The sequence below is a fragment of the Muscardinus avellanarius genome (assembly GCF_963383645.1).
Source record: "Muscardinus avellanarius genome assembly, chromosome: 12".
NCBI classification, from domain to species: Eukaryota; Metazoa; Chordata; class Mammalia; order Rodentia; family Gliridae; genus Muscardinus; species Muscardinus avellanarius.
The window spans coordinates 91,690,957-91,835,135 of record NC_137798.1 but is presented as its reverse complement, the minus strand read 5'-3'; the positions used below and the strand labels follow the sequence as shown (position 1 = coordinate 91,835,135).

General features: G+C 39.5%; 2 protein-coding genes across 2 annotated transcripts; one reads left to right on the top strand and one right to left on the bottom strand.

The window, feature by feature from the left end:
* Positions 1 to 16,375: 16,375 nt before the first annotated feature.
* Positions 16,376 to 17,389, bottom strand: GPR65 (G protein-coupled receptor 65; the record flags this gene model as incomplete). Its single annotated transcript, XM_080708025.1, has 1 exon — positions 16,376 to 17,389. The coding sequence occupies one exon, from the start codon at positions 17,387 to 17,389 to the stop codon at positions 16,376 to 16,378; it is 1,014 nt and encodes a 337-aa protein (XP_080564151.1).
* A 22,582-nt stretch (positions 17,390 to 39,971) lies between these two features.
* GALC (galactosylceramidase) lies at positions 39,972 to 121,057 on the top strand (the record flags this gene model as incomplete). The annotated part of the gene is made up of 19 exons (XM_080707187.1): positions 39,972 to 40,166; positions 45,672 to 45,740; positions 47,546 to 47,609; positions 48,803 to 48,916; positions 52,426 to 52,565; positions 54,329 to 54,367; positions 57,754 to 57,884; positions 61,242 to 61,397; positions 63,364 to 63,488; positions 67,392 to 67,519; positions 74,938 to 75,027; positions 76,260 to 76,346; positions 79,098 to 79,248; positions 80,308 to 80,488; positions 86,187 to 86,350; positions 87,921 to 87,997; positions 91,869 to 92,011; positions 119,371 to 119,460; positions 120,853 to 121,057. The coding sequence occupies 19 exons, from the start codon at positions 39,972 to 39,974 to the stop codon at positions 121,055 to 121,057; spliced, it is 2,349 nt and encodes a 782-aa protein (XP_080563313.1).
* Positions 121,058 to 144,179: the final 23,122 nt, after the last annotated feature.

Sequence of the window (144,179 nt, the reverse complement as noted above, 5' to 3'; positions counted from 1 at the left end):
TAGGGAGGGGTGGTAAGGAAACAGAAAAAGGTGAGACAGGAAGAGGGGTGTGGGGTCATTTTTCCAGTATACTTTTTTTTTTTGGCAGGTCTGGGGATGGATCCCAGGGGCATTTGACCTCTGAGCTACACCCCCCTGCCCTATTTTTTATTTCTTCTTATTTTGAAACAGGGTCTCACTAAGTTGCGGAAGGCCTCGCTAAGTAGCTGAGGCTGTCTGTGAACTGCTATCCTCCTGTCTCAGTCTCCTGAATGCTGGATTACAAGCGTGTGCCACCACGCCTGGCTTCCAGTATACTTTTTGTTAAACTATACCTTCAGTCCAGGGCTCAGAACTCTAGGTGATCATCCTAGGAGCCAGCAAGGCAGAAATAAACTGAGTTTACTCTGGTTCTGTTATAAAAAACATTCTCAGTGAACTGCAGGGGAAAGATAGCAGGAAGATCCATGGCCAATGCACTGCTTTTAGAGGACTTTCATAACTCACTGGGACACATGGGGCTTTTTGCACTTTCGCCTAGTCATGAACAGATAATGAGCACAGTGACTCACTTGTCAGGCAGAAAACTTGATTAATTTTTCTACCATAAGCAGAATCATAGTAAATCATTTCCATAATGCAAGCCTGGAGTAAACTGGAGGTTAATTTGTCATTAATTCATTTTGGCTTTCACATGGTGAAAAATCTTGCTATGTGAAGGATGAGGCAAGTGGTTTCTAGAACTTTTCCTGAACTAATAATCACAAAATAAATCATACTCACAAAAATTTACTGTGTGTTTATGCTTATATATTGAAATTAAAGTGTTCAATATAAAATTAGTATTTCATCACTCCTGAAACCTTTTTATATTCAGTATATAATTTGCACTGAATAACAGATATCATTGCGTAGACAGGGGGGTTATTATTATTAAAGATGAGGAATTATCTCTGAGGTATTATTTATTCAAGATCTCATAGCCTCTAAGTGGAAGAACAGTTCAAATAGGCTTCATGACTCCAAATCAAAAGAAGCCCCCAGACCACCCCAATGCAGTGGTCAGGTGAATTAGCTTTTTATTTCTGGGCCAAATACCTGAGAAAAATCAATGTTTAGAGGAGGAAGAATTGATGGGGCTCATGGCCTCAGCAGTTTCCATCCCTGGTCAAGCCAGCTCTATTGATTTGGGCCTGAGGTGAAGCAGAGCATCATGGCAGAAGAGTTTGGTAGAGGAAAGTTGCACAGGTCATGGGAGTGGGAAGAAGGAGGAGTGGCCGGGGACAGAACATATTTCTCCAGGGCCCACCTGCAGTCACTAACTTCCTCCAACTGGGTCTAATCTCCTGTATCCTCTACCACCTCTCAGTACTCCATACAACTATTCATGAATTAATTCATTGAAATCTGAGCCCTCAGAATTCAATTTGATTCCCCAAAGCTCTACCTTTGAACACCGCTGCCCTGGAGACCATGTCTTCAACACAGGAGTCTTTGGTGACATTTCAGACATAAACCATGATATCAGGTATGTTTATAATCCTGGGTATTCCATGTTTGAACAGAGTGTTTGGGGTTAGGGTTGGGAGTATTGGAAATTGAATCCAGGACTTTGCACATGCTAGGCAAGCACTTTACCACTGAGCTACATCTCCAGGCCAATACAGGCCTTTTTTCACATAGGTGCTTGGCAGTGAATGCCACAGTGTATGAATTCAGACAAAAGCACACGTTCATGCATCACAAGGATATACCTCTATTTTGCCCCATGAGTCCTATGTGAATATAACTGAGAAATATATATCTGTTTGTTCCTTTGGCCTCACTTTTGATCCTTTACTGGAAATCTATGCGCCCTGAAAGGCTGACAACAGTAGAATTCCTCAACTCTAACTTTCTTATGATTCATCCAATAGGGAATTCCTTGAGAAAATTGGGGGGAGAGAGACCAGGGAAGTTTGAATATCTGTTCTTTTGTTCAGCTCTTACTTTTATGCGTGGTCTCGAGTTGGCTGTGACCATAGCTTCTGTCCAGCAACCCTTTGCCAAAACAGCCTTCTATACTTTCAGGTTTGGTGACCACTTTCTCTTCCTGTTCCTTTAGGATTGAGGGTGTCGAGGTGTTCAGATAGCAGTATGGTAGTTACTACATCATCCTCTGGCTTTCATATACCTTTGTAAATATCTGTTAAACTCTTCTGGGATTGTCTGAATTTAAAGATCTGTTTTCTGCTAGGTTCTTTTCTGAAATTACTTTCCAGGATTAATATTGTTGAAAGTGTCTATTTTTTGTGCAACAAACTTTAATTTCTACTTTCTTGGAAAATAAACCATCTTTTTCAGATAACAATAATACAGGGGATAGGTCTGGTGACATAGTTTGTCTGGATCACACAGCCCACAAAGACATAGTCATAGAAACATCTCCTTTTCCTTCTTTTTTTTTGGTAATAACATTCTGATTTTTCTTTGAGAAACCATTCTCTATTTTATATCCAGTCTCTGCATTTAGGAGTAGGTGTGATTTAAAAGATAGGAACAGGATAAGGAAGCCAGAATATTTTTGTCAGATACTTTTGTCAGAAGTATCAGGAAAGAGACTCTCTCTTCCCCTTGTGGTTTTTAAGCTGTAGAAACTAAGGTGGGATATGGTGGTAACCATCTTTGGCATCATATAAAAGAAAAAAAAAAGCAAAAGGTAGAACTTAAAGATGGCAAAAATATCTTTCTGGCATAAAGGTTGATCATTTGAATTCACCCATACCTAGAATTTTCTTTCCTGCCCTCCCCCACCCATAGACAATATGGCCTGTCATGTTCATTCAGAAGAATCTACAGTGAAGGAAAAACTCCTGACTGAGGAGGCTTAGAACTTATTCCAGCCTCTGTCATGATGTGTGGCCTTTGGCAAATTATTTTGCCTACCTGGGCACAGATTCTTCATGTATAATATAATGAGGATTTGGTACTGAATGTTCTTCAAATGTCTTTCTAGAGCTGAATATGGAGCAGGATTAACAGTGGCCAATCTTCCAGCTCAGCTGAAACTAAGGGGGAAGTTATGTTTCAAAGGGAGCTTGTCTCTATTCCCTGCACGTTCTCCGTAAAGGCTATTATGAGTAATGACCAAGCCCAGTTCATGTTAGTTCCATTGATATTCTTAGGAGATCTCATCTTGTCGTCCCCACTTCAATTCAATCAACCAAGTACACTATGTAATTTTCATGATATTTCTCTTCAAATCTAATCAGCACGTGAAATGACCAAATAAATATTCAATGTCTATCAGAAGTAAAATGTGGAACTAGGTATTATGATTAGCATTCTAGCTTTATGTGTGTCCTCCTTTGAAGAGACTGAATTCATTTTCATCAGATGAATGTTGGTAAAACAAATGAGCTTTGAAGTAAACATGGAGGGAAAATATGAAGGGCCCTTAATCCTCCTCCTCTTTTATCCATTCAGTCTTCTATCTGCCTAATGACCAGAGCTTTGTTTCTGGACATTTTACTTTATTTTCTGCTATTATTTGTTCAGTGGGTGAAAATCTAGTTTACATAAAGTAAGTTTATGTAAAATAAACATAGCAGCATAATGTTGCCAATTTGCCTAACATGTGTTGAATTGAAAGGTCACATATTTACATAGCATTTTTAGATGTGGTACAGAATTGTCATCCTGCCCTGAAAACCCCAGTCCCACTGATGGCGGGAAAAAGAATCTAAACTAGTTCATTGAAGAAATGTTATTCTCTGCTGACTAAAAGCAGTCGTTTAAAGATTTGTTTATGTCTCCTGGATAAACAATCAGTCAAATTTAAAGTTCATATACCTCTTAGTACTTTCTCATTTTAGATATCAACAAGATGGCAGCTTCCACAAGAGATACCTACCCTAAGATGGAGTCTTTCATTGAGATGGCACCCAACATAGAAAGCTTATCTTCCTTATTGTGGTGAGTAAGAAGTGATATCTACCTGACGATCCTGGCCTTTGAGAAGATACCCTGCCTGTGCACGGGGCATCCTATGCACAGAAGCTACTGATGGCCACAGCCAGCATAACCTGTGATCTGGTGGCTTGGTGGGGTCTAGCGTGCTTCCCTCTTGTCACACCCCCTTACCTTGATCTTCGTTGGAGCTGCAGGTCCCCTCTGTCTCAACTGCCTTCTCCACCATGCTCTTCGACTAGATTGTCCACCCTGTAGCCTCTGCCACAGGATCAAGTTTCCCTCCCACATTGAACCATGGTAGCTCACTGGCCCTCATCTTTCTTTCTTACCTTTCCACTTCTGGGAGCATGTCAGAATGCTCCACAGGAGCTGACCCATTACCAGTTATTTTCTTTTGCTTATAGTCAATGAAAGGTTAGGGGAGAAAGGGAGATGGCTCAACAGTAGTACAGTATGGGCTGTATCGGAGTAAAAGCTGAAGAGGGGCTTCTCCAGGAAAGGATAAAGCCCATGCCTGCTTACAGACTAGGAGTTTATATAGGTTGTTTAAGGAGATATTATACAGGAACAAGGAGTGGTAGTTAGCTATTGCCAAGGAGGGTTGTTACAGCAGGATAATGGGGCTTTCTGGTAAGCAGAGGGGCATTATAAGGGGCTTTTCACGAACATTTTGGTAAGCAGCGGGGAAGGTGTTTTTAAGTAAGACTTGGTAATTTTCTGGTCTGCAAAATCACACATTTTTACAAAATGGAATCACTTTTGTTTGAGACTCTAAGAGACAATAGACCACCATGCCTATTTTTAAACTCTGGCACAGAGGTTACCTGAAAGGCGATTTTCTTCCTGAGCTCCGAACAGGAAATACATTGTGAGCCCTGTCCACTTCTGCATTTCTTTGTTGCCCTCTCTTGACTTGACCCTGGGAACATGTCTTCTCTCTTGCACTAGCTTTCTCTACTTCACAGTTCCCTCCTAGAATCAGAAGGCACATATACTTCATCTTTCTGCTGGTTTGCCATTGCCAAGCAATATCTTCTTTCCTCCCCCCCCTTTTTTTATACAGGATATTGAACCCAGAGACACTCTACTTCTGAGTTACATCCCTAGTCCTATTTCACTTTCTATTTTGAAATAGGGTCTCACTAAGTTTCTGAGGGCCTTGCTAAGTTGCTGAGGCTGACCTTGAACCTGTGATTCTCTTGTCTTGGCCTGCAAAGTACTAGGTTTACAGGTGTGTGTCACCACGCCCATACAATATCTTCTTTCTTTCATACAGGATCACTTTTTGATACTTCCTTTCTTTATCCTGGGTAATAAACTGGGCTTTTAACTGCCTCTGGAAGAACATCAGTTATATGTAAGAGGAAAGTGTTATAATTAAATACCTTCTAAGTCTAATTTCTATTACATCTGGAATATGCAACTCTATCCTAGCTTCCAGGAAGAGAGCTGAGGATGGGCTCAGAGGAAATACAGAGATGAATAAAACATGGTTTCTGCTCTTAGATAGCTCAGCCTGGTAGAAGAGATGAATGTGAGCACCACTGGTTAATGCATGGCCTAGGAACCAAATGTGGCTTGCACGCCTGGGCTGTGAGATCAGAAAGGGACAAAAGTACATACATCTCCCTTAAAAACCTAACAGCTTTCAGGCTTACCGCTTTTTTTCTTTTCAATTCTGAGGTTAAAAAATCACAGCCTCAAAACTTTTCAATTGCAGTTTTAAGCCTCGACTTTCATTAGAGAATTTGTCTTTTTGAAATAGCAGGGACCGAACTGGGGGAACAAGAAGTGTGTTTTGTCTGGAGGCTGCAGGCTGCGTGTTCCTTTACCGGGTGGGACTGGCCCTTTTCTCTAGTGGGGGGTAATTAATTAATAGGAGGTGTTTAAGGATGCATTATATTGGAGCAGTGAGTGGTCCTCAAAGTGTGGCCCACTCACATCAGGGTCATCAGGACACCTGGCAAAAATGCAAATTCTCAAGCCCACACTCCAGGTCTACCGAATTAGTGTATCTAGGGATGACACCAGCACTCTGTTTTAACAATCCCTTTGGGGAAACCTGATCTCTACAGGATTCTAAGAACCACCCTTTACATTCTAAACAATGCAGCTCAATGTTTGGATCTTGAGCCCCCCGGCATTTCCCAGGAATTTGTTAGATACGCAGAATGTCAGGTTCCACTTTAGGTTATTGGCTGATAACTTTGATATTAAGATGCACAGGTGACTATTTTTGTGGCACTAGGAATGGAACCCAGCTGTGTTCTACCTCTGAGCTATAATCCAGGCCTTTTTCTATTTTTTTTTTTTTTTTGAGTCAGGGTCTCACTAAGTTCTTGAGGCTGGCCGCAGACCAGTGATTCTCACTTCTTAGCCTCTCAAGTACTAGGATTACAGGAATGTGCTGCCATTCCAGGCTCTCAAGTGATTCTTATATGCACATAATTTGAGAGCCATTGCGCTTGGTGATTGTATTTGGACTCAGTCTGGGTTGTAGAACAAAGATGAACAGGATTTTTAAAAAGGTATATTTCTGCTCTCTCTCTATTCCAGGAAGGCCACCTCCAGTCAGAGCTTGAACATGTGGAAGATGATGATTATATTACACCTCACCTGTGCATGCTTTGAACATAGTTTATTTTCTATTATTGGTCTTTTCTTCCTCCTGACTTACCAACCTGCTGGGTAGCAGGGTGCAAAACTTATTTTACTTTTAAATCACCAGCTGTTCTTTTCAGACTTCTGTAGGTTAACGCAGCTACTTTGGGGTAGATGTTGAGTATTTTAGATATCCTCCACCCAACTTGCTCCTCCCATGATGGCTGTGGGGTGGGAGAGGTTTACATGATATTGGGGTACCAGGGGAAAGGCAGAGTTATGCTGCTCACATAGCATCCTGTGAAAATTAGAAAAAGACATATATTCCTTAAAACCCTTTCCATTCAGTTGTTGGAATGTTCTTTGAACAGATGCTCTTCTGCCATCTACCTTAAAACTGCCGCAATAAATGTGCAAATCTATGGTGCCCAAAATGAATTGTGTCTTCTTAGACATGGATTCGCTATGTAGTGCTCTGTCTGCACAACTGCACATCAGTCTCCACTTCTGTACCACAACGATGTGCAGCAGACTAAATATGAGGTTTCTCCCAGAGGCGTCCAGCTACCTACAGGGAAAGCAGACTACTGGCATTGACTGTCACCCACTCTGGGCGTTTCCACTGATCTCAGGCCATGATGTTCAACACTGGTCTTTGAGCTCTTCATTTTGACTTTTCCTTATGTCTTTGCCACAGTCCTCTAGGTCAGGAGGTCAGGCAGGTTTTTGCATAACAGGAGCCTGGTCATGTTACAATTGGTCCTCATTTTTCCATTGGCATAGAGATAACTCCAAGGTTAAGTCATCTAGGGTTTAAGGTCTGCTTTTTGACATGAAATGAGCACCAGAGGGATATAAAACATTATTTTCTTTCTCCACAATGTCTGGTTCACCAGTGATTCACAAACAAAATTGAATTCCTTTTTTCTATCTAAAATTCACCCTTTTCGGCCGGGCGTGGTGGCGCATGCTTGTAATCCCCGCGCTTGGGAGGCAGAAACAGGAGGATCGCGCAGGTTCGAAGCCAGCCGCGCGCGCTGGCTTAGGAGACCCTGTTTCCAAATAAAAATGTAAAAATAGGTCTGGGAGTGTAGCCCGGAGGTAGAAGGGCTTCCAGGAACCCCAGTACCACACACACACACAAATAAATAAATAAATAAATAAATAAATAAATAAAAAATAAAAAATAAATTAATTAATTAAATAAAATAAAATTCACCCTTTTCTATCTAAAATTCTTTCTTTCTTCTTCTTTCTTTCTTTCTTTCTTTCTTTCTTTCTTTCTTTCTTTCTTTCTTTCTTTCTTTCTCTTTCTTTCTGTGGGCCTGGAGATGGAACTCAGGGGCATTTGACCGCTGAGCTACACCCCTTGTCCTAATTTTTTATTCTTTATTTTAAAAGAGGGTCTCGCTAAATTGTGGAGGGCCTCACAAAGTAGTTGAGGCTGTCCATGAACCATAATCCTTCTTTCTCAGCCTCTTAAATGCTGGGATTACAAGCGTGCGCCACCATGCCCAGCTAAAAATTCACCCTTTTCTTGAAGCATGAAAAAATACTTGATTTACTGGGCAGACTCCTCAGGGTGCAGTACCAAATAGGAAAACTTTCACAAAAAGTGTATTATTTTAATTTAAAGTTGTGAGACTTTGTTGAAAACTGAAATAAGAAACCAAAAGACTCTAACATCTGGAGTCTTTGAGTCCCAAGATATAGTGATTTTGCTACTCTGTGTGTGTGTGTGTGTGTGTATGTGTGTGTGTGTGTGTGTGTGTGTGTGTGTGTGTGTGTATGTTACCTGGAATTGAACTCAGGGGCATTCTACCTCTGAGCTATATCCCTAACTTTCTTTTCTTTTTAATTTTGAAACAGGCTTTCACTAAATTGAGAAGGGGCTTCACTAAGTTGTGGAGTCTGGCCGTGAACCTGCAATCCTCCTGTCTCAGCCTCCCAAGTGCTGAGATTACAAGCATGTGCCACCATACATGGCTGATTCTGATACTTCTTTTTTTTTAAGATTTAAAGGAGTTTATTAAAAAGATAGAAATACAGAAGATAGTTACAGCCTCATGTCACATGAGGGGGTGCTTTGAACAAAATCACCTCTGCTACTTCTTAATGAGGGCTGCTAGTTGTATACACTAGAGATGTCTTGCTTGACCTCTCCATTCCCATCTACTCATCAACATAGCTTGCAACATCATCCCCATTTCCATGTTCACATTTCATTAGGACCCTTTAGGGTTCATGGAACAAAATAGTCTGGCTCAGGCTGGATTAAACAATAAGAGATTCATCTGGTTCATGTAACTATGATGTGCAGACTGCCCATATCATTAGGATCCAGTTCCAGTTCCAGGCTCCCTTAAGCTCTCCTTTCTTCCACATGTTGGCTATTTCACCATAATTAAATGGCCTCAAAGATGGCAGGCATTTCATCTGCATATCATATCATAGGTGCCAAAGAGAGAGCCTTTTTTCTAGCATTTAAGTAGGTTAGGCCACAGGCCCACCACTGGACCATTGTTGTGGTCAGGAGAGTAGGCTGCTTTGATTGGTTAATTTATCTATTTATGTATAGGTTCCATTCCTGAAGCCACCAACCTCATTAATGTAGAAGTTAGGCATCCCCCCAAATAACAGGCATCTGTGGAGGACATGATATTTTGAAAGAATGTCTGACGCTCAGGAATCTGTGTCATTAGCCGGGATCCTCCCAGCATTGCTAATGAATCTTATGCCTTATGATATTCAGGGACACAAGAACCAAAGACTCCTGAAACCTCAGGTGATACCCATGTCATTGTTGACTGTTAGAGTCTGTAAGTCAAAGGCCCTGCCTCCATTTTCTTAGCATAATGTAAATGTCCCTGATTCTCCTGTGCTCCCCAAAGAGGAAGACAATGCAATAAAGACAGAGATGGACCTCATGTTGCTTGCTGGTGTGGGCTGGAAGTTGACCAAAAAAAAAAAAAAAGGAAGCAGTATTTATTGTAGTACTGACTCTATCAACAGGAATTGATGCTGATGTATAGCCTGAATCAAAATTAAGCCCATTTATGAACATCTTATTAGAAATTTGGGGTGAAATATCCTAAAAAAATTTTCATGAATAAGGAGTGATACCCAAGAATTAACCTGACAATTCCTATTACTACCAACTTAAGATGAATACAACGCCACTGATAATGTCTGTTTGTATTGTTTTACTTTAGAAAATGTAAGAAGAGCTGGGCGTGGTGGCGCATGCCTGTAACCCTCGCCCTTGGGAGGCAGAGACTGGAGGGTTGCGCTGGCTTAAGAGACACTGTTTCCAAATAAAAAAGTATAAAAATAGGTCTGGGAGAGTAGCCTGGAGGTAGAAGGGTTTCCAGGAACCCCAGTACTACCAGGGGAAAAGAAAGAAAGAAAGAAAGAAAGAAAGAAAAAGAAAGAAAGAAAGAAAGAAAGAAAGAAAGAAAGAAAGAAAGAAAGAAAGAAAGAAAGAAAGAAAATATACAAAAAAACCCTAAGACTTTCCTAAAGGGAAACTCTTTGTCTTTAATCTTACTTTCTCATATAGTCTTAAATTTTTTCAACCCGAAATACAATTAGCTACAACTTTTTTAGTAATCAAATCCTGAGGTTCTTGAAATTGCACTGTTCTTTGTTCATTCTATTAATCAGCATGTTATTTATTTATTCAACAAACAATTATGATTTTTATTGAGAATACTGTAAGAATACCCTTTGGGGATCAGAACAAGATTTTTCCCCCCAAATTAAGGTTTCCAGGATGAATCATTTGTCAGTGTCAACAGTCTTGGAGGAAGTACCAGAAATTTTAGGATAATTCTGAAAATAATTGTCTTAGAGGAATGTTTACAAGTTCAATAAAATATACAAGAACTTCCAATGAAATGGGAAGAACTTAATATTAAGAAGTTAATATTTTCATATCATAGCATATAAGGTTCTTGCATTCTACCTCTAAGCTATACCTCCAACCCTATTTTTTCTTATTTATTTTGAAACAGGATTTCATCAAGTTGCGGAGGGCCTCACAAAGTAACTGAGGCTGACCATGAACCTTTTGATCCTCCTGTCTCAGCCTCCGAAATGCTAGGATTATAAGTGTGCGCCACTATGCCCAGCTTAGATTAAGGTTTTTGATGGCACTGGATTTGAAGCTAATTCTACATTTCCTAGATAATGGAACTTACATTTGTATTTAGAACAGTGCTAAACAATATAGAAACTCCCCTAGTTCACTCCTTTATTGACTGCGTGCATAAATTTCCTTTTGATCACTTAATAATAACATAATTTGAGGAACTGTAATCTATTTTAATGTGTAAAAATCCACTGATAGTTCATAAAGAGCTTCAGGAAATTATAAGAAGAAAAATAGATTACAAAACATTATATTCTTAATGATATGCAAATGCTATTAAATTAGAACATGATTACATTACTGTTCTTTGGGAGAAATGGATTTAAATAATTCAAAATACAAAGGTAATTTATTTGTGTGTGCTGAGATCTAACAATAACAAATCACAAATTAAAAACCATACATTAATTGAATTACATCTTGAATTTTATGGATATTAATTGCATAATAGTAGATTAAAAGAACAACTGATTATGGCTTAATTACTTTTAAGTTTTTATTTACATAAAAGGTGGCTAGTGTCTTTCTATATGGATAATATATAAATAAAGCCAAATCCTCAAGACTGTAGCCACCATCTTTCAGAAATCACACAATATAGACTATATTCTCCTACATGTGGACTGACCAATTTTAACTAGGTTGAAGGGAAAATTACTGTTACAACATTGAGAGTTTAAACCAATTGAAAGTGTCTGATGATTGTTGAACTTTCCAAAGAACAGAATAATAAAGGACATGGAGAATTTCCACATTTCCCCTTTTATTCCCAGTTAATGGGGGTCTTGTTTCTTAGATAAGGAAATGTCACCCACAGCTCTCAGTAGTGAGCACAGAACTCCAGGTTCCATGATAGAACATGATCGGCACCTAGTGGCCACAAGTGGGATCTCTGCGTATTTTTCTCTGCCAGGAACAAGTGATGGGATCTTCGGAGGAGGAGAAACGAGGAATCTTAGCCCCCACCTCACTTCCGTTTCACTCCAAATTTGACCCCCTTTTTTTCACTATCAATTTATTTCTCCAAACCAGGTGCATTCATCTAAGGCAACTAATAACACAGAACCAGCACAGTGTGTGCCATCCTTTGCTTGTCGCAAATGCTGGAGGATATGAGGTAAGAGTGCTCAAGTATTTTTTCTCCTTGAATGAAATCGAGTGTTTATACTGCAAATAAAAAATGTTTTGGAAACATATTCTGCTTTATTTTAAATCAAATTTTTATCATCCCCTCTCCCTCAAGTGTCTACCTAGTAGATGTAACTAAACATTTGTCAGAACTAGGTTTGGCCAGAATAGCACAGCAATGGGAAAGTAAAGACAGAAGTTTTCTTACTATACTTTCCTTGGCAGCCACTTCTGGGGAGAAGGAAGGAGAAACTTAAATATGACTCCCTGGCTGATTTGGTAAGCTTTTACAAAAATGAAAGGAGGAAAAAATAATCCAGATGGTACATTATTTGAGAAGTTAAAGAGTTAATAGGTGTTTTACTAGTTGGTCTTAGACACTTACAAAACAGTACAAACACTTGCTAAAAGGATCTAGAGATTTAGGTTTCTTTTTTTTTTTTGTACTTATGAGAGGGGGGCAAGTTGTTGGTGTGTGTCTCAGAATGTATGTTTTTGTGTCTGTTGGAGGAAATTGTCTAGTTCCTTGGCCGGGTCACCCAAAGGACTTAAGACAAAGAAGTCGGTTATCATGAAAACTGTGTTGGGTCAGGGTGTTTCCATGGTGACTTGTGGATTGGGTTAGCCAGAAAAGTACAGGGCCCCATGCATAGATAACAGAATGACTAGACAACAGAATGATGATTGGGGAAAAAAAATAACCGCATCCAACAAGAGAAGAGAGCTGTGAAAACAAATGCCTATGGGCTCTGTATCACACATTCTACTTCAAAATCAACACCATCTAGAGTGTCTTGTTTCAAGCCACTCCACTATGTCACACTGATGTATTGCTTTTCTGTCCCTTTTTTCTTCTGCCTTTGTAATAATAAAAATTGCTTAAGCTTACAGCAAAAAAATAAAATAAAATAAAATCAATACCATCTAACTAAAAATATCAACAAAGACAATAAACAATGATTTATTTCATCATTACTTTACCATTTGTTTTTTATTTTGGTTGTTTGTTGTTTTTTGATGCCAAGGATCCAACCCGGAACTTGCTCATGTTAGGGAAGCCCTCTACCACTAAGTTACATCCCCAGCCCTAGATCATTGTTTACTTAATTCCTTTTGTGGTACTGGGGATTGAACCCAGAGGCATTCTACCGATGAGCTATACTCTCAGCCTATTTTTTGTTTTGTTTTTATTTTGAATCGGGCTGTAATTTGTAGATGACATCATGAAGTTGCTGAGGCTGGCAACAAACCTGCAATCTTTCTGTCTCAGCATCCCAGGTACAGAAATTACAGCCATGCACCACTGCACTTGACTTTCATACACACACACACACACACACACACACACACACACACTGACACCTAAGTCAGACAAAGTGGTGCATACCTGTAATTTCAGTACTTGGGAGGCTGAAACAGCAGGATTGTAGGTTCAAGGTCAGCCTGAGCAATTTAGTGAGACCCTATTTCCTATTTCAAAATAAAAAGTAAAATGGGCTGGGGATATAGCTCAGAGATAGAATGACTCTGGTACCAAAACCCCCAGTATCCCTGCCCTCCAAAAAACATAGATACCTAGTGTCCTGGAGAGACCCATTGGCTTAGCTAAAAGAGAAAAAAAAATCAGTTTGGGTAAGCAGATTTGCTTCAGATGTTTCTTGAGCAAATAATATTGTATTGTGTTATACAATTTCAATAAAATGAGATGCCTATTTATTTTTCAATGTCTTTTAAGCTCACTTTCACCATACAGATTCCTCAGAATAGGTAGGGAAAATAGAAATTTTAAAAACCTGTAATTTGTCTTTTTTTTTTTTTGCCCATCCAAGATATCAATTTTGAGTTCATTAAGTTAAAAAAATTCCTGATATGAAAATTAAAGTAAAAATATAAATAAATTAAAAACAAATCTCTACCTGTAGGCTGATGTCCACACTGTAAGTACCCTCAGAATGGTGAATGCCCTGGATCAGGCACTGCTGAGAATATCCTATTATCCTATAGTACCAGAGACCACGAAGTTCCTTGAATTGCTTTAAGTATCTTAATGGGTGTATTTAGTCATTAGACGGAAGTATCAATAACAACGGTGTCCTCCAACAAGCTCCTCCAAGTTCACACTGATGTATTTCTATCCTCGGGGCCTTCTAGGGACTTTTCTATTTCTTGGGTGGCTGTCCACAGTACTGAAGAAATGGGAATAACTAAAAACAATGAATTTTAGACAACTTACCACAGTGTTCAAAGTGTTTTCACATCTACTTGTTAGATGCAGGTGTTACTATTGTCCCTGCTATCTGGGAAAATCATAAAAAATTTTCAAATAGCTAGTAAGTGGATGCTCTGGGGTTCCAGTATGGTTCTTCTGACTAGAGTCCCAGGGAATAACAGCTAGGTCTTACTTCATCTGGAAGTACTTTCAGCTTGATGGGTTTACTTCAGTAAGAAATCTAAAAAGCCTTTAAAAAATAACAAGTTAGGTGTCCAATGCTGATGATTTCAGATCATGCCTAGAGAGCTCTGTCCCCATTCATATTAGTAACCACTCCACTTGGCTTGTCCATGGTTAGCCTTTCTTTGAGAGAAAAATAGAGACAGCTAGAAGGAAGGCTCTGGCAATTTGGCTCATGTGGAAACTAGTCCCACAACATCCACAATTAATATTTTATTGTCGATCATTAAGTAGAATGTCCTTATTAAAAGTGACACAAATTTATATCTGCCAGTGTTTTCATATAACCGACTGAAGAAAAGTCCCAGTCAAGTCTCTGTTACAAACCAACTTGTTATGTAATTTATTTATGATATAAAATATTTACTTTATTTATATTTAATGTATAATAAAATTTTGTTTGTTGTATTTATAATATAAAATATTTATTTACAAATAATTTGTATGATTTATTATATTTCCAGAAATATTACTGAAATAATTCTTTTCTCCTATCATGACCTAAACCTAACAACTACACTGATCAGCTTTTCATGCATATATATATATATATATATATATATATATATATATATATATGTCTTTATCATGTCTAAAGAAAGAAATGGTAAAACTACTTGTGCAGTTTGTGTTCAGCTTACAGGTTGCCAATTACCTATATATCTATATCTATCTATCTATCTATCTATCTATCTATTTATCATTGGTGGTACTGGGGTTCCTGGAAGCCCTTCTACCTCTGGGCTACAGTCCCAGACCTATTTTATACTTTTTTATATTTGGAAACAGCGTCTCTTAAGCCAGCGCGGCTGGCTTCGAACCTGCGCGATCCTCCTGTCTCCGCCTCCCAAGCGTGGGGATTACAAGCGTGCGCCACCACGCCCAGCTGCCTATCAATAATTAATCCAACAGTCCAACTCTTTCTATTCCTCATTGTAGTGTTGTGTCTTTAGCCTCTAAGCATGTGAAAGTGTGTCTCAGAGCGGCTGGACAGAATTTAGTAATCTTCTAAAATCCCTATATGCAGAAAGATGCAAAGATTTGTACATGTGGTCTCAAAGCCCAGAGGTTTTCTACTGTGTACAAAAATCATTATGGAAGACTTCAATGGAAAATTACCATTATTTAGACACTCACTGTTCAGTGTGTGTAAAAAATTCATTCTTGAAAGGACACTGGTCTTATTATTAGGCTTTTGTTTTCTAGTGTGAGGTGGCCACATGGAGTCAAGCCATTTGCCTCTGGTCATTCTTGGAGGAGCAGAAAAAAAAAACAGGAAAGAGAGGGCAGAGAGTGAGAAAAGGAAAGAGTAGGATAAAAAAAATTTAAAACACAGTGGTTAAAATAAATGTTTACCTTGTGCCTACTTAAAACTAGGCTGAGTAATTTCCATGATTCAAAATCATACAGTAACACTCTGAGTCTAAGACTTAAATAAACTCTGGCAATTTTAATTACCATAAACTCAGTTATAAATTAAAAAGGAACCAAAAGGACACTCAGAGACTATTCATTTTTACTTCATGTAGAAATCTTATAAGCGTAGTGACTAGGTTTTCACATGGATATAAACTTCATGAGACCATTTCTTTTGTAATTCCAGCACTTAATGCAAAACCTAGCATGTGGTGTGGGTTTGATAAAACTTTTGTTGACAAATGAGAAGATTAGAAGCAGTATTTGGGAGCAGGGGTTGCCAGAGGGAAGCACACAGAATTGAGAGAACTGACAGCTGACAGCCTGAAATCAATAAAGGTAAAAATAAAAACAAGAAAATCTCACAACACCACATACGAAGGCCATGAATTTAAAGGCTAACAGTCCCACATACCTTATTAGACGCTCAAGGATTATAGCACAGATGCAAAAACAGTTGCCATTAGTAATAATGATTTCAAGTCATTAGGAAAATAGAAAAAATTTGTTTAATTGCATCATTTAACAAAAGGTAAGGAGGGAGTTGTATGATATCCTTTTAAAATATTCCTTCTGGACAGGATTAAAATATTCACTTAGAACACTTGGTCCCCTCCTATGCTAGATTTCCTTTGGAAACTGTAATCTTGATGATAAAACATCATGTGCTTTACCATCCCTCCCCCACTTCCTTTAGTCTATTCCAGGACCTCTAATTCCATAGTATCTTTTGTGGACATAGAAAATATGCTTTTTCTTTGTCTTTGTGATTTATTGCATTTCCCAGTACAGAATTTCAATATGCTCCACATATCAGATCTTCCAGTTTCAGTTACAAAACAGTACAGAACTGGATCAGCAACACAATTTAAACTTGTTAATGCCACAGTGATTCTATACATAGTATACATCTGCTTTCCAGACTCATTGTGGCTACTAAAGTTCACGTCACCCTCTAAGACACAGCGAATCAGCAACACCACATGAAAGGGCGTGAAGCACAGGATGAAGGTCAGCGTGATGCTCACCAGCAGTTTTATGATTCTTATCTTCTCGATATTTTCCGTGGCTTGATTAAGACGCACAGCGTGGTAGACTTTTCGGTTGCAAATCATGATGATGACCAAAGGAACTGCGTAGCCTGTACACGTCCTAAACAGGTTGAGGTTGACTTGCCATTTCTCCAAAGGGTATTTGTCATAACACAATGTAAATGTAGACTTTTGGGCATCACAGTATTCGATAGCTGTTTCATCTTCCCACAGAATGACAGAATTGAAGACAAATTCCAATACCCAGATAGATAGGCTGACAATGAACGCAAATTTTCTTGTTCTGAGGAAAGAAAACTTGAAAGGGTAGACTACTGCCAAGTAGCGGTCAACTGCGATGCAGGTGAGGAAGCCTGTGCTGCTGTAATAGTTCATGTACATGCAGAAAGCACTCCCTTTGCACAAGGAAGGTGAAAAAGTCCAGTTGTCATTATTCCAAGTATAATCAATCCATAGAGGGAGCGTTAATGCATATAGCAAGTCTGAGAGTGACAAACTGAAGAGGTAAATTCCGAGTTCATTTCCCTTCTTTGCTTGCAGAAAGGACACACACAGGGATCCAATATTAGCTGGGACACTGACTATGAACACAAAGATGTAAACAACTGGAAATAAATAGTGATCAAGGTCATGCTGTTTCGCAATACACGTGCTGTTCATTGTTTCTTTTGAAAGTGGCAATGATGACGTTCTTACAAGGTGCACAGGAAAATAAGTCTCTTGTGGTTTGTTTTCAACATCGAATTCTCTTTTATTGAGATCTTTTTCTTTAATTTCCCTTGGTTTCTAAGGTGCTAATCAACTCATCAATGCTTTTAAAGGATGGGTGTAGATCAATATTCATGCAGATTGCTAGAAGTCAGTATCCAGACTGCCAGTGGGTAGCTAACGCGGCCAACTAAATTTAATGTGTTCATCACCACAAAACACAGACCAATTGGGGTATCCCTTAGCTTCCACAAAAGGTTGTCCCAATTTAATTTCTTCATGAATTTCACAGAAGATTGGTGCAAACATGAATTCATAAGGCTCTATTTTCAGAGATTTCAGAGATCTCGTTGTAAACTGCTTTTGTTTCTGTAATGAAAGATGAACTAAAACAGATTAGATGTTTGCATAATATATTACCTCATCACAATATTAATTTTGGAGACATTTTTAATTTCTCTTTTTATGGTACTAGGGGCACTGAACCCAGGGATGTTCTACTTCTCGTTTTTTGTGTGGTACTGGGGATGGCTGAGTTGTTGTGTCTTAATATTTTGCTGAAGGTGCCCTTGAACCTGTGATCCTCTTGTCTCAACTTTCCAAGTACTAGTATTATAGGCCTGTGCCACCATGCCTGGCTTTCTTTTGTTTCATTTATTGGAGATACTGAAATGCTTTAAATTATAATGAAGATGCTTAAAATGGAAAAATTACTTAATAGACTTTAGTGAATAAACTCAAGCTGATATGACTTACCCAATTCAAATAAAAATTACCCACCCGATGCTAGATTAGAGGGAATTGTATTTCTCACTGGAAATGCCCTAACAACCCAAACTAAAGTTTAAAAAACAATTTTAAGTCGATAAAAAGAGAAAATTCAGTTATTTGGTTGTGATCAGTAAACACATCTGAGCGTGTGATAAACTATATGGTTATGCAATTTCAAATTTTTAACTTCACATAAAATCTAGGAATTAGCACTTTCAAAGTCACCTTTTTGTCTAAAATCATTTTCATGAAAAACATAATACAGCTGACTTTTAAAGTATACCAGTTTGTTTGTTAAAATATAGCAGTATATACGTAACTAGATAACTATATTTCTTCTGTTAACTCACTTTGTTTATAGTATTCTTATAAATGAGAGCACTGAATGTTCTCAATTCTAGGTAAAATCCTGTGATCACAATTTTTGATATTATACCTGGCTATGTTTCAGGTAGGTTTCTTTTTAAAGCTATGATGCCATAGATTCTTACAGGAGTGGAGGATCCATTCTTCTCCAGGAGTGGAGGATTCTGGAGTGGCAAAATACTGGTATATTCCTTTGTTAGTGGGGCCCCTTGGTGGTTTAGATTTATAGGATGGAGACCTTCACAGAAAGCATTGCAGGGACACCATAAAGGTATCAGAACCACTCCCTCCCAAGTGTTGATGAATGCTAACCACACAAGGGACCTGCCATCGCTATTGCAAGATGCAAGGATTCTGCTGGTAGAGTAGGCTGTCCACTGAGAATACACTATATCTCAGGCCAAAAAGAAAAGGGTGGGGGTGAGGGAGTGGGAGATGGCGAGAAAGGAGAGAGAAGAGCTTAAAATTGTGAGATCTTCTGATTTAAATCATACTTAAAATATAAATAAAATGTGAAAAAGTCTTTTTGATCAATAGGAAAATTTCCAGAGATGAAAAAAACGTGTTGAAATAAAGGGAGAGGGAGCTGATGAGGAGGTTAATTAGGAGGAAAGCTCTGGGTATTCTGCAGGCATGTGTAGCTTTGGAGGAAATCAGAGGAACCAGACAAAAAGCTTGGACCAGCAAGTAGGAAGAGGTCCTGGACCATCCTACATACATTGCGTCTCAGGACTCTCTGCCTACAGAGAAAAGGTAAACTAGAAAATAAAATAAAATTGCAAACTCCATGGGCAGTTGCAGACAGCTAAGAAAAAGTTGGTAGATGCCCTACCTCAGTTTGGTTTCTGTGAGGAGATACTATATTTTTATGTCTTTTTCATTTGTTAATTGATGTCTACAAGTTTCTTCTAAGAAAATAATTGATGAGTATGCAAAGACATGAGCAAAGATATTAATATCATTGTCATTTTTATAATAGTATAAATTATATATAACCTAAATTGAGGAGCTACTTAAAAAAAATAAACTCTTCCTTGAATATTCATGGCAGGACTTCTGGCAGGTCCTTGATTGCAAAGAGAATCTGAGTCTACATTATTAGTTTTATCCCGAAAACTTCAGGGCAATCTATGTGCTCATAAGGAGACACAGAGAGAAGATAACAAACTAACACCACAATATGATACTACTACACACTCCCCAGAACAAATAACATGGAAGTAAGACAGAAAATATTAAGTGTTGGTGAGGATGTAGAATATCTGGACTCTTAAATACCGTTGGTTGGAAAATTAGCACTTACGTGTACTGTATAATTTAGCAATTCCACTTCCAGGTATATTCTCAACTTAAATACATACATACGTCTAATAAACAGCATTCATTAAAAGTAGAATGTGGCGACTTCCGGGAAGATGGTGACCGAGAAAAGCGGGGCTTAAGAGCCCCGCTAACAACAAATATCCATTACCACAAAATCAGCGCCTTTCAAAGCCAGAAAACAACATCACCAGAGAAACAAAAAAAAAATCACCAGGCTCCAGAGAGAAAGCGGACTGAGAACAGAGCCACAGAGGAGATCCTCACGCCCGAGGACGCGGCAGACGCGGCAGCAGCGCCATACTGCCGGAGGCACCGGAGAATTCACGGGACGGCCACAGCAAGCCGAGGGGAGCCGCTGCGGAACAGCCAGGCGGGATTTCTCGGCGCAGAGGACATCTAAAGCTCCCAGTGTCTGAGCTCAGCACACGCTGCAGGGATTCAGAGTGGAAATCAAAACCAAGAAAAAAAAAACGCCAGCCCAACAGCCGAGGGCGTAGCAGCGGCGCCATATTGCCACCGGCAGCAGCAGCAGTGAATTCACTAGAGCTACATCTGTGTACTCAAGAACAGTGAGTCAAATTGCGGGCCACAGCGGAGAAATCCCAGTACTGTACTCACTGGGACTTGACCCAGTGGGAGAGGGGCGGTGGCAGTGATATCACACCATAGGAGAACGTGCAACCTGGCACCCCCCACAGTCTAAAGCAGCCTCTATCGACTCTCTGGGTCGGAGACTCTGTGATACAACCCAGTAAAGGAGTAGTGGGGTCTGAGATACTACTGACTCGAGATCCAGAGCACCTTAAGTGAAGTCATAGTGACCCAAGGGAAGAACCCAGAGAAGGCACAAACTTCCGAAATCATGGGAAAGAGGAATAATACTGGAGCAATGAATGCTCACAACCCCACAACATCAGAACCCGATAAAACAGAAAATCAGAGATTTCTAGAAGATCAAATCAGGAAAATAACTGTAGAAATAATAGAGGTGCTTCGAAAAGAACTCAGAGAGAGCCAAAAAGAGATAAAGGATGCAATTAATGAAGTAAAGTCCTCAATTCAAAGCACAAACAACCGATTAGAACACATGGAGAACAGAATCTCGCTCTTAGAAGATGATCATTCCAAAAATGAACGCATAGTTTCTAATCTAGGAAAAAATATCCGACAGCAGGAATCTGACATTGAAGAAATATGGGCCCATTTTAAGAGAGCTAACCTAAGAATAATTGGAATAGAGGAGGGAAAAGAAAATGAAACCAAAGGGATCAACAATCTCTTCAAGGAAGTAATAGCAGAAAATTTTCCAGACATAGAGCAAGAGGTCGATACGCAGGTCCAGGAAACTTATAGATCTCCCTTTAGACAGGATTGGAGAAGAGGATCCCCACGCCACATAATTGTCAAAATGACCAATGTGGAAGCCAAGCAGAGAATCTGAAAGGCAACAAAAGCAAAGGGCCAAGTGACATTCAGAGGCAAACCAATTAGAATCACTCCAGACTTCCCAAACCAAGTTATGAGAGCCAGAAGGGCTTGGAGTAACATATTCCCAATTTTGAAAGAAAACAACTTCCAGCCAAAAATTTCCTACCCAGAAAAACTTTCTATCAAATTAGATGGAGAAATAAGAAGCTTCCATGACAAACAGAAACTGAAGGAATTTATGTCTTCAAAACCAGCACTAGAGAAAATACTCAAAGAGATTAACTACAAAGAAGAAATAGGTAACACACATCAGAACTAGAGAAACAAGATTTTCCATCCAACAGACAACTAAGATTGGTTATCTGTGGAGATTCATTATTTATGTTAGTCTGTTACCTATCTCTAAAGGGTATTGTTTGCCTTTATTGTTGTTAATTTTTAGGATTTCTAGTTGGAATATTAATATACCTTCAGATATAGCATTTGGAAATATTTTATCCCATTCTATTAGTAACTGTTAACTCTGTTTACATTGTCTTTGGATATACAATATGTTTTTTATTTTTTAGGGAGTTTGTATACTCTTCTGTTGCCTGTGCCATTGAAATCATAACCAAGAAATCACTGCCAATTTCAATGTTTTGAGGTTTTATGACCCAGATTTTCTCCTAAAAGTTTATAGTCTTAAGATTTATATTTAGGTCTTTTATCTATTTTGAGTTAATATTTGTATATGGGATTAGGTAAGGGTCCAATTTTATTCTTTTCCATGTAATTATTATTTTTCGACAATATTTAGTTAAAAGATTATTATTTCTACCACCAAATGTTCGTGGAAACCTTGTCAAAAATAACTTGACAATATAGGGAAGAATTTAGGTCTAGGCTTTTATTTAACTCCAATGGTTTATATATCTGCCTTTAGAATAGTACTACACTGTTTCAATTATTGTAGCTTTATATGGTTTGAAATCAGAAAATATATATCTTCTAGCTTTGTTCTTTTTCAAAAAAAAAAAAAAGTAGAATGTTCACAGTAGCACTATTTGTACTGTCCCCCAACTTAAACGCCCATTAGTAGTAGAATTGAGACATACTGTGATATAGTAGCATAATTGCAATCTATACATCAATAGGAATGAATGAATTATTGCTACATATTTCATGGTTGAAGCTCACAAATTTAAAGCAGATTAATAGTAAAGACAAACACAAAAGAATATGTACTAGCCAACAAAAGTCAGGCAAACTTAATCCATGCTGTTAGAAGTCAGAACAGTATTTACCTTTGGAAAGGGCCAGGTGAAGTTGAAAGTGGGTATGAGGGAGACTTTGGGGCTTTGGGCAATGTTCTGTTTCTTGATATAGGTGCTGGTTCCACGACTGTCCCAGTTTGTAAAAATGTATCAAGCTATAAGTGACATAAACATGCTCAGTTTGTAAAAATTTATAAAACTACATACTTAAGATATATGCATCTTTCTTTATGAGTACTGTTCTACAATTAAAAAAGTTAAAACATAAAATCAAAGGGTTGTGTGAGATGTGATCCTGACAAACATCTGCTTGACATGTAGTTGGAGCATATATACCTTCTTAAGAAATAGAATTTTACTTCTTAGCTGGGCGTGGTGGCACATGCTTGCAATCCCCGCGCTTGGAAGGCAGAGACAGGAGGATCACGCAGGTTCGAAGCCAGCTTCCCTGGCTTAAGAGACCCTGTTTCCAAATAAAAATATAAAAATGGGTCTGGGAGTGTAGCTCGGAGGTATAAGGGTTTCCAGGAACCCAGTACCACCAAAAAATAAAAATAAAGAATTTTACTTCTTACATAAAAAGCAACTCAGAAAAACAAAATGACCTGTCAATCAATACATAACAAATATTTTTGTAAATAAATTCACCCCAAATAAAGGCTTATTAAGTGAAAAATAAATATATTCTAGGCACTCAAAAGAAGTAAACACAAATCCTCCCTTGAGAAAAGCTTTCTTGACCTTGACTTCAAAGAATCCCAGAAAGCCAGGCATGATGGTACACACCTGCAAGCCCAGTCCTCGGGAGACTGAGAAGGCGGCATCATAGGTACAAGGCCAGTCTCAGAAACCCAGTGAAACTCTCAGCAACATAATGAGACCTTGTTTCAGAATAAAAAGTAAAATGGGCTGAGGGTGTAGCTCATAGGTAGAATTCCTCTGGTTTCAATCTCAGTACCAAAAGAGAAAGAAAAGAAGGAAGGAAGGAAGGATGAAGAAAGGGATGAAGAAAGGGAGAAAGAAAATCCCGCACAGATAAAATTCTAACAAATATGACCTCAGTAGAACACATACATACTGAGAGACAGACAGACAGACAAAGATACACACACAGAGGTCACTATGTGTGAGAATTAGCATAAACAAGAAAGAAGATAACTAGATACACAAAAGTTTAGAGATAAGAGATAATTTAAAAGATAAGTAACGCAAAACAAATGTGTAGAATATCTTTAAGGAAGCAGAAGAAGGAATACATGAGTAATACACAAAGATCAAAGTAGAGTTTTCTATGTATACAAAGCATAGTAATTGAAGTTTAAAGATGAATCAACTTTTTAGATACAGAAAAAAACTAGTTTATTATAAGATAGAACTGAAGAAATAAAACAAAATCACCTGTGTTAAAGAAATAGACAAATACTAAAGAGACATGGAGAATAAAGTAAAAAGGCCAGCATATGTGTAACTGGAGTTCCAGAAAGGTAGAAAAAAGATAACAAGGATGGTAATATTTGCAAAATATGACAGGTGAGTGCCTTTTAGAACTAAGAAAGGACATGAAATTCTCAGATTGATGAAGCCTAGTGAAGACTAAATAGAATTAGAAATCAAACAAAAACAGAAATCTGTATTTAGACACACTGCAATAAAAATGCAGATTGGCATAGACGAAGGAGAAAATAGCCAAAGAGAAAAGATGGATTAACTACAAAGGATAAATCTTAGGCTGACAAATGGCTTATCAGCAGCCATAAGAGAAACCAGAAGACAGAGAATTAACATTTTCAAATGAAAATATACATAATCTTATAATTGTGTACCCAAAACAATTAAACTACAATAACTAGAACAAAAATTAAAACATTTTAAGATAAACCACCACGGAGAAAATTTACTGCCGAACTTTTCACTCAATAAACTTCTAATCTAAAGGAAATAAAAATAATAAGCAGAGAGGAAAATAATATCAGACATAAATCCGAGGGGCATGATGGGTTGAGTATGCTGCTAAGGACAGGATTTATGAATGTACAACACCTTATATATATATTTTTTTTTTGCAGGTCTGGGGATGGAACCCAGGGGCATTCGACCTCCGAGCTACACCCCCTGCCCAATTTTTTATTCTTTATTTTGAAACCAGGTCTCACTGAGTTGCAGAGGGCCTCACTAAGTAGCTGAGGCTGTCCGCGAACCGTGATCCTCTGGTCTCAGCCTCCCGAATGCTGGGATTACGAGTGTGCGCCACCACGCCCGGCTCACCTTATACATTTTAACCATGGAAACATCTTACACACTTTAACCTAAGGACAGGACCGAGACAATGGGAGGACAGGCAGTGTGTACTGCCTTCCTCTTTGTCTACGTTTCTTTATAAGTATGCCTTTTTTCTCTAAAAATTAGAGATAAAAATGAACAAAAGATTTTAAGAAGGTTTATAAAGTTCTCAACGAAGTGATTTTTTCTAGCTGCAAAAACATTTCCTGCCTTGCCCCGAACAATCACAAAACAGAATGGTTTGGTTTGATGAAGCAGATAGTGAGTCTCTTTTCTGTTGGGCAACAGAAGCAACATGAGCTCGTGGTTATGAGCGTGGGCGCTGGAGATTCTGAAAGTGTCTCTGTGGCCTTTGGGGGATTTGTGACCTTATGAGTTTCTTCCCCTAAGTTCCAGCTCCCACAGGTGTAAGTTAGTACATATGTCATAGGGTGGCTGTGGAGGTCAAATGAGATGATACACAGAGCAAAGAACACATGGTAAGCTTTTCCTAGCACATGCTAAGCCTTCACTATATATATATTAGCTGATTCTCTTGTTTCAGTGATGACATTGGTCATCTGCTATCTTGTGTGCTGTCTCCTACGTTTCCTACAAGGATATCATCTTTGACCATCTGGCCTTAGCATAGCAGAGGAGCTGGAGGAACCATGACTTGCACATATGATACTGAGGCGTGCAGATACTAGTTGATAATTGGATGGGTGTGGCTATAAAACTTTAGTGGAAGACAGAGTTCCTATTTTTCATCTATCTTCTCAAATACTATTTTGCTTACTTTAATCAGATTTTGAGGAAATCATTTTTAGAAACCAGCACCTGGAAACTTGAATGAGATTTTTATTTTTTTAATACTTACCAAATGCCGAAAAAAAAAATCTATGTCTGTATTTGCAGAAAATTTTTTTTTTTTACAATTTGGTTATTGACAATAACCAAATGAAATTTGTTTTCCTACAATGTTATAAGAAAGCTTGCTTTCATTTTTGTTTAATGGCTATTTATTAAGACTCTACTATGTATCAGGCACTGTGATAGTCACTCATTAGCAAACAGTTGTTAACTGATATTTATTAATGCTAGAAACATTTTTTCCTAACTTCACATAATTTTTACCAGTATAAAAAGTATTACTAGACTATTGCACTGCTAAGGAAAGATGTCAGGTAGCTCTACAGCCAAGAATGGGTGGATTTCTTCCTAAACAGTGCAGTTTGCCAATATACTGCTTCCTAAAAAGCAAATCAAAGACAACATTCTCCTCTTGTAGACTCACAGTTTTACCTAACTAGTTCTAAATTTAAATTTTGACATCCCTTCCCCACTGCCCAAAGTAGAAGACACAATGTGTCTTCCTCATTTCTTTTTCCCTCTCATAATACTGTCTTACTACATTTATACAGCCTAAACCAGATAAAACATCGAGACCCTGGCTGACAACCACACTGAAGTAGGTTACCTACTTAAAAAATCTTTTTTTAAAAAAATCTTCTACTTACCCACTTTCTTGGAGTGACACTGTTGCCAACCGAGGAGCCTGATAAATCTGCTTACATCAAGAAGAGAAACCAGCACTGTTGAGGGGACAGGAAATTACACTCACATTTCATCATAAACCAATGAGGAAGTAGCTTCGTAATGGGAGGGCTCACAGGTTTGAACCAAAAAAATCTTTTAAGTACATCAAAGGATTTTTTTTTTATCATTTTCTAAAACATAATTTCTACAACTCTTTTTTTCTTTGCACTTTAATTATAAAATACCGATCTACTGATACAATGTCTGCTTGATTCTAAAGAAAATGGACTGGATATTTCATTCATTCATTCATTCATTCCTAGGAAACTGTGACGGTAAACGTATGAGACCTGCCTCTTACGCAAATAGGAGTTTAGCACCTTGTAAAGGAGAAAAGCATGCTCAGTAATTACTATAATGCAATGGCAGTGTGACTACTCCATTAAATGTGTATAGGTAAAATGAGCCATGCTGATGAGTGAGATAAAAGAGGATGTTGTAGATCAAATTAGGGGGATCACATTTCTGGGAACAAGATAGAAGAGGGAGAATGGGGGTTGGGTAGTTAATGGTGGGTATTGTGTGGTTTAATGGCAATAGGAGAATAAGGTATCCAACTTTGTGAAGTGCTCTCTCCCCTCCCCCTCTCTCTGTCTCTCAGGCTAATGGGATTAGATACATAATATTTGATTGCAGAACCGGTTCCTTTTAAACTCTCCTCTGAGAACAGAAAACAGATATTGCTAAAAACATTGAAATAGCTGGTTTCGACACATTAAATAATGCTAGGAAACTTGAAAATTCATTTGGGAATTATATAAATTGTTATCATAATAACTCATGTAATATATTAGTAAGTTAAAAGTTACTACCAAATTTATAAATAGCTTAAAATGAGTAAAATGAGCTCCTAAAACTTCCTACTTTTGAGAAATAAAAAAGTTAGACATCATTTTGGAACGTTGTCCCACAAACTTATATTAGAAATGAAAAGGAAAATATTATTTCATGAGGATGGAATTAATTTAGGGTAGAAAATTTCAATTTAGCTTTCAAGACTGTAATCAGCACACACTGAGTCTGACAAGTTGGTGTAAAAGGATACCAAAGGTTGTTGGTGGTGGTGGGGATTTTTTTCTACCCAGCAATGGAGAAGGTGATCTTGTGATAAGACCAAAACTTTTCATCTTGGAGTAATCAGGGTATATAAGGAATATAAAGACTTTTATACTTTTTGTCTGTCTTTCATTGAGAATGACAAAAACAGTACATTTATGAAGCATACAAAAGCTTGCAAAGTAAGTTAGCACACTCTAACTTAAAAATTCAGAATGAACTGTTACTGAACTGATAAAAATTAAAGTACAACATGGGAAATTAATCAAAGCCTCAATCCATTACAAAAGCAAAAGTAATGATTTCAGTTTGCTGGTGACTACAATCCAAGATTTTTGTTTTTGCTTGGTTTTGAACATCTGCTTATCTGTGGTTTCTATATATGGGTATTTTAAGATTCACACAATCTCTTATTTTAGCCAAAAAGGCTATACTTCTGCTTTCCAGAGAAAGAGTGTTTCATATCCATATCAAATATCTATGTAGTTTTCTGTCTAAAAATCAGCAAAAAAAATGGTGTACTTAAAGAACATCAGAAATAAAATCAAACTTTCACTTCTCCTTATTAAACAGGAGAAAAATTGTGGCTGATCTATGCTAAAACATTGTCAAGGGGGGTGGTGAGTTGGCCTGGACCACCCTTCCCCCATGCCATTTTGGCATGGGGCTGTAACTATTTTCTGTATTTCTATCTTTTTGTGTGTGTGTGTGGTACTGGAGTTTCTGGAAGCCCTTCTACCTCAAGGCTACAGTCCCAGACCTATTTTTACATTTTTATTTTGGAAACAGGGTCTCCTAAGCCAGCGCGCATGGCTGGCTTCAAACCTGCGTGATCCTCCTGTCTCTGCCTCCCAAGCGCGGGGATTACAAGCGTGCACCACCACGCCCAGCTATTTCTATCTTTTTAATAATCTTCTTTAAATCTTAAAAAAAAAACACTGTCAACTTTCCAAAATAAGAAATTTGTCAACATTTGTGAAATTTCCTTCTTATTTAGCCTTAAAGAAAAGCAGTATCATATTTTCAACCACAGGGCTATCTAATAAATAGTTGAAAATGAGAGTATTGAGCCACCGCACATTTTAGTATCATAAAGGTGAGACTAGGCCAAACACACTAGCTCTAGGGACTTGGCCTTCCTGGCCAGCCAGTTATCTTGTTTTCTGAGCTCACAAACTGGGCCCCCAACACTGGCCAGAGATAGGGACACCCACAAGAAAAAAGAGAAAACAAGTTAGCGTGGTGCTGACTTCTCCAAGTGGCAGACAGTGCAGTAGTGAATTCTGCTGATGAAGGTTCTTTGGAAGGCTACATAATTGTCCTGGTGAAATTTCACAGTAAAGATAGTGAATAAATATAGGAATTAATACTGCTATATTTTCCCATCCTCATTTATTTTTACCCTAGATTTGCCTTTACATGTTCTATTGGCCATTTTGTGTTTGATGTCCCAAGAGAAGGGATTCTTGGCAAAAAGTAGAAAAAAGAGGGAGAAAGAGATAGAGAGACAGAGACAGAGACAGAGAGAGAGAGAGAGAGAGAGAGGCAAAGAAGAAGAAGAAGGAGGAGGAGGAGGAGAAGGAGGAGGAGGAGGAGGAGGAGGAAGGAGGAGGAGGAGGAAGAGAGGAAGAAAATGAATATCGTGAGTACAGAGTTTCAAAGGATGAAGGACACTTTGTGGAGAGGGCTGAAGCACAGACAATATGCTTGGGAGAATTCCTGTTGAGATAAAGCAAACCTTCCAGGTCCCAGGAGCACCAAGAGATGTTCCTGTTTGTTGTGGATGATGTTCAGGGTTATAAGAGAGAAAGTAATCACAAAATAGTCGTAGTGAGTACCTGAGAAAGAGGCCCTGCATCCTCACCACTCTGTTGTCCCCACGTCCAGCAAGCCCCTGGGGTTGGGGTGGATAAGAAGCAGTGTGTGATCTGTGGGGGGGAGATGCACCTGTGCCTCATTTCTAGGGTGAAATCCCATTAGGTGGTGAGACTCGGAGTATGTATGTGAGGGGCCAGAGACAGCCTTACTCAAGTCCCCCTGTGCCCACGTCGCACAGGTGAAGTAGAAGGATTTCTGGACCGCCGTGAGTGACACACAAAAGTAGCAGTAGGCCTCAGCTACCTTGTTGCACGTCCAGAGGCTTAGTGAGCACTGAACAGCTTTGCAGTCATTAGCGAGGGACAACCTGGGTGAGTTCTACATGAGATAGCTTCAGAAGACCAGCAGGAAATGAGGGTGCCTCAGGAGATGGCAGCAGTCATCAAAGGCAGTTCTGAGAGACCAGGGGTGAGCTGCTCTCCAGCCTTGGCATCATGCAAACTCCCCAAGCCCTATATGACATTATGGGCTGAATTATTTTGCTCTTAAAATTCATATGCTGGGGCCCTAAACCCCAGGACTTCAGAATGTGACTGTATTTGGATACAGGGTCTTTAAAGAGGTAAAGAAGCTAAATTAATGCCTTAAAGATGGGCCCTAATCCAATTGGACTGGTGTTTTTTTTTTTTAATAAGAAGAGGAAATTCAATAACCCAGAAGAGATAAACTACCAAGACTGAATCATGAATAAAAGGAAATCTGAACAGACCAATAATGAGTAAGTGAAATTGGCTAAGGCTTGGGCACATGCAGATATAAATTCTATAAATTATCTACCAGGAAAAATCTCTAGTCATTGTGTGTGTGTGTGTGTGTGTGTGTGTGTGTGTGTGTGTACGCATGCATGCGTTGCTGGGGATTGAACCCAGGGGCATTATAGCTCCAAGCTATACCCCCAGTTCTATTTTATTTTTTATTTTGAAACAGTCTCACTAAGTTGTAGAAGGCCTCAATAAATTGGCAAGGCTGACCTTAAATTTGTGATCCTCCTATCGCAGCCTCCCAAGTACAGATGTGTGACAAGACTCTTCCATAATGACTTCATAGTTTGGAACCAACTTTTCCAGGATGAACATGAACAAAAGCAAAGTCCTCTGATCAATGATATTAGAAGATCAAACTTCCCCCATGCAGAAAATAACACTCTCCCAACAGAAACATGCACCCTTCCTTGTCATCCAGCCAACAAGTGGCTTTCCACCTCTCCTTCCCTGTATTCCCTACTACTAACCATTTAGGAAGGCAGGGTTGAGCTTTTAACTTCTTACTTTCTGGCTGGTCAGCCACTTAAAAAGCCTTTTCTTTTTGCAAAAATCTGGTGCCATAGTACTGGCTTCTATGTGCCTTGGGCAGCAAGCCCTTCCATGATAACATAAGGAGATTTAATAAAAACAAAAAGTCTTGCATCTAATAAGCTCAGGACCCAATGGCTCACCTGTTGGGATTCTACCAAGCATTTAAAGAAGATATATTACTAATCCTTTTTAAACTCTTCCAAAAAATTACAGAATAGAAAATGCTTTCAAATTCATTCTATTACATGATATCAAAGTCAGACAAGGACACTAGGAAAGAAAAATAAAGGCCAATATCCATGATGAATATAGATGTAAAAGTCCCCAGTAAAATACTAGCAGGTCCAATTCAACAAAACATTAAAGAAGCATTCACTTCGATAAGAGGGATTTAGTCCAGCTATGGTTCAACAGCCACAATCTGCACGATATGCCAAATTAATAGGATGAAGGACAAAACCGTATGATAACCTAATAGATGCAGAAAAATATTGGGCAAAATTTAACACGCTTTCATGACAATTTTTTTTATCAAATTAAGTGAAGAAATGTAACTCAACACAATAAAGATCATATATGACAAATCCACAGCTGGCATCAAACCATATGGTAGAAATCTGTAAGCATTTCCTTTAAATCAGTAACAGGACAAAGCTGTCCCTCTTGCCACTTCTACTAAACACATACTGAAGTGTTAAGCGAGCAGTTGGTAATAAAAAGAAATAAAAACCATGAAAATTGATAAGAAAAAAGTTAAATTATCCCTATTCCTAGATAATATGGTCTTATACATGGGAAACTTTAGAGATTCCACCAAAAAAACAAGCAAAGAAAGAAAGAAAAGAAAGAAACAAACAAAAAACAGATATGATGAGAGTGACTTCGGCATCCACGATATGACAGAGGCTTCTGGCCACAATCATGTGAGTGAATTCTAGCAACTGTAATGTGAAAGCAGCTTCCAGCCACCATGATGTACAGTGATTTCCTGCTTTCATGATGTGAGCGCGACTTTCCGTCTCCGTGATAGGAGAGCAGCTTCAGGACTCCCTGATATCAGAGCGGCTTCTGGCCTCCATGATGTGGGAAAAGCTTCTGAACTCCTTCTGTAGGAACAGCTTCCAGACTCTGTGCCATTGGAGCAGTTTCCCTCCATGCTCCCTGCCGCTGCAGCCACTGACATTTATGCCCTGGAGCTGGCCCCATGGACTGAGGGAAACTGAGGCAGAGTCGCAGCGATGGTGTAACTGCCTGAAGATGACACATCTGTAAGTAATGGAATCAGAGTGGGAGCCCGGGGTATGGCGTTCGTAACTACTGCTGCACCATGTCCTCCAGAAACATAGCTAGAGGAATGCAGCAGAATTCAGTAGGTGAAGGCCGGAACATCCTTTAAACTGTGACACAGCACACTGGGCTAACCCATTCTAACACACACAAACACTCATGCATTCCACAATTATTAAATCTGGAAAGCAAAATTTTATAAGAAAATTTAAGTGAATGTCTTCATAGACTAGGGAGGTCTTTCTTAAAACAGTTCCAAAAGCACTCACATTTTAGAAAAAAAGACGGATAAATTTAGCTATGTTAAAATTTCAAATTTTTATTGCTGCTTCTCATACTTGAGCAAGATTTAGGCACATAGATATTTAGTGCCATAATGGTTCATTAAGAAAATTTTGCTATTAGATGCTTTACATAGAAAAATTATTAACTATGTCATGCTGTGTTCTATCAAGATATACCTATGCAGTTATTAAAATGAATAAACCATATTTGTGCACTAAAAAACCCCAGACCTAATAAGTAAACTTAATTAAGTTGCAGTATATAAAGTCCATATACAAAAAAAAATAGTATTTCTATACACTAAAGGAAAGTGGCTGAGAAAAGAAAGTAAGAGACCAATCCCATTTATAATAACAATAAATAAATAAATAAATATAGGAATGAATCTAATCAAAGAGCTAAAAGACATATACTGGAAACTAAAATACTGATGAAAGAGATTGAAGACACAAAGTGGGAAATATTCTATATTCATAGATTGAAAGAATTATGTCAAAATGTCCATATTATCCAAAGCAATCTATAGATGTAGTGAAATCCCAATACAAATTCCAATAACATTTTGACAGATGCAAAAAAATCCAAAAATTTAGCCAGGCATGGTAGTCCAAACTTGTAATACTAGTACTTGGGAATTTCATACAGTAGAGTCACAGGTTTGAGGACAACCTTAGCAACCTAGCAAGACCCTATTTCAAAACAAAAAAATAAAAAAGGGCTAGGGTGTAGATCAGAAGTTGAATGCCCCTCTTCAACCTCCAGTAACACACAAGGGTGCACACCCACACACATATACATAAACAAAATTTAAAAATTTGTATAAAATCTCTGAAAAGTCCAGACTACCAAAAGCAAACCTTGAGCAAAAATAACAAAGCTGGAGGTATCACCCTATCTGACTTCAAAATTATTATAAACTATAGTAATCAAAACAGCACAGAAGCTGGGTGTGGTGGCGCACGCTTGTAATCCCAGCATTTGGGAGGCTGGGACCGGAGGATCATAGTTCACGGACAGCCTCAGCTACGTGGTGAGGCCCTCCACAACTTAGTGAGACCCTGTTTCAAAACAAAGAATTAAAAAAAACAGGACAGGGGTGTAGCTTGGAGGTTGAATGCTCTTGGGTTCCATCCGCAGACCCCACCCCCAAAAAATTTAGCATGGAACTGGTATAAAAACAGAGATATAGAGAGTGGAGCAGATTCGAGAGCCCAGAAATAATATGTATTTATAGTCAAATGATTTTTGACAAAGGCACAGAGGATATATAATAAGGAAAGGCAATTTCTTTAATAATTATTATTGGGACCACTAGATATTTATATGCTGGAGTATAAAATTAGGCCATTTTCTCATACCCATTTAAAAATAAACTCAAGTAGAATTACTTAGGTGGAAGACCTAAAACTATAAAACAACTATAAGAAAATGTAGAGAAAAATCTCCCATGACATTAGGATGAGCAGTGATTTTTTTGGTATTAACCCTAAAGCAGAGCCAACAAAAGCTAAATAGGCAATCAGGATTACTTAAATAAAAAACGCTCTTATACATCCAAGGAAACAACAGAGGAAAGAGACAATCGATAGAACAGGAGAAAATGTTTGTAAAGTATAAATATAAGGTATATTTAAGTATAATATCTAAAATATATAGAAACTCAACCTAATAGCAAAAAAATAACACTGTTATAAAATGATCACAGACCTGAATGGACATTTCTTAAATGACATACAACTAGCCAACAAATATATGAAAAAAAATGCTCACCAACACTAATCACCAGAGAAATGCAAGGATGTGGAGAAAAAAAATCTATGCACATGATCGCTGGAGATATAAATTAATAGAGCCATTATGGAAAGCTATGTGGAGATTTCCCCCAAAATTGAAAATAGAACTACCATATGATTCAATAATCCCACTACCGGGAATATATCTAAAGGAAATGGAATCAATATGTCAAAGAGATATCTGCCCTACCAAAGTCATTGTTGGAATATTCATAATAGCCAAGATATGAAATCAATCTAAGTGTCCCTCAGTGGATGAATGGGCAAAGAAAGTGTGGTATAAAAACATCCCTTGAACTGTAATTTTCTTCATGCTTAGAATATGGGGTTAGATAGATGCTAATATTCTTCCCCTGGCAGAAGTGCAAAAATTAAATGAGCAGGGATAATCCAAAGGATAACTAAATATATCACAAGTTTAGCATGAGATGACAGCAAAACTTCCTGGAGTTCCATTATTAGAGCAAGTCTACACAGTAGCAATCAATCACAAACAAAAGAACTAGAGGTGGTTGGTGAAGAGAGATTTTAAACTGTGATTTTTCAACTGCATCTTCAGAACCACAGCCCCACTTTGGTAGGGCATTGGAAAAGGTTGCTGAGAGATCAAATAAAACAGGCTTACTGAAAAATGCTTATGGGTAAGTTATGGTGGCACCTCTGTCTTTCACAGCAGTCTGTCCTGTGTTGGCTAGCTGGACAAGTGGCACTTATTCTCTCCACAGTGTCCTCAGTTCTACACCAGTTCCTGCAGGCAGAGGGGCTACACATTGGGCTATAGAAGAAGTTGTACTAGTATTGGGAAGAGGTTTTAACATTTATTAATGTATCAGTATTGGGAAAGATTTCCAATTTTAAAAATATATCTTCTTTACTAAGAAAGCCAGGGCTAGCTAACAGAAATAAGGGGACTTGTAATTTACATTTTAAAGGAAAGAAGGCTGGAGCCAGGAAAGAAGGTTTCTTTACAAGTTCACACATCTTGGGGTATGAAACAAAAGGTAGAGGCCTGTGTTTGGAGACAGGATGGCTCTCCCTCCCACCCCAAATCTGGCTGGAGACAGCAGAACCAGGGTTGGAGATAAGGGGTAGCATATCTCCAGATCAAAGGACCTGCCTAGGACTTGGGTGGGATTAAAAACACTCAGTAAACTGGAGTTCTTGGGCATTTTCATTCGAATTGCCCCCCTTTGCCCTGCTCCAGCACAGGACTGTAACTATCTCTATATTTCTATCTTTTTAATAAACTTCTTTAAATCTTCAGCAACTGTCCAAGCCATGAATATTTATTCTTAGCTTAGGACAAGAATCCACGGTTTTTCTGTTTGTGTGGTGGTAGTGGGGGAATTACTTCTCCCCACACACACACCAGGCACATTTCACCCGCAACAGAAGTGACGTCGTTCATTTGCTCAGGTCTTTAATAATCAGCATAAACAAGGACAGCTGTCCTGGTGTGCGTGCAAAAAAGCAGTTCTGAAAGGCAGCACTAGTCTGCCCTATTTGCAATTTATTTGAGAAAGAGAGACTCAGTGTCCTTCAACATAGTATTTCTCTGGACATTCTGATCCAGGTACCCTTATTGTTTCCTTAACTTGGATCTGTTTTTGGAAACAGAAAAGGGGTATTTCAGGGACACTGTATTTTACGGTCCTCTTTTTCTGTAAGGATGACACATGTGTATACATCTGGTCACTCTTCGAAGATCAAAGTCGCAGGTTGGAGGAAATAACCGAGCAAGCTTGGTCATTGTCAGAGACTGCCCTGCCTCTCAGCAAGATGCTTGCCATGGGGAATCAGCCACATTGAACATGGATTTGGATTATTACAGATCAACGAAACCCAAAAAGAAGAAAACAAAAACAAATGCATCACAGCTCCCTCCATAAATAAAAAATCCAGACTAACACGAAAACAATAATAATCAATTTTTAGGATTGTCAGACATGGGAGAGAATTAAACTCAAAAGTTATGCTATTGTTAAATTTGTATGACATTATATAGGATGTAGTAACTGTTGCTCACTCTTTTACGTGCTACATGAATATCAACTCAACTGATTTCCATTATCAGTGCGTGGCCATCACCATGATCTATTTTATAGATGTAAACTGAAACCTAAGATGATAAGTAACTTAGCCATACTAACTAGGTGGTAGGAAAGAGATTTGACGTCAGGCAGTCTAGAGAGCCAACTGTTTTTATTTGCATGTACTCTTATGAAAAATCTTCACTGAGCAACATTTAATTTATTCCACAAGGTGGATTCTATTCCTAAACCATTGTCATTGTCATTTTGTAAAGTCAGAGTTAACAGAATCCCTTCATATTTTTCAGAAAGAAGTCACTGAACAGGGTGATATTATTAGCAATCGCAATTGAGCAACTTAGGTCACATTGTTTTTGTTATTATTATTATTTTTATTATTATTAATATAGGTATTGTTATTATTACTATTATTTTGGTGTTACTCAGGGCTTTTCTACCTTTGGGATACACTTCCTAGTTTCCCCCCACTATTTTTTTTTAAAGTATTTTGGGGCTGGCCGTGGTGGCGCACGCTTGTAATCCCTGCTCTTGGGAGGCAGAGACAGGAGGATCACGCAGGTTCGAAGCCAGCCGCGCGCGCTGGCTTAGGAGACCCTGCTTCCAAGTAAAAATGTAAAAATAGGTCTGGGAGTGTAGCCCGGAGGTAGAAGGGCTTCCAGGAACCCCAGTACCACCAAAAAAAAAAAAAAAAAGAAAGTATTTTTGTTTTGAAACAGGGTCTCACTAGGTCCCTGAGAATCTCCCTAGTGATTTTTAAAGTCAATTAAAAGTGAGTGAAGCTAGAGGATTGATTTGTTTTCCTTCAGAAATAACATTACTTTTTAAACTCATCTGAAATGAAAGAACTGGAACCTTTCTTTCATAATGCTTTGTTTGCCTCATTGATCCTGAAACCAACCAACGTCATCATTTTTGATAACTGCTGTAACTGCTATTTCCATTTATCTTAGATCTTTTTAGATCTTTTTTTTTTTTTTTTGGTGGTGGTGGTGGTACTGGGGTTCCTGGAAGCCCTTCTACCTCCAGGCTACACTCCCAGACCTATTTTTTATATTTTTTATTTAGAAACAGGGTCTCTTAAGCCAGCGCGGCTGGCTTTGAACCTGCGCGATCCTCCTGTCTTCGCCTCCCAAGTGCGGGAATTACAAGCGTGTGCCACCACGCCCGGCCTTTTATCTTAGATCTTGAGCAAATTTTCTATTCCAGCTTGTGCTTATTGCATTTTAATGGCAGGTTGGAAGATAGTCCTTAGAAATTTTCTTGCGTAATGGTGTCGTAAACAAGGAAAGGTCTTATTTTGCTGCTTGATAAGGCCAGTGACGCAAGAGATTGAGTGGCAGCAGAATAAAGAGCTTCATCCACTGGGCAAAGAATAGGCACATATGCACGCTTTGCTGGCAAAATGACTTCTCATTTCCAAGGAGTTGGGGAGTTACAGATACAGGATAGGAATAATGAGTGAGGGGAGAGAGGCTACTAAAAGGGGAAAACAGTCCTGTCTTTTGGGAATAGGAGATCTTCCAGGCATTCAGGCACCACCAGTTCATTTCTTACATGGTCTGGCGTTTCTGATGTTGGTGGTTGGTAAATGTCTTTAACACAAAGGTTAAAGCCAAGAAAGAAAGAGATACGTTAAGAAGGTGGAGATGTCAAGCCTTTTCATCTTGTTCCAGCCACTCTTCCATATATTTTCAGCCCCACGTGAAGAATCAATGTTTTTAGTAAGAGGACACGGGCAACTGCTATCATCATAACCTACACCACAGAGATGTTATCGATAGCAGTGCTAGTGGGAGACTAATAATATTTAGCCAAAATATGTGATCTTCAAAATTAGCATTTTTATGTCAACTAAGAGCAAGTGAAGCTAGAGGGTTTATTTAGTTTTTACCTTCATAATAGTCTCCATGGTATAGATTAGATAGAAATCTGAAACAACGAATGTTCTTTCTGGTAAGCAGTTGTCTCAATGTATGAGCTAAGAACCAGTGGCACTTCCTGAGGGTGAGGGTACATTTCTGTTAAGGATTCTGCTTCCTCTTTTAAAAAGTTCACACATTGCACACATGTTTGTGGCCTGTCTCCCAACTACAAGGGGACAGTGATGTGCTACAGCATGAAATATGCTGGCTACTGGTTTCAACTTCCTAATTTCGTGTGCGTGGTATTTTCCACTATTATCACATCACCTTGGGACTTCCCATCTGTTCACATTATCATGTGCTCCTTTTGGGCTAAATGCATATCACAGACATAAAATTTAGGAGTTAGTGGGAGGGGTAACATTCACTTCATTCTATACCCATAGCTTCCCACCATGATTGCTCCATCTCACGCTTTAAATTTTATTAGAACAAATGGATCAGGCTGAGTTCTGTCAAGTGAAAGCTACAGAAATGGAAAGCTACTAACTTTACTATAGAATATTATTGTTAGTGAGGGAAGGCGGGGTTGTCAGATATGTGCTCTATTTGGAAGAGAAGAAACTCAAGAAAATAAGTGGCTCAGACATAGGGGGACTATAGACCTTATCCAAACCAGAATACTTTTGGAGGTAAAGGGGGCATTGTTAATAATTACATTGGGACTATAGACAAAAGTTGAGACAGTAAAGAGAAAGACTGAACATAGTTATTGTCCGGTAGGAATCTAGGAATATCAGAAGGCCAGGTGTGGTTTATGGATTGCCCAGACAAGGATTTGACCTCCTCATATAATTGTCCGGAAACTTGTGGCCCACAGTCAAACCAATCAAATTTCAAACAGGTCTGTGCAAAGTTTCAGGTGTCTTAAAGCCTAAAAGTCTTTTCCTTGTCATGTTGGTGTCTCTGGGGCTTATGTGGGCACTAATAACAAATCTCATGGCTCTGCCCAGGCAGATTTTTGGAATGAGGAAAAACCTCTTTTGAATCCTTTTAAAGGATTTTTTTTTTTTTTGTGGTGGTACTGGGGTGCCTGGAAGCCCTTCTACCTTCGGGCTACACTCCCAGACTGCTTTTATATATTTTTTAAAATTTGGAAACAGGGTCTCTTAAGCCAGACAGCTGGCTTCGAACCTGTGCGATTCTCCTGTCTCTGCCTCCCAAACGCGGGGATTACAAGCCTGCGCCACCACTTAAAGCATCTTTAATTTGATCCAGTTACAAGGAATCAAAAATCCCAGGGCAATTTATAACTTTCTTAACAAGTGAGGGTTATCCATCTAGTGTCATTTCAACTAACAGGTCATTTCCCATAGAGTAAGTAAGGACATAATTCTACCTCCTTCCTCTTAGGGTCCTGGCTGCCCTCAAAGAATTAAACGGACATAAGATATACTAATAAGTAAGAAACATACTAGTGTACTTAAGTTTACGTGGCACAGAAGTTCTCATAGGGAAATGAAGGCCCAACGAAGGAGGTTAGGGCAATCACTTTTATATTTCCGAAATGTGATGGGACTGAGGGGGTAGAATATTTAATTGGCTAGAGAAGTGATTGGGAAGACAGGGGTCAGTTTGACCAGAATTGTTTGCAAAGAGTTCCTTGACTTCATCTTTCTTCCATATGGGAATTTCACCTTCTGCTTTTAAAACACTGCGTGAAGGTCAGAGCCTGCACCTGGCTTTTCTTTTTTTTAGGCGCTTTAAATTCAAAACAGTCAACAGTCCAGAGAAGCAAATGTTGAGGTGACATACTCTTATCACCTTCAAGGCTAAAAGCCCTGGACACAGCAGAGCAGTTAGAGTCAGCTCGCCCTGCCTTTCCTCGACCTCACTGCGGCTGCGCACACTGCCCGCCGCCCACACTCAAGATGGCGGGCCCAGAGTCAGCAGCCTGCCGCCCTTCTCCAACATGGCGGCGAGCGGACCCGCCTCCGCACTCGCCGGAGTCATGTGACCCACACAATGGCTGAGAAGCCGCGGGAGGCTTCCCGGCAACGCGCGGTGGAAGTGATGACGGCCGCCGCGGGTTCGGCGGGCCGCGCCGCGCTTGCCCTGCTGCTGTGCGCGCTGTCGGCGCCCGGCGTCGCGTACGTGCTCGACGACTCCGGCGGGCTGGGCCGGGAGTTCGACGGCATCGGCGCGGTCAGCGGCGGCGGGGTGAGCGAGGGGCGGCGGGAGCGCGGGCGCCGCCCCACCCTCGGACGCGCGCACGCGCGGCCCCGCGCCCGCCGTCCTCCCTCGGGGGCGCGCGCGCGGACGGCCGGGGGGCGCGGAGGACGAGCCCGGGAGCCCTGGGCGCGCTCGCGAGGGCCTCGGCGCGCCCCCGGCAGGTGGCCGGTGGCGGGAGAGGCGCGGCGGCCCGCGACGCCCTTGGGATGCTCAGCCTCGTCGCCCCCAGAGGCCCGAGCGCTCTGGGCGCCCGTGTAGGGAGTGGGTGGCCTAGGGTCAGACGCCCCAAGGCACTAGAGCGGCCCGGAGACCCCGCCTGAGGCTTGATTTGGAGGAACGACTGCTAAGCTCAAGTCCTTAGGACGATGTGAGGGCTGAAATACCTGGGACCTTCTCTGCTTTCGCGGGAGGCTGCTCCAGTGGTCTGGGGTTGCCGCCCCGGGTCCAGTACCCCGGGCAGGCCCGTGCCGCGCCGCTGCTGGCCCCTTCCCCACCGGGGCGATGGGCAGCGTTGGCGCCTAGAGGGTCCTAAGAGTCACCAGGTGTGCTTGTTAAAACGTAGAATCTGTCTGTCTTTCCCCATTCTGACTTTGTTCTTCTGAGCAGGTTGAGGGTCTGCATTTTAACAGATTCACTAGTTGTTTTGTTGTTGTTGTTGTTGTTGTTGTTGTTGTTGTTGTTGTTGTTGTTATTGTTTGAGGTACTGGGGATGGAAACCAGGGGCATTCTGCACCCACGCCATAACGCCAGCCCAATTTTTTATTCTTTATTTGAAACAGGTTCTCACTAAGTTGCAGAGGGCCTCGCCCCGAGGTTCTCTGCGAACAGCGAACTCCTGTCTCAGCCTCCTAAGTACTGGGATTACAAGTGTGTGTCACCACGCCCAGCTTCACTAGTTAATTTTTATACAAGGTATTGGGAGGTATTTTTTATTTCTCATTCAAGGATCTCAAGAGCAAGAGATTAAAACAAATTTAAACTTACATGTTGTTGAGGATGTAGGGAAAAAGGAACCCTTATGTACTTAACCGTTGGCGGGAATGTAAGTCAGTAAAGCCGCAATGAAAATAAGTGTGATCAGTGTGGATGTACCTAAAAAAAAAAAAAAAAAAAAAAAAAAAACCCTAAAAACGACCGTATGATACAACCATACAATTCTTCTGCATATAACCTGAGGAATTAAGGTCACTATGCTATGGGGGTTTCTGTATATAAAAATATACATTTTTAACGAGGCACAATTCACAATAGCCAAGTTTATGGAATTAGCCTATGGTTTCCGTCAACAGATGAAGGGAGAAATAAAAGGACCCCCTTCCCCCCCAACACAGTGGAGTACTACTCAGCCAAAAAGAATGAATCATGTCGTTTGTAGGGAAATGGATGGAACCGGAGAGCATAATGTTAGGTGAAAAAGTCAGACACAAGTATCACGTTTCCTCTTGTGGAATCTATGGGGGGAAAAGGGCTACATTAAAGGAGCAGGAAGACAGAGAAGAGGAAGGGGTTGAGGAAGGTAAGGGTGGAATAGATGTGATCAAAGTGTATTATTTGTATCAACGTGTATGCTACAACGAAACGCATTTTATAAAATTATAATGCACTAATAAAAATTTAAGCCTGGCGTGGTGGCACAACAGGCTTGTAATCCTAGTACTTGGGAGGCTGAGACAGGAGGATTGCAGCCTCAGCTACTTAGTGAGGCCTTTTGCAACTTAATGAGACTCTGTTTCAAAATAAAGAATATAAAATAGGGCTCGGGGTGTAGCTTGCAGGTAGAATGCCCCTGGGTTCAATCCTTAGTACCGCAAAAAAATAAAATAATAAATAAAATAAAAAATTTAGAGTAGTTTTAGATTTACTAAAAAGTTATGAAGGCAATAGAGTATTTTATACACCCCTTAGCCACTTCTCCATTACTAGCACCCAATATTAAAATGGTTCTGTTTGTCATAACTAATATTGGTAAAATTTTTACCAAAGTCCATATTTCTTAAGCTTTCCTTAGTTTTGACTTCTTACACTTTTCTTTTCTTTTCTTTCTTTTTTTTTTTTGGGTGGTACTGGGGTTCCTGGAAGCCCTTCTACATCCGGGCTATGCTCCCAGACCTATTTTTACATTTTTATTTGGAAACAGGGTCTCCTAAGCCAGTGCGAGAGGCTGACTTCGAACCTGCCCGATCCTCCTGTCTCTGCCTCCCAAGCGCGGGGATTACAAGCGTGCGCCACCATGCCCGGCCGACCTCTTACACTTTTCGAGTTTCAGCTAGGATACCACAGTACCTGATTGGTACCTCATCTTTTTTCTGAGCGATGACATCTGGAGTGAGTGAGTGAGTTCTGTGGACATTCCAGAGGATTTATTTGCAAAGACACAGGAAGGCCATTTTAGCTTTATGCATAATTGCGAATGGGCACAGCTGGTCCTTCCCTTGGTTCTTCGGACATGCCAGCAGGTGCCTCCAAGCCTGGAAGCTTTCCTCACTGGCATGATTGTTCTTGGCACCTGACAGTATTTACTTGTTCCAGCCCAAGTTCTTTGTCATTTCTGCCTTTGTTTTACCTCTTTCTGTTTATAACTTTTGGGCCCATGAGGCTGAGCGCTGAGGGCTTTTGAATGCTGCCAAAACTTTGAATGAGGCAGGTTTTTTGTTTTGTTTTTGACCAGGCAGCCCAGATTACATTGAGGACTAATTTTGTTGAACTCCTAAACTTCTGATCTCATTGGGTTGAGTCAGATAGTAATTGCATCTCAGAACAAGCTTGAATGCTACTTGCTTGTATGTGATGGGTCAGCCTGGAGCCTGATGGCAGAGATGGCATGTTGGGGGAACCACGCCTTTTGATATTTATTTATTTACACTTTTATTCCTAATTTTCATCCCTGTTAACAGGGCCTGCTGCATATTTCAGGGGAACCTGTGGGCTAATGAAGTAATGCATTTGCTTTTCACTGCTCTCATTCTCTTTTTATATATTTGGTCTAAATCTGAAATACCCAGTATTTGATAAAATGAGGCTCTAATATCTCTTTTTATATCTTTACCTGTGATTTTAAATCTAGTGTATAAGCTTACTAAAAGGTGGAAATCTGTAGTTCTTTTATGTTTATTTAGCTCAATTTAAAATGATTAAAATAAGAATCATTTTATAACCCAGGATAAGAAATATCTGTCTAATTTGATGAAATATCTAATAATTATCAGTGTGCTTAATAATATTGTGTTACTTATTTTAGAAGCTTAATAAATACTGAATGAAACTGGTTGAACCACTATATTTGCATACCAGTTTAAATGTGTGTGTGTGTGTGTGTGTGTGTGTGTGTGTGTGTGTGTGTAAGTAACTCGGGGTACCTAGTACAGCTTGTGGTAGGACATGTTTAGAATGCTCTTATTTAATCTTCATTTCATAGAGAAGGCCTTGGGTTCATTGGTTAAGAATGCGGGCCCTGGAAGGTTGTCTGGCATATGCTGGGCACGCTTTTCACTGGATAGCCTTGGAAAATTATTTAACTGCTCTTTCTTTTCTTTTCTTTTCTTGGGATGCAATGGTCCCTGGCATTGTGAGGATATATGTAAAGTCCTTAGGACAATATCAGGTTTTAGGGATTAGGGAAGAGGAAGTTATTTCAAGGCCTTTTTTTTTTGGTATATATATATATATATATATATATATATATATATATATACACACACATATATATATACACACATATATATATCATAAATATATGTATATATACAAATATATGTATATATACTATATATATATAAATATATATATAAAAAATATATATATAAATTTTTTTTTTGGGTGGTACTGGGGTTCCTGGAAGCCCTTCTACCTCCAGGCTACACTTCCTATTTTATATTTTTTTAATTTGGAAACAGGGTCTCTTAAGCCAGCGAGGCTGACACTTTGAACCTGCATCTCCTGTTTCCGCCTCCCAAGCGTGGGGATTACAAGTGTGTGCCACCACGCCCGGCGCTGAATGAAGAAATAATTTTACCAAGGGTTCTTCCTGGTCTTACAAATAGCTTCAGGCCTTATTCAGGCAGTGCGAGTAACACTTTGTTATTGCTTGATGGTACATTTGACATTGGTTATGTTGCCCTTGACTAATGCTTTTGCATTCAGTGTGGCTATGGGTTTGCAATAGCATAGTAACATGATGTGTTTGTCTAAGGTGGGCACTTTCCGTGTTAAAGGGAGAAGTGTACAGAGAGCAAAATAACCCCAAACAGTAGAATACACAGTTCTGATGGCATAATACAAGGCATGAGGAATTGCTGAGTAGGGTCAGAGATTTGTTAGCGTGCATAATACAGCATTCATTTTAAAGTGGGCCAACTTTGACATTTGAGCCTCTGCTAGGCTGTAAGCTCTTTGAGAACAATATATTTAAAAAGAGATGTACAATGCCTGGCATTCATCAAGAGCTTGTTATGTGCTGGAAACTGCTAATTTTTATGGATATCTTATATTTTAGTCTGCATGAATATGATAACTCACTTTACAATAATTTGCTCATAGTCACTTCGCTTGTAAATGAGAGAATCAGGGTGTCAGCTCCATTTGCCTCAGAGCTTCCTATGTTGCCAAGGTCAGAGCAAAAAAAAAAAAAAAATACAAGATATTTAATGCTATTGAATAACAAAGAATGAGGAAATGAACTTGAGTAAGACACAGTTTGTGTCCTTGAGGAACTTAGAAGTGAGTTAGAAAAGAGAAATAGTGATTAGGGTACAGAGTTAAAAATTGAAGGTTGATCCCCAGAGAAGTCAAGTATTTTCCCCTGTCATATACCTGACTTTCTGGCTTCCAAGCCTAGGGACGTAGTATTGTGTCATGCTAAAAACTGCCTCTTTTATTTCCCTTGCTTGTATTTCCTCCCAAAGGATAGATTTTCAGATACTGGTTTGGTGATTTCTTTCAAGCAGTTTTCTGTAGGGTGCCTGTACTTTCTGCATGTCTTCCTATTGTTTCTGAGGTCAGTCTTGTGTGAGGTTTCCTTAGTAAGGTCTGGCCTGGAGAGTCATTGTATAGTTGTGTGTAATAGTTACAAAGGTTGAAGAAAGTAGTGCTTCCATTTAGCAATGCTGCTTAGATTATTTTCTGTAAGATGTTGAGGGGTAAAAATATCTGAGATTCGTTCCATTCATCTTAGCCCTGAGATATTGTTGACAAATGGTCATAAGATAGGAAATCCAAATTTCAAGATAATTTTGAGCCAACAACAGCCTTAGCAAGCTTACCTCCCAGCCAGTCCACATCCCAGCCGAGGGCAACCTTTTCATACTTGGATAAACAATAGCCCAGTGACTGGCAAAGCAAGTTTAGGCAAAACTACCCGGGAAAGGACTTTCCACGGCTACATTTTGCCAAAGGACTGGCTGAGTTGGAACACGCCCAGTCGTGTGCATGGACACTAGACAATTGTTTGCAGATATATTGTTTATTCATGCTTTTGGGAACTTTTATTTTTTTCAGGCAACCTCCCGACTTCTAGTAAATTATCCAGAGCCCTATCGTTCTGAAATACTGGATTATCTCTTTAAGGTAATGGAGAAAACTAATTATTTAATGGTTCCTGTGGTATTTTAAAATTCACCATAGCCACATTATAGAAAAACCCGCAACAGACGAATGGGTATAGAAAATGTGGTATTGTTGGGCCAGGATTATGTGGGGATGAGGAGAGCCACATACCAACAGATTATTAAAAATTTATTAAAATAATTGAGAAGAATTTAGCATAAAAAGCAAAATTACCAGCTAGCTATGCTACAGCTCTTGTGCCAATTATTAGAGCTGCGTGCCCCTCCAGTCAGCCAGGCCCCTTTTTATAGAGGAAAACCCATAAAAATCCTTAACTATATTTGACCTTTTCCTTATTGGCTGAGCCCCCTTAACTGAGACAGGTATCAGTTTTTGGTTGGCTAGCCCCCTCTTAGGTCCATATCTAGAAACCAGTTTGTCTTCTTAGTTTTTCCCAGGGGAGGGGTGGAACTTTGTACTGTGCAGTTTACCTGAGTTTTATCCACGAGGAGGAACAGTGGTGATTACATTCAAAGGGCAGTTACAATTTCAGGAAGGCATAGATTAAAAGGTTACAATTTCAGGAAGATGGTGCAAAGGTTGAACAGGGTCCTGCAGGTACCTACAGCACTGAGTTTTATACAAGATAGAGTCACAGGTTGGGCCTTCAGTATATATACACAATGGAATTCTACTCAGCCAAAAAGAAGAAAAAAAATGATGTCGTTTTCAGGAAATGAATAGAACCATACAATATTATGCCAGGTGAGATTAGTTATTCTCAAAGTCAGTGTTTTCTCACATCTGTGGAAGCTAGAGAGAAAATAAGAAACGACAAGGGACTTTAAATAATGTAGAGCTGGTGTGGTGGCGCACGCTTGTAGTCCCTGCATTCAGAAGGTGAAGACCTGAGGATTGCTGTTTGCAGCCTCAGCTACTTAGTGAGGCCCTTCACAACTCAGTGAGACCCTGTTTCAAAAATAAGAAGTCTAGGCCGGGCATGGTGGCGCACGCTTGTCATCCCCGCGCTTGGGAGGCAGAGACAGGAGGATCGCGCAGGTTTGAAGCCAGCCGCGCGCGCTGGCTTAGGAGACCCTGTTTCCAAGTAAAAATGTAAAAATAGGTATGGGAGTGTAGCCCGGAGGTAGAAGGGCTTCCAGGAACCCCAGTACCACCAAAATTAAAATTAAAAATAAAAATAAAAAGACTAAAATAATAGGGCTGGGGTGTAGCTCGTAGGTACAATGCTCCTGGGTTTCCATCCCCACCATCACACACACACACACACACACACACACACACACACACACACACACACACACACAAATGCATAAAGAGTCTTGTAGAACAGTTGGAGTTGGAGGAGAGATAGAGAGGGGGTATGGGGAAGGATTGAAGAAAGATCAGCTCAAATAATAGTGTGGCAATATGTGAAGGTATTACTAGCGATCTCACTAACTCCTGTGGGGAGGCAGGAGGGGCCCGGGCTGGGATGTGGAGGGGAATACACAGAGACCTATGTGCATGTAGTTGTTATCACATTGAACCTCGCTATGATGTATCATTGCAATGCACTAATAAAACCATTAAAAAAATATTTGCTATATGTAGCAGTGAAAAAGCATATGGTGAATTTCAGCCATAGAATTTATCGGCTTCATAATTCTAATTTTTTAAAATATGGCAAATTAATTTTGGAATAAGCTGCAATTTAAAGTTTTGCTTTTGTTTTCTCATCTGTAAAACACCAAAGACAATTATTAGTAGTTGTTTTGAGGTTTTTATACAATAAAATGCAGTGTTAATACTGTTCTTTATTTCCACAGCCAAACTTTGGTGCCTCTTTGCATATTTTAAAAGTCGAAATAGGTGGTGATGGGCAAACAACAGGTAGGAATATTTGAGAAATAGAACTCCTTCAACATTTTAGTCTACACTTAATGTTATGGAATATGATTTCAAAATATAAGTGACACCAACTCTTTTGAGGTTGATTGTTGCTTAGTAGATTGTTTCTTAGTTTTTAAATTTTTTTTACCTGCCATTATTTAAAAAAAAAATATACAGAGGCCAGGCATGGTGGTCCGCTCTTGTAATCCCATTACTTGGAAAAAGAATCATTGTAATTTTGTAGAGAACATGCAAGGTGCTAAATCTTCAGCCTTTTTGGCCACCATTTTGATTGGCTTTGTGTTATATATGTTATCAATCAGTAGTTTATAGGCCTTTGGTTTCAAAGAAGAAGAAAAATATAATTAATTCTCTCTACTAGTAGATATAGCTTATTTTTTATAGGCCAAATTCTATAATAATTAACTCTAGAGTGTTTCTTTATATATTTGTCTTCCTGATAGTGATTTAGAAGTAATTTTTTTTTTTTTTTGGTGGTACTGGGGTTCCTGGAAACCCTTCTACCTCCAGGTTACACTCCCAGACCTATTTTTATATTTTTAAAATTTGGAAACAGGGTCTCTTAAGCCAGCGAGGCTGGCGTCAAATCAGTGTGATCCTTCTCTCTCCACCTTCCAAGTGCCGGGATTATAAGCGTGTGCCACCACGCCCGGCTGGAAGTCATTTTTTAACAGATGTATCTGTGAGGTGGTATTAGTGTTTATTTTGAAAAAAAGTGGAAATCAAAACCTCTGAACGTTGCTGCCTCAGGGGTCAAATTATAGGACATGAATCTTTGGGGACCATTCTAGATTCAAACCATAACATTTTACCATCTTCAAGTTATGTAAGATTATTCTTGCTGGGCATGGTGGCACCCACTTGTAATCCCAGCACTTGGGAAGCTGAGATAGGAGGATCTCAGGTTTGTGGCCAGCCTTAGCTACTTAGTGAGGTCCCCTGCAACTTAGATTTTGTTTCAAAAAAAATAAAGAAATAAAAGTAGGGCTGGGGGTGTAGCTTGGAGGTAGAATGTCCCGCCTAGGTTCCCTCAGTACCACAAAAGAAGAAAAAGAGATTATTCTTATTTGCCCAACTTAAGGATTGGTAATGAAGTACTACTTTTGTGAAGTGTGTGTGTACGTGTGTCCCTAGGAAGCACTATTCTCGGATCATTTCCTTCCTCTTTTCAGATGGCACTGAGCCCTCCCACATGCATTATACACTAGATGAGAATTACTTCCGAGGATACGAGTGGTGGTTAATGAAGGAAGCTAAGAAGAGAAACCCCAATATAATACTTATGGGTAAGAAGTGAAGTTTGCAATGCTTCTGTAGACTCTGACTTTCAAATTTTGAATCATGATGGTAGAATCTCTACTAATACTGAAATACTAATAATATTGTTAATACTACCAGTATTCTACTAGCAGCGAATGTGCCAAGAATGAGCTTTCTCTGCTTTTGAATATTATGTCAATTTTTTTTTTTTTTTTTTTGTGGTACCGGGGATTGAACCCAAGGACATTTTATCTTTGAACTATATCCCCAGCCCTACTTTTTTTAATTTTTTATTTTGAAACAGGGTTTCACTAAGTTATGGAGGGCCTCATGAAATAGCTGAGCCTGACAGCTATGATCCTCCCTCCTCTCTCAGGCTCCCAAGTACTGAGATTACAAGAGTGTGCCACCATGCCCAACAGTTTATGGTCAAGGTTTTACTCCTTCTGGAATCAGGTATTATTCTTCTTGTTTTATCGAAGAAGCAGTGGATGTTTAGAGAGGTTATGCCAGTGACCTAAGGTCACAGTCAGTAAGTGGCAAAATCAGGTTGAGAGTCCAATTCTATTCTGTTTTTTTCCTGATAAACTACTAACCTCGACAAAATCTCTCATCAAAACTTGTGAAAGGGCAATGCTATTTATAAAATTGTATATTAAATGTGGACGACTCCATTTTTAGAAGAGGTGCATACAGAGGCATTCTTACTTGTGATACGTAGGTCCCTGCTCCAGGGTCCAGGGATACTGAGCAGTGCAGTCCCCGGTTCTTGCCTTTACTGCCCTTAGGTTCTACTGCCAAGGTCACTGGATGGTTAGTCAGGTGAGACTACATTCATTTCACAGTTGTGTTGGCAATGCATACAGTCTCTAAAGCCTTTCAAACATCCAAAGTGGTGAGACACTTTCACTTGAATTTGGCATTTTGAAACAAGATTTATATTTAGACTAAATTAAGTAAAATTACTGATCCATTTTAAAGACTGGCTTTCAAGTTATTTAAAAAATAATTTTCTCAATAAGAGTAATATTTTTCACATAAAAACAAAACAAAATTTGAAGAGTGAGTATGTTCTTTCAAACAGACTTCAGTGAGATTCCAGAAGTGTTTTGAACAATGAAAGCATCATTGAATTGAGAACATACTTGCCCACTGGGCTGTTTCCAAGGTCAGATCTCATTTAAATGTAGAAAATCTGTGTTCCAACAAAAACTTACACGAGGCCAGGCACACTCTTGTAATATAAACATTTGGGAGGCTGAGACTGGAGGATCATGGTTCGTGCACAGCCTCAGCTACCACTTAATGAGGCCCTTTATAATTCAGTAAGACCCTGCTTCAAAATAAAGAATAAAAAATAGGGCTGGGGGTAGAGCTCAGAGGTAAAATGCCCCTGGGTTCCATTTCCAGTACTGCAAAAACAACAACAACAACAACAACAACAACAACAACAAAACTTACACATAGAAGTCCTTCAGATTGTATTTAGGCTTTCATTGTTTTCAAATGTTCCAATGTTATAATGTCATACTTTTGATGTAATGTATTTAATTTAGAAGAATAATATTTGACCTTCTTTTTATATATTTTTTGTGGTATTGGGGATTGAACCCACAGGTATTCTACCTCTGAGCTACACCTCAGCTCTATTTTATTTTTATTTTGAAACAGGGTATTGCTAAGTTTCTGAGGCTGGCCTAGATTTTTTTCAGTGGTGAACTAGATTAGTAATGTACATAGCAGTTAACTGTTTACCTTACTTTAATATGTTACTAACTGAGGATTCAAAATTATAATTAGTACTTTTCTTTTATTCTCATTCTTTTTTAGTTAATAATCAGGGTTATTGGAAGAATATAGACTTGTTTGGTGTATATCTTTCTTTTCTTTTAGGTACTGAGGATGAAATCCAGGGGCATTCTACTTCCGAATGACACCCTCCAGCCCTATTTATTTTTATTTATTTATTTTTACTTTGAAACAGGGTCTCACTGAGTTGCAAAGGGGCTCACTAAGTAGCTGAAATTGTCATCAAACTGTCATCCTCCTGTCTCTGCCTCCCAAATGCTGGGATTACAATCAGGCCCACCACGCCGGGCTTTGTTGTATATCTTTTAACAGAAGTATATTTCCCTGTTTACTCACTGACATTTATATTGATTTAAGTTAAAAAAAACTAATTTTGCTCAATTCGATTGCCTGACTTATTAATATTTCAAATATCTCTATATTGTAAGAAGATATATTTATGAGTGAAAAATTTGTAAGAAGATATATTTATGAGTGAGAAATCTGTGTTATACTTACCTTCTGGGGTAGTTTAGCATGATCTTTCAGAACTCTTAATTTGGCCTGAAAAAACAGAAATTCAATATTGAACATTTGAAATTATGGGATCTGACTCTAGGTGTCAATAAGAAATTATTACAGATTTGAAGGGATTTTAAGAGTTTGTGTTATATACTCTTTCCTTTTGGTAAGATTTGTAATGGTTTTTTGCTTACTGATGTGTGTGTGTGTGTGTGTGTGTGTGTGTGTGTGTGTGTGTGTGTGTGTATTGTTTTCAATAGTGCTGTTACCAGAGTTAGGGAAAAAGCCCCAGCTCCATCCCAGTGGTCCAGGTTTGGCCACTTGTCCCAAAAGTCAGCTGAAGAGTAGAACAGCAGAGAAGGCAAGAAAGGAGCTTTATTCATTGTGGCCACGTAGGGAGAATGGAGAGACCAGCTGACCTAGTATCTGTTTCTAGGACCTGAGAAGAGCTTTGAGGTTTTAGTAAAAAGGGACAAAGACAAGCACTGGGAGTTCTCATAGCTGGCAGCTAAGGCAGTATTGTTGAGCCTGTGGTTTGATGGGCACCCCGCCATTTCCTGACTGGTTTTGCAAGGTCCTGCTGACTCTGGGCCTGAGGAGTCAGTTTGCTTCCCATCATGAGGTGATTGCTCTGGCTCTAGGGGGGCAGCCCCAGTTCCCCTCATTATCATCCTCATGAGATCTGCCTACAAGGCATGCCGGAGAGAAGGACTCAGGATGAGAGGAAAAGTCAGAAAGGCAAGATGGAGTTAATTCCTTCAGGTTTAAGGCAATGACTAGAGACTTGTAGGTGCCATTTAGGAGGAGGTCTGGGTCAGGAAGAGTGATAATCTATTGATTATAATGACCTGCTAATATATATATATATATATATATATATATATATATATATATATATATATATATTTTTTTTGTGGTACTGGGGTTCCTGGAAACCCTTCTACCTCTGGGTTACATGCCCAGACCTATTTTATATTTTTATTTGGAAACAGGGTCTCTTAAGCCAGCCTCTCTGGCTTTCAACCAGCGCGATCCTCCTGCTTGCGCCATCATGCCCAGCATGATCTGCTAAACTAGAAAATAAATACCTTACTCTTATCTTGGTGCCTTTAGAGAACACTCCCTAAATGATTAACATGTCTCTGAGAGTTGCTGCTCTGCCCTGTCCCAGAGTCAGGTCAGTACTGCTTCACCTGCCCATTTGCTTTTTTCCTTCTCTCTCCAGGGTTGCCCTGGTCATTCCCTGGATGGCTGGGAAAAGGTTTCAACTGGCCTTATGTAAATCCTCAGCTGACTGCATACTATGTCGTGAGTTGGATTCTGGGCGCCAAGAAGCATCATGATCTGGACATTGATTATATTGGAGTTAGTAATGTATTTAAAATATAATTTGTAATTTTCAAAAGTCATCGTATTCTGTGGCCTTTGTCAACTAACCATTTTGTGTCATGAGACTAATCTGTTCTATTGGTATCTGGTAATAACACAGATTAATTACATGAAACCTTTTATTACTCTTCTTTGTCCATCAAATTCTTTCCACTTTTAAAAGCTGTACCGAGTGTATACCCTCTCTGAACTGTTTAAAATTGTTTTATACCAAATAACTTAAATCTTCCTTTTTCAGTGCTTTTCCTAATTTCTCTAGTTCTCATATAATACTGTTTCATATGTAACTTAATGATTATTCTTATTTTATTCTGAGTCTTCTATTTTCTAAACAAGGGATTGAAAAACTTTTACCTAAAGGTCCAGAACACATATATTTTAAGCTTTTTAACCATAAGGCATATTAAGGATATTTTAAGGTAATTATACATATCCATGTAAAATGTAGCCATTGGGAGCCGGGCGTGGTGGCGCACGCTTGTAATCCCCGCGCTTGGGAGGCAGAGACAGGAGGATCGCGCAGGTTTGAAGCCAGCTGCGCGCGCTGGCTTAGGAGACCCTGTTTCCAAATATAAAATGTAAAAAGAGGTCTGGGAGTGTAGCCTGGAGGTAGAAGGGCTTCCAGGAACCCCAGTACCACCAAAAAAAAAAAAAAAAAAAAAAAAATGTAGCCATTGGGAGGCTGAGATAGGAGGATTGCAGGTCCTCAGCTACTTAGTGAGGCCCTCTGCAACTTAGTGAGACCCTGTTTCAAAATAAAGAATAAAAAATAGGGCTGCTGGGGATATAGCATGGGGATAGAATGTCCCTGAGTTTCATCCCCAGTAGTGAAAAAAAAAAAAAAGTAACCATTTAAAACTAAAAACAATTTTTAGCTCTCTGGCTATGAAAATACAGGTGGGGGGCTAGGTTTGGCTGGTTGGCTAAAATTCTAACTTCTTTTAGTGATTTAAAAAACAAAACAACAATATTATGTTTCTAAAGTTGATTGTTGTCAGACTGGAGGTCTGCATCAGACATTTGCTTATTAATATGCTGCCTGCCAAAGCTGATAATTAAATTTTCATGCAACTCACTCATCACTTTGATGGTCAGCAAGTATTTACTAAGCACCTACAGTGTTGCAGAATTTACTAGTTCAGTGGTACCAGGATTAGTAAGCTCTTGAGTTCAGTGAGAATGGTAGACACTAGAGCAGATACACTGCATGAGAATGGACCAAGGGCTGTAGGAAACCAGAAACACAAACATACTTGTTTTTGCTATTCTTTAGCAAATAATAACAGAAAATTAGTTTATATTTGATAACTTAAATGTCAGGGCATTTTTAACTCATAGGGAGACTGAAGGTAGGTTTGGAATTAACAGGCTTTTATTATGTTATAGTCATAAAATGTTTTTGTTAAATAATGGGTAATTATAGCCAGGCACAGTGATTTAAGCCTATAATTTTAGTACTTGGGAAGGTGAGACAAGAAGATTGCAGGTTTGCAACCAGCACGTGCTAATTTGGTAAGACCCCAATTTACTTTATGTTTGTGGTACTGTGGATTAAACCCAGGAGTGTTCTACCTCTGAGCTACACCTCCAGTCCTATTTCATTTTGAAATTTTGAAATAGTGTGCTAATTTACCTCACACTGGCCTTGGACAGAATGAGAAGTGGCATCTTAATGATAATGTTGACTTTTTGACATTTGAAAATTTCCAATTCAAACTCTTTGGCCTTTTGTTTTGCAGATTTGGAATGAAAGAACATTTGATATCAATTATATCAAGGTCTGTATAACTTTAATATATAATAATCTTTAGGATATTCTTGCATATTTCCTTATGGCTCTCACTCTGAAATTAGTAGGAAATTATACTTGAAAAAACATTTTTTTAATAGCACAGATATTTATTTTGCTAATTTTGACAAAATTAAAATCTTAATAATGTTTTTATTCAAGATATTAAGACAAATGTATTCTCTGTAAACTTTGAATTGTCTTTATCTGAAGAGTTAGGTTGAATTTTCCCATTTTAAAATTTATTAGTTTTTTTTAGCTGTTGTAGCATAGACTAGACTGCTACACATATATAAGACACTGATTCAATCTCCACCATTATAGTCTCACATCATAATTCCGTACTATTTTTATATTTTTGTTCAGTCATTCAATTTTTATTTCAGTGTATTCAGTTAAATTTAAATAAATGAAATATACTGTTTTAATTGTTTACAGTAAATTTCTGAACAAAGTTATTTTTCTGTGCTTTAAAAAATGTCTACTAGATAGCCAGGTTACTCTTGTTATCAGGAAAATAACATTTATTTATTTATTTTATTTTTATGTGGATCATTGAAAATGGCATACATTCAGACTATGCTTGGTGCCCTCTCCCTCCCACTATCCCTTCCCCCATTGCAACATTGAGTGTCCAGGTTGACCATGCTACATTCATACTTTTATACATATTCGGACGTAGCTCCTCCATTAATCAACCTCAGCCTTCTTTGTCTCCTACCTTTTCATTTCAGCTTTGCTGAGTTTTCCTCTCCATTATCTGGAGTCCCTCTGGTATTCCTAAAAGTCTCTAATTTGGGCATCTTTAGAGAAAACATATGTCCCTTCTCTTTCTGTGCTTGGCTGACCTCACTTAGCATAATGTTCTTTAGGTCTTTCCATCTTCTTGCGAATGACATGATTTTGTTCTTCTTTATTGCTGAGTAGAGTTCCATTGTGTGTATTTTCATAATTTTGCAATCCATTCATCTGTTGATGGAGACCTAGGTTGGTTCCATATATTTTGGCTATATAACGAATTGTGCTATGAACATGGATATCATATATTACTGTAGTTCTCTTATTTCAACCCCTTTGGAGAGATACCCAGGAGTGGCATAGCCGGATCCTATGGTGGAAATTTGTATTTGAAAAATGGGATGTATTTATGTGTGGAATTGGTTCTTTATCGATTGTGAGGATGCTGAGTTGTCTTATAAGGTTTCTCACTGTATAGCTTTTACTAATTTGATTTAATTTGTAATTTAATATGCTCAACTATCCTGTTTCCTATTGGAAATTGGTACAGATTAGATTAGATTTAGGTTTATTTAATTATTTATTTTGGCAAGAGAAGAACTTTATTATTAGCCTTTACTCTTAAATCTGTTGAGGACTTAGTGTATGCTAAATCCACACTGCTCCAAGACTCATGATCGATGTTTTAAGTAGTTTAGACTTCATTTCCTTTTCTTTTAACCTTTAGATTTCCTATAGGAAAATGTCTCAGGATATGGAAACTTTTAGCTTGTGTTTGCCCTTTTTTCAGCAGGATTTTTTGTGGGGGGATCTGTAGTCTATTGAAATATCTTTTGTAAAGAGTTCAATAAAGATGAATGTAGGTATTCATATTGAGTAACCTTAATGAATTTATATTAAATATTGTATATTAAGATGATTGCTAGAGTACAAAAGGGTATTGTTTCTTATATATTATTTTTATTTTTTACTATATAGTTAAATTTATCACTTAGTCTGGTTTTCATGGTATTTAAATATATTTTATGGTTTTTCATGAAATATATTTTATAAAATGTATTTCATGATTTTCTGGTTTTTAAAATTGTGCCTAGAAAAATCCCACCTAGAATCTGAGGTTAGTAGATAGAAATGGATTTGCAACTCTCTGGATCCTCTAGAATGTCATCTTGGTCATGTGTCTTATAAACAATGCTTTCATCTAAGAGGTTTTGTTTTTTGTTTTTGGTGGGTTTTTTTTTTTTTTGAGGGGAAGGGAAATTTCCACAGGTAAAATACCATTTCAATATATGTTAGATAAAACTGCATACAAAGAATGCTGATTTGGGAGTGGAAATTTGTTTATAATTCACAGCTTATAGACTTGTCCATTTTGCTATTCAAATATACTATATAGAAAAGGAAGCAATCTTACTGTTGATTGTCTAGGATAAGACTAAACAAATATATCCAAGATAAGTGATAAACGCAAATTTGATTAAGTTGTTTTCCCTCCTCTATAAGAGAGAACTTCAGAGGGATGAAACTCAAAATTGATGCCTCTAAAGGGGCAGGGTATCTCAGTGCTACTGAATCTTGAGAGTTGGTCTCTGTCTACTATTAAGGATCTGTTTTTTCTTGAACCAGGGTGCCCTCAGACTCAACTGACCTTGTTGGAAAGGTGAATTTTGATTGCTATTATAATTCTCACCAGATTTTCTAAAATACCTCTAACACATCAGGTTTAAGAAACTATCCGTTGTCAACTACACCCTGGACTTAATTAGAACTTTTATTATTATTTGCTTCCTAAAAGAGCACATTAGCTAGAAATTTCAGAACTCCAGAAAAGTTAGAATTTAGAAAGAAAGCTTGTAAAGTTGTTAATTTTTGCTTATCTGAATCTCTTGATGTTGTTGAGCACCTGCTACTGTTTGCTAGGCAGTTATAAGAGCTTGCTGTATATATGGTGGGGGCGCTTGTGTAGAGCTACTTTTCTGAGAAACCTGACTCTTCTCACCCTGGGTGAAATGATGTCCTTTCTGCTTTTGTTTTACATACAGATGATCCATACATTTTTATATGTCCCTGATCTCTGGCTTTTCTGTTCACTTTTCTAGTACTCTATTAGTTTTAGTGTCCTGGCAGGTGTGTTTGCCACCACAGGGATGAGGGCTCCATCTTGTGATTCTTCTAGAGTATTCATGAGGCTGGTGTAGTAGTATGTACTGGTGAAGGCATTACTCTGTATTTACCAGTTTATTTTTTTTTGGTTAAGATTTAGTTTATTTTAATTTGTATAGGTAAATAAACCAATGGGTAGATTTTTAAATTTCCTGTCCTGTTTATAAGTATGAAAGACTTTATAGTAAGAAAGGAATATTTCTTAGTTCTTCAGGTATGGTACAAAACATTGGAACTGTAATATTTCTAATAACAGAGGCTATTTAAAGACATTGGGAAATAATTAAAATAAAGTGAAAGGTTAAAGCATTCAACCAAATGGTATATATGTCTGCATAAGAAAATCCCTGTAAGAAAGCATACCAAAAGGATAGTGGTTATTTCTGGATAATACTATTTGATATTTTGTACTTATTTGGTCACCATTAGCACTTCATTTTTAACCTTTTCTATGTTCTGCTTATCTCTCCAAAGGTGTTAAGAAAGATGCTGGACCATCAAGGTCTCCAGAGTGTGAAAATCATAGCGAGTGATAATCTTTGGGAGCCTATTTCTTCTTCTGTGCTGCTTGACTCTGAGCTCTCTGGGGTGATTGACGTTATAGGGTAAGACATACTTCCCTGGAAAACTAGCACTTTCTGGTTGCTTGCTCAGGGTGGTTGCTGCCTTTGCTTTTGTCTTCTCTTTCCCATTTTATTACATTCTTAGAAGGTAGGTCAACTAAAGCAAGTATAGCTGATAGCTTTATACCTTTCTCTTCAAAGTGTGTGTATCTGAGGATCTTTCTATGACAGTGAAACATTTAGTAACTTAAAAAAATGCATCAATATTTAAGTAAGTAAAACAAGGCTTTTTTTAAGATCAATGACAGAGTAGTATTTAATTTCAGAAATTATAAAGGTAATGTTGCTACATTAGCTCTGAAGTCAGGTTTTCTGGGCCAGGAGCTCTTGCATGGACTCTAGTAAATGTGTTAGTATGTCCACTGTATCCAACTTTTGTCACACGTCATTGATAGCATAGATTTGACCCTATTCTTTATTACACTTCTGTTTTTTGATCTTCTAAACCCTGACCTCTTTGGGTTCAGTGGTACTTTGTGTGTGTGTGTGTGTGTGTGTGTGTGTGTGTGTGTGTGTTACTGTGGATGGAACCCAGGGGCCTTCTGCTGCGGGATTCTCCTGTCTCAGCCTCCCAAGTAATGGAATTATAAGCGTGCGCCACCACACCCGGCTTCAGTGGTACTTTTAAAAGTGAATTTTATTCTCTAATGCACATGATGTACATTAACAAACATATGAATGTCAATCACAAGCCAAACATGAGAAGGAAGGATGGGGAGGGAATGGGGCAGGAATTGGGTAAGGGCTAATTGGTTATGTGTGCATGTATGTTTCCACCATCTTGTACTCCATTAAGATGTATGACTAAAATACACCAATAAAAAATAAAAAATAAAATAAAACTTAAAAAAATGGGATGTGTGTATGTGTAGAATTAGTTCTCTATTCATTGTGAGAATGCTAGGTTGTCTTATAAAGTTTCTCACTGTATAGATTTTACTAATTTCATTTAACTTGTAATTTAATATGCTCAGCTATCCTGTTTCCTATTTGGAAATTGGTATAGATATACTTATATTAGATTTAGGCTTATTTATTTATTTTGGCAAGAGAAATACTGTATTCGAACATTTATATTTAAACATTTCATGTATTGAAATTTCAGTTTTCTCAGCATTTGCTAGAGTCCCATCTCTTCTTTCTTTCTTTTGCTTCTTTCTTTCTTTCTTTCTTTCTTTCTTTCTTTCTTTCTTTCTTTTTTTTTTTTTTTTTTTGCAGGTTGAGGGATGGAACCCAGGGGCATTCGACCTCCGAGCTACACCCCCTGCCCTATTTTTTATTCTTTAATTTTGAAACCGGGTCTCACTGAGTTGCAGAGGGCCTCACTAAGTAGCAGAGGCTGTCTGCGAACCGCAATCCTCTGGTCTCAGCCTCTTGAATGCTGGGATTACAAGCCTGCGCCACCACTCCTGGCTCTATCTTTGTTTCAGTGTATGTTTTTTTTGGCACCTTTATCAAGAATCATATGGCTGTAGCTTTGTGGGCTTATTTCTATGCCCTTTATTCTATTCCACCGGTCTACTTGTCATTGTCATGCTGTTTTTGTTACTGTGCCTCTGAAGTGCATTCTGAGATCCTTAAAGTCTCATATATCAGCATACAATAAAGCTTATTATCTCTACAAGCTGGCATGGTGGCGCACACTTGAAATCCCAGCATTCGGGAGGCTGAGACTGGAGGATTGTGGTTCGAGGACAGCTTCAGCTACTTAGTGAGGCTCATCACAACTTAGTGAGACCCTGTTTAAAAATAAAGAATAAAAAATAAGGCAGGGGTGTCGTTCGGAGATCGAATGCCCCTGGGTTTCATCTCTAGACCCACTTAAAAAAAAAAAAAAAAAGAAGCCTACAACTTTACTGACCAAAGAAAAGAAAGGAAAGAGAGTAATAGTAAAGAATAGGCTGAAAAATAAAGCATTAATAGTAGTAAAATTAATACTAAAATATATAGAAAAAAAGAAAAAACAAGAGGGAGTTAGGAAAGAATAGAAGAAGAAACTAGGAGAGGAAGAAAGTAAAAGGAGAAGAGAAAGCAATAAAAATAAGAAAAATAAAAATAAAAAAGAGGAAAATACAAGTGAATAAGTTTTTAAAATACACAAAATTAGATAAAAGTATGAAAAACAAATAAGGGAAAACAAAACAACTTACCAAAAGTCCCAACAAAGGCAGACACAAACAAAAAAATAGATTTCTTCTTGTCAAGGCCATTAAAATACAGACAGTTCTTTGTATGGCTTCTAATTTTAAAACCTTCCAGTTTTTTGGTGTGTGTGAATGTTGGGGATGCGTGAGTGGGCTACCACTTTGGTTTAGTGTGCTCCTTTTCAACGCCAACCCAAACCTGTCAGGGGAGTTTGCAGGCTGAGCGCTGAGCCTCCTTGCCTGCTAGGGAGTGCCGAGGGAGAGTTATCCGCTGCAGAACTCAGTTCACCCACATTACTTCTTTTGTGCCTGGGGATGGGGTCATGGCAACAGCAGGAGCTGCCTGCCCACCCCCTCGCCTCTGCAGCCTGTGAACCCATCTCTGCGGCCCTGGTCAGCGTGTTTGGGGATATTTTACTCTAATAACAATAAGAGTACACTTACACTTCACCTGATTCACGTCTTTCAAATGCTACAATGAGGATGGGATTTGTTTTCTGGGTCAGTGTTTCAGCCCCTGAACTATTAATATTTCTATTGGATATTTCTCTGTTGTGGAGGACTTCTGGCATTGTAAATGTCCAGTCTCAATTCACTAGTTGCTGATATCCAGTTTCCCAGGTGGGGCTGTTAAAAAATGCTCTGAGATAGCACCTTTTAGTTTTCCTAGTGTCGTTTATTTTAGAAAGAAACATCTTTTTGTTGTTGTTGTTTTGTTTTTGTATATTATCTGAAAATAAATGCCACACTCTCTTTTTGTCTCTTAGGTCAGGAGTGAGAGAGAGTGTATTCCTTTATATAATAGACAAATCAGGCTACTCTCCCAAGCTCTCCAGCTGCCCTTGGAAAGTCTGATCCAGCCTCCTCCTTTCTCAGCGTGGTCTGGGCTGTATTCTCTCCTCTCCATCCATCACATACGTGCATCTATTTTATGATTTCCAGTCTTTCCTCATCCATCAGTGGTCTTCCTGTTCTATGCATGATTGTAGGTTTATTCCTTTTAGTGTCCTTGGTCTATCTCAAGACAGAATTGTGGAGAGCAGCTGCTTACATTCAGTGTGTCATCTATTGGGAAGCTGCCCAGTTATTTTAAAATAGGAAACCTTGGAGAAGACTTGTATTTTAATCCACTCCACAAATATATATATGTAGCACCTCTGACCTTTCTCACTTGATCATATTCTTTCTTTTCTAGGGCTCATTATCCTGGGACCCATACAGTACAGACTGCGAAGTTGACTAAGAAGAAGCTTTGGGCTTCTGAAGATTTTAGCACTTTAAATAGTGATGTGGGCGCAGGCTGTTGGGGCCGCATATTAAATCAAAATTATATCAATGGCTACATGACTTCGTAAGTTATTAAAAAACATTTAGGGTTTTTATCATAGCAAATCTGAGAAAGAAATAAGTAAAAAAAATTACAGTGGGCTTCCATATTCTCAAACCTAGATTAAATTATTCTAAACATTTTGCCTTATTGGCTTCCCAATATATATATTTAAATATGGTTAATATTAAGTAAAGTTGGTATAACTTAAATGTAGTAAGATTCATGCAATTGTATTTTATGGCACGTTACATATGTATTTAATTATCAGTTAAAAGGAATTACTTTATATGTCATGATGTTATATCCCTAAATATTTTAATGTGACTCTAAAACATAAGCTATAATTACAATATCATTTTCATATATGTGAACATTTAAAAATATTTCCAATATCCAGTCTATATACAAATTTTCCTGTCTTTTAGATTATCATTTATAGCTTTTATTTTTAAAAGAAGATCTTGTTATAGCCGGGCGTGGTGGCGCACGCTTGTAATCCCAGCATTCAGGAGGCTGAGACCGGAGGATCGCAGTTTGTGGACAGCCTCAGCTACTTAGTGAGGCCCTCTGTAACTCAGTGAGACTTGGTTTCAATATAAAGAATAAAAAAATGGGGCAGGTGGGTGTAACTTGGAGGTCAAATGCCCCTGGGCTCCATTCCCAGACCCGCAAAAAAAAAAAAAAAAAGAAAAAGAAGATCTTGTTTTGTCAAGTGCTATGCATTGCATTAGAAATTATGATCCACATTATGATGTGAGACTATAGTGCTCCAATTAAAAAAAAAAAAGAAATTATGGCCCTCAAGTCTCTTTTAATCTAGAATAGTTTTCTTCTTCACCATTCATATGTTAATGATCTTTTAACAAGACCAGGTCAGATATCTAGGCTGGGCACGGTGGTGCAGGCTTATAACCCCAGCACTTGGGAGCTGAGGCAGGGGGATTGCAGGTTTGTGGCTAGCCTCAGCTACTTATTAAACAACTCCAGAAAGTTAGTTTCAATTTATACTTCTACCTCTAGCTCAGGAAGAGAGTGAGCATCTCGCAAACTGTGAGCAAAATCAAGAGAACTCATAATGTTCACTGATAGCGAGGTATTTTTGAAAATTGGGACTATTATTTCTATTTTATGTTGAAAGAGTTAAAAGGCTTTGATTTTCTAACAATGGTAGTCTGACTTTTTATGATGGTTGAAGAATTCATCAGAAAAGTAAAATTCTCTGGTAAGCTCTGTTCTTTTAGCTATGAAGAACGAAGAGAACCATGGGGTAGCAATATTAGGGCTCAGTACCTTCTGTGGACTATTAGAGTATTCATCTGAAAGACTAGGCCAGAAAGCAGCCCAGCAAGCTAATCATATTTGTGGTAGGAGCAAAATAACAGCAGTACTATGACCCAGACCTTGTTCTATACTCTTCATATGAATTAGTACATTTAATCCTAATAACAATCTTGTGAGTGAGGTACAATTATTATCCTCATTTTATAGATGAGGATACTGAGAGGTTATGTGATGGAACCATGATTGGATCCCACAGTCTGACTCTAAGTTGTAAAACTTTGCAACAGTTCAAAGTCACATCCATAAAAACTGTGAAACTGGGCCATTAAGAAAACTGACTATTGTAGGAAAGCAGGTATGGATAAAGCTTTTATTTACATTTGACTCAAATTTGTGATATGTCTGGTTCTGATAGGTCATGATTCATCTTCTGGCTATACCACTGTTAAGAAAAAAAGAAAACCTTTTACATCCCATATACATTATTATTTTAAAATATATGATTCACTATTACAACTGTTTAGATGTATATGACACCAGACTTTTCAAAATGGTAGCAAACTTGGGCAACTTACGGTTTTTTTTTTTTTTTTGCTTTAGATGTTCATTTTGTGGCCATTTACTTATGCAATGATGACAAAGACTTTTATTCCAGGCTCTTAAACATTAACATTTGTGTCACAAGTTGTTTTGGTGTTTCTTTTAGTACAATTGCTTGGAATTTGGTGGCTAGCTACTACGAGCAGTTACCTTATGGGCGATGTGGACTGATGACTGCCCAGGAGCCATGGAGTGGGAACTACGTAGTGGAATCTCCTATCTGGGTATCAGGTATAGTTCAGATTCCACTTTTCGCTCTATAGATCCTTAAGAGCCCAAGTGGGAAATACCTGGGGGAGTATACAAACTGTGTGTGTCTTTATTTTAAATGAGATTTGCTAATTTTTAATAAGAATATTGGGTAACTGGGCTGCTATTTGTATTTCATAGTTAATTATTCTAAGACAAGGGCCTTAGAAAATAATCTTGCACAAAGAGTCAATTCAAAATGAATGAAAGACCTTTGAAATTACTAGAGGAGGGTATAGGTCCAAAACTCCAGGTACAGGTAGACATTTTCTCAGTAAACTCCCAAGGCACAAAATATTAAAATGAAGATTAATAAATGGGATTAGATTAAATTAAAGGGTTTCTGGCTGGGTATGGTAGCACATGCTTATTTGTAGTTCCAGCATTTGGAAGAATGAGACATGAGGATTGCAGTTTGTGGACAGCCTCAGCCACTTAGTGAGGCTTTTTGCAATCAGCGAGACCCTGTTTCAAAATAGAGAATAAAAAATAGGGCTGGGGTGTAGCTCAGAGGTAGAATGCACCTGGGTTCCATCCCTAGTACCATACACAAAAAAACGTTTCTGTGTAGCAAAGGAAAGCATCAAGAACCTTAATAGAGTCAACAGAATGGGAGTAGATCTTTGCTACTTACTCCTGTAATAGAAGACTAATATCAAGAGTTTATAAGGAACTTAAGAAACTTACTGCAAAAAAAAAAAACAATTAAAATGGGCAAGTGAATTAAGTTGATACTCCACAAAAGAAAAATACAAAGGTTTAATAAATATATAAAAATTATTTAACATCATGAACAATCATGGAATTGCAAATCAAAACTCCACTGAGATTCCATCTAACTCCCATTAGAAGGGCAAACATCAAAAGTCAAATTAGCAACAAATGCTGGCAAGGATGTGGGGAAATAGAAACTCTTTTACATTGTTGGGGGATTGCAAATTGGTGCAGCCACTATGGAGATCAGTGTGGAGATTTCTTAGAAAACTGGAATGGAGCCACCATATGATCCAACTCTACCCCACCTGGTTACCTTTCCTAAGGAACTAAAATCAGAATACTATAGTGATAAATGCATATCCATGTTTATAGTAGCACAATTCACAGTAGTCTAATTATGGAACCAACCTAGTTGTCCATCAACCGATGAAGGAATTACAAAATTATGGGATATACACATAGTAGAATTCTACTCAGCAATAAGGAAGAACAAAATTATGCCACTTGTAGGAAAATGGATGGACCCGGAAAACATTATGTTAAATGAGATTAACCAGTCCTAGAAAGTGAAAGGTTACATGTTTTCTCCCATATGTGGGAGCTAGGGAGTAAGGGGGCTACAAGATGGACTTTAGATAATAGAGGAGAAACCCTCTTGGGAAAGGGAGGGTGGTGGTTGTGAAGGGAGGGAGAATTAACAGAAGAGGCACTTCTACTGATGTCATGTGGATATGTGACAGCACCAATGCCAATATCAATATCATATTTGGCCAAGGGGAGGGAGTGGAGTGGGAGCAGAGTGGGGAAGCTCACCAAGTGCTGGGTGCCATGTATGTCATGACTCTCTGAGCTACATTGTGATGTTAGACTATCATGCACCAATAAAAGTGTATCTAAGAAATGAAGAGGAGAGGGGGAAGGGAGGGAGTCCAGGAGGGAGGGGGCGAGAGGAGAGTGAGGAAGAGGAGAGGAAAGAAAGGGAAGTGTCGTGTTGAACAGAAGTAATCCTCTGAAGTATTATAATTACTAATAAAATTATTTGTAAATATTCATTATAACTCAGAGTATTTAAAAGTCAGAATTAGTCTTAAAGAGATTTGTTCCTTTTATATTAATTCAGTTTTGTTGATTAGAATAGTATGCTAATAAAATTGAAGGTGAGTAACAAAGTTATACTTATTGGATCATTAAATGAATATTTAAATATAGACCTCAAATTGTTCCTTAAGTCTATTGGTGTGTGTTGTTAAAAAACTAATTTTCAGGAAAGATAAAATCACGACTCTCAAATAGATAACAAATGAGTAATTTCTGAAGATGTTACTCATGTATGAAGGAACAAGGAAGATGTTAGAACCATTTCAAAGGAAAAGTCAACACAGCACAAACTTTTGTGGAGTAAAGGAATTTGAAATGAATTGTAAGTGGAGACAAGCTGAGTTTTCTACAACTGGGAAGAAATCAACTGAATCTTTTCCAGATAAGACTTAGATAGATCATAGATCAAAGACAGGCCTACATAGATCAAAGACAGGCTTATAGATTCATCAATTTCCATCGAAACCTGAACTTTCTTTAGATCATTCATTGGTCACAAGGAAAGTGAGATCAGACAGACAGTGGATGGCATTGTTTTACTTTTTCATGAAAGGATGTATCCTTACTAATAATGAATGTAATTTAAATAGAAAATCTGTTGGTCATTATTGAAATTTTGTTCTCCATTTTTTTTTTTGGTAAAATATCAAATATTTATGGTCATGCTTTTTTTTGCAGAACTGGGGATTGAATCCATGGCCTTTCTGACTTCTCTCCTTTCTTTTTTTTATTCTTTATTTTGAAACAGGATTTCACTAAGTTGTAGAGAGCCTCACTAAGTAGCTGAGGCTGGCTGGCTGTGAACCTGTGATCCTCCTGTTTTAACCTCCCAAGTACTGGGATTATAAGCATGTGCCACCATACTCAGCTGCCATTTTGCTTTAGAATTATGACCACAGATTTTTTTTTTTTTTTTTTTTTTTGGTGGTACTGGGGTTCCTAGAAGCCCTTCTACCTCCGGGCTACACTCCAAGACCTATTTTATATATTTGAAACAGCGCGGCTGGCTTCGAACCTGTGCGATCCTCCTGTCTCTGCCTCCCAAGCGCGGGGATTACAAGCGTGCGCCACCATGCCCGGCAATGACCACAGATTTTAAAAATCAAATTTTTAAAAAATAAGATGCTTTCCAAGGAAAATTATGAATTTGAAGTGAGGTTGTTTTAATTTTGGACCCATCTTTTTCTTTTTCTTTTTTTTTTAAGGTGGTACTGGGGTTCCTGGAAACCCTTGTACCTCTGGGCTACACTCCCAGACCTGTTCTTATACTTCTTTTTTATTTGGAAACAGGGTCTGTCTCTTAAGCCATCATGGCTGGCTTTGAACCTGCGCAATCCTCCTGTCTCCGCCTCCCAACTGCAGGGATTACAAGCGTGCACCACCACACCCGGCCTGATTTTTCTTTTTTATTTGATGTATTCTCCTCAGAGAAATTTGTCATTAGGCAAGTGATCATGATATTGTTCTAAACTCCTTAGTAGTTCTTCCAAAAATATGGCAAAATTAAGTCAGAATTATATATCTCATTTGTTTAATCCCTTACTTGTAGAAATTGTTGATCTCTTCTAATTTTGTAATTTTTTTGGGGTAGGGACATGGAATATTGCTTAATACATTTTCAAGATCAGGTTTAATGGTGACCAATAAATATATGTGTTGTGGAAAGAAATTTATCTGAGACCACAAAACATTTTGAAGGACATTACTAAGTGTTTTTAAACCTGTCTTTTGTTTTTGTAGTTCTGTTAGGGTGGGGGAAATAGAGATGAACCAAGGTTGGGAGGAGCAAGTTAATCTTGTTCTTATAAAAAAGACTAATCAATACTCTTGAATTGACAAGTTCATTATTTTTACTAGTCATTATAAGACTCTTTCTGCATTTATACCATTTAACTGAAATAATTATTTTAAAGTTGAAATGTAAGTTTGGCAGGTATCTTCCTCCCAAATAGAAAGTAACTTTTTAGAATCAATCAGACTTGAATTGGTAGACAGCTCTTTTTTTATTTTATAGGAAACCTTATCATGACCATTTTTATCTTATTTTACTCTTTCTTTGCTTTTATATAGCTCATACAACTCAGTTTACTCAACCAGGTTGGTATTACCTGAAAACAGTTGGCCATTTAGAGAAAGGAGGAAGTTACGTAGCTCTGACGGATGGTTTAGGTAACCTCACCATCATCATCGAAACCATGGTAATTTTTTTGTTAATGTTTTTATAGATAATGGATTTACCTCTTTAGTATTGGGAAAATAGCATCATGCAAAACTAAATACATGATTTAGTTGATTTCATGTTTTGCACATGTTTATACATAAACATACAGAGAAATGCCATTGTTTTACAGCTTTCATTTAAAAATTTTAGCTATGAGTCAGTGAAACCATTCCCTGGCTTACATAAAACAGTCAGAACTTATCTTTTCTCCACCTTATGTATCTGGAAGATAGGGCACAGTAATTACATATTTACCAATATTTGTGGCGGGAGACCCTCAACACTTTCCCTTGGCCTCCATGTAATCTCATGCAGGTTGTGGCTTTTCCATTTTTCTGTCCCAGGCAGTTTGTTTCTGAGGAATCCTAAGTCTGTTGAGAGGAGGGGCCTACATTTAGGTCAAGTGGCTGTGGGCTGTAAGGGAAGGAGTGAAGTCTGCCCGAGTGCTCAGAGGAATGGAGAAGTGGGGCTTGAAGTGGGAAAGTCAGGGATTCGGGAGTAGAGGAAGATCGAAGGTGGCAAAAGGTGGAAGAAAGACAGAAGCAGTGTAGGAAGAGGTCCTACCAGTGCCATTTAGGGGAGACTTTATGCTCCCCAAGGAGGCCAGTGCAGTTCCAAGGAAGAGAAGATGGATAGACTTGGTAGTGTGTGTGTGTGTATGTATATGTATATGGTCAGCCAGGGCTTGAGAAGAGATTTTCAGTTGACTAGGAAGTTCCCATGGGAGACCAGGATCCAACTGACAGAGACCTTAAACATATATTTAGCTCTTGTAAGGTTCTGAATTTCAGCCTACTCTTTGGCCAACTTCTGAATATAGAGCTCTTGAGTAGAAAATTCCTTTCAGATATCTTATTATCATGTTTTGTCCAGGACAAACAGTAAGCATTCCTGGTGGAATTATTTTAACTTAAGGTACACATGAAGTGAGTAAGAACCCAAACAAATACTCCTTTTATGATCTACCGTGGACCAAAGAGGACGTCCCTAAAGAAAGTACAAAAGATGTCGATCTCCAGAGATCTAGAACTACTCCTGAAGATAGCCAAAGGAAAGAATGACACATAAAACCCTGTACCCCAGCACCCCCAGGGCTTGCAGTAACTAGTACACTACCTGGAAAGAAGGCACAACCCACATTTGGGTCCTGTGTTCTTGCCTCCACCCCAACACAAAGTTGGCTGCCTGCACTGACAAAACTGACATCTCACACGCCCCTGGAAGTCAGAATGGCAAACCAAATTTTTAAGACATAAATTTAGACAAATAGGAGAGCAATATTTAGTTGTTTCTCCATAACAAATGGGTGCTCCAAGCCAGATTTATATAAGAGTCACAAAACAAACAGTTGTTTTCCTCCTGCTAATCTGAATTTGGAAAGAAGACAGGAGTACTTTACATTCTCTTGACCATGCACTTCATAAAGAGATCTAAGAGGGCAGACCTGGGAAGAATCCTTGCTTTTTTGCTAGCTGTTTGTCAGTTGTCCCAGGATGTCCTCTGCAGGCTTCCAGGCTGGTGGGCATCTCATCCTCTTCACCAGAACTTTGTATTCAGAGAGATGAGGGTGCTGTTCCCTCTGTATGCAGCAAGGGCACCTTTCAAAGGAGGCTCTTATACCTGCTTCCTCTGTTTTCTTAAATTCCTTTATCTTAAAATATTTTGGAGTAGCTTTTCCTGAATGCCATCTTAGTTACATATATACATTTTTCTTTGGACATGTGTTTTGGTTTTCTTGCATGCATATCTAGAAGTGGCATTGCTGGGTCAAATGGTAACTTTATGTTTAACATTTTGAAGAATGGCTAGATAAATCCAGAGTTGCTATCCTATTTCGCATTGTTACCGGCAGTTTATGAGGCTTCTGGTTTCTCTTCATCCTCACCAACAGTTATTCATCTCTGATTATAAATGTCTTAGTGGGTGTGAAATGGTATCTTATTGTAGTTTGATTTTCATCTTCCTAGTGACAAATGATGTTGGCCATATTTTCATGAGCTTATTGCCTATCTGTATATTTTCGTTAAAGAGATGTATATTTAAAATCGTTGCTCATTTTTTCATTGGGATGTTTGTGTTTTTATTCTTGAGTTGTAGAATTCTTTATATAATCTGTTTAAAAGTCTCTTATCAGGTAAGGCGCAATGAGTTTCTTACGTTCTATGCATTGTCTTTTTCTTTCTTAATAGTGCCATTTGAGATAAACGTGTTTCAAATTTGAGTGGGGTCTAGATTATTTTTTATTTTGTTTCTTGATCATTTGGTTTCATATATAATAAACCATTGCCTGGTTAATTTATGATCATGAAGATTTAAGTTTTGTTTTCTTTTAAGACTGTTACAGTTTTAAATCTTATACATAGATCTTTGATTCATTTCATTTCTTAAACTGGTAGTAGACATTTTTCTAACTTGATTCTTTTGTCTGTGGATATCCAGTTGTTCTTGTACCGTTTATTGAAAAGACTTTTCCTTATACTTAAATTATCTTTGGCACCCTTGTTGAAAAATTTGAGAGTTTATTTCTGGAATCAACTATATTTAATTTTCATATAAATTATCCTTGTGTAGACACCATGCTCTCTTAATTACCGTACTTATGTGTTTAGTTTTAGAATCAGGAAGTGAATCCTCTTTGTTCTCTTTGAAGGTTTTTTGTCTATTCTAGGTCCCTTGCATTTTAAAATTAATTTTGGGGTCAGTTTATCAATTTCTGCAAAGAGGCCCACTAGGATTTTGATAGGGATTTTGCTTAATTTGTAGATTTGTTTGGGGAATATTGCCATTATGACATGCCAGTCAATGAATATGGGATGTCTTTCTATTTATTATGTCTTATTTAATTCTATGATAGTTTGTAGGTTTCAGTATATCGGTCTTATAAATTTTTGTTAATGTTATTACTCCTGAATATTTTATCCTTTTTGGTGCTACTATAAATTTTCTTAATTTTATTTTTATATTTTTCATTACTAGCATATATAAATACAATTTATTTTTATACATTGATCTTATATCTCACAAGTTTACTATATTCATTAATATTCTTTTTAAATTTTATTTATTTTTTATTTTTTTATCGGTACACTATAGTTTCACATTATAATGTGAATCGTATTGACAATGGTATACATTCATACAGTACTTGTTGCCCTCTCCCCCCTACTGCTTCCCCTCTCCCTCTCCCAACAGTGAGCATTCAGGTTGACCATGCTACATTCACACTTATGCACATATTCAAATGTAGCTCCTCCTTTATCAACCTCAGCCTTCTTCCTCTCCTACCCTTCCTTTCTAACTTTGCTGATGTTTCCCCTCCATTATCTGGAGTCCCTCTGGTATCTCTAATACTCTCAAATGTGGGCATATTAGAGAAAACATATGTCCCTTCTCTTCCTGTGCTTGGCTGATCTCACTTAATATAATGTTCTCCAGTTCCATCCATTTTCCTACAAGTGACATAATTTTGTTCTTCCTTATTGCTGAGTAAAATGCTACTGTGTGTATATCCCATAATTTTGTAATTCCTTCATCGGTTGATGGACAACTAGGTTGGTTCCATAATTAGACTACTGTGAATTGTGCTGCTATGAACATGGGTATACACATGTTACTGTAGTTCTCTGATTTCACCCCCTTTGGAAAGATACCCAGTTTTCTAAGGAATCTCCACACTGATCTCCATAGCAACTGAACTAGTTTGCACTCCCACCAACAGTGTAAAAAAGTTCCTTTTTCCTCACATCCTGTCCAACATTTTTTGTTATTTGACTTCTTTATACTTGCCACTCTGATTGGGGTTAGATGCAATCACATTGTAGTTTTGATTTGCATCTCCATGATGTATCTATTAGCCATTTGTGTATCTCTTCTTTTGTGAAGTGTCTATTCAATTCAGTTGCACATTTCTTGATTGGGTTATTTGTTTTGCTAGTGTAGAGTCTTTTGAGTTCTTTATATATTCTGGATATTAGCCTTCTATTAGAGGAGTACCTGGTAAAAATCTTTACCCATCCTGAAGGCTTTCTCTTTAGATTCTTGATGGTTTCCGTGTGTGTGTGTGTGTGTGTGTGTGTGTGTGTGTGTGTGTGTGTTACTACCTCCAGGCTATACTCCCAGACCTATTTTATTTGGAAACAGGGTCTCACTAAGTTGCTGAGAGCTTCACTAAGTAGCTGAGGCTGGCTTTGAACCTGTGCAATCCTCCTGTCTCAGCCTCCCAAGTGCAGGGATTCCAAGCATGTGCTGCCACACCTGGCAATGGTTTCTTTTGAAGAGCAGAAATTTTTTAGTTTGATGCCATCCTACTTGTTAATTCTTGTTTTAATTTCCTGCTCTTTGGCGGTCTTGTTGAGAAAGTTACTGCCTGTGCCTATAGGTTGTAGTGTTGAGCCTATGCCCTCCTCTAATAGTTTCACAGTCTCTGGTCTAATTTCTAAGTCTTTGATCCATCTTGAGTTGATTCCTGTGCACGGTGAGAGGTAAGGATTTAGTTCCATTTTTTTCTACAAATGGATAGCCAGTTATCCCAACACCATTTGTTGAAAAGGCTGTCTTCTTTGCAGTGTATGAATTTGGCCCCTTTGTCAAAGATCAATTGACTATAAGTGTGTGGGTTTGTTTCTGTTTCTTTTATTCTTTTCCATTGCTCGGTGTGCCTGTTTTTGTGCCAATACCATGCTGTTTTAACTACTATAGCTTTGTAGTATAATTTGAAGTGAGAGATTGTGATGCCTCCTGCGTGATTCTTATGGCTAGGAATTGCTTTGGCTATTCTGGGTCTTTTCTTTCTCCATATAAAATTTATGACTAATTTTTCTAGGTTTATGAAGAATGTCATTGGTATTTTGATAGGAAATTGCATTGAATCTATAGATCACTTTTGGCAGAATGGCCATCTTGATGATATTTATTCTGCCTATCTATGAGCAAGAGAGATCTTTCCATCTTCCAAGGTATTCTTCAATTTATTTCTTTAATGTTTTATAGTTTTCATTGTAGAGGTCTTTTACATCTTTGATTAGGTTTATTCCTAGGTATTTTATTGGCTTTTAGTTAATATTCTTTTAAGTGGGTTCCTAGAGACTTTCTATATACTATATATGAGTATGTCACCTGCAAATAAAGATACTTTTACTTTTTTTTCCATCTAGATGCCTTTTTTTTCTCTGTCTCTTTGTTCTTGCTAAAACTTTTAGTACAGTGTTAAATGGAAATATGGAAAAAGTACATCTTTATCCTGTTCTTGATCTTAGGGGAATCACCATCAAGTGTAATGATATCTGTGTTTTGTTGTTATTGTAGACACTGATACTTTCAGGTTGACATATTTCCTTTTTATTACTAATTTTTCAAGTCACTTTTTCCAGTGAATGGTATTTTGTTAAATGTTTTCTGTATCCATTGGTATGATCATGTTGGTTTTGCCCTTTATACCAAGAATATGATATAATATGCTGTGTTGTATTGGCTTATTTTTGTATGTTGAGCTACTCATGCATTCTTGAGATACATCCTACTTTGTTGTTATGTGCTCCTGGATTTGATTGACTAGTATTTTATTGAGGATTTTATGTTTATATTCAAAAGAGCTATTGGTTTGCCATTTTCTTGTGATGTTTTTGTCTGGTTTTGGTATCAGGGTAATATGCCTCCTCCCCTAGAATTAATTGGGAAGTATGTTTTGAAGAATTTGTGAAAGATTGGTATTAATTCTTTAAATATATGTTGGGATTCCTCTGTGATGGCATCTGGTCCTGGAATTTTCCATTACAAATGTTTTCAATCTCTTTTTACTTTGTTATAGGTCTATTTAGACTTTATATTTACTCAGTAGATTTGGTAGTTTTTGTTTTTCTATACATTTGTCTTTTAAAATGGTGTTATTTATTTGCATGTGATTGTACAAAGCATTCCTGTATATATTTCCTTCTTTATTTTTTATTTTTGAAAGGTTGGTAAAAATGTCCCTCTTTTATTTCTGATCTTAGCTACCTGAGCCTTCTGTGTCCTTGCTAGCCTTAAAGCTTTAATTTTAATTAAAGCTTTTACTTAAACCTTAAAGGTTTAATTTTGTTCATCTTTTCAAAGAAACAACCCTGCAGTTTCCATTTGTTCTGTATTTCAATATATTTCATTCTAGTGTTTACTCTTTTTTCTGTTTCCCATGGATTTCATTTGCTCTTTAAATATTTTTTTTTAGTTTCTTAAGGTTGAAGGAAAGTCATTGCTTTTAGACACTTTCTTTTTTCTTAAATAGTCTTTTATAGCAGTTACGCTATAAAATAGTATGCTATTGTATTTTAAAGTTTACATTTTTATCTTAAAGGAATTTTTTATTTCCCTTGTGATTTTCTTCTTGATCTTCTGATACCTTAGGAAGATATTATTTAATTTCTACATTTCTGAGTTTCACCAGATGTTTGGTATTGGTTTTATATTTCATTTCCTTGTGATTGAAGAATATGTTTATTACAGTCGTTTTAAATGTATTGAAGTTTATTTCATTGGCTGGCATATGGTACATCCTGGAGAATGTGTACTTGTGAAGAATGCATATTCTGTTCTTACGTGAAGTTCTGTATAGATGGTTCCTAGGACTAGTTGACTTGTCATATTCTTCATTTTTTGTTCTATCATATTAGTAGTGACTAATTAAAACCCATGACTATTGTTGAATTGACTGTCTTCTTTTTCCTAGTTCTGTCAATTTTTGTTTCATGTTATTTTTGGACTATCTTATTATGTACAAATATATTTATAATTCCTCTAATTTTCTAATAAAGTATTGACCTGTCTGTCAAAATGTCTCATATCTCTAGTTAAATTTTTTACTATAGTTTTTTTTTTTTTTTTTTTTTTTTTTAACGGTACTGGGGATGGAATCCACAGGCACTGTACCTGAAAGCTGTATCTCTAGCCCTACTTCTTAGTCTTTTTATTTATGAAACAGGTTTTCACTGAGTTGTGAAGTACCTTTTCTGTTTTCACAAAAACAAAAAGAATCCAAGCTTCTATTTTTATTTGATATATTTTACTTGGAAAACATTTATAGCAAAAAATAATTCTGAGTGGGAATGCCTCTGGAGTTTAGCTATGAATTCAAGGTTTGATACAATTAAAATAATTCTGAGTGGGAATGTCTCTGGAGTTTAGCTACAAATTCAAGGTTTGATACAATTGAAATGTTATTGAGATTTGTTTTGACCATGCACACATGATATACTTCATTAAGGTTTTATTAGAAAATAAGCTTTTAAAATTAAAAATAAATTTATTTTGTTACTTAATGTATGCCATTTCTATTAATCTTAGGGCATTAAGTATTTAATTTTTTTCCTATAAGATAGTTTGTATATAATTTGGAGAACTTACATGTTTTTTTTCTTTCCTCAGAGTCATAAACATTCTGTGTGTATACGGCCATTTCTTCCTTACTACAATGTGTCACACCAGTTGGCTACCTTTGTTCTAAAGGGATCTTTTGTAAGTATATATATATATATATATGTATGTATATATATATATATTATTTATTATTACATATATATATATACATATATACATATATATATATATATACTTATTTTGCTTTTGATTTGAGAATTTGTATATTTTGTCACAAACCAGTTCTTAAGTGGGGTCTTATATTATGAACTATTAACAATTTGCTTATGAATGGACATCTGCCATGGTATCTTCTTTCTCCAGACTCATTCTGTCTGTGGTACTGGGGATTGAAAACCAGGGGCATTCTACCTCTGAGCTACACCCCTAGTCCTATTTTTATTTTATATTTTTATTGTGAAATAGGGTCTCACTAAGTTGTGGAGGGCCTCATAAGTTGCTGAGGCTGGCTGTGAACCTGCTATCTTCCTGTCCCAGCCTCCACAGTACTGGGATTACAAGCATGAGCCACTGAGCACAGCTCTCCAGACTCAGTTTAATCAAACAGGGTAGAAGCCAGTCAGATAAACCTCTCTGTGGTTTAGAGGAACACTTATATGAGTTACTTGCAAGCAAATTGTTCTTGGTAGTCCGAGCAAAAATCCTGTGGTCTAAGAAACTTTCAAGTATTCATCTTTACAGTATACTATACTAAAAACAACAAAACAAAACAAAATCACCAGGTTAGTAGCAATTATACCTCTTGTTAAATTTGAATTGAGAAAATGCAATACCCTTCTTAATTCTAGTGGCATAAGAAATTTTGTGTTTGTGTGTGGTCCTGGGGATTGAGCCAAGGGGTATTCTACCTCTAAGCTACACCAGCCCTATTTTACATTTTTATTTGGAAACAGGGTCTCGCTAAGTTGCTGAGAGCTTCGCTGAGTTACTGAGGCTGACCTCCAACATCCCAAGTACTGGGATGACACACATGCACCATCACACCTGGCAAGGATTACGTTTTATACCAAAGAATTTGTAAAAGATTTTTACACAGATACGATGATGAGTATATTTGAAGCAAAGGCACTAAAATATTCTTTTAATATTTGCTAAAATATTTTACTGTTTATGAAAGTAAAGTATTTGCTTGAACAATGTCTTCCTATTTTCAAAGAATATTACTGTTTATAAACTTTGAGATGGCTCTTATGGTAAATAAAAACAGAGTGTATGTTGTCATCATACTACTTTTGTCTACTGATTTTTGAAATCTTAAGAAAAAAATGCGATGAATTGCTCAACCATGCTTTCTTTTGTCTTCTTTCTAGAGTGAAATACAAACGCTTCAGGTGTGGTACACTAAACTTGGAAAGCCATCCGAGAGATATATTTTTAAGCAACTGGATTCTCTATGGGTAGTTTTAAAACCAATTTCTATATTTTGGGCTTTGTTATAGTAAAGGAGTAGAAAGGAACAGAAACAAACTAGGAATTTTTAAATTTGTAATTGATTTTATAGCTACAAAGTAATAGAGATAAATTTACTGTGGTTTTTTTTTTTTTTAAGAAATCCTCTGAGCCATTATAGAAGTTTCTGTGTTTGTAGAATGGCTTTTCTCTTAGGTACTGGTTTGTTTTGGTGAATGGTATTGCCATCACCATGCTGCCCAAATGAGAAATTTAAGTCTTGAGACTCCCGCCTCACCTCACCATCAGTGTTCCACCAGTGGTCAAATATGGACCATGCTCCATCCACATGTCTCTCTTGTTATTTCTTATTCACCATTCCCACTGTTACTACCCGTTTCAGTTCCTCATTGCCACCCTCCAAGTGATGCTGATTTGAACCTACCTCCTGTAGGTCGACTTTCTCAAGGGCGGCCGTCACACTGCTGCCAGTGTGGTGTGCAGTAAAGTGTGGTGTGCAGTTAAGTGCGCTTCACTAGGCGGAAGACCGCTTTCCTTTCCTGACGCATGTGCTGTTGAACTCACCTCTCCTCAGAGACTAAACCTCTTGCCTTTTTCAAAGCATGGCATGCCCACTTGCTTACTGCTACAACTTTTTCCTTCTCCTAGAATGGCTTCTCTTCAAAGCTTTGGCATCTTTCATGACTCAGTATAAGTTTCACTTCCTTTGAAGCTTTTCCCACCAGTCTTTGCACAGAGCTACCTAGGACTATGTGCTGGTCTAGCTAAACACTTCTCTCACTACATTGGGCACCTTGAGGACTAGGACCCTGCCTTCTTTAGCAGGGTAACCCAGGAGCCTCCTACAGTCCTTAGCCCTTGGTGGCTTCTCAGGAAAGAGTTCAAAGAATAAATTGGCCCATGCAAGCACATTTCTTTACCTAGTTGACACAAATCTTGCTACTTTTTCTGATAATTATTAATGTTCTGCTAATGGTTAAACACTTATTATTATATAGGTCATAAATGTGACATAAACCTAACTTGCTCATGTAGTGAGCATGATTTTCTTTCTTAACTATAAAAAGTTTTCTGTGATTAACAGTTGAATCAAGTTAAAAAAACAGACTGTATTTTTTGTATGACAGATTGCTAGACATAGCATAATAAAATTGATTTTCCCCAGAGGAAAATGGCTATAATTTGGGGTTATTCCTGAGCCAAAATATGGTATCAAATATTTATCATAATTTTACTTTTAAAACCAAGATATAATATAAACCTAAACCTCTTTAAAGTAGAAAAAAACTTTTCAAAGTTTTATAAAATTAGCGTAAATTTAATACCTACATTAGTTATGCAAGGAATTCTAATATCTTCAGAGGTCTACATTTAACATAGAACAGTTATGATATAGGGAATATTTCCTGTTTTTCACAACTCGAACTGAACTTTACCAATGTTACCTGGTTTAATTCTTAGAGTAGCTCTGTAAGTTACGTATTTTTTTCTTTTTGTTTTATTGATGAGGGCAAAAACTTAAAGTTAAATATCCAAGATCATAAATTGTACATAAACCTAACTTGATAACCAAAATACATATTGAACATATAATGAGAAAGATTTTCTTTCTTAATTATAGGAGATTTTCTGTGGCTAACAGTTGAGTCAACAGTGAAATTTTATTAACATTTCTTTAGTAAGTTCTAAAAGAGAAAAAACCAGGTCTCTTAGTTGCATATATTGAATATACACCAGCTTTAAAGAATCTATAGTGTAATGGAAAATAATAGGCTAGTAGAAAGAGATTTGGGAAAGAATAGGCTAATAGAAATAGGTAACCATCTAATCCTGCTTTCCTTCATGAAGTAAAATTCTTTTTTTTTTTTTTTTTTGGTGGTACTGGGGTTCCTGGAAGCCCTTCTACCTCCGGGCTACACTCCCAGACCTATTTTTACATTTTTATTTGGAAACAGGGTCTCCTAAGCCAGCGAGCGCGGCTGGCTTCGAACCTGCGCGATCCTCCTGTCTCTGCCTCCCAAGCGCGGGGATTACAAGCGTGCACCACCACGCCCGGCCGAAGTAAAATTCTTTAAAAAATTCATTCAGTATGGTTTTATAGTCTTCTTATAGTCCTCTAAAAGACTTAGGAAAAAAGGATTCCAAGGGCCTTTAGTATTGGTGATATCTTTCACAAATGTTTAGGAAGTTCTAACAAATGTGTTGGGATTTTCATCTATCTATCTATCTATCTATCTATTTAATTTGCAGTACTGGGGATGGAACCCAGGGGCATTCTACCCCCGAGTGACACCCCCAGATCTATTTTTAATTCTTTTTTTTTTTTTTTTTTGGTGGTTTCCTTCTGGATTCCTTCTGGGATTCCTTCTACCTCCGGGCTACACTCCCAGACCTATTTTATATTTTTATTTGGAAACAGGGTCTCTTAAGCCATAGAGGCTGCTTTGAACCTGCGTGATCCTCCTGTCTCTGCCTCCCAAGCTCGGGGATTACAAACATGCACCACCACGCCCGGCTTATTCTTTATTTTGAAACAGGGTCTCACTGCGTTGCAAAGAGCTTCACTAAGTAGCCGAAGCTGTCAGCGAACTGTGATCCTCCTGTCTCAGCCCCCCAAATGCTGGGATTACAAGCGTGCACCACCACATCCGGCTTTTAAACTTATTTTTAAAGCTCTTTTGCCCTAATGGGGTGAACCACAGTACCTGGCTTTGAACTAGCAGTATCTCCCTTTTCAGCTCCTGGACACTGGCAGCAGTTTCACACTGGAACTGCAGGAGGATGAACTGTTTACACTCACCACCCTCACCACGGGCAGCAAAGGCAGCCACCCACTGCCTCCCAGGTCCCAGCCCTTCCCACAGACCTATAAGGATGACTTCGATGATGGTGAGTATGTGGCTTGGTCTCTGTCTATAGCAGTAGTAGGTCAGTTCCTACCTGTCAGACTTGGTACATGCTGGAACAACTGTCCAAAGCACATTCCTTTAGTTCTTAAATTCCTTTGTAATGAAAGGAGATCCGATTTTTGTATTACTTCAAGATAAATCTCAATTTGAGGACTTAGTATTTTTCAGTACCAGAGAAAGTATAGAAGTCATTGTCAGAATGAAATTTTTAATTCTAAGTTGTTTTTGGCGAAACTTAAGATTTGTAACTTTGCTACTTCCTGATTAGCCATTCCTGGCATTTTCCTTTTGTGTGACAGTTAAGCCCTACTGTTGTCTGTCTGTTTATGGTGTTAGTGAACTGGCGCTTAGGGGCAGTCATGCTATTCTTGGGCAGTCCAAATCATTATATATCCTTTAGCGGTGGCTGGGAGTTTTATATTATGGCTCTCCTGGGAAGATCTGTCTTCAAGTCATTAGAAAGCTTTTGATTATAGGTAACTTAGGAGAACCATTTGAAAAGATGTTAGACGACATGATCATTGTGGTTATTCCTAGATCACAGTAAGCAACAAAATTAATTGACTAATAAAAAGGTGTCGTATAGAATTATTGGCCTCAGAGACAGGGTCAGGTGGTCTGTAATCTGCTCCTGAATCTGTATTAGTACGAGAGTGAGAGGGAGGGAATTTATGTAGCTGGAGAGTAACTTGAACCTCTGGCAGCATCAGGGCTGCTTGTTCCACCAGAGTCGGAGATTTCTGCGCTCTCTACCAGTCACTACTGCAGGATCTCAGCTTCCCTTCCCAGGAAAGACTCTTCTAGCTGATTGGTATCTAAGGCCCTTTTGACTATTTGTAGTAGAGTCTCTTCAACTATTTGGTTAATATAAAAACGGATGAAAATTGGGTGATATAAAAATTGACCTCTTTATTAGCTCTAAACCCTATACTTGCTGGTTCTAAGTGTTATTTATCTATTAAAAATTTTTTCATGTGCTCCAAAATATAAGATACTGTAGGGACTTGACAATAAACTGAATTTATTGTGTTCTGAACAGATTACCCGTTTTTTAGTGAAGCTCCAAACTTTGCTGATCAGACTGGTGTTTTTGAGTACTATATGAATCCTGACGACCCCGGAGAGCATCGCTTCACACTACGCCAAGTTCTCAACCAGCGACCTATTACTTGGGCTGCTGACGCTCCCAACACCATCAGCATTATAGGAGATTACCAATGGTGCGTAAGAGTGATATCCTTAGCATAGATCTGGCTGAAATAACTTTGTACTCTTGTCAGGTACATTTTTTTTTTTTTTTTAATGATACCAGGGATGGAACCCAGGGGCATTCTACCTTCGAGCTGCATCACCAGCCCTATTTTTTATTTTTTACTTTGAAACAGCAACAAAATTAATTGACTAATTAATTATATATATATATATTTTTAAATTAATTTAATTTTTGAGTTGCAAAGAACCTCACTAAGTAACTGAGGCTGTCCGCCAACTGAGGTCCTCCTGTCTCAGCCTCCCAAATGCTGGGATTACAAGCATGTACCACCATGCCTGGCTTGTCAGGTACATTCTAATGCAAAATTTTTTTTTAATAGTCTTCCTTGTGTTAGAACCCAATAGGTGTGTAATAATTGAGTATCATGGTGACCACAGACCAACAAATTATTTTGATCCCTGAGTCCTTCCTTCAGATTTTCCCAATTTAATAGTGATTTTTTTTAGGAGAAGTTTGATTTTAGTATAAAAATTAAGGAATTTTGGACCAAATTATAAGTTAATATTGTTTCATAGCCTGATTTGAGTGGTTTGTGGTCCGGGAGAGTTGATTTGTTGATCTAGTGTTGCCACCTGCTGGTTCAATCATAAAATTACATGTTCTAGACTTCATAGAAAATCTATTTACCAGGTGACTGTAGATGGCAATAGTAAAAAGCAAATTAGCTTCACATAGCTAGTGCTTCCACATTTTTATTTAGATACATGAAGAGACAAGTCGTATTTTTTTATCCACTTAAGATATAATCGCCAGCCAGGCATGGTGGCCCATGCTTATAATCCCAGCATTTGGGAGGCTGAGTCAGGAGGATTGTGGTTCGCAGACAGCCTCAGCTACTTAGTGAGACCCTTTGCAACTCAGTGAGACCTTGTTTCCAAATAAAGAATAAAAAATAGAGCTGGGGGATGTAGTTTGGAGGTACAGTGCCCCCGGGTTCCATCCCCAGTACTGCAAAAAAAAAAAAAAAAAAAAAAAAAAAAAAGAAGGGTATAATTGCCAAATCTTCACCTACCCCTTTGTGAGATTTTAAGTTGCTGACTTATTATTATACTTTTTTAGGTGGTTCTTTTCTATTTTTCCTATTTCAACTATAATTCTTTTGTGAAAACACATATGTATACATACACACATTTTATATATAGAAGCAATGAATGATAATGTCAAGCTGTTACCAGGTGGGGGTACTTGATGTGTGTGTGTGTGTATGTGTGTGTGTGTGTGTGTGTGTGTGTGTGTGTGTGTGTGTCTATCTGTCTGTCTGTGGTACCAGGGATTGAACCAGGGACATTCTACTTCCAAGCTACACCACCAGACTAAACATTAAGTTGTTGAGGCTGGCTTTGAACCTGTGATCCTCCTGTTTTGACCTCCCAAGTAGTCGGATCACAAGTGTGTGCCATTGGGCAAGAGGCTAGGTTCTTCCATGCCCTGTGTTCCATAAATAATTGGAAGTCAGGTTGGCAGGAAAATAGACACATTCAACACTAGCTCTGAAGGAAGATGATCGGGTAAGCTTATTTTTCTCTCATCTCTCCATCTCAAGGGAGCTCAGGGGCAAGGAAAGGTTTTACAGGAGGAGAGAAGGCAGAGTGAGACCAAAGGCAGAAGATACTATGCTTGTGTAGATTTAGCTGGGCTGTGTTAGAAACATGTCATCTAACTTCCTTGGTGTTCGTCCTCAGCAGGAGGAAGCAAAAGCAGTTATCAGGAAGTTTTTATTCTCGGTATTAACGACTTCAGAAGTTAAAACAATTTAGAGCTTTTAATTATAAAAGGAGCTTGGAAGTCTGTTTCAAAGCCATCAGACAGCAATATCTGAAGCTTGGAAATTGTTTGGTGAAGGAAAGATGAATCAGAGAAGATCCTTGAGTTGCCTATCTGTGGAATGCCACAGAACGTCTTTATCATTTGTATTGCTTCACTCACAGCTCTCAATCCCAAGCTCTGACATCAGTCTTAGAAACTGCCAGCTCTCCAGTCCCGGAGCTCTTACAGCTCTGTGGAGAGTTACTGTGGTGCAGTGAAGAGTTTTTCCTAATTTAGGATGACTTTATCAGGTTGTTTCTAAGGTAATACTTTTACTGAAGTTTCTGATCATGACAGTGGAGTTCCTGACTTCATCATTTGGGTCTGTAAAAGAGGTGACTGGGTTTGTGTCCATGGGCACCATTACTTTGATCATCAGTTTGGAAGCCAGCCACCATAGGAAACCTTGAACTTTTCTTTGGCGACCCCTGTCCTGCGCGCCTTTGAACACTATATAGAGGGTTCTGTCTAAACCCAGACTCTGTTGTTTCTCTGTGCAACTCCAGAAAATTTGAGAGGCTCCTTACTTGTATAAAGAGATGGTCTATTACCCATGATCTGTCCCCGTGGGTAAGGAGATGAGGGAGACAGAAAAGGGGAAGACCCTGGAAACAGGAGGAGAGTGATATATCCTGAAAGAAAAGGAACCAGGGAATGGTGGTTTTTGGTATCTACAAAGTACTGTCTTCATCTTTCTCGAGCCCTATGACCATGTTGCTTTTCTGCTCAGCAGGACGCAGTGACTCTTTTCCTGTTACCAATTCAGCCCAGCACCTCCATGCCTGATTTCCAAAATCTTTATGATTTGGTCTCTTCTCTTTGTTCTGTGTTTCCTAATTCCACCCTCTGTTTGAGGCAGCTAGTTCTGCTCAGAGGTGCACACAGATCCTATGCTCATTTCTGCTCTGAGTCTACTTATTTGGGGTTGTGGGAGGGACTGGGTGATACCAGACACCTTTACATCCTTTTCATACTACCTTGTGGCAGAGATAGCTCTCCCCACCTTCTAGATTGAGAAACTGAGGCTTGGGAAAGAGATTCACCAAGATCTCATACTTGTAAGTGGCAGAACCAGGGATGGGAGGGGAGGTCTGTCTGGCTCTGTTGACTACCTCTCACAGCCTGGTTCTGATCATTTTCTTCTTCCTGAGAGCAGGAAAGGGGAAATTAGCTTAGTTATCTGTAGTGCTGATGTGGCTAATAAGTTCTCAAGTGTGGTCAGTGTTCACAGTTCTTCTCAGTGTCCACAGACTGTGGCTCTGAAAGAATAAACTACACTTTCATTCTGTTCCATCCCTTGTCTAAAAAATTGCCTGGCAGATTCTGATAACAGAAACACTTACTTTGGAATTCTATAGAAAAAAAGGAGGAAGGTTTTATTTTCCCTCATTTCATCTCTAAATAGAGTGAGTTATGGTACTGACAGTATCTATTGCCCTTTCACACTTCTGATGAACCCAGAAAGGTGGCAGGGTGTACGTCACAGTGCTGACCCTTTTTTCCCCTGTGAAATTTTTTTATTTCTATATATGTGCCTTGACTTAAAGCTTACATTGTCTCATATTAGCATGGCTGTGCTGCATTAGTGTATTTTTAGTGTTTACAGTACATTTTTTTTTTGGTGGTACTGGGGTTCCTGGAAGCCCTTCTACCTCCGGGCTACACTCCCAGACCTCTTTTTACATTTTTATATTTGGAAACAGGGTCTCCTAAGCCAGCGCACGAGGCTGGCTTCGAACCTGCACGATCCTCCTGTCTCTGCCTCCCAAGCGCGGGGATTACAAGCGTGCGCCACCACGCCCGGCTTTACAGTACATTTTTAAACATACATTTTTGGGTGCATTGTAGGTATGCATCACAGGGAGTAAAGTTCAAAGTGGTACAACCACACGTGCACACAGCCCTTGGTGTGTGTCTCCCCCCCACCCCCCATGTCCGTGGTGGTGAGGTTGGCGTGACGCCTCCGTGTGTGTGTGTGTGGGATAGCATTGTTGGAACTGTTTCTTCTCCAAGCCCCCTTTTTCTCCCCACCACCCTCCACTCTTCTCTTGGTCTCTCCCTCACATTTTAAGGCCTCTCTTGTTTCCTGTTTTCTCTCTAGCTTCTACATCAGAGAGAAAATATTCAACCCTTGACTTTCTGAGACTGGCTGACTTCACTCAGCAGAAGAGTCTTGAGTTCATCTCTTCTCCTGTAGATGACACAATTCTGTTCTTTATGACTGAGTAAAAGTCCGCATTTTCTTTACCCACTCATCTGTTGATGGACACCTAGGTTGGCTCCATAATTTGGTTTCACTCTCATGATCATCTATAGAGAGAAAAACTCCAGTGTCAGAGTATACGAGAGACTGGGCTTAACTTACTTATCATTCAGTCTTCCTGTAAAGCAGGAAGACTGTCCAGCTGTGATTATATAATTAAACAGAATCTTTCCAACTGTGTAACTGTTGTAGGTACTTCTTCTTTTTTTAAATGTATTTTCCTTTATGCAGTAAAATTCCACTGTGCAAAATCCTCTGAGAAGAAACTCTGAATAAAGTGTAACAGCCACATAATGCTAGATCCAGTTTTCTCCCACCCCATTTCCAAAATAGATTTCTTGGTGTACTTACTCTTGCCTTGGAGTACCTGCTTGCTCTATTGGTCGTATGTGAGTTTTCTTTTCTCCTACTTGCAGTTAGGTGTTGAGTAGGAAGTGAATTGTTTTCAGAGATTATGTTGATTTGAGCTGGATGTGTTATCCCCGAAGGGAAGTGTTGTATTTGGTAGCATGTTTAAAAGGAAACCTGGAGACATCAGTGTAAAAGCTCTGGTAGTCCCTGAATGCCTGTATCTTTTCTCTCTTGAGATACTCCTGTGGATCAGTGAGCCTAGATCAGAGTTTCATTGCCTCTGTGTAGACAGAGATGCCCTGTAATGTAAAATGGTTCTTGCATTTCTGTTCCAGAAGGCTCCACATCACCTGGGAAGTTGATAGATAGACTGACGGACTCAGATGCCTTAGGGGTGGGGCCATAGGTCTGAGTTTAACAAGCCTCCAGCGTTGCTCCAGTTCCAGAACCCCTGTTGTGGTACTGCAGCATCAACACAGAGTTGACTCTGTCTTTGCAGAGAAAGAATTTTACCTTTCTTCAGGAATTTTTAAGTTGTCTTCAGGTATAAATGTAAAAATTGACCCCAGAGTAGCTTATATTGTCCCAGAGGCTCTTAACTTACCTTTTTTGCGAATGAAATTTGAATATGCCTTTGTTCAGTTGTATAGAAACTCTTGCCTTTTATGATTTTAGAGAAATAGAAATAAGTAGCTTCTTTCCATGTTGTGTTCTTAGGATGACAAATTGTTTTACTATAGAGAATCAAAAAACTTGATTGTAAGGAGCTTAAACACTATAAATATTATCCAGTAACTTATTAAAAGAAGCAGTGTGCCGGGCATGGTGGCGCACGCTTGTAATCCCAGCTCTTGGGAGGCAGAGACAAGAGGATCACACAGGTTCAAAGCCAGCCTCAGCTACTTAGTGAGGCTCTCAGCAACTTAGTGAGACCCTGTTTCCAAATAAAAATATAAAGTAGGCTGGGAGTATAGCCCAGAGGTAGAAAGCCTCTGGGTTCCACCCCCAGTACCACCAAAAAGAAAAAAAAAAAAAAAAAGAAGCAGTGCTGTGACTTAAGTCTTGTAAAACTTAAAACTGTCATTGGTGAGATACTTGAAGTCCATCATACTTAGCAAATCAAGCTATTGCCTCAGAAGTTTGGAAGTATTTGCTGTACAATGGCACGCTTGTCCATTAGGAAAGGCATAATTCAAGAGCACTAATCCACCTTTCCATTCTGCAGGACCAATCTGACTCTACACTGCGATGTTTACATAGAAGCCCCTGGGAAGGGAGGTGTATTCATTGCAGGAAGAGTCAATAAGGGTGGTATTTTGATTAGAAATGCCAAAGGAGTTTTCTTCTGGATTTTTGCAAGTGGATCATACAAAGTTACTGGTGATCTAGGTAAGTGCTATTTTGTGTTTTTATAGCAGGTGACTTACTATGTGATATGTTACTTCGAGCATCTTCTTGTTATTTATGGGAGCAATAAAGAACTCCACCTCAAGGTACTTCTAATTGGGAAGAAGCTTAGCACATCTATAGGAATATCAATTCAGAGTTATGGAGTTGTTTAATTGGTAGAGATGGGGAGATCAGTAAACGAGGAAGTGATTCTACAAAGTTTTCCAGGGTGTTGTGGGTGAGCTGGGCTGTGACAGAGGATTTGTGTGGACTGGGATGAGGTGGGTTGGGAGGGAGTGAATGCTGAGGAGACACCATGAATAAGCAAGACTGTAACAATGTCACTACTGTGCTTATGGAACTTAAGGGATTGATCTGCGTAAGAGGAAAAACCCCTTTTCCTAATTAATACTTGAGAAGAGCTTGACTTTCTCATTCATCTGAACAGTCCTTGTCCTGTGCTGAACAGCATGTAATACAGAACGGGTACTTAGAATGTACTGACATTGAACTGTGTCCAGTTTAATTTGGTTTTAGTATACCGTGCCTCATTGACACTAAACCTTATTGATAGTGACTTTTCTTGATTTTCAGTCTCTTTTTTATTTTGGTAATACTGGGGATTCTGCCTGGTTTTGGGGGGGGTTCTACCTCTGAGCTCTACCTCCAGACCTATTTTATTTTTTATTTTGATATGGTCTCACAAGTTACAGAGACTGGCCTTGAACCCATGATCCTCCTGTCTCAGCCTCCTAAGTACGGAGACTAAAGGTGTGTGCCACTGGACCTGGCTTGATTTTCCCCCTGCATTAATTTAAAAAAAAATCTCCTTTAAAGTTTGCTGCTCTTTGCTTTAGCTCCATAAAAAAAAAAAAAAAATAATAAAGAGAGTGTGGGTGGCAAGGACATTAGGGTTGGAATTGCATATTCACAGCATGACTGATCTAGAAGTTACCTCACTGATTTTCTAATCCAAAACAGAGAGCCAGGGAAGTTAAGTGATTTTTCCTGTTTCAAAAACTAGCTAGTGGCAAAATTAGAACTAGGAATTTAAGTTTGTATTTCAGTCTCCTCTGTTCTGCTTTAAATTGCTTGTTTGGCATCTCATCCTGGATTTCTCTCACATTCAAACGCAGTAAATCCAGGACTTAATTTATTCTTTCCCCCCTCTACTTGTAAGTTAGTGCAGTTACCATGTAAGCACGTCCACTGGCTTGGAGTCTTGGAGGAGCCTTGGTCTGCTCCCTCTTATCCTCTGTCTGTAGCCTGGCTATGAATGTACACCTGAACTAGGTGCTGTCTCACTAGTCTGTCTCACTAGTTCTTCTCTGAGCTAATACAGACATGTAGTTTATGTTTCAGAGTAGGATCTCAGTACACGTTTATGGGATGTATAGCAGAATGGGAGATGTTTTATTTGAAATCAGTTGTAGATCTGGAAATGAAATCATTCTCTTCAAGGCTGACTTTATCACATACAAATACCATCTGAGAATCCATATTGAGTGTATGATTCTGTGATTTAGATTTAAAAGAACATATCAGCTAAGACAATCTTTTTGTGTTACAGCTGGATGGAACATATATGCTACAGGACATGCTGAAGTTACAGCAAAAAAATGGTATACACTCACATTGATAATTGAGGTAAATATTGCTGATTAGAATGTTTGGAGGTAAAATGTTCTGATTCCTTTCCAGGATTTTTTGTTATAAAAATGAGTTGGCAGAAAGTATGATTAAAAAATGAAAAGAGTCAGGTCATCAACCACACAGAAACTGTAGAACATTTTTCCTTAGGATGAAAATGTATGTCAGTAACCTGCATAATAACTAGTAGACTTTGTCAGGTCACTGTTTTTTAAAATTGTGTATCTGTCCTTTAAGTTGAGGAGTAATTGGTAAACTTAATAACTGAACTATTTTTTTTAGTTTACTTGGACCAAGACTCTAATTGGGTAACACAAAAGTGCTTCCAAAGGATGCTGTACAGAGATAGTCTTTTGTAAAATAGACTGCTCTCTGCAAGATGGTCCTCTCAGAATTTTGTTTAGGTTGTGATAGAAATTAACTATGAGAGTCAAATAACTTTTGAACTTGTTCTCTTTTCCCACCTAACAATAAAAATGATAGTACTAATTTTAGCATGAATAATATGAATGAAAAATCAGTGTAGCTTATTTAGCCATACTAAACTTTTGAAGACATACTTTTACTGGTGCACTTTAACTACACATACTAACGAGGCCCAGAGTGGTGGGATCACACACTCAGCACACCCCGTGTCTTCTCCAGACCCCACCCTGCCCCCGCCTCTGCCCATACGTATTGTCAAGCTTGGTATCGACAACTTCATACGTGCACGCAGCATTAACTGGACTGTTTCCCCATCAGTCTCCCTTTCCCCCTCCGTGTCTCCCTCTCCAAGCCCCCTCCCACCATCCTACGGCCCTCTCCTCATTTACCTGCATTCCCTTTTGTTACTCAGTTTCTCTTTAGCTTCCACAGATGAGAGAAAACATTCTTACTTTCTGAGAATGCCTGATCTCCCTAAGCATAATACACGCTAGTGCCATCCATTTCCCTGAAAGTGACATGACTTCGCTCTTCTTTGTGGCTGAGGAAGTTCCATTGTGTGTATACACCATATTTTCTTTAACCTTTCATCGATGGATGGACACCTAGGCTGGTTTCATAATTTGGATATTGGGAGTTGTGCTGCTGTAAACATGGATTATGCATTTATCACTGTGATATTCTGATTTCAGTTCCTTTGAAAAGACACTCAGGAGTGGTATAGCTGGGGCATATTTAACCATATTACACTTGATGAGCATACATTTTTCTCAATTGTTCTTTTTTAGGGGGGATCCTAAATGTTCTTCTTGGGCTGCACATGTGATATTGGTCATTTAGGCAGACAATTAGAAGTGGAATTACATTAAAAATTTTAACAGATACTATTGTATTTGTAGTAAAACTATACAAATTTTTGAAGAAATTCTAGTAATATTTAACATTATTGACTTTAAAGATTTTTTCAAACTTATTGATATGATTTGTGTCTCTGATAATTCTGGGGGTTGTACATCTTACTGTGTTTATTGACTTGTACTTGTCCACAGTCTTTACTCATTTATCTATTGTGTCATTTTTTCTGATGGATTTGTATGAATTTATTATATATTTTTAAATATTAACCTATTACTACATATCACAAATATTTTCTATTTGTTATGTGTATTTTAATTTTGCATGTGGTATTTTTGATGAATTGAAACTTTAAATTTTGATATTGTCAAATAATTGTCTAAAAAAATTCTACCTTTTGTATTTTATGTAAGCAGGGCTTTCTCTACTTCAAAATTAGGATTTTTTTTCCCCCCAAATAAACAAGGTTTAGGATTTATCTTAATGTTTAAAGTTTTAATTCATCTGTAATTTACTTGTGAATTATAAGGGGAGGTACCTAAAATAGCACTTTAAAAAAGAAATGGGTAGTTAACATCATTTATTTTATGGCCTGTTCATCTGTATATAATTTAAAGGCCATCTTTTTAATGTAACAAACCAGGACATGTGCATAGACTTATTTCTGGAGTTTATTCTTCAAAAAATTTTTGTCTGTTATTATCCAGTACCATACTTTAAATTATGTTACCTCTCAAAAATCTTTGTTATAAGGTTTATTCCTTCACTTTCTCCAGAACTCTTTCTTGCCCACTTGGTATAAATAGCACCCATCTCACTCTTTGTCCTTTTTCTATTTATTTTTTCAAACCTTTCATCACCATGTGACACCACATATATTCTGTTGTATAGCTACCCCCATTTTAGCTATTTTTTCTGTTATGTCTTTAATATGTGATTTATTAATTTTAGAAATTAGGGTTTGTCTTGTTACTAGACTTATACCCAGTCAGGCTCCATTATTAATTGCTCCATTAACTGTGGATATTCTGCTTCTCTGTTGCCTTTCAATTTTATGCCTTGTATTTTGAGAGTCTTTATATAAAGTAGTCCCTGAAGAATCTATGCTCAGACCAACCTGTTTCAGTTCTTTACTTGCTACTCAGTGTTTATCTCTTATTTATTGTATGTGTGTTTCTACTAGAATGCAAGCACTATAAAAGCAGGCCCCTTGTTTTGGGTTCTTCCTTAATTTCCAGTGGTATATTTCAGACAATGTTTGACATAAAATATTGCTGCATAAATGAAAAACACAAAGCATCATCTGTATTAGGCCCTCTGCTGGATTGTTCTCAATATGTGTCAGGTGCCTACCCCCCAGCACTATAGCTTGGTGGTTAGAGTGCAGCTTTTGAAGTCTGCAGTTTCTAATTCCAAGTATTTTGTATCATAAGCTTCAGTCTTTGTATCAGTTCAGCTTCCATTAATAACATGAAGCGATACCCTTCTTATAAGGATTAGATTTGATTATATGTATGAAAAGTGGCATAGCATCTGATATGATAAGTTAATGTTCTTCAGAGTAGAGTACTCAGAACTAGATAGACCAGCATTTATAATGCCCCTGACACTTACTGAGACTTCTAGCAAGTGAGTTTTACTTCTTTGATCTTCTGTTTCCTTATCCGAAAAATAAAAGTGACTTCTTTGAGGTTGTTTTGAGGGTTAAATGTGTTCCATATAATCGTATATATTAAATGTGTTTCATATAATCCTATATATTGCCAAGAAAAAATATATATATATTGTGGTACTGGAGTTCCTGGAAACCCTTCTACCTCCGGGCTACACTCCCAGACCTATTTTTATATTTTTATTTGGAAACAGGGTCTCGTAAGCCAGCACAGCTGGCTTCGAACCTGCGCGATCCTCCTGTCTCTGCCTCCCAAGCGCGGGATTACAAGCGTGCGCCACCACACCCGACAAGGGTATTTCTCTTTTAACACCTGCTCCCCACTTCTGCCCCATCATCAGTTTAACTGAGGGCTGCTATTTTTCTAGCTTAAGGGTATGAGTTCCATATGGCTTTGTAATGATGGGCTCTACTTCGAGACAAAGTAATAAAGTTAAGGCTAATTACTTTTCTTCTGGCTGGGTGAAGGGTCCTTAATGAAGACTTTAAATAAATAATGAGGTAGAGACAGATGTCTTGGCTCTAGTACAGTGATATCTGAAGAACTGGGACCTGCTAGCTACAAACCCTTATCCTGTAACTACTGTAAACAAACCTTTTGGCTAAAACTTATTATACTGTTATAAAAACTATTAAATCATTTTTGCTCTTACCTTTTAGTGGAGTGCAAGGAAATTCTGAGAAACTCCTTATACCTTGATAACTATTTAAATAGGTAGTTCCTGGTAGTTCGTCCAGAAAGTTTTTTCTGTCTTCACAACTTTTGCTCAAAGTCACAGACATGTTCTGCAGTGGTTAAGTCTTGAGTGATAAAGGCTTTTGCTTCATTAAATTGGTAACCTATCTTGTTAAGAATTGAGCTTCTTAACAAGGTTCATTTCCCTCTTTTCAAGAGATGTTTTTTCTTTATTCCAGGGTGATTTCTCCTCTGGCATGTTGAATGGCAAGCCTCTGTGGACAAACGTCCATGTGAATTACCCAAAGAATGGCTGGGCTGCGATCGGAACTCACTCCTTTGAATTTGCACAGTTTGACAACTTTTATGTGGAATCTGCACAGTAATCCTTGTAGAGTATCATAGAATACTCTGTGGATTTTTTTTTTTTTGGCTTTGGCTTTGGCTTAGAGCCAATTTTTACTTCGCAGGACCAGTATTTGAGCCTTTGGAGGCTAAAATTAATGAAGAGTAAATTGGAAGAGATATATTTTTGCTTGATCATCTGAAAGATTTTATTAGAATTAATTCCAAAGCAAATCTAGGTGAATTTTCAACATTCTGATGTATCCCCTTAAATTCCGCCTGTTTGTTGGTCCTCCCTGCAGGAATGGTTTGAGTGGTTCCAACTTCAAAGCCTTGGAGCTAATGCTGAGGTAGCGCTCTCATTTGCAAGTGATCACGAGATGGCCACGACCTGGTCCCCACTGAGATGTATTTGAGTGCTGCTGGTAGTCTTAAGTGCGCTGGGATCCTCGCCATAAGATGATGCCATGTCGTAAGAGAAGCTGAAGACAAGTGCTACTTTTTGAAAACTACTTCAGCGTGTCATTCTTAGACTCTAACAAGGATATCTTCATCTTTTTTTAAAGATGACTTTTTGTATTGTGGGATATGATGAATGGAATTATTTGAAAAATGCCTCATTAATAAACTACCTCTAAAGCTGTTTTTCAGTAATAATTATTAGCAGATTAATTGGGTTGCTTGCATTCTTTAATTCTTTTGACTTTAACTTCTAGTCTTACCAGCTGCATAACTCTCTGTGAATGTTTTCCCAACTTGCTGGAAGAAGATAGGAATCCCAGTATACCCAGTGCTGTAAGAGGGTCAAAAGCCAAAGTTGTAGCTCTTTTTCTGAGTCTAATTCTTTGTGCCTATTTGTGGTTGGTCCTCACATGAAGCACTGGAAACAGACTAAAACAGCTCATGAATACTTTCATATCGGTATGTGTGGAAGGAGGGGAAAACAACCTTTTTCTAGCTCACAGAGTTGGATCATCTCTGAATGTTTTGTATGGTCAGATGCGATTATTTTCTTACAGTCCTAATGTGTTCATATTTAAGTATGAGTGAGCATATTTCTCATTAGTACGATTCATATCTAAGCATCAGTGTAGCTCTTAGAAGAAAGTCAGTTCTTCACTTGGGTAAATTCTGGAATTTTTTATAAGAAAATAATTACTCACTGAATTAATTCTATTATTTAGAAATTTGTAATGGCCTAAGATAGGCTAAGCCACAATGGAAGTTTGTACTACTTTTGAAGAGAAGAAGCTAACTACTAGAATAAATCATATCACAAAGAAGAGGAAACCCAAGCTCAAGTGATTTTTAGTTTGGATCTCTAAATATTTTTGAAAACTAACATATAGGTATAACTTGCTTACAATAGAAGTTTGATAAGTGTATATGCCTATGTACTCGTATTCCAGGCAAGCTATTGAATATTTTCATCACCTCAGAAAGTTCTCTTGTGCAAGTGTGCAGTCAATTCCCCTCACTCCCTGCCTCCGACAAACACCGATATTATTTCTGTCTCTATAAATGTTTCTTTTTTGTTCCAAATCATAAAAGTGGCATCATATGCTGTGTACTCTTGTGAATGGTTTCTTCATGTCAGCACATTACTTTTGAGATTAGTCATATATCTTCTTATATCTGAAGAGTATACCATTGTGTGAGTATACCACAATTTTGTTTCTCTCCTTCCAGTTTCCAGCATTACAAATAAAATTGCTATCATCATTTACATTCAAATCTTTGTGTGAACATATGTCTTTATTTCTTTTAAATGAATACTAAGGAGTGAATTGATGGGAATCACATAAAATCTATATTTAACTTTGTAAAAAATCACCAAACTTTTCCAAAATGATTCTATAATTTGGCACTTCCATCAACATTGTTTGAGAGTTCCAGATACTCCATAATTTTTTTCCACTGCTTCCTGTTGCCATTATTTATAGTTTCAGTCCTTTTGTATGTATGGTAGGTGCACTTCTCCTGACTAGAGATGTTGAATGTCTTTTCATGGGCTTATTTGCAAGTCACATATTTTGTTTTATGAAATAGCTGTTGAAATATTAAAAATTATCTTTTCATTGCGGTTTAAGGTGTCTATACCAAATACAATTGGTACAAGAATGATATCTTTTTTCAATTAAAATGTTCTTATGAACTTATTTTATTTATTTTTATTGGTGCACTATAGTCTCATATAATGTGGATCATGTTGACAAGGGCATATATTTACATAGCGCTTGGTTCCCTCCTCCGCCACTTTCCCTTTTCCCTCCCTCCCAATCCTGAGTGTTCAGGTTATCAATGTTATATTCACATGTATACACATATTCAAATGTAACTTTTCCATTAATGAACCTCTGCCTTCTTCCTCCCCTACTCTTCCTTCCTTGATTTGCTGAGGTTTTTCCTCCATTAAGAGTCCCTCTGTTATTCCTATCACTCCTTAGTTTGAGCCTATTAGAGAAAACATGTCCCTTCTCTGTCTGTGCTTGGCTAATCTTACTTAACATCTTTCCATCTTCTTACAAATGACATGATTTTGTTCTTCTTTATTGTTGAGTATAATTTTTTTTTTTTTTTTGCGGGTTTGGAGATGGAACCCAGGGGCATTTGACCTCCGAGATATACCCCTTGCCCTATTTTTTTTTTTTTAAATTCTTTATTTTGAAACCAGATCTCACTGACTTGCAGAGGGTCTCACTAAGTAGCTGAGGCTATCCATGAACCATGATCCTCTGGTCTTAGCCTCCTGAATGCTGGGATTACAAGCGTGTGCCACCACACCCAGCTGCTGAGTATAATTCCATTGTGTGTATTTCCCATAATTTCGCAATCCATTCATCTGTTGATGGACACCTAGGTTGGTTCCATATTTTGGGTATTGTGAATTGTGCTGCTTTGAACATGGGTATGAATATGTTACTGTAGTCTTCTGATTTCATCTTCTTTGGAAAGAAACCCATGAGTGGTATAGCCAGATCATATGGTGGATCCATTCCCAGTTTTCTAAGGAATCTCAACACTGATCTCCAAGGCAGCTGAACTAGTTTGCACTCACACCAACAGTGTGAGAGAGTTTCTATTTCCCCTCATCCTTGCCATCATTTGTTATTATTTGAGTTCTTTATGCTTGTCACTCTGATTGGTGTTAAATGGAATCTCAGTGTAGTTGTGATTTGCATTTCTTTGATTGCTAATGATGTTGAACATTTATGTATCAGGCAGTTGTATCTCTTGTGAACTGTCTATTCAATTCAGGTGCCCATTTCTTGATTGAATTTTTTTTGTTTTGCTAGTATAGAGTCTTTTGAGCTCTTTGTATATTCTGGATATCTGGTAAAGATCAGAGGAGTACCTGGTAAAGATCTTCTGCCATTCTGTAGGCTTTCTCTTTAGATTCTTGATGGTATACTTTGATAAGCAGAAACTTTTTAAATTTGATGGTATCCTACTTGTTAATTCTTGTTTTAATTTCCTGTGCTTTGGAGGTCTTGTTGAGGAAGTTACTGTCTGACCTATATATTGGAGGGTTGAATTTATGCCCTCCTATAATAGCTTCACAGCCTCTTGTCTGATTTCCAGGTCTTTGATCCATCTTGAGTTTATTCCTGTGCATGGTGAGGATTTAGTTCCATTTTTCTACAAATGGATAGGCAGCTCAGCACTATTTGTTGAAAAGGCTGTCTTTTCTCTAGCATACAAATTTGGCCTTTTTGTCAAAGATCAATTGACTATAAGTGTGTGGGTTTCTGTATCTTCTCTTCCATTGGTCTGTATACTTGTTTTTGTGCCAATACCATGCTGTTTAACTACATTGCCCTGTAGTATAATTTGAAGTCAGGTATTGTAATGCCTCCTGCATGGTTCTTATTGCTAAGAATTGCTGTGACTATTATGGGTCTTTTGTTCCTCTTTGTGAAATTCATGACTGATTTTTCTAAGTCTATGAAGAATGTTGTTGGTGTTTTGATAGGAATTGCATTGAATCTGTAGATAAATTTTGGCAGAATGGCCATTTGGATAATACTTATTCTGCCTATTCATGAGCAATGGAGATCTTTCCATCTTCCAAGGTCTTCAATTATTTTCTTTAATGTTTTATTTTTTTCATTGTAGAGGTCTTTTATGTCTTTTATTAGGTTTATTCCTACATATTTTATTGATTTTGAGGTTATTGTGAATGGAATTATTCTTTGTGGATTCATTGTTGGCATATAGAAAAGCAACTGACTTTTTAAGGTTGATTTTGTATCCCACATTGCTGAATTAATCAGTTCCAGTAGTCTTTTGGTCGATTTCCTTGGGTCTTCTAGATATAGGGTCATGTCATCTGCAGACAAGAATAATTTTAATTCCTCTTTTCCTATTGGAATTCCTTTTATATCCTTCTCTTGTCTTACTGCTGTGGCAAGAATCTGGAGGACTACATTGAAAAAAGTGGTAAGCCGGGCGTGGTGTCGCACGCTTGTAATCCCCACACTTGGGAGGCGGAGACAGGAGGATTGCATAGGTTTGAAGCCAGCCATGCTGGCTTAAGAGACCCTGTTTCCAAATAAAAATATATATTTAAAAAAATAGGTCTGGGAGTGTAGCCCAGAGGTAGAATGGCTTCCAGGAACCCCAGTACCACCAAAAAAAAAAAAAAAAAAAAAAAAGAAAAGAAAAGAAAAAAGGAGTGGTGATAGTGGGCATTCTTGTCTTCTTCCTGATTTTAGAGGTAATTTTTGCAGTTTTTAACCATTCAATATGAGGTTCGCTTTGGGTTTATTGTGTATTGTCTTAATGATGTTGACATGCATTCCTTCTATTCCAATTTTCTGCAGTTTAACATGAATAGATGTTGAATTTTGTCAAATGCTTTTTTAGCATCTTTTTTTTTTTTTGCAGTACTTGGGATGGTACTTGGGGACATTCTATCTCTGAAAAACACCTCCTCCAGCCCTATTATTTTAATTTTTTTTTTTATTTGGAAACAGAGTTTCACTGAGTTGCAAAGGGCCTCACTATGTAACTGAGGCTAGCTTTGAACTTTGATCCTCTTGTCTTGGCCTCCCAAATGCTGGGATTACAAGTGTGTGCCACCACACCCGGCCTCAGCATCTATTAATATGTTTATATGGCTTTTGTTCTCAGTTCTGTTTATGTGGTGGATAACATGTTTTGTTTTGTGTATGTTGAACCAGCCTTGCTTTCCTGGATGAAACCAACTTGGTCTTCATATACAATTCTCTCGATATGGTTTTGAATGCTATTGAAAGCTAGTATTTTGTTTGGATTTTTTGTATCTATGTTTATCAAAAATATTGGTTTGTAATTTTCTTTTATTGAGGTATCTTTATTTGGTTCTGGTATTAATGTGATACTGGCCTCATAGAAGGAGTTTGGAAGAATTCCATCTCTTTCTATTTCCCAGACCAAGTTGTGAAGTACTGGGATTAGTTCTCTGAAAGTTTTGTAGAATTCAGCTGAAAACTTGTCTGGGCCTGGAATTTTTTTTTGATGACAGAATTTTTATCGCGGTTTCTGTTTCTTTGCTTGCTGTTTGTTGGTTTAGGTTTCCTCTTGCTTCAATTTAGGTAGGTTATATGTGCTTAGAAATCTATCAATTTTTTCCATGTTTTCCAGTCTGTTGGAGTATAAATTTTCATACTAGTTTCTGATAATACTTTGACTTTCCCCACTCTCTGTGGTGATGTCTCCTTTTTCATTTCTGAGTTTAATGATTTCAACTGATTCTTTTTTTGGTTAGGTTGGCCAGGGGTTTGTCAATAATATTAATCTTTTTAAAAACCAGCTTTTTATTTTGTTGATCCTTTCTATGTTTTTATTCTCCATTTTATTTATTTCTGCTCTGATTTTAATTATTTTCTGCATTCTGCTAGCTTTGATATTAGAATGTTGCTGCTTTTCTAGGTCCATGAGATGTGTCATTAGGTTGTTATTTTTATGTAAGCACTCAATGCTATAATTTTTTTTCTTAACATCACCTTCAAAGTGTCCCATCGATTTTGGAATATTGTGTCTCTGTTTTTGTTTAATTCCAAGATTTTAAAAAAATTTTCTCCCCTTAAGTCTGAATTTATCCACTCTTCATTCAATAGTGTATCATTCAATTTCCATGTATTTAAATAGTTTCTTTTGGTCTTCTGTTGTTGATTTCTACTTTCATTCTTTTGTGATCTGTGAAGGTTATTATATTACATCTTTTGAATTTGCTAGTGCTTGCTTTGTGGCCCACAATGTGATCTATTTTGTAGAAAATGCCATGAGCAGCTAAGAAGAATGTGTACTCTGCTATTCCTAGCTGAAATATTCTGTATATGTCTATTAGGACAATTTGGTTTATAGTTTTCTTTGGTTCTGATGAGTCTTTACTCATCTTTTGCCTTGAAGATTGATCTAGTGGTATGAGTGGCATGTTGAATGCGCCAGTACTGGGAAATGGCTTCAAAATGTTTTTGAAAATAGCTTTGGTATTAATGTGCCGGTACTAGGAAATGTTTTCAAAATATATTTGAAAATAACTTTGGTATTAGAAAGCCAGAGCTTGGAGACAGGGCAGGCAGGGAAGAGACCCTGAAGAATTCCAGGCACCAAGGGTGATTAGCAAGAAAATAGAGGAAGCCCAGGGTCTTTTACATTTCTAAGACAAGCAAGCTTCCCCAAGGGTGTGGGAGGATGCCATAAGCCTTCAAGAGATCCCGGACTCTGATAATAAACACATTTTGGGGTATAATCAACACATTTTTGGGTGTAACAAAAGGCTTATTGTCTGTACCAGAGACAGTGAAGGCCTACAGGAAGGAATTGCCACATCAAAAGGCCTGCCTCAGAAGGGGTGGATCTAGTTGGGTCAGAAGAAACACATCTATAAAAATGTTCTGTATCCAACAACTTCAGGTGACTTTTTAAAAGGTACCCCACTATGTCACCCTTTATGGTGTAGTGCTTTACTCTTAGCTATGTCCTATCTTTCCATCTTTTTAATAATAAAATCACTTAAGCTTGTAGCAAAAGAGTTGGGCTATTGTTCTCTACACATAGCTTAGAACAAGAATCCCTGGCTATATTTCACTGTTAGTTTGGGAGCCCAACAGGGCCCCTGTAACATTTTCACTGTAATGTTGAAATCTCCCAATATTATTGTATTTGGGTCTATTTGAAACCTGATTCCATGAAGAGTTTGTTTTACAAATGTGGGTACACCCACATTTGGGAATAAACGTTTACTATCATATCTTCTTGCTAGATTATTTCGTTTATTAATAGGAAGTGACCTGCTTTGTCTCTTCTGATGTGTATTTGCTTAGTCTGTTTTATTGGATATTAGCATTTCTATTGCTGCTTGTTTTTGGTCTCCATTCGCATGATACATCTTTTTCCATCCTTTTACTTTTAGCCTATAAAGTGAGTTTCTTGCAAGAAGCATATATTTGACTTATGTTTTTAAATCTACATTGCCAGTCTTTGTCATTTATTTGTTTATGCATTTACTTTTGCAGTACTGGTGATGGAACCCTGGAGGCATCCTACCTCCAAGCTATACCCTAGCCCTATCTTTTATTCCTTTTTTTTTTTTTTTTGGTGGTACTGGGGTTCCTGGAAGCCCTTCTACCTCTGGGCTACACTCCCAGACCTATTTTTACATTTTTTATTTGGAAACAGGGTCTCCTAAGCCAGTGCGCGTGGCTGGTTTTAAACCTGCCCGATCCTCCTGTCTCTGCCTCCCAAGCGCGGAGATTACAAGTGAGCGCCACCACGCGCGGCTCCTTATTTTTTTTGAAACAATGTCTCACTGAGTTTCAAAGGCCCTCACTAAGTAGCTGAAGGCTGTCCTTGAACCATGGTCCTCCTGTCTCAGCCTCCCAAATGCTGAGATTACAAATGTGTGCCACCATGCCCAGCTTAGTCTATGTCTTTTAATTGGTTAATTAAAACCTTTAATGTTCAGGGTTATTATTGAGACATGGTTTGTGTTTCCTGTCATTTTGCATTCTATATTCTATTTGATACAATGTTTTGTTTAGTGTCCCCACTGATTGAATTAATCTCTTCTCTGGTTTTGAAATTTGCTTTTTTTTTCTTCTTTATGATTTATTTCTTTAAATAATGTCTCTATTTCTGGCTTAGTATTAATGAATTTTTTAAAATTCTGCTTTTCTTGAAGTACTTTTATTTCTCCATCAATTTTAAATAATAACCTTGCTGCATATAGCAGTTTTGGTTGGAAGTTGTTTTCTTCCAGGGTCTGGATGACATCATGCCTGTCTCTTCTGGTGTTCATGATTTGGGTTGTAAAGTCTAGAGTGATTTTTATTGTTTTGCCCCTAAATATCACCTGCTCTTTTGTTCTCACTGCTTTGAGATTCTTTCCTTAGCCTCTATATTGGTCATTTTGATTATTACATGGCATGGGAAGTCCTTCTTTGATCTTGTTTTAAAGTTATTCTGTATGTCTCCTGTATATGATGTCCAAGTCTCTTTTCATGTTTGGAAAATTCTCTAAAATTATTTGTCTGAAGAGATTACAGATACCCTTGGTCTCTGCCTTTATCCCATCTTCAATGCCTTTTATCCGTGAGTTGGGATGTTTCATATTATCTCATAGTTGTTGGATGTTTAGGTTTGGTTGTTGTAATATCTTATGTATGCTGTTGACTATGCTTTTAGTTTTGAATGAGTTGTCTTCTAACACTGATATTTTGTTTTCCATTTCATCTAATCTAGAATTTCTTTCTGTTGCTCTCTTCATTTCATTTATTGACTCTTTCATTTCATTCCAGGCCTCTTTCTGATTCTTTTTTAATGTCTCAATTTGCTCTTTCACTTCCTGTATACTTACTGTGAGGCCTTTCATCATAGAGAAGATTAGGACTTGAAATTTTCCTTCTTGCATTTCTTGCAGTTCAGTATTTGTAATTTCCCTTAATTTCTCACTATTCCTCATTCTCATTTTCAGAATCCTCAGGTTTGTGTTTCTGTGTCTTGGCATATTCTTTCTTTTTGTTTGTGAGTTGTTGTTAGATGTTGTTCCAGATCACTGTTGGGAGAAATGGTTCCAGCTGCCACTTTGATATTAACCCTAAAGACTGTGTCTACTATCATTCCATTGTTGTTCTACTTGTAGATCATCAATACTGAGTTGCTCTTGGGTTCTATCTACTTGCTGTTATGGTGGCATTGATGGGTTTCAGATGTTTAGGTCAGGTATTCTGTCTGCCACTACCTTTATAAAGATTCAGCATAGTGGTATGGGCAGAATAGTTTGTGACGTGTGTGTGTGTGTGTGTGTGTGTGTGTGTGTGTGTGTTTTGGTGGTACTGAGGATGGAACCCTTCTACCTCCGGGCTACACTCCCAGACCTATTTTATATTTTATTTGGAAACAGGGTCTCTTAAGCCAGCGAGGCTGGCTTTGAACCTGCGTGATCCTCCTGTCTCTGCCTCCCAAGTATGCGCCACCATGCCCGGCAGACCTGTGTTTTCTTAAACCATAATGTGCAGTCTGTTGACTGCTTCCTTCTATCAGCTGTAGTTAATCTTTATTGTCTGGTTGTCCTTTCCTTTGGATCACCTTCTTTTTTTTTTTTTTTTTTTAATTAATTTATTTTCTAAATTGGTGCATTGTAGTCATATATCAATCACATTTGAGTACAAGACTTGAGAGGATATACAAGCACACATCATCCAATTAGCCCTCCTCCAGCCCCCGTCCCATTCCCTCCCCCTCCCTCCATCCCACACTTCTTTGGTGATTTACTTTGATACATTTGTTTATGTACCTCCTGCATTTTAAAGAGGCTCCGTCCTCCAGTATTACATACCCTCTGATTGATCACATTAGTTGCTTCACTATAGGGCCCTTTCTATAGCTCAACCTCTTCCTGTTGCCCTTTTCCTCCTAGTTATTGCTGATTAAGAGAAGCGTCTGATTTATATTTTCTGCGATATTTCTCTGTGCATGCTGCGTTGCAAGTACCGATCCCACTCTTGATTGTCCCAGTAGTGGCCTGGCTACTCAGTGGACTGATCCAGACCTCGCTGGCTCACGCAGCGGCCTTGCCTCATGGGAGGACCCAGTTCTGGTCTCGCTGGCCCCTGAATCGGTCAAACCCCTAAGCTGGCTTTGGTCCCGACCTTGGAGGCCGCAGGAGTGAACTTGCCTCACGCCAGGCTCCGATGCTGGCCATTGGCCCCTGCACCGGTCTAACCCCTTGGCAGGATTCCAATCCCGGCCTCGGAGGCCCCAACACTGGTGATGCCTCACGGCAGGGTCCGATGCCGGCCTCACTGGCCCCAGCACCGGCCTAACCCCTTGACAGGCTCTTATCCTGGTCTCAGAGGCCCCAGTACCGGCCTTGCCTCACGGCAGGCTCCGATGCCGGCCTCGCTGGCCCCAGCACCGGCCTAACCCCTCGGCAGGCTCCGATCCCGGCCTCGGAGGCCCCAGCACTGGTCATGCCTCAAGGCAGGCTCCGCTGCCGGCCTCGTTGGCCCCAACACCGGCCTAACCTCTCGGCAAGCTCTTATCCTGGCCTCGGAGGCCCCAGTACCGGCCTTGCCTCATGGCAGGCTCCGATGCCGGCCTCGCTGGCCCCAGCACCGGCCTAACCCCTTGGCAGGCTCTTATCCTGGCCTCGAGGCCCCAGTACCGGCCTTGCCTCAAGGCAGGCTCCGATGCCGGCCTCGCTGGCCCCAGCACCGGCCTAACCCCTCAGCAGGCTCTTATCCTGGCCTCGGAAGCCCCAGTACCGGCCTTGCCTCACGGCAGGCTCCGATGCCGGCCTCACTGGCCCCAGCAGCGGCCTAACCCCTCGGCAGGCTCCGATCCCGGCCTCAGAGGCCCCAGTACCGGCCTTGCCTCAAGGCAGGCTCTGATGCCGGCCTCGCTGGCCCCAGCACCGGCCTAACCCCTCGGCAAGCTCTTGTCCTGGCCTCGGAGGCCCCAGTACCGGCCTTGCCTCACGGCAGGCTCCGATGCCGGCCTCGCTGGCCCCAGCACCGGCCTAACCCCTCGGCAGGCTCCGATCCCGGCCTCGGAGGCCCCAGCACTGGTCATGCCTCAAGGCAGGCTCCGATGCCGGCCTCGCTGGCCCCAGCACTGGCCTAACCCCTTGGCAGGCTCTTATCCTGGCCTCGGAGGCCCCAGTACTGGCCTTGCCTCACGGCAGGCTCCAATGCCGGCCTCGCTGGCCCCAGCACCGGCCTAACCCCTCGGCATGCTCCGATCCCGGCCTCGGAGGCCCCAGCACTGGTCATGCCTCACGGCAGGCTCCGCTGTCGGCCTCGTTGGCCCCTGCACCGGCCTAACCCCTCGGCAAGCTCTTATCCTGGCCTCGGAGGCCCCAGTACCGGCCTTGCCTCACGGCAGGCTCCGATGCCGGCCTCGCTGGCCCCAGCACCGGCCTAACCCCTCGGCATGCTCTTATCCTGGCCTAGAGGCCCCAGTACCGGCCTTGCCTCAAGGCAGGCTCCGATGCCGGCCTCACTGGCCCCAGCACTGGCCTAACCCCTTGGCAGGCTCTTATCCTGGCCTCGGAGGCCCCAGTACCGGCCTTGCCTCACGGCAGGCTCCGATGCCGGCCTCACTGGCCCCAGCAGCGGCCTAACCCCTCGGCAGGCTCCGATCCCGGCCTCAGAGGCCCCAGTACCGGCCTTGCCTCAAGGCAGGCTCCGATGCCGGCCTCGCTGGCCCCAGCACCGGCCTAACCCCTCGGCAAGCTCTTGTCCTGGCCTCGGAGGCCCCAGTACCGGCCTTGCCTCACGGCAGGCTCCGATGCCGGCCTCGCTGGCCCCAGCACCGGCCTAACCCCTCAGCAGGCTCCGATCCCGGCCTCGGAGGCCCCAGCACTGGTCATGCCTCAAGGCAGGCTCCGATGCCGACCTCGCTGGCCCCAGCACCGGCCTAACCCCTTGGCAGGCTCTTATCCTGGCCTCGGAGGCCCCAGTACTGGCCTTGCCTCACGGCAGGCTCCGATGCCGGCCTCGCTGGCCCCAGCACCGGCCTAACCCCTCGGCATGCTCCGATCCCGGCCTCGGAGGCCCCAGCACTGGTCATGCCTCACGGCAGGCTCCGCTGCCGGCCTCGTTGGCCCCTGCACCGGCCTAACCCCTCGGCAAGCTCTTATCCTGGCCTCGGAGGCCCCAGTACCGGCCTTGCCTCACGGCAGGCTCCGATGCCGGCCTCGCTGGCCCCAGCACCGGCCTAACCCCTCGGCAGGCTCTTATCCTGGCCTAGAGGCCCCAGTACCGGCCTTGCCTCAAGGCAGGCTCCGATGCCGGCCTCACTGGCCCCAGCACCGGCCTAACCCCTCGGCAGGCTCTTATCCTGGCCTCGGAGGCCCCAGTACCGGCCTTGCCTCACGGCAGGCTCCGATGCCGGCCTCGCTGGCCCCAGCAGCGGCCTAACCCCTCGGCAGGCTCCGATCCCAGCCTCGGAGGCCCCAGCACTGGTCATGCCTCAAGGCAGGCTCCGATGCCGTCCTCGCTGGCCCCAGCACCGGCCTAGCCCCTTGGCAGGCTCTTATCCTGGCCTCGGAGGCCCCAGTACCGTCCTTGCCTCACGGCAGGCTCCGATGCCGGCCTCGCTGGCCCCAGCACCGGCCTAAACCCTCGGCATGCTCCGATCCCGGCCTCGGAGGCCCCAGGACTGGTCATGCCTCACGTCAGGCTCCGCTGCTGGCCTCGTTGGTCCCAGCACCGGCCTAACCCCTCGGCAAGCTCTTATCCTGGCCTCGGAGGCCCCAGTACCGGCCTTGCCTCATGGCAGGCTCCGATGCCGGCCTCGCTGGCCCCAGCACCGGCCTAACCCCTCGGCAGGCTCTTATCCTGGCCTCGAGGCCCCAGTACCGGCCTTGCCTCAAGGCAGGCTCCGATGCCGGCCTCGCTGGCCCCAGCACCGGCCTAACCCCTCGGCAGGCTCCGATCCCGGCCTCAGAGGCCCCAGTACCGGCTTTGCCTCAAGGCAGGCTCCGATGCCGGCCTCGCTGGCCCCAGCAGCGGCCTAACCCCTGGCAGGCTCCGATCCCGGCCTCGGAGGCCCCAGTACTGGTCATGCCTCAAGGCAGGCTCCGATGCCGGCCTCGCTGGCCCCAGCACCGGCCTAACCCCTCGGCAGGCTCTTGTCCTGGCCTCGGAGGCCCCAGTACCGGCCTTGCCTCAAGGCAGGCTCCGATGCCGGCCTCGCTGGCCCCAGCACCGGCCTAACCCCTTGGCAGGCTCTTATCCTGGCCTCGGAGGCCCCAGCACCGGCCTAACCCCTCGGCAGGCTCTTATCCTGGCCTCGGAGGCCCAAGTACCGGCCTTGCCTCATGGCAGGCTCTGATGCCAGCCTCGCTGGCCCCAGCACCGGCCTAACCCCTCAGCAGGCTCCGGTCCCGTCCTCGGGGGCCCCAACACTGGCCTTGCCTCACAGCAGGCTCCGATGCCGGCCTCGCTGACCCCAGCACCGGCCTAACCCCTCAGCAAGTTCCGGACCCGACCTCGGAGGCCCTAGCACAAGCCTTGCATCATGGCAGGCTCCAATGCCGGCCTCGCTGGCCCCAGCATCGGTCTAACCCCTCTGCAGGTTCCAATCCCGGCCACGGAGGCCTCAGTAGTGGCCCTGCCTCACGGCAAGCTCCGATGTCGGCCACTGGCCCCGGCGCCCGCCTAACCCCTCAGCAGGTTCCGATCACTGTCTCTGTGGTTAGTATTTCAAAGGTTCCAGTTGTAATGTATCAGATCTCTGCCTCCCCCGAATATTGGCCACTGGCATTGCCACTGCCTCCACCGTTTCAAATCCTTCCCAGGCTCTTTTTCCACTCTGAATGTTGTCCAGTGTTCCTAAGATTGCGTGATGGTAGCATTCGACATTTGGTGTAATTTCTCCAAAAAAATAAAGTTGGTAAGATCCGGTTTCTGCTTCTCCTGAATACAAGTCTCTACCACCATCGCGAAGAACTCTTTCAACACCGCATTTCTCCTTGGTCTCCGCTAAACTCTCTCCTTATATGTGATGGCTGAGATTCTTAACAATATAGAGAAATAGCAGTCCTCTTTCACAGCGAATTTTTCCATAACTTCCAGTGCATTTAGATAAGTTTTGTCTGCATCTCCAGTGTCCTGGCATCCATAACGGCTTTCTTACCACCTCTCCGATATTTTTCTTTATCTTTTTCTGTTCTGGGCCCGGTTTCTCCAGGGGTCTGGCGTGCTACTCACAGTTCGGCCGGGACCCAGAGTCCCGCGATCCGGGCCCCAGCTGGCGTGCCCTGTGCTCGACCCCCGCCCAGAACCCAGCATCTTACTGGGCCTTGTTTCTCCAGGGGTCTGGCGTGCTTCGGCCTGGGGCCCAGAGTCCCGCGACCCGGGCCCCATCTGGCGTGCCCAGCCCGCGACCCCTGCCCAGAACCCAGCGTCTTACTGGGTCTGGTTTCTCCAGGGGTCTGGCGTGCTACGCGCAGTTCGGCAGGGGCCCAGAGTCCCGCGACCCGGGCCCCATTAGGCGTGCCCCGCCCGCGACCCCTGCCCAGAACCCAGCGTCTTACTGGGCCTGGTTTCTCCAGGGGTCTGGCGTGCTACGCGCAGTTCGGCCTGGGGCCCAGGGTCCCGCGACCCAGGCCCCGGCTTTTGTGCGCTGCGCGCGACCCCTGCCCAGAACCCAGCGTCTTACTGGGCCTGGTTTCTCCAGGGATCTGGCGTGCTACTCGCAGTTCTGCCTGGGGCCCAGAGTCCCGCGACCCGGGCCCCATCTGGCCTGGATCACCTTCTTGATTTAATCTTAGCCATAGGGATTTAGAGGTGACAGCAAGTTCATGCATGGGGAAGTAGTGTTGTTTTCATGGTGAGGGTTAGGTGAGAGGTGGGGTGATGGGTACAGGAATAGGGTAAAGTAGAGGATATGATTAGGTTGAGTAAGAGTTAAAGTATAATAAGGTAGTGTCTGGTTGAGATGAGAGATAGCGAATATATAGTAGGATTCTTGTAATAAGTATAGAGTATTTAGGTATGGAGATATGAAATAGCTTGAATTAAAAAATTAAAGGAAAGAGAAACAGAAAGAGAAAAAAGTTTTGAGAAAAGAGAGTAGATAGGATAGAGGAAGGAAGCTTATAAATAGAAATGGGGGAAGGAGCAAACATGCATACAATAACAAAACAAGCAACAAAAAGTAACAAAAATAAGAGCAAATCAAAGCCAAAGCCAACCAAAACAAGGAAAAAAATGGCAGAAGAAAAAATATAGCCTATTTACACATATAGGGCCCACTTAATGTCTATTCACTGTAGTAGGTTCTGGAGCATGTTCCAATATCAATAATTTGCTTTGTAACCTATTATCAATTTTTGGATGCACTTTATGAGTGTTTGCACCCCTCTCTCACCTCTCACCTCTTTTTGCTCAGGTGTCAGGGTGCGTGAGTGTCACTGTAAATGAGTTCCGTGTAAGCGCAGGGTTCTGCATTGCATTTTCTAGCCCTGGGCTCTGCACCTTCTGACCCTGGGCTCTGAGCCTTCCAGCCCTGGGCTCTGTGACTTCCGGCCCTGGGCTCTGCTCCTTCCGGCCCTGAGCTCTGCACCTTCCGGCCCTGGGCCTACACCTCCCTCCCTACGCTGGTAGAGGCTGTCCAGTGTAATCACAGAGTGACCCCTATCACCCTGTGTGTGTACTGTGCCCTGGGCAGTATGGGGCTTTCCTGTGTCTCTATAGGTCATAACCTGACCACCTCAGAGGTGGATGGCCAGATCTCAGCCCACTGTAGTCCCTGCAGCTTCTCTGGGCTGTTATTTGCTGAGAAACACAGTCACCTTACTATCCTGATGGCCCGGTTTTCTAGAGGGCACAGTGCACTGCTGAGAGTGCCGGCTTCTGGTGAGTACATGGGCGTTTGGATCTTTTTCTCCCTGAAGTGTGTGCTGGTTGCTTAAGACGTTGGAGTTCTGCCGCTGCTTACTTCATCTTACTTCCGGGATTTCTTGGGGCTCTGGAGCTGGCTCGGGCTGCTGGCCACTACACCAGATCAGATGAATGTTTGGGCTCTTTGCTATTGATTTTGGGTTCTGATTTTGTTCACTGTGGTTTCCTTTTTTTGTTTTCATTCGTATGTATCTTTGCTGCTTTGTTTTTCTTGTCAAGGAGCTGCTTTCTCAGTAGTTAGTTTTTGTTTGTTATAGCTACTGAGATGTGCTATGTCCCACAGTCACCACTTCAAGAATGATAACGTTTTAAAAATCAATATTTAAAGTACTTTCTCTGTTTCTGCAAACATTTGATTAAGTTTTAAATGTTAAATTATAAATCAAATTGGGGAGAACTGATATCTGAGAAATATGAACCTTTCAATAAATGAGCAGTTCTACATATTCATGTACTTAACTGTTTTGTAATTTTAATAATTTCTGTGGTTTTCAAGGTACAGATCTTAAAGCTATATTATTATATTTATATCCTTAAATATCCTTAAATTTTTTTTAATGATTTTCATGGTGTACTGTTAATTTTTAGTGGCATTGCCTTGCTAAAATTTACCTATTAGTTCTAGCTTCTTTTTGAAAATTCTTCAGAATTTTGCATATATAGGGTTATGATTTTTATACAGACAATTTTACATTTTGTTTTCTAGTATGTCTATTTTATTTCTGACATTGTTATTGCCTGTTGTACTATATAGGATTTTGTTCACCATGTTGAGAAATTGTAAAAATGCCCATCCTTTCCTTGTTCCTGGTCTTAGGAAGAGTGTCTTTCATATTAAATGTGATGTTATGCCAGGTGTGGTGGTGCACACCTGTGATACCAATACTTGTCAGGCTGAGACAGGAGGATTTTAGATTTGAAACCATACTTTGCAATTTAGAAATACTTTGTTTCAATAATAAAAAATAGAAAAGGCTGGATATATGTTGAAAATAGAATGTCCCAGGTTCAACCTCCAGTACCAGAAAAAAAATCAAAAGATTTTTGTTGTTGTTGTTGTTGTTGTTGTTATTGTTTTGGGTTTATTTTTGGTTGCTGCTTTGTTTTGAGGGTATGCCTTTGTCTAGGGCCGTTCTTTCCGTTTTCAGTTTGCTGAGCTATTTATTATGAATAGGTATGGGATATGTTAAATATATTTTCTTACCTAATAAGACATATTATTATTTTTCTTTGCTATTAATATGTTGTATCATAGTGTTTGGTTTTCAAATGTTAAAGCAAAATTCCTGATATATGCCATGACTACAGAGTATTTGTGTTTGGGCCTATGTGAAATACTGGCCTAGTTTTATATTTTTGTAATGTCTTTGTCAGGTTTGGAGAACAGAGTAATGCCTTTTAAATTTGGTTAGGAAGTGTTCCCTCCTTTATTTCTGAAGTATTTATGAGTTTTTAAGATCTTAGAATGTATCACTTGTTTCAGTTAGTGTCTAGTCAGGAGACATAAACCACACAGGGAAAAGCTTACTATAAAGAATGATAACTAATAATGGGATTAACTACTAAGGGTTAAGAAGAATGCTAACAAATATACATTAGCAGAAGGTAGAGACTAGATACTTTCTTTTCTGGGTGGAGTAACAAGGAAGGACTAGATCTGGAGAAGATCAAGGTTAAGGTTTGAGTTTCATTGGAAATGATTTAGTATGATCCTCAGGTGGCATAGAAGTTTTCTGAGATGTTGTATGCTGGGGTGGCAAGCAGGAGGTTGCAATTTGGGTTGATTGAGACTCTGAAAAGTTAACTCTTAGGTTGCTGCGAAAATTCACTAGGAAGTTACTTTGGAGGTGCTGATGGAACTTTCTGGTAAAGCATGTGCAGAGCTGGTAAAAAAAAATCCCTAGAAGGTAAGTGCTTCTGGTTGTCCCAGCTATCACTAAGGGATGCTTCACAGGGTATCTTTAGTGCTAGCAGCCACGTGCCACGGGAGCAAAAAGCACATTTGGACGAGGAAGAGAAATTCTCTTGTAGCTTCTTCCAGTGCCCTCTACTGACAAGGGTTAAGTATGCCATCTGGCACAAGTGAAATGTTTATAGACCCAGTTCCAATATCAAAAGGCAGGTCAAGAATAGATTGAGGGTTGAGCAGCTTTAACAAATATAGGGCTTGAGCTGGGCATAGTGATGCATGCTTGTCATCCCAGCATTTGGGAAGCTGAGACCGGAAGATCACAGTTCATGGATAGCCTGAGCTACTACTTAGTGAGGCCTTTTGCAACTCAGTGAGACCATATTTCAAGATAAAGAATAAAAAGTAGGGCTGGGGGTGTGGCTTGGAGGTAGAATGCCCCTGAGTTCCATTCCCAAGACCACACACACAAAGTTTATTGTATATTTCCTCTTCTTCTTTTATTCCCAATAGGTAGCTTCTATTGGGGGCTTTCTAGCACTACAGTAGCTCTACTGTTAAGGCATGAAGTTCCTTGGAAGTCAAATGAATTCTCTACACTATAGTTGTTCACATTTTTTTTTCTCGGAGCTGGGTTTTGAGCCCAGGACCCCACCCTTGCTAAGCAAGCACTCTACCACTGAGCTACACCTTTAACCCTAGTTGTTTAGAACTTGAATGTCTCAAACTCTGTGAAAGTAGTGGGAGTTGATCCTGTTAACTATTCTTTTCATTATATAGCCCATGAGGTTTTGCAATATGAATATTTCACGCTGTCTGGAACCACAGATAAAAATAGACCTTTGGGAGATTTCTAGATCATTTTTTTCTGCATAGTACCTTTCTTTCTCAGGCACTCCACACTACAAATTTGAAGTACCTTAAGCCTCCACAACTGCTGATCTTTATCTGCACAGCTCTGCAATACCCATACGCTGTTTCTTTTCCCTGCATTGGAATCTGATAGATGCCTCCAGACAGATTGAGAGTGACAGGGCTCACTTCATTTAGTTACCTTCTTCCAGGAATCACAGTCCTGGGATGCCTTTGTCTACTCTGGAGCAGTTATTTACTGCGGAGGACTGGGCCAGTTGTAGTGGTGATTCACTCAAGGATGGAAGTGGGACTCTCCACTCATTGACTTTAATATCTGGCCATTATGGACCTTTTGTGATACATCTTAGTGCTAATTGCTTGAACCCCATATCTTCTGTCATGACCTTGATGCTGTTACAGGTGGTAGCTTGATCTCAAAGAGCTTCGAGCTGTTGGGGGTCAACAACGTACTATGGTTCTCTATTCCAGCTGTTGCTGCGTGATTATTAATAGGTGTTCGTCAAGGACATGGTGTTTGTTCTGGTCTGAGTCATATCTATAGATGCCATCCTGTCAGAGCTTCACTTTGTAAATCACCAGAGTTACTCAACACACCTTATAATAGTGCCTGGAAAAGCACTTGTAATGAGAGTTTTGACCTTGAGTCCTCAGAGCCAGATTGAATGCCAGCCTTCTATTAATTTACCTGACTTTAGTTGAATTTAGTTGAATCACTGAAGTCTCTAGACTAAAGCTACTACTTTTAGAAAACCAAGAAGTTAAGCTGTATGACCATGGAGCCACCTTCCAACTCTTACTCTGTAATGCTAATATAGTAATGTACACACCCGCATTTCTTTTATTTCATCCAAATCTTTAGGTAAGAGTTGCTTACCAGAAGTAAGTTTTAAAACTTAAAATTTTCTAATTTGCTGTGGTGCTGGGTGACCCAGGGCTTCAACTTTCACATGTTAGATAAGCTATATTCTCCCCTATCCCCCCCACACCACCTGATTTTAATCAGTGAGGCTTGGCTGACCATCCTGACAGGTGTCATACAGTGCCTTGTATCTTCTTACTTTGGGACAATGGTGTTATCAAATGAAATAATTTTGCAAATGGTTTTTACTTTATTTAATAGCAATATAGATAAGCTTTATGGCAAATTTTATTCCTCTGAACAAGAACTGCCTTGTGTCCCTCTCACAGGTTGGTTGGCAATATCGTCGGGAGGTCAAAGCACTGTGATATGGTAAACTGGAACTAAGACACAGAAGCTTCATATTGTATTGTGTCAGAATTTCCTTCTATTTTAAGACTGAATAGTCCAACTAAACATTTTCTCTGTCAGTGGACACATAGCTGGTTTCCAGGTTACCAGAGACTGGAGGGAGATGGAAATGGGGAGTTAGCATTTAATGATTTTAGAGTTTTAATTTTCCAGTGAAAAATATGTATTGGAATTGATAGACTTGTATGGACATACTTAAGACTACTGAACCTGTACACTTAAAAATGGCAAAAATGGAAGATTTTATGTAATGTGTATTTTACTAAGATGTAAAAAACTTAACAAAACTATAGAACTTTAAAAACTTTAAACAATTGTTTATATTTTTGCTCCTAGGTGGGTTTCTCTTTTATCTTGTGTTAATATTTTACATTCACTCAAAGACAGCCTTGTTTTCTTTCTATGACAAAACTGTTATAATTAGATCATATTATTCTGAAAACAGCCTTCCTGCCTATTTTAAGTCCTTGGATAATTTGAAATTGCTTTAAAATTTTTCCTCCGACCCCTTCTCTTTCTTCTCATCCTCTGTCTTTCTCCTTCTCTTTAATAAAATCCAGCTCTGTGCTCTATAGAATTGGTAATTTTTATTCAACTAGGAAAAATTCAAACGATTTCAAAGATTGTGAAGGATTGTTGGGCAAAAGATTTGAAGTGATTTTGGTCCAACAGAATATTTATAGTTTTCACATTCAGTGAGATGGGGGAGTCATTGTAGAATTCAGTTATTTGAAGATTACACTGAAGAGGCAGTTTATTATGTCCTGCATCCATTTAGGAGATTTCACTAATTAATGTTTTAAATTGTGTGGTATATATTTGACACACTATGTATAGTATTAAGGCTGTGTTAAGAATTATATGTGTGATTCCTATGTGCATGGACTTTGGCATCTATCTCTTCCCTGAAATGGGTATACTATTCTGTTTGATAAACAGGCTGTCAGCCCTTCAGCTGAAGACTACTAGACACCAGCAGACGCTACAAGTTCCTTCAGTGTAGGTAAATGACATCATAACTTGCCATGTAACATGCATTGATAGTTCGTCTGTAGGGGGCACTCATGGTGTCTTGCCAGGTAGGGCTGTGTGTTTTCTGGCTCTGAAGATTCACCAGGGTTCTTTACTGCTTATTTTATGGCCTGATTATGGGGGATAAAATCAGGAGTTATCAACTGGGAGATTTCAGAATGTCTCTTCTGTTTTGTCTCCTTCCAGTTGTTCTAGAGGGTCTAGCTATATGCCTGCCTCTTTCCTGGGTGTAACTGGTGACCATTCCAGTGTGGGGTTTTTTTTTTAGGTGAGATAATCATTTAAATTGGTTGACTTTGAGTAAAACAAATCACTCTATGATGTGGGTGGGCCTCATCCAATTAGTTGATGATTTTAATAGAAGAAGACTGGCCTCTCTGAGAAGGAATTTTGTACACTGACAGTCTTTAGACTTTCAACACAATCTCTTGCCTGCTGGCCTAACCTGCATAGTTTGAACTTGCCAAACCTTTGCAATTGCGTGTGCCAATTTCTTGAAGTCAATGAATGAATGCATGAATGGATCTCTGTCCTGCCTCTTTTCTCCCTTTCCTCACCCCGCCCTCCCTTTCTTTTTCTCTCCCCCTTTACACACACACACACACACTCACACACATATAATTACGCATATCTCCTACTGGTTCTGTTTCTATGTATAACTCTGTCTACTGCAATTAACCTTTATCTTAGAAGTGCATCTTGGAATTCTTAAATATAAGTAGATAAATCTTCTATTACAGTTTCTAGTAAACATATAATATTCTTAAAGTACAGGGATTTTTGTTACTTTTCATAGAAAGTAGGATTATTCATGAGAAAATATTCCTTGATTATAAGCATTTGTTCAATGAAAAACTTAAAACTAGTCTTATGGTGGCATTCTTTCCTAGCAGTGTAAAGGGTATAAGAACCATTAAAAAAGTTATGGCTTATTGGGTTACAGTGATATTTAACTAAAACCTTTTGTTAAACAAATATTGGCTTTCAAAAATTCCTCCTTCAAATGTTTCAGTAGCATTTTACTTTCAGCCTCTTCTCTCTGTTTATTCCTTTCATCAGGGAAGAGAACCTTTGGCCCTTCTCATTTAAGGAGACTTCCTGGAACTGTCAATTCACAGGTCATTGACCAAATAGTAATGTTGTAGTCAGGTAGTCACATGGGGGGTTGGGAAATGTAGTCTTCTAGCTGGATATATAGAAACTTCAAGAAAAACTGGGTTTAGTTACTAAGGAGAAAGAAGGCAATGCACATTGGGGTAGGTGGCTAGCAGTCTTTGCCACAGGGTGCCTGTTTGTATTAAAGTGATTCACAATTTCAATTGGTGGAAAGGTACTTTGCCTAGTGTTTTTTCCCCCCAGTACTATAATGTAGTAAAATGAACAGACCTAAAATATCATTGTTTTTAGAGGAAAAACAAAGCCACTTCTTAAGGCTGGGGTTGTAGCTCTGTGGTAAATGCTTGTATAGCATGCACAATACCCCAGGTTCAAACCCAGTACCACAGTGAACAAACAAAATGGAAAATCCTAATAAATAAGCCACTCCCCCTCAACAAAAACTATCCACATTTAAAGTCACTGAAAATTGTTAAGGTGGGCATGAATCTTAAAAATAACTTGGCACAGGTTATTTCTCTACATTTTGTAAAGGAGGAAACTAAATCCCAGAGAAGTGAGATAATTTTAGTGGAATTTGATGTACTAGGAAGACTTCCTGGGAGCAGGAAGATGGTCATCTCAGGTAGCAGTCACTGTCCCATAATCCCAATTGTATAAATTTAATCAAAGCCAGAACGTTATCCAGCCCCTCATTTTTGCATTATTATTTTCTTAAGACTTAACCCTATAAATATCTGCTATTTGTCAGTCAGCACACTCAGGTAAAAGTTTGCAAATTCTTGGTGTACCACTCATACTACTTATTTTTTTAACAGTGAGTGGATCATTTGCCTTCTTAGCATCTTGAAATAATAATAGTGGGTATTTACTGAGAATTAGTTGGTAAGCTCTGTGGAAGCAGGGATCACGTTTGATTTTATGTACAACCCTCTCTGTAGTGCTTAGCACAGCCCTTGATGTTGAACGTATAATGCAACAAATAAATAGCTCTTGGTTGAGTAGTAGTGTTTACAAGGTGGCAGACATCGCGTTAAGCACTTCCCATGAGTCTCTCATTTCATCCTGTAACAACCCCAGGAGATAGATAATGTTTGAAACAAAATTGAAAACATGCCCCAAAATACAAACTTATTGAGTGTTGGGACTTGGACTAGTCTGCTAGACTCCTTCCTGAATTACTAGGAAAGCCTAAGGTTTGTGGGTTGCCAATGGTTATTATCTGAAAAGAATAAAATCACTCATAAATTGAATATAAGGAATTTTAAAAGCCTGACTAGTTGACATGCTGTCCAGAACTAAAGATAAGTTAATTAGCTACACCAGGAAAAAAAAAAAAAAAAGAAGTGGCGTGGGGATGTAGCTTACTCCAAGGTAGAGCACTTGCCTGGCATGTGCAAGGTCCTAGGTTTAAACTCTAGTTCTCTCCACCCTACCTTTTCCGCAAACCCCTCCAAAAACAGCAAGAAAAAGAAAAAATAAGAAAAGGTCCACCTGTTAGGGTAGCCAAAGATACTTGGATAATTTGGGGGGAGTAGGGTGGGACTGAGTGATGAAATAGTTATTCAACAAAGTTTCCGCCCTGTATTGTTTGAAATATTGGAAGAATTTCTTCTGAGCCAGACATTGAAATTGAACTTGGAAATACTATTTTATAGTGTTGTCGCACCTGGACTATGGATGAGAGACACTGAATTGACTACCAGGACTCCCAGGTATACTTCCTGGGTTCTGAATCTTTCAAATCCATGGTGAGTTTGTGTGGGTAGAGGAGAACTGTGAGCTGCAGGAGCTGCCTCTCTGTGGCTTCTGTGCCTCTAGCGCTGCCTTTCCACCTCCACTGGAGAGAATTTTGGTATTTTTGGATGTGTTGATTTTGCTTATTTTTTTTTTATTTTCTTGAGATATTTGTTAATGCCAGAAGTCTTTTTAATTGGTAATGATCTTTGTCTCAGATCCCCGCAGTGAGTTCCAAGTTATTGTGTCTAGCATGGCACCTCTAAATCAGACATGAGGGTGTTTGTTTTTGTGTTTTTGGTACAGGGGATTGAACCCAGAGGCATTATACCTCTGAGCTACATCTTGGTGAGAGTCTTGACAGCTTCTGAGGCTGGTCTTGAACCTCTGTCTCAGCCTTCCAAGTACTGGGACTCCAGATGTGGGCCACCACATCCCACCTTGGATTCAACTTTTTTTTTAAAATTTTTTATTGGTGCACTGTATTCAAACATCATAGTGGGATACAAACTTTTGTAGATATACATGCACACATCGCCCAGTCAGCCCCCACCTGATCCCCACCCCATTTTCTCCCCATCCCTCCCTCCCATGCTTGGCTTAGTGGTTGACATCTAGTATTATAGCAATTTATCCAAAATTAAAAATGATAATCTCACATAACAGTTTCATTTGTCTGATACCAAGCTTTTGATGACTTAAAGATAACATTTCAATATTTCTTTTTACTTTCTTTCTTACCAGAGAATATTTTTTTTCTATTTTTTTTTTTTGGTGAAACTATCATATATTTATATATTTATTTTTCAGAAAAAAAATCTATCCTAATATGGAATATGGAGTCTAGATACCCAAAACGATCTTGAAAAAGAACAAAGCTAGCAGATATATATTTTCTGATTTCAAACCATATAAAGCTACAATAATTGAAACAGTGTAGTACTGTTCTAAAGGCAGATATATAAAGCATTGGAGTTAAATACAAGCCTAGAGCTAAACTCTTCCCTATATTGTCAAGTTATTTTTGACAAGGTTTCCACAAACATTTGGTGGTGGAAATAATTGAAACAATAATATGTTTCAATATTATTGAAACATAATAATTACATGGAAAAGAATAAAGTTGGACCCTTACCTAATCCCATATACAAATATTAACTCAAAACTCAAATATTAACTCAACCTAAATATAAATCTTAAGACTGTAAACTTTTAGGAGAAAATCTAGGTCATAAAACCTTACAACATTGAAATTGGCAGTGATTTCTTGGATATGATTTCAATGGCACAGGCAACAGAAGAGTATACAAACTCCCTAAAAAAAAAAATATTGTATATCCAAACACAATGTAAACAAAGTTAAAAGTTACTAATAGAATGGGATAAAATATTTCCAAATGCTATATCTGAAGGTATATTAATATTCCAACTAGAAATCCTAAAAATTAACAATAAAGGCAAACAATACCCTTTAGAGATAGGTAACAGACTAACATAAATAATGAATCTCCAGAGATAACCAATCTTAGTTGTCTGTTGGATGGAAAATCTTATTTCTCTGGTTCTGGTGTGTGTTACCTATTTCTTCTTTGTAGTTAATCTCTTTGAGTATTTTCTCTAGTGCTGGTTTTGAAGACATAAATTCCTTCAGTTTCTGTTTGTCATGGAAGCTTCTTATTTCTCCATCTAATTTGATAGAAAGTTTTGCTGGGTAGGAAATTTTTGGCTGGAAGTTGTTTTCTTTCAGAGTTTGGAATATGTTACTCCAAGCCCTTCTGGCTCTCATGACTTGGTTTGGGAAGTCTGGAGTGATTCTAATTGGTTTGCCTCTGAATGTCACTTGGCCCTTTGTTTTTGTTGCCTTTCAGATTCTCTGCTTGGCTTCCACATTGGTCATTTAGACAATTATGTGGCGTGGGGATCCTCTTCTCCAATCCTGTCTAAAGGGAGTTCTATAAGTTTCCTGGACCTGTGTATCAACCTCTTGCTCTATGTTTGGAAAATTTTCTGTAATTACTTCCTTGAAGAGATTGTTGATCCCTTTGGTTTCACTTTCTTTTCCCTCCTCTATTCCAATTATTCTTAGGTTAGCTCTCTTAAAATGGGCCCATATTTCTTCAATGTCAGATTCCTGCTGTCGGATATTTTTTTCTAGATTAGAAACTATGCGTTCATTTTTGGAATGATCATCTTCTAAGAGCGAGATTCTGTTCTCCCTGTGGTCTAATCGGTTGTTTGTGCTTTGAATTGAGGCCTTTACTTCATTAATTGCATCCTTTATCTCTTTTTTGCTCTCTCTGAGTTCTTTTCGAAGCACCTCTATTATTTCTACAGTTATTTTCCTGATTTGATCTTCTAGAAATCTCTGATTTTCTGTTTTATCAGGTTCTGATGTTGTGGGGTTGTGGGCATTCATTGCTCTAGTATTATTCCTCTTTCCCATGATTTCGGAAGTTTGTGCCTTCTCTAGGTTCTTCCCTTGGGTCACTATGACTTCACTTAAGGTGTTCTGGATCTCGAGTCAGTAGTATCTCAGACCCCACTACTCCTTTACTGGTTTGTATCACAGAGTCTCCGACCCAGAGAGTCGATAGAGGCTGCTTTAGACTGTGGGGGGTGCCAGGTTGCACGTTCTCCTATGGTGTGATATCTCTGCCACCGCCCCTCCCCCACTGGGTCAAGTCCCAGGGAGTACAGTACTGGATTTCTCCTCTGTGGCCCGCAATTTGACTCACTTTTCTTGAGTATGCAGATGTAGCCGTACTGGACTTGGTGAATTCTCTGCTGCTGCCGCCGGTGGTAATATGGCGCCGCTGCCACACCCTCGGCCGTGAGGCTGGCGTATTTCTTCTTGGTTTTGATTTCAACTCTGAATCCCTGCAGCGTGTGCTGAGCTCAGCCACTGGGAGCTTTAGATGTTCCTTTGTTGAGAAATCCCGCCTGTCTTCCGCCGCGGCTCACCTCGGCTTGCTGTAGCCGTCCGGTGAATTTGCCGCTGCCGCGTCCTCGGGCATGAGGCCGGTGTATCTCCTTTGTGACTCTGAGCTCTGTTCTCAGTCTGCTTTCTCTCTGGAGCCTGGTGATTTTTTTGTTTCTCTGGTGATGGTGTTTTCTGGCTATGAAAGGCGCTGATTTTGTGGTAATGGAGATTGGTTGTTAGCGGGGCTCTTAAGCCCCGCTTTTCTCCGGATTCAAATTTTTGATTGGAGCTCATTTGGCCATATTCTTTAAAGGCTTTAGGTTTTTGTTTTTGTTTTGTGTTTTGTGTTTTTTCTTCCTGCCATATTTCTAAGGCCCTAGTTACTCTCAACACTGGGTACACTTAGAATCATCTGAGGACACTTGAAATGCTGATGCCTGGCTTCTGCCTTAGAGGCACTGACTTGATGGCTTAAAGAGTAGGCTAGGTGTTGGTATTAATTTTATAAGAATCCTACATGATTCTAATGCATAGTCATCATGCATGCATGGATGAGAGTCACTTTTGTAGCCTATGAGGCTCTTGTCCCCAAAACCATCAATTTTCATTTTTCTCCCTTTCTGTGTCCTGACTCCTCTAGCATGAGGGCTCTGCTTCTGCTGGAGGCATTTGAAAGACCATCTCCTGTTGTGCATAAGACTGGAGAGCAGGTCAGGGAAAGCTGCTATGAGTGAGTTGTGTGTAGTAGTGAACTATTTTCTTAGATTAAAAATTAATGAATTAAGGAAATCAACACTAAATACATATGAACTAGAGAAGTTTTATAGTTTTTTTGGTAACCATTAAATCCAAAGCAGATGTGTGTGTGTGTGTGTGTGTGTGTGTGTGTGTGTGTGTGTTTATTGGAGATTGAACCCAGAAGCACTCTACCTCTGAATTATACACCTAGCTTCTTTTATTTTTTATTTTGAAGCAGGGTCTCGCTAAATTACCATGTATTAGCCTGGAACTTGTGATTCTCCTGTTTCAGCCTCCAAATACTGGGATTACAGGCATGTTCCATGTCAAGAGCCAAAGCAGGTAGAACATCAGCAAGTGGAAAAAGGAAGCTAAAGGAATGCTTTTTCTAAGAAAAATCTTCAACAGAGCTGATTCAAAAGAAAAAGAAAAAGAAAACTGAAAATAACCAATTACCATGGAAGAAATTGAGCCGTTTTCCATAAAACATCAGGAACATTTTATGGTTGGGTAATTTTTAAATTACTAAGGATCAGGTGGTTCTTAGGCTGTTTAAAAGTTCTAGAACCAAGAGAAGTGACACTTCTGAATAATCTTTGTAAAACAAGTACAGTATCAGTATAAAAATGGGTGAAGGTAATATTTGCCATTAGCTGTTCATTTTAATATTTTCTAAGAATACTGATATGAAACCCTATATACTTATAAGCAAATAGAATCCAGCATGAATAAAGGACAGCACCATGGTCAAGTGAGGGTCACTTTCACAGATCAAAGATAGACCAATAGAGGAAACCTGCTGATGTGATTCTCTATATTAATGGGTAAAGAAAGGGAAACAGTATTGTTGATTTCAACAAATGTGGCAAGGGCATTTGATAAAAGTCAATACATGTACTCAATATACAGTAAAGTAGTAACTGATTGTACTTGGGAAATTTCCATGAGTTATTTCCATTTTGCAGCATTTAATGGTGAAACATGAACTATTTTTTTCATAGTTAAAAAAAGACAAGGATATTTATGCCAATCACTAATATTATCTGGCAGATATAGCAAAAAGCTTTTAGAACCAAGTGAACAAGGCTTTCTGTGTACCAACCAAATCATTTTAATCTCCCTAAACTCTATGAGAGATATACTTTTATTTCCATTTTACCAATCTGAAAGTAAAAGCACAGAGAAGTAACTTGCCCAAAGTCACATTCCATGGAAGTAGCCGAGCTGGGGTTTGAGTCTTTGGATGGGAGATTTGAATAGAGGGAGACTGGAAAATAATATTGTAAAGATGCCATTTTCTCTAAATTTATTTCTGAATTGAGTTATACTCTAATGCAAATGAAGTTTTTCTTAACTTGAAAAATTGATTCTAACATTCCTCTAGAGGAAGAGTATTCAAGACGAGCCAGGAAAATGCTGTGAAGACAAATGATGAGGAAGGACTTATAGCAGTGGCCCTGACTACACAAAACGTGGAAGGCATAGCACACGGTGCCAGCAAATCAAGGCTAGATCATCATGTGTGGCCACGTGCAAAATTCATATATTATCTATGGCTGCCTTCACGCTACCACAGCAGAGCTGAGTAGCTGCAACAGAGACCACATGGACAACAACTCTGAATATATTTAAACTTTGGTCCTTTAGAGAAAAAGCTTGCCAATCCTTAGCCCAGAATAAAATTCACATTCCAGAAACTGTCGAGGGCATTTGCAAATTGGTGGGACTATTGATGGTGGTAGTTGTCTTATTGCTCAATATACGTGAATGGCAAATAGTGACTAGTAGTAATAAAATAAGATATAACTTTTATAAACTTATGAAAGACAAGTTTTTCCACAAGATGCCATAACTAGGAACTATAAAGAAAAATTCTTAAAATATGATTACAAATTAAAATTTATTTAAGTGGGAGGGAGCACCAAACACACTATTGAAAGACAAATGACAAATGTGGGAACATATGCCTAGGATGTGTTTAGCACGGTTTTAACTCTTAGTGGTCAGAGTTCAGTTATATATTATGGAACCCATGCTAGCTCTTCAGAAATGGATTTAATGTTCAGAATTAGAGATGATTATTGTTGGAAGAGCCAAAGGAAGAGATTCTGGAGCTAGTCTGCCAAGGTAAACAATGCTCTGGCCTGCCCAGAAGGGTGCTGAGAGAGCTGCTGTTTCCTCCAGTGGCCACTGGGTCATCACATGGTGACAGACGTAACCTGGGGCCAGGAAGCTGTGGCCAGAATTGTTGGCTCGTGAGGCCCATTGAGCCCACCGACTCCACAGCAACAAAAGCAAACACTGCCTGTGCCTCCTGTGTCTTCTCCATTTCCCTCTCATGGCTCTGTGCCAGTGCATTGGGATGGCATCACATTTAAAATCTTAGCTGTAAAGGAGTCTGGGAAATGTGGTGTTTGCTTTCTTGGACTAGGAGGGGTTTAGGGCAGGTGGTGAATGAGCCAAAGTCTACTCCACTGCCAAGGATTATGCACACTGTCAGGTACATAAGGAGAAATGAACCAGGAAAAGATGAACACCTTTATTAAAAAAAAAAAAAAACTTAAAAGAAAAGACAGTTCAGAAGAAGGAAATCAAGAGATCAATCAAGGAAAAAGCTGAAATCACTGCTGAGAAACCTGGTATTGTCAAGGAAGAGATGAAGTGCTTCCACACCAGCATAGAGTCAGATGAGCTTTGTGCACCTTTGTAAAGAGCAGAGTAAACCCTCTGGAGTGTCTGCTAAGGAAGGAGGGAGCCTCATAAAGTAGTAAAAGCGGGTATATCCAAGCACATATATCAGAGTGTTGCTTATAACTGTAAAGCATCACAGACAATCTAACTGCCCAGCAAAAGGAGACTGAGTAAAGGAATGGTAGTACATTTACACCACAGGCTACCATGCCACCTGTGAAAGCAGCATTGTTCAGAGACAGCCTCTTGTGGCAACTAAGTGCACACAGGCTTCAGAACAAGACCACCTGGGTTTGGATTTGGATTACCCCACTTACTAATTAATTGTGTGATCTTAAAACTTAATCTTCCATTGCATCCCTTTGGCTATTTGTAAAATAGAGATGATAACACTGAAGTAGGCACAATAACAGATAACTTACTTTGCTGGAGTTCTGTGAGATTTCAATGAATGAACACCAGGCCTCCATTTTAGTTCACACACACAAATGATAAAGACAACAAGAATTTTCCAGAGTATGTTAAGTACTAACAGCAGTCTTCTTTGAATGGTGTTTTAGGTGATTTTACTCTGTTTGCACTGTATTGTATTTATGCCTGGGTAAATACATCTGTTTACAATGTTCCATGTGGTATTTTTTAAAAACTATTGAAATTTTATTTAAAAAACAAAGGCCAGGGTTTAAATTCTTTCTTTTTTATTATTTTGACTAAAGAAAGATACAGCCCACTAGTGGCAGACGGGCTTTGAGGTCCCTGAAGAGAGGCTGAGAGTGTCAGCCAAGTTTGGTAACTCACTGTACACCAGCAGGGAGCCAGGTCTCCTAGCAGGAGGCAGGCGCCAGCTCAGATCACCATGGCAACCACAACTGAACATTAAATAAGGAGTTTTGAAGGAAGAAAGTGCTGTTCTCTCTTTATCATTGGGACAAAAAAATAAGAAGCTTTTAATTTTAAATTTTTGACAGCAATCCTCTTTTGGAGGCATCACCAAAGTCCCAAAGCAAGAATTTCAGTCCTTTGATCATTGATCCAAACAATGAATGACTGATTTGGCCCCTTTTATAAATGGTTTTCTTTGACATACTTTTCCTTTTCTAATGACCTGTGACCTTAGACATTACAATTTAATGAGTATGTTGAAAATGAGGTATCTCCATGAGTGGTACCCTCTTAGAAACAGGATGGATCAATCTTTGAGTTATTCAGAAATTGCTTTGGACCTTAGATGAAAGAGGAACCTGACTTCTGTTGTTCTTTCTTGTGATACTTAGATCCTACCTGATCCCTTCAGTGACAGGTGCCTCTCTCCCTCCATAGAAATGTCTTTGTTGTAGAGTTATAATCATTAGAAATGATTTATTTTGAGCCTACATATCCGCCTTTCATAAACTTCTGCCAACCGATTCTGGTTCTAGACCAGAATCAACTCTGAGGATGTCTAATTCTAGTTCTTTTTTTCCCCCTTCAAAGAAGCCTTTCAAATAGATAAAGGCCACTGTCCTGGACCATTTTGGGAAGTGAGATTTATTTATCATCGCTGATGTGGTATTTTTAGGATGTAAAGACAAATCATACCCATACACTTTAGGGGGTTTGAAACACTGATGTGGTTTCCTTCTTGTCTCCCCTGACCATTGTTCTTTTGATCTAGTTTTGCAAAAATCAGGACAATTATTAAGCCTCTGAGTTTCCTGGTTCTTTCAAGAGAAGTGCTTGCTGTGTTGCTTCTTCTCACTGTGGTATGAAAATTTGCTTCCAGATCTATCTCCTTCCTTAAACAGTCACTCTAGGTGTGTGATAGTAGCGGTGGTGCTGATAGTGGTGCAGGAGGTGTGAGGATACTATCCATTCCTGATTCCCAAATGCCTGTCCTACTCTGAGACTTGCTAAATGTTGACTATCTGATAGATGGTACATAGGACAGGGAGGAAAATTTTATGGTACCTCTGCAAGTGTGGTCCAAGATGACATAGTTTCTTGATCTGTTAGTTGTTAGTGTCTTAGTTTGGGATGCTCTAACAAAATACCGTGGACCTGTCAGCTTAATGGGAGACAGTTATTTCTTACAGTTCTGAAGGCTGGGAGTTCAAGAGAAAGGCACAGGTAGACCTTGTGTCTGGGAAAGGCTCTCTTCCTGGTTTGTAGACTGCAGTTTTCTCACTATATCCTCATTAGGTAGGGAGACAGCCTGCTTTCTGATGTCTCTTATGATGGCACCAATTCCAGTTGAGCATGATGGTCCACATCTGTAATCCCAGTACTCGGGAGGCTAAGACAGGAGGATTACAGGTTTGTGACCAGCCTCAGCTATTAGTGATGTCCTCTGCACGTTAGTGAGACCCTGTTTAAAAAAATAAAGATAGGGCTGGGAGTGTAGCTTGGAGGCAGAATGATCCTGGGTTCAATCCCCAGTTCTGAAAAAAAGGGCACTAATCCCACCATGGAGTCTTACTGTCAGCTATATCTCATCACCTCACAAAGGCTGCACCCCTGAACGTCATCATGTGTATGGTGTGATATTGGAATTTGGGGGGGCATTTAGACTATAGCAGTAGGTGTGTGGTTCAACTATTGAAAGACCTAAGTTATCCTATTTTTATAAGTGAAATATCACATCACAGAGCTTTGAGAACTTCAGCCAGAGATACAGAGTGGCCTCTGGTAGGCTTTACCCAGCCTTTTGGTGTAAAATTTTTGAATTTTGGTGCTCTCATCCAGCTTGGTCCTGGCTATTAAAAATGGCATGGAGGCTGGGCATGGTGGTGCATGCTTGTAATCCCCGTGCTTGGGAGGCGGAGACAGGAGGATCATGCTGGTTCGACGCCAGCCTTGCTGGCTTAAGAGACCCTGTTTCCAAAAAAAAAAAAAAAAAAAAAAAAAAAAAGGCATGGAATCATCTGGTCCTAGAATTGCCCACAAAGCCCTACAACTGAGACTCAAGAGTCGTAAGCACCCACTGAGTTCAAAGAGCACTCAGCAGTTGGCACCTGACCCTTATCTGCATGACTCTACAAGATGCACCAATTAAACAACTGGTTCTGTTATTGTTGGGTCTTCTCTCAGAGGATGAATGAGGACCATCCTCCTCTGATGAAGAGAAGCAGCTCTTATGGGGTGAGGACTCCCAGTCAATAAAGGTTCCTGAACCATTCCCATCTCCACCAGCTTTGGAACTAGTTAGTGGTCTCCTTGACTAATTAATTTTCTCCTCCACTCAAGCTCTGATGCTTTTGGAGCGTGGAGATAGGGTCTGGAGAGAGAAGGTGAAGTCAAGAGACTCCCCTGGTGAAGCTACCCACACTACCTCCACAGGAGCATCCTGGGGCTCTAGTGAACGCCCCAGAAGTGGTGACTGCCCATCTTTTGGATCTTACCTAGAGATGGTTGCCTACTGGGAGAGGGATCTCTGAGCCCTTCCCCAGGAGTGTGGAGGAATAGGGGAAGGACAAACTCAGCAGAATTTCTACAATGGGGACACATAGCAAGTAGGATCTGAAGACTACTCTCCCTCATAAGAATACATAAATGTATTCCTGAGAGTCCATTTGGAATCCCTGCCACTCAGGAGGTACTCCTGCCTAGGCAGGAGTAATCAGGGAAATAGAGACAACCAACAGAGAAGGGCAGGAAGCTGGGCCACAGGCGGCTTTCCATGTGGGCCCAGAGGCCTCTTCTTCCTACCCTCCTGTCCCAATACCATAGCAGTAGGAGCTGGAAAAAGAGGTAGAATGGGTATTAGGGGGAGCAGGGCCCATGTTTATCTGCCATGAAGGGAGGGCCTTGAATCCATGAATGTCTGAAAAGTTAAAATGAAGACAGGTCTTTAAGAACTGAATTGTATTACTATAGTAATCAGGTGAACAAGACATAATGGAACTGGGTTATAATGTTAGCAGGGAGGTGTGTGCGTAAGATTCTTTGGAACAGGGCAGTTACTGGGAATATAAAACCACCCCATCTTTATACCACCACGGAGACAGCCAGTGCATCAGTTTTTGCGGTATATTTGTAAGCAGTTGGTGAGTCCACAGAACTGTACCTTCATGCCTGGCTCACCTTTCTATTTTTGAAAAGTTACCTAGAAGTCACCTGGACTTGTGACTGGGGTTCTAAATAGACAGCTCTCTTCTGACTGCAGGTGTATGGCAAGGCATGACTATGGAAGAAGCAGGACCTGGTTGAGGGAAGAAGATTCATCAGAAATATAAGATCAAGTGATGCACTAGCCAGGTAGAAATGAGGCATGTTCTGTACTGGTTTGGATAAACATAGGAGTGTGTGAAAGTCAGAAAACCTATCCATCCATCAATCCATCCATCCACCCACTCATCCACTTATCCATGTGTATCCTTGTAGTTCTTTGTAGAACTTACAATAAGTGCTTAAATATTTGTTTAACTTTGGTTTATTGTCTGCCTTTTCCACTAGACCCTAAGCTCCTGACAACACAGCCATGTTTACTGGGCTCATAAATTTATCTTTATTACCAGCTCAATGATGAGCATGTGGTAGATACTCAGTATTTTTGAAATGAATGAATAAACAAACACTTTATGGTGGTCATTAAATTGCATTGTTATTTAAATTGTTACCTTTATTGTAAGCTAAATGTCCTGGTCTCAGTAGGTTGTGACCCAAAATATGATGACATTTCCCTTTTAAGTATCTACATTATAATATTCCACAGTATCTTAAGCACGGAAGTCCTGTGCGAGAGTAATTTTGGGAGCTATGGACCATTTGTCAACTATGCTCAGGACCAGTTCTATCTTTTAGTCTCTAGCCTCTCCATTAAGTGTCCATGCTGCAGCCTAGTTCCCAATGATCCTCAGGTGCATCCTGTGGTGGGCATGACTGCTCTAGGCTGGCGTTCCTTTCTACCCACTCTGGCTTCTACCTCTAACCTGGGCCAACTTCTTCCTTTAGTTCCCAGTAGCACCTAGAATCTCAGAAACCACAAAGAATAACTATTGTCAGCATGATTTACATTATAATGAGAGACTATAATACACCAAAAAAGCATATTAAAAAAACTTCACTAGTCACTACACACAAACTGTTGGGACTAGACCTTCCTTACATTGAACTTCTCAGGACCATGTTCCTCTCTACTCCTAGCCAGCTACCAAGAGCAAGGGACAGCAACTTACCTGCCCTGGGAAAGCCCAGGCACCTCTGCTGCTCAAGACTCAGAACCTATTTCACTCAGCACTGTGAGAGGAGAGAAGTTTGTGTGTGTGTGTGTGTGTGTGTGTGTGTGTGTGTGTGTGTGTGTTCACTTGGTATAAAGCCTGTAGCTCTGCTGAAAGATACCTCCCAATCTTCATTACTAAGTGAATCAGATGGGAACATTAGCATTTCAGTTACTTCATTACACACAATTTTCCCCTAAGGACAGCAGGTGAGGACCTGTTTATGTAAGTGGAATCATTTTCCTAAACCAAAATATAGTCTTCCTTGAAGAAAGATTCAATCTTCCTCCCCTAGGAGGCAGAAATAGTTTGTAGCATCAAAATTTTCAGTCCATCTCCAGGGGAAGAATCCTATAACCTTATCACAATCCTTTTCTTTTTCAGGGTGGCACTGTCTTGGATGATATATTCTGATATCTATTAGAAATCCAGTCATACCTTGCCCTTTTCTATCTGCTTACTCTGTATTTAACAAACATTTATTAAACATTCTCAAAATCCCTGTCTCCGTGGAATTTTTATCCTAGAGCTGAGATCAGCAAACATTTTTTTGTAAGTGGCCAAATATTAATTATTTTAGTCTTTGAACGTGTAGTCTCTGTTGCAGCTGTTCAAATCTGGCTTTCTAGCACTAGAACGGCAAGGGGCAATCTGTAAATGAATTGTGTAAGAGAATTTAGCACTGGTTACTTGTGAAAAACCCCAAGACAGATTGTATTCCAGTTACTTTGCAGGGGAGAGGGTCTTCAGCATAGAACCACTCAGCTCTGGATATAGCAGACTGCTGGTCTTAGGGGATAGATAAACTAAGGTGAACTTGATTCAAGGGAAGGGAGACTCTTGCTAAACTAACTTAACAGAATTCTGGCTAAAGGCAGGCTTAAGTCTTAGACATCAACGGTTGGAGGTGAGGAATTCAAATGCTATCAAAGCTGAAGGGATTCTCGTTAAACTGATTTGGTAGAATTATTATTATTATTTTTAAAGATTGGATTAGGCAAACTTGGAGGCAGGCTGAGGTTGAGGCCCAGCCCAGCTGAAAAGAGGAGACTGACTGAAGCTTGGTCAAGGAGGTCTTCATTATAGGCATTGCTGTCCTGCAATGGACTTTATTTACAAAGCACATGGCTGGCCCTGGAGCAGTGGTATGTAAGTCTCTTTTTCTCTCAACATACACACAACACACACACACACACACACACACAATACATACATATGTGTATATATGTGCACACATATACACATACATGTATATATACACACATGTACACATATACACATATACACACAGAAGGTATGATTTAAGTACTACTAATAAGAAAGGCATGATGATTAGCAAGGGCCAGATGTCATAGGAATTTATGCTGAGTGGAGGCAGGAAATCCTTAGAAGGACTGAACAAGGAAATGGTTGGCTCTGACTCTCAGAAGAGGTGGCTGTTGCATGAAGCACACTATTGAAGCCATGGAAATGGAGAAACAAGTCAGAAGGTTATTGGAATGGTCAGATATTAAGGGATGGTGGCTGGTCCCAGGGTGGTAGTGATGAATGAGATGGTAAGAAGTAGTCGTATTCTGTATAGTTTCAGAAGGTAGAATCATATAAGGCATATGAAAAAGATTGAAGTTCAAGGATGACTCTTAGGATTGTAGTCTGCAACTAGAGGAATGGCTTTTCTATCTGCTATGATGATTAAGAGTTAGAGTGTTAGGTAGCCAGGTAGAAATGAGCAGATCAGGGCAAGATTGGTATGGGTCTAAAGGAAAGTTGAGCAAATGTTTAGGAATAGAAATACCGGAACTCCCTGCCTAGCTTCCATTAGAGAATGGTAGGGATATCTGGAGCTTAAACTTAATAATGCATGCATAATGCCTTCTTCTGGGGTTTCACTTAGGAATCTATAGGAAAGTTTCCAATATGGTGAAAATAGCTCAGACACGTTAAGCTGTGGTGTGAAAAGAGAAAAGTGACCTCCCAAATGCATATACACTGGTGGGAAAAGTTTCCAGACTGAATAAAGTTCACCATGTGGAAAACTCACTGACAATTTCCACTCTGGAATGTGGCAGCTACACACCCTTTCCCTGGAATGTAACCCATTTATCACAACTTTATCTTCATTGTACCCCCACTTACTTAAGTGAACCTCTTGTGTTTCCCTAATCATGCTTTATGCTTGAAATCTTTTACAAAAAGCAAGCATTGAAGAAGAGACCACTGCCTTATAACATTCATTTCTAGGAGAGATTATCTACCCTCTAACAAGGGGAGTGGGTTTGGGTAGAAGACCAAGAGTTCTGTTTGGTACTTGTTAAATTGGAGATCAGACTCCCAAATAAAGATGCTGAGTAGGCAGTCAGGTATACTAATCTGAGACTCAGTGAGAGATCTGGTGTCACAATTCAAGTGTCACTGACATGTGGATAGTTCTTGAGGTAGGGATGGAATCAGCAAAGGAGTTTGAATTGATGCAGATGATGAATTCAAGGACTGGGCCCTGGGATGTTTCCATGTTGGAGGGTAGGGGAAGGAGGCACCAGTCAAAGAGTCAGAGGAGGGGCGGGCATGGCAGAACAGAGCAAAAGGGAATGGGGTCAGAGCAGAAGGTGTACTTTGGTGTCCAGAGCTACCAGTGTGTGTGTGTGTGTGTGTGTGTGTGTGTGTGTGTGTGTGTCCAGCATGAGGGCTGGGAATGTCTGTGCCTCACACCCCCTTCCTGGGCTCGCTGTGAGGAGATGGGAGAGCTTAGCAGGCGAGCTCTCAGCATTTTCTTTGGGAACCTGCATTTCCTTTCCTTCCACAGCCCCCTGCGGCTGCTTTCTCCTAGGCCATCGCTCTTTCTGTATCCTGTTGTCACTAGACAAGTTACATTTCCTTCATGATTTGGCATCTTGGCAGGGAAATGATCTCTTCCAAATTGTGCATAAGCCTTGGCTCAGCTTCCCCCTTTTGTGCTCAAAAAAGGAAAGACAGCAGAGTCAGAGAATGATTTCTGGAACCCAGAGGAAACTCTGATAAAATACAGGCACATCATAGACCTGCATGCCTGCCCCCCTCCCCAGTTCCTGCCAACTTCACAGGTTCTTTGGGGAAAGATGGATGAAGTCTTAAAATTTCAAGTCAGCATTTCTCTTCTCAGGGGCTAAAAACATAGCTACCCTGAGGGTATAGGAAGCATTCTGACTCTCACATGGAGACAAAAGCAAAAGGACTGGTCTTTCCTGACTGAGTGAGAATGTATATTTATTTGCAGATATGGAGTGAGCAGGAGGTGGGCAGAGGGGAGACAGATCACTCAGTGGAGACAGTGGTGGTGGAGGGGCAGGCTTTTTCTGTGTATGGTCTTTGGTGTCTTTGAGCATCAGTCCTGTGTTTAAGGTCATGGACCCAGGAAATCTGCCCTCTTCTTCATTTCCCCTCTTTTAGCCATGCAAAGATGACACCTGGTACTCTGAGCTTGCATCTGCTGACAACTTTGTTCTGTTTTTCCCCCCTCCTCTGTTCAATTCGGGTGTTTGGCATGGCTGACTGAGGTTTGAAAGTGATGCTCCAACTGTCCCCTCATGCCCACTCCTACTGAATTATCTTGACATCCCTCCTGCTTGGCAAGGCTTTCTATAATTCCAACTAAGCAGAGTCTTCAGCAGGGCTCTGTTTTGACATGGAATCATGCACTTGGCACCTCCTACTAACAGTCTCCCCATGTTCTTGAACATCTGTTTTCTAGGCTTCGAATCTTGTGGTTGGTAGACCAGCTGTCCCTGAGTGGAGCTGAGAGCCGCAGACTCAATGGGGTTTCTCAATTGTTTGGGTGCCAAAACAAAGAATATACAGGACTCCTGTGTTTAGAACAGCTTTGACCAGACTCTTGTTAAGAAAGTTGCCTTGGTGTAAAGGATATATTAGTGGGACACCCGTAAACATGGAATAGTCTTAAAATTATTAAATAATTCTTTTTGTTACTGAGAATTTATGACATCCAAAAGACAGCAGTTCTTTATTTTCTTGGCTACTAAAGGAGTCATGAAGAAGGAGGTAGGGGAGAAAGAGGTATGTAGGTGGTAGAAGAATGTATTATTTTAACATCTGCTACCAAAATTATTCCCAGGAAGGGAGTTATTTTAGGAAAGTATCTTGATAAATCATTTGGGGATGGGAGAGGGAGCATTGAGTGCTTGCAGGAGTCAAGACAACCAGAGGAATTTCAAAATTGCCATGCATGCGACGGTGAGGCTTAAGAGATGGGCTGCCATGGTGGTTGGTTTCCCTGTTAGTGGTAAGAGGGGGTCAAAAGAATGTTGTACATAAGATGACAAATGCTCAATTCAAAGGGGCTACATTTTACTAATGTAGCTCTTCTGGTTTCCTAAAGATTTTAGTCAAATATGTTGTGCCCCAAATGCACACTTTTTTTAGCAGTGTGTGTGTGTGTGTGTGTGTGTGTGTGTGTGTGTGTGTGTGAGACACACACAGAAGTAGAGACAGAGAGAAGCAAAGAGACAGAGAAAATGCTTTATGTAAACGGTAGAACCAGGCTCTTGTTAAGAGAGTTGCCTTGGTGTAAAACAGGATTTGGATGAGGAGATGATCGAAAAACGTAGTCAATTTAGCAGAAACCAGGTTGGAAATCAGAAGTGGTAGAAAAGTGTGACTACAAAAATCTGTGGAAGATTGAAATGAAATGAAATGGGAGTAACAACTAATCTCACCTGGATCATAGGGGTATGGTGATGCCAGAGATTCTTTTGGAAGCCCCATTAATTCTTGGTAAGATATAGATGCCCAAAGCTAATAAATTAACAAATTAATTTTACAGACTAAATTAAATTTAGTCAGTGTTTTCATTCCTGTGACCAAATACCTGACAAGCGCAACGTAGAGGAAGAAAGGTTTATTGGCTCATAAGTTTGGAGGTTCAGTCCATATTAGGTCAGTTCCTAGGCAGAAACCACAGTGATAGGGAAAGTGGCAGAGAAAAGCTGTTTTCAGTTATAGTGATCTGAAGCAGAGAGAGTGAGGGCCATATGTAGTCCCCAAGGCTTATGCCCCACTCCAGCCACATGCCACCTCTGAACACTGCTGCTCTGGACACCAAGTAGTAGTCAACACAGGAGACTTTGGAGGACAGTCTGAACCCAAACCCTAACCATTTGGATTAATCATAACTGCCCTCTATTCTCAACAAAGCAAATCATCTGGATGGCCCCTTTACCTTTATATTCTTCTCCAGTTGCCATCTTGTGACAACTTCCCCTCTTTTTCTTAATGGAGGACATTCTGATCTAATTTTAGGAGACACAGTTGTTACGGAGGAGAGTGTGATTTCCTGTAAAGAGTCTGGGAGGTCAGCCCCTTTCAGCGGGATTTTTATTTAAAGTAGAATGTACTAAAACCATTTGATTTACATAGAACCCCTAGGATACCATTTGTGTTAGGTGAATTCTATTCTTATGCAAGTTCTGAGTGGGCAAATGACAAAACAATGGGGTGGTAAATGACTTTGCAGAAGTGAATTAACCTTCTAACACCACAAACACTCTGGTGTGGTCAACGCCACCCCTTCCTTCCCTAGTCCCCAGAAGAGGTAAAATAGCATTTGTCTGAGTTGGCTGCCGAGGTTGAGTCATCAAACACTAATTGGGAAGACATATATCAGGGAGGAACCATATAAATTTCATTTCCAGAGTAAAAATAAGTGCAGTACAAATTTAAAATTCACAGCAGAGCTATCACAGCTATTTAGAATGCAATAAAAGTCCATTTTAATAAGAATCACATAGTTTACCTGTAGCCCATTAAATGCATTTTAGAGATAGGCAAAGTGAAAAGCATAATCTGGTTTTAAGCCTTTTCCACTAATCTAAGTTTTCCAAATGAAGTATCTGGGCATGTTCTCACTGCAAATGAGGCAGAAAACTACCAAATTTTTTATGTTATGGATACTCCTTATGTGTTTGGCTGTGCCAGAAATGAACCATATATGTCAAAATTTTTGCTTGGCTGTTGAAGGCCAAATAGACCTCCCCCAGCTCTTCCTTTTCTTAGCTTTTGATCTTACACAAATTGCTTTAGCTCTCTGGGCTACAGGTTCTTCATATGTAAAATAGGCTAATTCATAAAGTAAGTATTGTTATTCAGGTTAAATGAGATAACAAATGGAAAATACTTAACTGAAACTTAGCATATACTAAGTACTCACATGATAGCTATTTTTATAAGCTTGTGTCAATTAACCCAAAACTATTATTTTAGAGTAAAAAATTACATGTATTTTAACCACTTCAGATGAAAATGTTAAGTATGTAAATTATACTTTTTCTGCCTGCTAGACTGAATTTTATTTGTTATGAGAACCATTGTAACAGTGGAAGGATATTTTTTTATTTTTTTGCGGTACTAGGGGTGGAACCCAGGGGAATTCTACTGCCAAGCTACAACCCCAGCCCTACTTTTTATTCTAAAACAAGGTCTCACTAAGTTGCAGAGGGCTTCATTAAGTAGCTGAGGCTGTCTGTGAACCTACGTACTTCTGACTCAGCTTCCCAATACTGGGATTACAAGCATGTGCCACCACGCTCAGGTTGGAAAAAAGATTTTTTAAAGATTAAAAATTACTTGCTTCTAATCATCATGTCCTAATAAAACCCCATTGTTCTTTTTCATGATTTCAGTCTTTTCCCAAAATGTAGGTGCATTGGGACTTTTTTTTGTAATGTGCATACATAGATAGCATTTGATATTCTCCATTTTCATAAAATGTACTGTAAATATTTGTATTTATTTATTTGCTTATTTATTAATTTACTTATTTCTGTGGTGCTGGAGATCAAACCTAGGGCCTTGCAGATGCTAGGCAAGTGCTCCACCACTGAACTACATCCTCGAGCCTTGTAAATGTTTTTGTATGTTCTTCATAATTGTAACTTTTGCTGGCATCTAAAATTCATCCGAGTTTGTGGACTGTAATTTAACAGTCATATTTTCTAGTCATTTTGATTGCTTCCAGTTTTGATTTACCTTGCAGGGATGAGTATCTTTTGTGGAGGCAGTGAAGGAGGTAGATGTGGAGAATTGGGAGGAGTCCTTTTGCTTAGAGCTGAGATGTTTGGGTGGGACTACAGACACTTCCATGTCTCTGGAGAACCAGCAGCCATGGGGGTAGGGATTAGGGTCATCAGGGAGAAGACCATGTACTAGCCATGCAAACCTGACTTGGGCTTTGTGGGGTGAGGTGGAGAGGACTTTGTGTTTCCAGAGAAGGGAGGCACATGGGCAAGGGCAGTAGAGTCTTCTAGAGGAGGAAGAAGAAGACATAGGCACTTTTGAATACAACCTGTGATTCTGCCACTTTAACAGTGTGAGCTCTATTAATCCTATAAAGTACTATTAACTCTGTACAGTCAGCAATAGCCCATCTAAACAGATGGAGAAGGTATAGAGAGATAGAGAAAGGGTCCCCAGTCACAGCCAGCACCTCGTTGGGGTGGTATTCAGCTCCTCAGAACTGAGTGGAGAAAGGTAGGACCTTGTGGGGTGCTCAGCTGGGTGTCCCTGGGCACCTTATTAGCAGTTTTGGATCAGGAAAGGGTAAGTTTTGCACTATGATTAAAACCCAAAGCTTGCCTTACCTGCTGAGTAAATCGGGTCACTTTACAGATGATAAGGTGGGTACCCTTGACTCAGCAAACCTGATTTCATTTTCAATAGTGTTTACAATGAGCGTGACACCTCTAAGAACCTAGCAACCTCATGTGTGCATGCAAAAATCATGTCTACCTTCAGGAACTCTGAGAAGCTTGGGAGAGTCCACAGAAAATAGGCTATGGAACCCAGGGGCATTCTACCTGGGAGCTAACACACCCAGCCCTATTTTTCTTCTTTATTTTGTTTTTAAAAATTTTTTAAATTTTTATGTGGAGCATATTGAAAATGGTATTTATTCAGACTGTGCTTGATGCCCTCCCCCATCCCCCACTTCCCCTTCTCCCTTTCCCAACACTGAGTGTCCAGGTCAATCATGCTATATTTATATTTTTAAGCAAATTCAGATGTAGCTTTTTTATTAATCAACCTCAGCCTTCTTTCTCTCCCATCCTTCCATTCTAGTTTTGGTGAGGTCTTCTCCATTATCTGGAGTCCCTCTGTTATTCCTAATACTCCCTAGTTTGGGCATATTAGAGGAAACATAAGTCCCTTCTAGAGATTTCTGTGCTAGGCTGATCTCACGAAACAGGGTATCACTGAGTTGCAAAGGGTCTCACTAAGTAGCTGAGGCTGTCTGCAAAGAAAAATAGGCTTTTTTAGTAGTACTCCAGAAGTTATCTTTGCAGTCATTCTCAAGCAATGACTGGGTCCACCAAATTTAGCTGATGAAACTGTTTGGAACCTGCATGGTTCTAATTAATCTGACATATAAAAATGTATAGGGTTAATTAAAACAATAAGAGCATTTTGGGCCTGTCACATTAGCAAATAAATATGACAATATTTATATGTAATAATCAATATGTAAGACAACATATATATATATATATACTTTATTCATATATGTTTACTTATTTTTTCATAATTATTATGTGTTTTAAAATATAAAATGGTACAAATATGTGTGCATAGGATATTCATGACAGGGCTCTTTATAATAGCAAAAATTGGAAATTTTTAAAATGTTAGTAAGAATGGAATATGTAAAGAAACCATGCAATTGAAAATTTTAAAATCACAATTTCAAAGAATGTTTAATAAGAGGAAAAAATGCTTATGTTATTATATTGAGTTTTTAAAAGGCAGCATCTAAAATACTATTTATATTAGGTTTTTAGGCTTACAAAAAACAAAAAAAATATTTATAAAAATCAGCTTAAAATAAATGCATCAAAATATCTAAATGAAACTGATGATGGTGTTATATTCTTCTTTATACTTTACTATAAACCTTATATTGTTTTATTCAATGAACATGATACATATATAGAGAAAGATGTTTGTGCATGTGAAGCCACTAGAGGATAAACAACACCATCTAGATTTCCCCAAGTTATCCCATTTTTAAAGTTCTGTCCTGGTTTCAGGTTATCTAAGTTGGTTTTGGCATGTAAAATGGCTGCAAGAATTTAAGAAGAGAAAAGGGTTTTCTGAAATAGATACTATAATTTGAATGTTGCCAAAAGTCCATATACAAAGGCTTGGTTTTTAGGGTGGTGATACTAAAAGGTATTACAGACTTTTAAGAGGTAGAGCCTAGTAGGGGTCCTCGAGGTCACTGGGGACGTGCTTTTGAAAAGGATTGCGAGGTCCTAGTTTCTCAGTCTGTTTCCTGGCTCATGAGGTCAGCACTCATTCCAACAGACTGTCAGACATGGTGTGGCACCCTGGCCAGAAGGTCAAACTGATGGGCATGCTTAATCTTGGAGTTGAGCCTCCAGAACCATGAGCCAATAGAAACCTGTTTACTTCATAAGTAGCCTGTGTCAGGCTCTTCATTATAATGATAGAAAGCTGACTAACACTATAGGTTTCTAATCAGAGCTGGCTGACAAGTTGTTTTACAAAATTATAGTGTAGGTTGGTCAAAGGGACCATGTAGGATAACCAAGGCATCCTAGAGAGAGGACTGTGAAGCTCCTGGTCTCGTGTGGCCATCCATGACCTCTGGGAATAGGACTGCCTGGTATAGAGTATCTGGATGGATCTAGGTTCAAATCAGGTCTAAACTGACCTATGTTGACCTAATCTTATGAAAATCTCAACTTAGTTTTAAAATGGCCACTTTGTAAGGTTATAGTGAGGAGTTAATGATATGATATATATATAAAAGGGGGTAGCAAGCAGTCCTGTTTACACAGAGCGTGTAATAACCCACATCCAGCTATTGATCTTTCCTGGTTTATGTCTTTGCCTGTCAAATCAAGGACTCGGAATAGATGATCTCTAAATTCCCCTTTCTCTTTAAAACATCTATGGTACTTAAAAAGCCTTTAGCAAGGAGAATTTAATATTCCTGTTAGCTTTTATTTTTTCTCCTTTGGCAAAGAATGAGTTATTGAAGCACATTCACATACATGAAGGAACCAAATAACAGTGTTTAAAATTTCCCAGTAGAGGGGTTTAACAGAAGCCAGAAGAGGGTCACAGTTCTCAAGGTGAGGCATGGCCAGGGGTGAGGTTCCTGGGTACAGGTCCCTTGCCTTCTTACCCTTTTCTGGAATGATTCATTTTTTTTTTTTTTATCCAAGGGATCTCTGTGTTTTCTCTAGAGTGTGGTCATCAAGATTTATTGCAAATTATTATCATCTGAGCCACTTTAAGCCAACCCCAAAGTCCCAGCAGCCCCCTAGACTACTAGGGTATTGTTCAAGCTTTCCAATGACTCCACTGTACACTTGGACGTCTATGTTCTACAGTGGATGGAGGGTTCAGAAACAATCGTTCATTCCATATGTCAACTCCCCTGTGAGTGGCTAGACACCACCCCAGGTCCTTCCAGATGGCAGTGAGATGTGGGTGACCAACTGGGGCAGTGAGGTGGGCAGCCAACTGGGGCAGTGAGGTGGGCAGCCAACTGGGGATGGTAGAATGGGGGAAATTTTGCAATTGTCTTTCATAATTGTTATCCCAGCATGGAACTCATCTTGCACATAAGGTGATTAAACTCACACATGGTATGTGTGTCTTAATAAGAAATTTATTTATTTATTTATTTATTTATTTATTTATTTATTTATTTATTTGGTGGTACTGGGGTTCCTGGAAGCCCTTCTACCTCTGGGCTACACTCCCAGACCTATTTTATATTTTTTATTTTTGGAAACAGGGTCTCTTAAGCCAGTGCGGCTGGCTTCAAACCTGCGCAATCCTCCTGTCTCCGCCTCCCAAGTGCGGAAATTACAAGTGTGTGCCACCATGCCCGGCTTAATACGAATTTTACATATCATCTGTTGCCACTGGCTCCTTCAGTAGGAGGAGAAACAGAGGCTCAGTGGTTAGAAATGACCCACCCAGGCTTCAGCTAGGAAGGAGCCTGCCTCTTTGCTGTCTCTTCCTCTCTGCTGACTGGCTTGGTACAGCTTTGGTGCTGCACCAGCATATGAAGAGGCCAAAGGAAAATGTCCTTTTCCAAACAGTACCATGTTTGCCACACAGCTAGGTTTATCATTGTCTCAGGACAACAGCAAAAAGAAAAAGGGAAAAGGAAGCCATCTGCCAGTCTTTCTGCTAGCTATCTAGTTTCTTGAAGATGCAACACAGAGATAAACAAAACAGGGCAGGATATGGCTGGCCTGATGGCACCTCTTTTCAGGAGGACACATTTTCATTTAGGAGAATCTCCTTGTTTTCAGACAAAAGCAGAAAAATAGAAATTCTATTCCAACTCACGGTGACTGATGCATTTGAGGATATCTTTCTACTAATACAGGATTGAGGGATAGTGTGAAAAATACTCTTATTTATCCACAGAAGAAGCTATAAAGGGTATTCTTCAAACTAGTCCCCTAAATTTGGGAAAAATAGATGACTGTCAGTTCTTGAGGACGGAACAACGTTAACTCTAAAGATTGTCCACTAGATGGCAGTATGACTACGGTTAAAAGCTACTGTTTTAGGCAAAGAATAAGGGATTTATTATAGTAAGAGCAGGATGGAACGCAAAAGGTTTTATGAATATAAATCTGCTATTAAAGTATTCTAAACTATAGGATATATACGTGTATGTACATACACATACAGGTACTAATTAATAGGGGATTCTTAGGACCATTGTGTGAAATGCCATTCTGTGATTTTTACTGTTATTCTTACCATCATTTTTTAAATCCCATGTGATTTAAGCAGGTTTAATGTTATGGTTAAAAGTCTTTTGTTGGCTACCATGACCTTTGCTTGGCCATTCTCAGCTTTTGTCAGGCAAACACTCCTTTCTTCAAAGGGCAGGGAATGTTTATTTATTAAATGGCTCTAGTCTAGCAAGCCACACAGCTATGATCCTACTAATTTCTGTTCAGTCATGATTTTCTCTTAGTTGTAAGATGTGGGTAATTTCTTCTTCTACCACTATAATTTCATATTAACTGCCTCATTAAAATCATTTTTGATACTTCATGGATGAATTAGGTTTAATAATTATGTATTTGCTGAGTGCCAGGTCATGTGTGAGCTTTTAGCAATACAAAACATTTATGACAGTTCTACTCTAGTGGAATATATACTATAAAGTACATACTTTGGTTAGAAGCAGATTCTTCTCTCTCTCCTTTTCTTCTCCCTCCCTTCCTTTGTCCTTTTCTCTTTACAAATCATTTAAAAATCAAGATTATTATTCTATTGATTATGGAAATTATTTTGGAAGAAGCCAGGTGATTGGGAAGAGACCAAAAAATTTGGACCCAAGAGCATTAGCAGTGGCTTTCCAAGTTTAAGGATTAGAAGATTGCCACCAGACTTGTTTGTGGGGGACCAGGGCCCTACTGCAGCTGTCTCCTCTTGTCACCATCTGCCATGTTTAGGACACATCCATGAGACCAAGGCAAAGTAAGTTAGAAATCTGTTGATAGTCTGGATAAGTTAGATCATTAAACAAATGAATACATACACATGTGGGTCATCTAATAGCACAAGTCTTACTGTGCCAGGTCTGGCAAAGTAATTCTCTCCCCTTTAAACTAACTTGATGGCTGATAAAGCATGTTCAAATATATCACACATGAATTTCCCAAGCCTTTGCTCAGGAAAGGAAGCAATCTGTCCTAGCTCGTCTGGCTGGCCAGTAAATAGAGAATTCAGAAGCAGAATGATGAAACATATATCAGGTGCACACAGGAGGCACCCAGTAAATTGCTACTTTACTAGAAGCCCAGTCGTTGGCACCCAGACGCAGTAGTCTTATACTATGCTCTTTCCAGTTCAGTAATTTACAACCCGAGGTCTTCAGGTGCCCCTCTGAGCTCCCACTTTGTACATGCGAGCATCTCTGTGTACCTGCTCCCCTTGCGTTTCCCTGACAGTGGGAGGAAGGCAAGCCCTTTGCGGATCTGTGGCATGTGTCGGCAGGATCCTAAACCAAACCCGCATTGTTGCTGGGCAGAGTGTCAATTAAGCAACAGGCGTTTCCGAGGACGAAATGTGAAAAGAAATGCGAAAAAGACTGCAGCTCTTGCTACCAGCTCGCTAAAGGCCTGCGTGGCTGGCTGCGATCAGTGCGATGGGAAAGCCATGCTCATTTATAACTGCCTACACAGGCGCTCCCGCTGTGCGGAAGAACGGCGGAACTGTTACAGGGCAGAGCTGTTTCCCTCAACCTTGGAAAATGGGCTCTCTGTTTCCAACAACAACAAAAACAGACAATCAGGGCAAGAAAACTGTGAAAGGCTAAAAACAGCAGTGATGGAAGAGTGTGAGTCAACAGAGAGGAAAGGCGCCAGGGTCACCAGGGCCCAAATTTCCCATTAAGAAGCCACCGTATGTAGAGTGCCTCGGCACCTTGTGACATTTGCTAAGTGATGTTGATGACTGACTTTTCAATTGAGTTTCTGTAGTGAGCAAGGGAGGGGTGTGAGGAAAAAGCAATTTTCCCAATGGGAGTAAAAACTCCTTCAGCCTAATGAAATGTTTTTTCTGGTTTAGAGATAACAACCCGCTTTTGGGTTTGATGCCTAATATTGATTCTTTGTGTATTTTTTTTAATAGAAGTCCTGATGAAATTCAGTTAATTGTATTGTATTGGACGGGGAGATTGTCTTTTTTAATATCCACCAGACCTCTAGACTTGCGGATCTTCATTCCTCCCTCCTCCTCCCTATCAATAGTTTAACTCTGATGGATGGTTTTGTGGCAGTTAAAAATAAAATCCAAAATTCCCTACCTTTTTGATCCCCTTCCAGTTTGAACAATCACAAAAGTGCTGAAAAAGCCAAGTTCCTTTTAAGCAGCAAGATGTTGAAATATAGTCATTAAATCCTGATGGGCTTTTTATTCTGCATCCCATAATTTGCAGGAAAACCACTTTCTGAGATGGTTGGATAAATGCAAAGAAATATAATAAGGTGGCAGTGAGGTTGGAAAGTGTCTTTGCAATCTGTAGGGTGCTGAGTTTATTTACAAACACTGTAAAGACTCCCTAAGTTCTTAGGGTCTGCCTCAGTGGGCCAAAAATGACCCAGGACAAAAACATGGCCATTTGGGGGAGTCATTCGTCCAGTAGCTGGCGGCTGGCTGCTGGGGGCTCTTGTGTCTTCTTTGTATGTCCTTGGTGTTTTATTTAGCGAAGGCATTATTTTGACAGAACTGCTTTGCTGTTGAGCAATAAAATGAGTTATTTCTTGAGATAAAGTTTCTCATAAAAGAATCTGAACAAGAAGACTCGGTGGTTTATAGAAACTGTAATCTTTATTGGATGACTGGGGTAAGCATGGAGAGAGGAATTAAATTTATAATTGCTTAAAGGCCGAAAGGGTTCCCATTGATTTAAACCTAGAGCACTGAAAAATCCTGAAAATAAGACGGAGTGGACAGACAGGATTTAAGAGTGCAAATGCTTCTGCCATAGGATTTAGATTTGTGTCTTAGTCCTGGTTTTGCTTAGGGCCCTTAGATCCTTGGGCAGATCATTTGACCTCTCTAAATTTTAGGTTTTTTTTTTTTTAACCTGTAAAATAGTCTCTTTGGGGGCCTTAAATTAAACCAGGCTAACGTGTTGCCGATTTAACCATTTTAAGAACCTTAGGAGGCAAATACTATTATTATTATTCCTTTTACTCAGGTGAGGAAACTAAGGTATATAGAAAGTCAATAACTTTTCTGAGTCCTTGAAAGGGTCAGAATTTGGACACAGAAAATCAAGACTGTTGTGTGAAAACACAACGTACAAATGACTAACACAGAACTGTCATCATTGGCTTGCTTGCGTGATTGTCATGTGGGTCAGAGAGATTAATATTTATGAAAATTATTCTTTAAAAACTCAACTGGGAGTGCTGGCACACATCTTGTAATCCCAGTACTTGGGAGGTTGAGATAGGAGGATCACAGGTTTCAGGCCAGCCTCAGCAACTTAGTGAGACCATGCAAAATAAAAATAAAATGGAGTTGGGGGTATTGCTCAGAGGTAGAATGCTTCTAGGCTCAACCTCTAGTAGCAAACCAAACCAACTCCACCCAAAAAACCCTCCAAAACAAAACAGAAAGAAAACTAACAAAACCCTCAAGTGCAAGTACAAGGTTGTGTTCTTTTCAATTTATTTTACAGCATTCTGCTATGGTTTGAATGATGACATCCCTTCCAAAATTCATGTTGAAACATAATCTCCACTGGGTGTTTTTTGGGGGGACATGATTAAATATTGACAGTCCTGCTCTTAGGAGTGGATTAGCACCTTATGAAAGGGTTGTGGGGAACTAGCATAGGACCTTTCTGCCCCTCTGTCCTTTCTGTCCTGTGAGTTCATGAGGTTCTAGGAGCTATTTAGGAGGCAGTCACTGCCAGCTCCTTGGTCTTGGTTTTTCTAGCCTCCAGAGCCCTCACAAGTAAATTTCTATTACATATAAATTACCAGTCTCTGGTAATTGCTATAATAGAACAAACAGAATAAGACATCTCCTTAATGATAGATGTGGGCAGAGTTTTCTCAAGACTGGACGCCCAAATGCTATGAGGCTGCTTTAAAAAGTGAGTATGTGAGTTTTATGGACTTTCTGAAACAAAGTAGTACAGATGGGGGGGCTTAGAAAAAATAAATTTTATTGTCTTGGTTCTGGAGGCTACAAATTTGAAGTCAACGTGTTGGCAGGGCCACAGTCCCTCGTCCCTCTGATAGCTAAGGATCTGTTCCTTGTCTCTTTCCTAACCTTTGGCAGCCTCAGGAATTCCTTGGCTTGTAAATGATCATCTCCTTGACTCTTTTCATTACCTTTTCTCTCCATGTGTCTGCTTCTAGTCTCTCCCTCTCATGAGGACACCATTTACATTCAGGCCTACCAAATAATGACCTCAATTTAATCATCTTCAAAGACTCTATTTTCAAATAAGATCATATTTATTAATAATGGGGATTAGGATGTAAATTTTGGGAAGGTGATATTCAACCCATAACACTGGGCAAACACAAGGGCAAAATTTGAGTTCGATGTTTAAAACAAGCCTTTACTTTTAACTAATACAAGTGACTGTATTAGTTTCCTATTGCAGCTATAACAAGTTACACACATTTAGTGGCTTAAGACAACACCTACTAATTATAGTTTTAAATGTCTGAAATGGGTCCTCGTGGTCTAAAATAAAGGTGTCAGTGAAGACGAGTCCCTGTGGAGAGTCCAGAGAGCCTATTCCCTGCCTTTTCCAGTTTCTGGAGGCCACGTGTGTTCCTTGGCTCATGACCCCTCCCTATTTCTTAAGAGCCAGTAGTGTGACATCTTTAAATCTCTCTCTGAATTTCACTCTGACCTTCTGCCTCCTTCTTCCATTTTTTAAGGATCCTTTAAATTACGTTGGGCCCATCTGGAAAATATTCTAATGTTAAGTAAGATCCTGAACTTAATCACGTTTGTAAAGTCTTTTTGGCCATGAAAGTAATATACTAATGGGTTCCAGAGCTTTGGACATGGATATCTTTGGGAGTAATTGCTCTGCTTAATGTAATAACTGTTCTAAGATACTTTACAGAGGTAAATCTGGAACCTTCATGGTTTTACTTTACAGTGCTGTTAAGAGGAATGAAACATTATTCAGCCTAGTGTCTAGAACAGAGTAATAGCTCATTATATGTTATTGGTTAATATTATTACTGGTTTCAACCATGTCATATTTTATTTATTTATGTTTTGTGGAACTGGG